Below are 144,179 nucleotides of genomic sequence, written 5' to 3'. Positions count from 1 at the left end.
GGTTTGCCCAAATGTTCCATCAACAGGCTGCAAATCATTCAAAACCAGGCGGCGAGACCGGCCCTCGGGATTCCGAAGTGGCAGTCCGCCAAACCCCTCCTTGTCAAACTACATTGGCTCCCGGTCAGCCTAAGGGCCGCCTTTAAGGTTGGCTGTCTTATCTTTAAGTCTCTCTCTGGTTCTTGCCCCGCTTTTCTGAAATCCCTTATCCGACCCTACTGTCCTTCACATAACCTTAGATCACTTCACTTACATCTTTTGGTGGTCCCCTCCTTTAAACTCTGTAGATCTGGGGGTCGAAGATTCGCCTTCCTCGGCCCCAAACTTTGGAACTCTCTCCCTCTCCCAGTTAGGACCTCTGGCACTCTCATCCAATTTCGCAAATCACAAAAAACCTGGCTCTTCCCACAATCCTGCTAAATCCCTTCTGTTTCCTCAGCACCCTTTCAGCGCCATGATACCTCCGGTGACAGTGCGCTATACAAAATCCCCTTAACATAACATAACATAACATAACATCCCTTGCAATTCCCTGAAATGATTACTGCATGCTACAGCACACACAGGATCTTTATTACACAGCATGGAGAATATTTGGGAATTAAGAAACCTGACACACATGCTGCATATGACTTTGTAGCACTACATGCAATAAAGATCCTGAGTGTACTGTAGAAATGCTATAGCAACTCTCTCTGTAGCATGTACTAATAATTTCAGTGAATTTTCATTTCTACATTCTCAGTCCCACCTTGACCCCCTCCACTGCCTGAACTGTACTGCACTGTCTTAAACCCTGATACACCATCCCTAGCAAAACCTACTAAACTCTTTCAACACTACTGCACTGCTTTGAATCCAGAATCACTATCCTCAGCGAATGCCACTATAATGTTGAAACACCACTGCACTGCCCTAAACCCTGAAACAGCACTACCTGCAAGAACCCCTTTCACTATAGTAATAATTGTACTGAATTTTAAGAGATACTGTCATGTGTCTAAGATCACACTGTGAGTTAGTGTTCATTTTAGATAATTGTGGCAGAATAATGTTCTTACTTGATGTGTTTAAAAATATGGGAATACATGTACTTATGCAGTGAGTCAGACTTTAGGACATGTAGTGCTATAAAAATGGATGTATGACATTACAACGCATGCTTTTACCATGCATGCCTTTACATCGCAGTTTTTACAACGCATGCTGTTACAACGCATAGCGCTAAGGGGTGCTGGATAGTGAATAGTTTAATTTACTATTCCAACTCCAGTCCCTGTGGATAGTAGGGAAGGTGTTGGATAGTAAATGAAATCCATTCCCTATCCTAGAGCGCCCCCAGCGCATTGCGTTGTAATGACATGCGTTGTAATAGTTGCGTCGTAAAGGCACTGCGTGGTAAAAGTTGCGTTGAAAAGGATGTTTCCCTATAAAAATCTATGCAGCATGTGTGTCAGGCCTCTTAATTCCCAAATAGTCTCCATGTTGTGTAATAGAGATCCTGTGTGTGCTGTAGAAATGCCATAGCCACTCTCTTTATAGCATGTAGTAATCATTTCAGTGTATTTTCATTTCTATATTTTCAGTCCCACCTTGACCCCTTATACTGCCTGAACAGCACTGCACTGTCCTAAACCCTAATACACCATCCCTATCAAAAGCTGCTAACCTCTTTCAACACTACTGCACTGTCCTAAAATCTGAAACAGCACTCCCAGCAAAACCCTCTTTCAATGTAGTAATCATTTTACTGAATTGCAAGGGATACTATCATGTGTCTAAGATCATAGTGTGAGTGAGAATTCATTTCAGAAAAATGTGGCAGAATAAGTTACTTAGTTGATGTGTTTAAAAATATGGGAATACATGTACTCCTTGAATGAGTCAGGCCTTAGGACAATTAGTGCTACAAAGTCCAAAGCAGCATGTGTGCCAGGCCTCTGAATACCGAAATAGTCTCCATGCTGTGTAATAAAAATCCTGGGTGTGCTGTTGAAATTGCATAGCAACTGTCTCTGTAGCATGTTGTAATCATTTCAGTGAATTCTCATTTCTACATTCTCAGTCTCACCTTGACCCTCTACACTGCCTGAACACCACTGCACACTCTTAAACCCTGAAACAGCACTCCCAGCAAGACTCTCTGTAGTAATCATTTTACTAAATTGCAAGGCATACTGTCATGTGTCTAAGATCACAAATAGTCTCATTTTTTACCACAGTGCATACAAACAGCCATTCTCTTGAATACCTCTGTACAATAGGAAATCAACAATCACAGAGACTCTGCTAAAAGTCAAACAATATACACCTGGAAATAAAAACTATGCTGTAAGACTCAGTTTATACCACAATAACTTGGCTACTAGCTCAACGATTACAATTGTACAAGAAGACTCTCTGAAATCATTTTTAATTTTTAATCATAAATTTATTATTGTGACATTTCATATTTCATACAATCCACCTGTTTTCTGTAGAGTCGGTTTCTTTCCTTTTTTTGTACAAGCGCTTAGAGACCTTGGGGTGATAACGCGCTATATAAATTGAAATACATACATAAATACATATTGTAATAGAACATCTAGCATGATGTTATCAGCAATTTCAATAACATCTTCATCAACTTCGGAACTTAACACACTCTACTCAATATCATCCAATGCTTCAATTAATTCATTATCTAAACTTTCATCCAAAACATCACAGGTTATATCTCCTGCACCAATAGGTTGTTCTTCACTGCTGCTGTGCACAAAAGGTACATTTAAGTCCTCTATCAGAGTGTTAAAAATTTCAAAAGTGACTTCAATGTTCTTCTGATTTTGATCCATAATACATTTTATTATGTTGCTGTACCTAGCAGAAAAATATAAACACTTCATTTTAATATTTTTACCAATAGATAATACAAAACTAGTTTTATCATCATCAAATCTTTATTCGGTTATTAAAATAGAACAACCATAAAAGTACAATAAAATCACGATTTACAAAATCTCATCATAAAATACAAATACGTCATCACCAATCAGGATATAATAAACTTTCTTGATTTAAAAACATTTTTTTAAAACGTTGAAATAGATACAACAGTTAAAATATTATCCAAACTTTGAACAGCCAAATAGGCAGGACGGCAACGAATCATTTCCATAGTCTTCAACAGCGGAACAATCCATCTTCGTCTTGGAACCGAATAAAATTTACAAAAGAAAAGGATATGGATGTCCGATTGTTCAGAAATTTCACTGCATGGGCATTTAAGTAAAATTTTTGTCCAATCATTCATATTGGGGATGCTGAGTGACCTGAATATTAGGTTTAATCTAAAACGAGTTAGAAAAAATCTCTCATGATCGCTCATTTGCAACTTTAGATATGGCTGCATTTTTATTGTGATTATTGTCAACTGATGAGCAACCACCGCTTGTTTCACCATCTCGTTAGTTATTCTTCGCTTTTCTAGGTGACTCATTCACTTTTCCTTGAGGGCTTTTCTAGAAATGTCACACATAGATAGAGGTTCAATGAAATTATTTTCCAGACCTAGGTCAGTGAGAAACTTCCTTACATAACTTAACCAACCAAACCTACCACCATTGTCTAACCTCATCACATCGTTCAAGATGGAGCGATTTAATTTACATTCTTCAGTGGTCCAGGCCCTATGCCATAACAGAACTGGAGCGACCTTTATTGTGTCTTCTAAATATGGTTCTCCAAGTTCAGTATGGCAAACATATGTAGATACGCTTTCTGGAACAGTTAAAAGATACTTCATGAAGGAGTTTTCCACCACCTGTAATGATCTCACAGTAGCATGCCCCCACAGTCCAGCGCCGTATGTGACAGTTGCTATGCAGGTCGCTCTATATACTGTAAGCATCTCCCCAATTGGTTTTCTACCCATTCATTTACTAAAGTTTTTTAATGCCATTATAGAGTTACTAAACAGTAACCTTCTTGTTTTGATTGCGTTATTCCATCGACCAGTATGGTCGAATAAAACGCTTAGGTACGGGAAAGTTAAGGTAGTGTCAACTGGACTCGAGGAGACAAAAATTGTCCTTCTCTTTCTAGCTGCCCCGTGGCCACAATTCATGCTAACGGTCTTAGTGCAATTTATCCTTAAGTCCAGATTGGTCATAAAATCAGTAAAGGAAGTGACTATGATTTGCCTAGCCATTGGTGTTCTTGCTATTAGGACAGCCTCTTCTGCGTATAATAACGTCTTTTACCCACCATCGGCATGTCCTTGCACTCCTGTATTAATATTCTCTCCACCTCATTAATGTATAGTGCGAAGAGATCCTTGTCGTACTCCCCTGGAAATTCCACAAGTTTCAGTCGTTTTCCCATTTTTCCCATACCTGACTGTGGCTCTTGTCCCCGAGTAAAGTTCCCTAAGAAATTGGACTATTGAGTTTTAAACTCCTAGGTTCTCAAGGACCCGCTATAGTTTGCAATGAGTGACGCAGTTGAATGCTGACGTCAGATCAACGAAGGTTGAAAACATACAACCATCCTTAACTTTAGTATATTTTTCAATAAGGGCATATAGATTCAGACACTGATCAATCGTACTCAATCCCTTTCGAAAACCATATTGAAGGTCGGTAATAATTGCGTATTCTTCCGCCCAGGACTGAAGTCTGTTTAAAATCATGCGGCCAAAAATCTTAATTGTGGAGTCCAGGAGCGATATTGGGCTATAGCAGTGACAACTAGATCTATCGCCTTTCTTGAATATCGGCACTATTATAGATTCACACCAGGACGATGGAAGGCCTTTGCTCGAAGTAACATTAAAAAGCTGTGTGAGAAGCGGGGCCCACAGACCAGTATTATATTTATATAAATCTGCTGGTACCCCGTCGGGTCCGGGTGCTTTCCCTGCCGTACTAGCATTTATACTTGCTGTCACCTCCGTTACAGATATAGCTGGGTTGAGGGTAACCAGAGTATGATGGGGATCCTCCGTGATGTTATCCATTACTGAGGAATCACCCTCGGATGTCATCACAGAATACAAATCTGCGTAATGGTTTACCCATTCCATTTCGGTAATCGCTATTTCTATCCTAGCGGGAGCATTGTCATTAATTGGCGGTGCATTCGCTACTTGCCAAAAGGCTGCTGAGTCTCTGTTTAAAGATGCCTCGCACAATGATTCCCACGCTTCCTTTTTTAGAGTATTCTTTCTATGTTTCAAAGCCTTCTTATAATCATTTCTGAGGGCTTTGATTAAAGTGCGGTCCTTATCATGGGCTTTTAGGGCATGTTTTAACTTCGAGTAAGCCTTAGTATAAGCGGTGTTGAACCAACCAATTTGAGTCTTTTGGCAATTTTTCGATTCAACCCATAGGCTGTTCTTTATTTGGAAAATAATATCTAAAAAGTTTTTTATAAAATCTAAATCATCGATATTCTCATCTGTACAGGCGTGGAATTGGGGCTCGCAAATCCTAATCAATTTATGGAGGAAATCTGCAGGAATCACACTGGTCCATTTTAGAGCATACCCGTTTTTCCTAACCATGGCAATATTATCCACACACGGTTTTAAGATGTTACTTTTGTGCTGATCTTTGGGTTTCCTTAGAATTTCTAGGCTAAGTGGGAAATGGTCGCTCAACGGATTATCCAAGACATTAAAAGCTTGGGTCAGTCCCCCATGTCTGTCCGTCATCAATATAAAATCGATGGTTGAGTTTTCCCCTCTACCATTAAAATTGGGTTCAAAGGGGTTCTCAGCTCTAACCATTTTATTCACAAAACCCATATCAAATCCAAAAATGATGTCATTAGGAAGATCTCCACACTTGGTATGCTCAAAATGGATTAAGCTATCATCGTTATCCAGCATTATGCCGCAGGTTCCTCTCTCACCGCTTTGGCATATATAACAGTTAAAAACCCCGCCCCAAATGACACAGACTTCTTTAAATCTCCCTGTGACGGGGCGGGACCGGGACGTTCATATGAAGAACACGCTGATACTCGTGACTGGTGGACAGTACCCTTGACACCCCTTTCTGTTCCCTCTCAACAGTCTTACTCCCCTGACCCAGAGGAGTGGCTACTGTCTGACGCGGAACACCCTTGGCAGTTCGAGGAAGAAACAGGACAAGGTGCCTTTAATTCAGCTTTTCAGGACGACGTAGCTCCGCCCACATGAACGTCACGGAGCCAAAAGGAGGAGGACCCCGGAAGACGACGGACATCGTATCCCCGGAGGAAGAAGGCGTTGCGGAGTGGAGACGGAGAGCGGAATTGAGAAGTTGCAGAGAAGAAGACGAAGCCCCGACGAGCCCAGCTGCGAACATCAAGCCAGGAGGCCAACGACCCTGCGAAGCGCCCCGTCACGCTCTCGCGGGAGGAGCGTGGCTTACAAAGGTACGGGGCAGAGTTGCGGGTTGGGTGGGTCGGAGTGGCCAGCCTACGGACTAAGCAGTCAGTGTAAATTTATGTACAGTTCCCCAGTACCTTTTCCCCTCACGAGCACGATCGGCACTGTACTAGTTTGTTTGTAAATACACTGCGCACTTGGTTTCCCTCACTCCCGGCCCCTGAGAATACTGCTCCGGACGTCCCAGTGATTGCTTTTCTCTTTACTTCCTTTTCGGTCCCGGCACATTCGGTGAACATCGCCTGTGAGGACGCCGCCGAAGTTACTGGCTGCAACACCTCCCCTGCGTGGCCACACCACCCTGGAACTTCCGGTTTTTCCCAAGGGTGTCAGAATGGAACCGGACGAGTTTGCACGTATAAGACTCTCTAACAGGAGAAGAAAGGCTTATATGAAAATAAAACCCTCTTTAAAATCGTTACTCCAGGTTGCAGAATCAGTTCCTTCTCCTCCTGATCCCGTCCCCTTACACTCCCACATAGCGTCGATTTTATATCGTTACATAAGGATTTAAGAATGTCTTCCACCAGCTCTGCAGGAACATTATTGTAAATGTTTACCAAAATCAGTGTAAACATTTTATCTATAGTTATCCTGATTATATGATAATACAGGTTATTAAAAAGGATCTCATTTTTCAAACAATGAAACAAATTGGACACATATGTGGTTAAACCCCCTTTGGCCCTCCCATGTACAGAGTCAATGGCTGGAGAGAAGAAAGTTTTAAATCCACTCACATGAAGTGGGACAGTCGACCATGTTTCTTGTAAGCTGACAAAATCATGCATATTTACTAGGTTAACCCAGTGCTCTTTCCCCAGTTTTGATTTTAGGCCTGCAATGTTCCAAAACAGAAAAGACCAGTTGGCCCTAGGGATCTCGCCACCCGTTTTATCAATTTCATGAGTACATGTGTTCCCATATTTTTAAACACACCAACTAAGCAAATTATTCTGCCACATTTTTGTGAAATGAATTCTGACTCTCACTGTGATCTTAGACGCATGACAGTATCCCTTGCAATTCAGTAAAATGATTACTACAGTGGAAGGGGTTTTTGCTGGGAGTGCTGTTTCAGAGTTTAGAGCAGTGCAGTAGTGTTGAAAGAGTTTAGCTGATTTTGGTACAGATGGTGTTTCAGGGTTTAGGACAGTGCAGTGGTGTTCAAGCAGTGTAGAGGGTCATGGTGAGACAGAGAATGTAGAAATGAGAATTCACTGAAATAATTTCTACATGCTACAGAGAGAGATGGTATGCAATTTCTAGAGCACACCCAGGATCTTTATTACACAGCATGGAGACTATTTGGAAATGCAGAAGCCTGGCACACATGCTGCATAGGACTTTATAGCACTATGGGCCAGATGTAGGAGCCCAAATACCGGTCGGACGGCCGAATTCGGCGTTACCGACCGGTATTTGGTGATTGAGATGTAGGGGCATCATTTTACAGATTCGGTAAATTTACGAATCAGTAAATTTACCGAATCTGTAAAATACAGAATCGGTATTTTTACCGATTCGGTAATTTCCATATGTAGGTGGGACTCTTCTGAGTCCCAAAGGCCTTTCAGAATCGGTATTTTACCACCCAATCCAATTGGGTGGTAAAATACCGAATCCACGTGTGCATGCACATGTGTGCATGCACACCTATGCCATGTGATAGACAGACATGCCCTTAGGGCATGTCTGTGTGCCACATGGCACACATGCCTGTATTTGGGGTGCTAGAGGGTGTCAAAGTGACACCCCCTGCACCCTTGCTGAAATCGGTATTTACCGATTCTGTAAATACCGTTTCGGTAATGCCCATTGATTCCTATGGGCTTCAATGCCCATAGGAATCAATGGGCATTACCGATTCGGTATTTACAGAATCGGTAAATACCGAATCTTAACGATTCGGTATTTACCGTGTCTGTATTACCTACATCCCCCCCCATCTATTTTACCACTTCTTAAATACCGAATCGGTATGATTCGGTATTTGAGAAGTGGTAAAATAGAATTACCTACATCTGGCCCTAATTGTCCTAAGGCCTGACTCACTCCATGACCACATGTATTGCCATATTTTTTAACACATCAACTAAGCAAATTATTCTACCACAATTTTCTGAAATGAATTCTGACTCACACTGTGATTTTAGACACATGACAGTCTGTCTTGCAATTCTGTAAAATGATTACTACAGTGAAAGAGAGTCTTGCTGGGAGTGCTGTTTCAGATTTTAGGACAGTGCAGTGGGGTTGTTTGACGTTACAAAGCATACTTTTACAACGCACACCTTTACAACGCAGTCATTACAATGCAACATCCATTATAACTCATTTCATTACAACGCATACCATTACAACGAATTTTTAAAAACTACCTTTACAACGCATTCCATTACAACACATACTATCTTTACAACGCATACCATTACAACGCATAACATTACATTGCATGTATGGTAAGTATTAGATAGTGTAGGGGTAAAAATTACTATTCTAACTTGCAATTCCGTAAAATGATTACTACAGTGAAAGAGAGTCTTGCTGGGAGTGCTGTTTCAGATTTTAGGACACTGCAGTGGGGTTGTATGACGTTACAACGCATACTTTTACAACGCACACCTTTACAAAGCATTTTTTACAACGCAACATCCATTACAACTCATTTCAATACAACGCATACCATTACAACAAATTTTTTAAAACTACCTTTACAACGCATTCCATTACAACGCATACTACCTTTACAATGCATACCATTACAACGCATAACATTACATTGCATGTATGGTAAGTATTGGATAGTGTAGGGGTAAGAATTACTATTCTAACTCCAGGGGTGCAACAGTAGGGTAAGTGTTGGATAGTGTAGGGGTAAAAATTAATATTCTAACCCCAGGGGGTACAACAGTAGGGTAAGTGTTGGATGGTAATGGTATGCATTGTAATGGTATGTGTTGTAATGACTGCGCTATAATGACATGCATTGTAATGATATGCGTTGTAGTGTCATGCGTTGTAATGGCTGCGTTGTAATGGCATGCTATGTAATGGATGTTGCAATGTAAAAGTTTCGTTGTAATGGTAGTGTGTTGTGAAAGTTGCGTTGTAAAGGTTGTTTCACGTGCAGTGGTGTTCAGGCAGTATAGGGGCTCAAGGTGGGACTGAGAATGTAGAAATGAGAATTCACTGAAATGATTTCTACATGCTACAGAAAAAGTTGGTATGCAATTTCTACAGCACACCTAGGATCTTTATTACACAGCATGGAGACTATTTGGGAATTCAGAGGCCTGACACACATGCTGCTTTGGACTTTATAGCACTAACTGTCGTAAGGAATGACTCACTCCATGACAACATCTTTTGCCATATTTTAAAACACTTATTACAGACAGAGGGGTCCCAGACTCCAATATAAAATAAATAGTATAGAAATGAAGATTGAAAGGTAAATTCAAAACATAAAGATCAATTGTAGTGCAATGTTTAATTCACAGTGCACTCTTATAACCTTTCCATGGTTACACAGTATAGCAAACAAATATTCAATATCAATTTGTGCCCGTAGTGAAAGGGGAGAAGGAGGGGAAGGTGTGTGGGGTACAGCTCAAAGTGAAAGGAATTGTGACTCACTTTACAAATAGTATGGCATTGGCAAATACATTGACATTCATGTATACTTTTAATTTAGATGGTCCCCATCTAACGGGACCTCAAAAAAGTGTGCAAACATCTAAAACATTGTTATGTATAGTCAAAATCCTTATAGGCTGTATCAATCACGCTGGTATTAGGAGTTGACAGAGTAGATGTCAGTCTACGTTTCGACCCAGATACGTGTAGGATAGTTGGTCCTTACAAGGCGGGTCTTCATCAGGACAAATAAGGGAAGGGCAAACCTCCTAGGGTCAGAAAGAGATATAAAGACTATTTATTGGAAGACTCAAAATGTCATGACATACCGGCGAAGATATTGCAGGTTGATTTACATTAAAAAAGAGAGAGGACTATAAATAGAGGCACATATTGTGCTCGCAAGGGACAAGACTTGATTACCTGCACCCTTGTACGTTAGAAAGGAACTGATTATGGCGGCGGTTATTCGTCGGCGATCTGGTTCAGTGGAAACGGCTGGAATACTCAGCACAGCTAGTCTGGGGAGGTAAAGGTGTGGATCGGTAAGTCAGTCTGCATGCTACAGCTGTCTCTGAATCAAATTAAAGACCACATGAAATGAAAGGATTAGGGGCCGGTGGTTCGCTCACCCATTAGTTCAGAGCCGGAGAATGAGTAATTTGTCTTAGTGTCAGCAGAAACGGCTGGATTATCGACAGCGCGGTTCTGGGGAGGCAAGAAAATAAATCAGTGAACCTGACCGCCACAAAAGTCCAATCGCAGGAAAGGATCATTGAAAAGGGGGGAACCTCGGTCACGCAGTCAGCTTACCTAGATTAGGAAGCTAGAACACGAAAAATCCGTCTTGTGGCTTGTCTCCATTCCCCGTAACCAGGAAGTCAGGCGGGGAAGGGGCGTGGTCACTTTAAAAGCCAAAGTCATAGAGGTGGAGAAAAGACTCGTCTTAAGACGTTGCCTAGTAACTGGTAGCGTCCCAGAGGGGAAGCGAGGTAATTGTAGGGCTTTGCAGAAGACTGGGGCCGTGTATTGACATAACGGAGATTACATTGATGAAATAATGTACAATAAATTCGTTTGAGCCACATGTCGGTTAAAAATTATTTGCAGTGCGCTATGGCATAGGGCTTGTACATAATGTACTCTTGGACACGTTAGTCAGATCACATATTCTAGAGTTGTAAAATTGGTGACGTAGGGTTATCTGTCGCGTGAACCAATAGCGTGAACCTATCCCCAGGATGGTTAAGACGCATTTGTTCATTATTTTACTTAACAAACACTCTTTTCATGTCTGCGTGGACCTACCAACATGGTGGTCAGACGCATTTACATATGTTTAACCGGAGCATACTTATTATATGCGTGAACCTGCCATCAAGGCGGTCGGACGCAGTGTACAACGTTAGCATCAGAGTCAGAAAAGGATGACAGAGAGTGACAGATTAGATTTGTGGGAGTTTCCCACAACACAGAATGACAGGAAGGATTTTACAGGTTAGCCAGTTGAGCAAAACTACTTTCAGATTCATTGAGTCCATTGTGGACTGAATCAAAAAAATGTATCCATTTAAGTTCCCTGATGTTGAGAATGGGAATTATGTTACCACCCCTTGGGCCCAATTTGACCTGTTCAAGTACGGTCCACTGTAGATGTTCAGGTGAGTGATTCTCTTTTACGCAGTGTTCTACTAGAGGTGCTCCCTGAACCTTACAGCGGATGCGACTGCAGTGCTGGAGAAAGCGCATTTTTGCTCGTTGTTGTGTCTGTCCAACATAGATTAGGTCACATGGACATGTGATGCAGTACACCACATTTGTGGTGTTGCAATTTGTGTGTGATTTAAGTTTTACACGTAGATGTTTGTGGACAAACTCTTTGGTTTGTATCGTAGACGGGCACGCCTTACAATTGCCACATCTGAAATGGCCTATGATTGGCGGAAGGTTCCACATGGAAGTAATTGTTGGTCCCTGGTCAGTGTCGAGAAATGAACTTACGACGTGGTCACGGATGTTCTTGGCCTTCTTAAACAAATGCAAAGGTAAATTCTTAAGGGCAAGATCCTCTGAGATCAAAGGCCAATGTTTGTTGACCACTTTCTTAATCGCATTGCTCTGAGTCGTGAAAGTTGTTACGCAGATCAAACGTTTCTCATTGCTCATTGTACGGTCATTAGCTTGTAACAGAACTTCTCTGGGATTAAACCATGCTCTTTTTCTGGCTCTCTTGATCAGGCGTCTGGGGTAGCCACGTTCAATCAGTCGTTCCATCAGGTCACCAGACTGTGCCATGTAGTCGTCCTTTTTACTGCAATTGCGATGGATTCGCAAAAATTGCCCAAAGGGCAAGTTGTCCCTCAGGCCTCTGGGATGATGGCTGGAGTATTGCAGTAAGGAATTTCTCTCTGTTGGCTTCCTAAACAGAGTTGTATGGAGTGCCCCCTCCTCGGCAATGACTGAAATATCCAAAAAGTTTATAGTTTCCTTATCAAAGTGGATCGTGAATTGGATGTCCTGCGATCTCCTGTTGAGCCAATTAAAGAAATCTGTTATTTCAGTTTCAGTTCCTGACCATATAAAGAGTATATCATCGATATACCTGACCCACAATTGTATGTTGGATCTGAAGGGATTAATGTCATTCAATACAAATGTTTCTTCGTATGTGGACATGAAGATTATGGCCAGGACCGGGGCAAAGGCTGCCCCCATTGCCACGCCTTTGGTCTGCAGGTAGAACTGTTTCTGAAATAGACATTTTTTTCGCATCATGGCGATTTTAAGCAATAGGATAATAAATGCCGTGGGGACACGAACAGGTGCTTCTCGTTTGTTCAAGGCAAGTGTTGCAACAACCAGTGCTTCCTCCTGAGGTATGCTAGTATATAACGACACAATGTCGCATGTGGCCAAAAATTCATGACTCGGATCAAAAGGACGTCCGTCAATCATATTGATCGTGTGTGTAGTATCACGAAGGTAGGTGGCTGTTCCTTCTGCCAATGGTTTTAAGAAGAAGTCAACGTATCTGCATAGCATTTCTAAAATTGAGCCACATCCGGAGACGATCGGTCGTCCCGGGGGCTTCTGAAGATCTTTGTGAACTTTCGGTAAAGTATATATAGTCGGAATCCATGGATTTTTTTGATTGAGATACTGGAATTCTTGTTCCGATAGAAAACCTTGGTCTAGGCCCTCTTGGGTGACTCTAAGTATCTCGCAAGCCATGTCTTTAGATGGATCAGCCGGTAGTTTTTTGTAGCTAATCCCATCTTCCAACTGTCGCATGATCTCTCTGGTATAGTCGTCTACTCCCTGTACCACAATAGCGCCACCCTTGTCGGCCGGTTTCACTACCAATGTCTTGTTTTCTCTGAGTGATGACAATGCAAGTTTCTCAGCTCTGCTGATGTTGTACTTGACAAATTTCTTCTCGTCTAAAATCTTCCTCACATCACGTAATACAAGGCTTTCATATGCCAGAATACATTGACTCATGGCATAGGTAGAAGGGACGAAAGTTGAGGGTATTCTTAAGCCGGTTACAGAGGAGTTTTTTTGAGATGGTTTATCCTTGAAGAAATAGCAGAGTCTTATTTTACGAAAAAAATTGTGCAATTCTGCTATTGTGTTGAAGACATTGGGTGTAGATGTTGGTACAAATGAAAGGCCACGACTGAGTACCTTGACTTCTTCATCCTTCAGATTGTAAGTGGAAATGTTTATTACAGGCGAGGTAGTGGGTCTTACCACCTGTAGTTCTTCCTGCGGGTCGATCTTTCTCCGTGTTCTTCCTGAGGGAAGTTCACCTGTTTCGTGCCTCTCCCTCTGCCGGAGTCCCACTCGTCTCTCGCATTCTGTTGGCCTCTCCCACCACCTCTGTTCCAGTTGTTGCCTCTGCCACGTGGGGGTCTCCATCCTCCCTGTCCTAAAAAAGGATTGGGTTGATAGGCAGGACCGTAAGCTTCTTGATATTGATAAGAGCCACTAGGACCAGCTTGTGCAGAATCCTCACCGGAACTGTACGATGAATCAGAAAAAGTGCTAAAATTCCGTCTACCCCTAAAGCCGCCTCGTCCCCGGTTGGTGAATCTTCCTTGAGTATCCTGGCGGTAGTATTCTTCTTGAAGATAGGGGTATGTCTTTTTCTTATCATATAATCTTAGATCTCTTGCAAGTTTCTCCAATTTCTTTTTGATAGTTGTCGTCTCAAAATCTTGGAGTGAGGCTACGAGCTTGGTTAAGGCTTCTTTAGAATTGGTGAGAGTCGAGTCGCTGGCAATTTCAGCCTTCAAGTCCGCTATCTGTTTTGTCAGGGTGGCAACTTGATCATTTGCTGTTTCAATTCCAAGCACCATCCAATGGCGTGAGCAATTGTTTGCGACAAAACTAAACCCTTCCAGAAATTTAGGGACATCCACAAAAATTGCAGGTTCGACTTTAACTTGTAGGCCCACCGGGATGATGTTAGATTGCAAACATTGTGCTAGGAAATGTCCATGTAGTTTTGTACGAATCAGTTTCTTCTCCAGGCGCTCTAATTTTTTAATTTTACCATTAAGTGAAAAATCAATGGTTGGAATGTTTGGTGAAAGGAAATTGTAAGCTGGATCTTGAAGGAGATCCTTGATATAGTCCTCAGTATAGCTAAGAATGTCTTTATCAACCATTGTTCATTGGTTAAAGACTCAACAATTTTATTGTTACTGCAGTTATAAGCGAAACAACCTCGCAGACTGGGTCTGCACGAAGTATATTGTAGAACACAGGGTTGAACCCATAAAGTCGGTGGGACCTGGGTGATTGGTTATTACAGACAGAGGGGTCCCAGACTCCAATATAAAATAAATAGTATAGAAATGAAGATTGAAAGGTAAATTCAAAACATAAAGATCAATTGTAGTGCAATGTTTAATTCACAGTGCACTCTTATAACCTTTCCATGGTTACACAGTATAGCAGACAAATATTCAATATCAATTTGTGCCCGTAGTGAAAGGGGAGAAGGAGGGGAAGGTGTGTGGGGTACAGCTCAAAGTGAAAGGAATTGTGACTCACTTTACAAATAGTATGGCATTGGCAAATACATTGACATTCATGTATACTTTTAATTTAGATGGTCCCCATCTAACGGGACCTCAAAAAAGTGTGCAAACATCTAAAACATTGTTATGTATAGTCAAAATCCTTATAGGCTGTATCAATCACGCTGGTATTAGGAGTTGACAGAGTAGATGTCAGTCTACGTTTCGACCCAGATACGTGTAGGATAGTTGGTCCTTACAAGGCGGGTCTTCATCAGGACAAATAAGGGAAGGGAAAACCTCCTAGGGTCAGAAAGAGATATAAAGACTATTTATTGGAAGACTCAAAATGTCATGACATACCGGCGAATATATCGCAGGTTGATTTACATTAAAAAAGAGAGAGGACTATAAATAGAGGCACATATTGTGCTCGCAAGGGACAAGACGTGATTACCTGCACCCTTGTACGTTAGAAAGGAACTGATTATGGCGGCGGTTATTCGCCGGCGATCTGGTTCAGTGGAAACGGCTGGAATACTCAGCACAGCTAGTCTGGGGAGGTAAAGGTGTGGATCGGTAAGTCAGTCTGCATGCTACAGCTGTCTCTAAATCAAATTAAAGACCACATGAAATGAAAGGACTAGGGGCCGGTGGTTCGCTCACCCATTAGTTCAGAGCCGGAGAATGAGTAATTCGTCTTAGTGTCAGCAGAAACGGCTGGATTATCGACAGCGCGGTTCTGGGGAGGCAAGAAAATAAATCAGTGAACCTGACCGCCACAAAAGTCCAATCGCAGGAAAGGATCATTGAAAAGGGGGGAACCTCGGTCACGCAGTCAGCTTACCTAGATTAGGAAGCTTGAACACGAAAAATCCGTCTTGTGGCTTGTCTCCATTCCCCGTAACCAGGAAGTCAGGCGGGGAAGGGGCGTGGTCACTTTAAAAGCCAAAGTCATAGAGGTGGAGAAAAGACTCGTCTTAAGACGTTGCCTAGTAACTGGTAGCGTCCCAGAGGGGAAGCGAGGTAATTGTAGGGCTTTGCAGAAGACTGGGGCCGTGTATTGACATAACGGAGATTACATTGATGAAATAATGTATAATAAAGACTACATCTTTTGCCATATTTTAAAACACATCAACTAAGAAAATTATTCTGCCACATTTTTCTGAAATGAATTCTCACTCACACTGATCTTAGACACATGACAGTAATCCTTGCAATTCAGTAAAATGATTACTACAGTGGAAAAAGTCTAGCTAGGAGTGCTGTTTCACATTTTAGGACAGTGCAGTGGTGTACAGGCAGTGCAGGGGCTCAAGGTGGGACTGAGAATGTAGAAATGAGAATTCACTAAAATGATTTCTACATGCTACAGAAAAAGTTGGTATGCAATTTCTACAGCACACCCAGGATCTTTATTACACAGCATGGAGACTATTTGGGAATTCAGAGGCCTGACACACATGCTGCTTTGGACTTTATAGCACTAACTGTCCTAAGGAATGACTCACTCCATGACTACATCTTTTGCCATATTTTAAAACACATCAAGTAAGCAAATTATTCTGCCACATTTTTCTGAAATGAATTCTCACTCACACTGTGATCTTAGACACATGACAGTATGCCTTGCAAATCAGTAAAATGATTACTACAGTGAAAAAAAGTCTAGCTAGGAGTGCTGTTTCACATTTTAGGACAGTGCAGTGGTGTACAGGCAGTGCAGGGGCTCAAGGTGGGACTGAGAATGTTGAAATGAGAATTCAATTAAATGATTTCTACATGCTACAGAAAAAGTTTGTATGCAATTTCTACAGCACACCCAGGATCTTTATTACACAGCATGGAGACTATTTGGGAATTCAGATGCCTGACACACATGCTGCTTTGGACTTTATAGCACTAACTGTCCTAAGGAATGACTCACTCCATGACTACATCTTTTGCCATATTTTAAAACACATCAACTAAGCAAATTATTCTGCCACATTTTCCTGAAATTAATACTCACTCACATTGTGATCTTAGACACATGACAGTAATCCTTGCAATTCAGTAACATGATTACTACAGTGAAATTAAAAAATTCTAGCTAGGAGTGCTGTTTCACATTTTAGGACAGTGCAGTGGTGTACAGGCAGCGCAGGGGCTCAAGGTGGGACTGAGAATGTAGAAATGAGAATTCACTGAAATGATTTCTACATGCTACTGAAAAAGTTGGTATGCAATTTCTACAGCACACCCAGGATCTTTATTATACAGGATGGAGACCATTTGGGAATTCAGAGGCCTGACACACAAACTGCTTTGGACTTTATAGCGCTAACCGTCCTAAGGAATGACTCACTCCATGACTACATCTTTTGCCATATTTTAAAACACATCAACTAAGCAAATTATTCTGCCACATTTTTCTGAAATGAATTCTCACTCACACTGTGATCTTAGACACATGACAGTATGTCTTGCAATTCAGTAAGATGATTACTACAGTGAAAAAACTTCTAGCGAAGAGTGCTGTTTCACATTTTAGGACAGTGCAGTGGTGTACAGGCAGTGCAGGGGCTCAAGGTGTGGCTGAGAATGTAGAAATGAGAATTCACTGAAATAATTTCTACATGCTACTGAAAAAGTTAGTATGCAATTTCTACAGCACACCCAGGATCTTTATTACACAGCATGGAGACTATTTGGGAATTCAGAGGCCTGACACACATCAACTAAGCAAATTATTATATCATTTTTAACAACAGCACTGAACTGCAAAAAAATATCTCCTCAAACACATCAACATACCAAATGCTCCTTTCACAATATTTTCCCCAAAGCAGACAAATTGAAAATCAGACTCTGTACAAATAAACTCCTGCTTCCACATTAGAATACATTTTTCAATTTAACTTAAACTGCACAACATAGATCCCCTTACAAATTAACAACTCACCTTTAAAAATGCTTTTGTAGTTTTAGAACAGTGTCAATTACACAGCAGATTTTCTTAAGCAGAATCTCTGAATAGTGCACCAGTCACTGCAAGCACAAAATGGCATAGCTTCCCTCTCATTTTACACTCATATTCTTGAAGATAACCAATCAAATATCTTCCCACACAAATTCAAAACCAAACTAACAAATATCAAATTTCAAAGCTTTATTCGACATTTGTCATAAAAGCATCCAACCTAACCCTATTACAATAAATACTACAATTTTAAAAATACTTCTAAAACACGTATTAAACAATGACAGTCGAATATTATACATTTAAAAATACAATAAAAAACGAATTATTTCTAGTAAAATATTTTGGGACAATTCATGCAATAGGCTAAACGGACTAGGGCAACACTATATCATTTACATGAGACTTTAAAGTGCGAGTGCGGATTGTCCATGCCCAGGCAAGAAATTTAGCTACGGCAACAACCATTAGTGTAGAACAATCAGATTCAAGTATTCTGAGAGCTATCGTTTGACTGCGGGTGCCAATATTTAGGCATACTGGCTTTAACCATTTACGCCTAGGGCTAACATATAAAGGACAACAGAACAGCAGATGGGGAATGTGCTCTATTTGATCTTTACAGTGGAAGCAATGGTCATCCCACAATGGAGACCAATGTTTTTTAAATGCATTCACTGGTAAAGTTCCTATACGAAATTGAAAATATAGTTTCCTGTCATATGGTCGTTCTATTATGTCCCAATATGTTTCGCAAACTGGATACATTTTGATGTCACAGAAGCGGTTAGTCAATTTCGATTGGGAACCTTTACAGAACATTGTTGCGTAGACCATCTCCCAATATAGGTCTTTCAATTTCGCCTTTGTAGGAAATCTAGCCACATCATGATTGCCCCAAAGGTGTTCCAATTTTAACAAAACTAAAAGCCCCCGCAGTTCCTTCAGCCATTCAATACTATGAAAGCGGTCAAACTCGACCACATCTTTCAGAGCTGCAGCATAATGGTTCAGTTCTGGTGTAACCATCAAACGTCTCCAATAAAGGAGTGGCCGTAGTCTGGCTATATCCTCGATGTTTTTTCTGCCCAGGTCCAACTTTAGCGGAATAACAGGTGTGCTTTGGGGGGCCATAACAAGCCCTCGTAAAAATCTGTTTTCCGCACGACCTAGCTCACCCAAGTTAGAAAACCCCCATAATTCAGATCCATATAAGCAGGCGCCTAATACTTTCATATTATATATTTCTAATGCACATTTAACCGGCTTAGTTAGTGATTTACGATGTTTTAGGGTCACTGCACCAGTAAGCTGGTTAAACTTCAATAGTGTTTTATTAATATGCGATTTCCACCTCATGTTTCCCTGGAGAGTGATGCCTAAATAGGTAAAAGCATCCACTTTCTCTAGGGGGGTTCCTTTATAATTTATTACGCCTTTGAATGAGGACTGGTAGTTTAGGCACGTGAATTTTGTTTTAGTGGTGTTCAATTCAAGGCCCCTACTATCACAGTATTCACCAAAGGCATCAACCACTTTTTGGAGACCGCTTGGTGTGCGTGAAAGTAAAAGCGTGTCGTCCGCAAACATTAAAACGGGGACGTGGGAGCCTGCTATAACTGGAGCATCACATGGGGTTTTCATTAAATGGGCGACAATACCGTTTATATAAATTGAAAATAGTGTTGGTGCAAGGACACACCCTTGCCTTACTCCTCGTTCTATTGGGAAAGAATCTGTGACTTCTCCTTGCTTGCCCCATCTTATTCTAGCAAAGTTATTATCATGGAGGCGAACTAGGAGAGTAAGGAGTTCTTGACTCAAACCTACATCAACCAGCGTCTGCCACAGTTTCTCTCTGGGGACTAGGTCGAAAGCTGCTTTTAAGTCTACAAAGACTGCATACAACGTGCCCTTTTTTAGCGTGACATTTCTCCAATAAATGGTCAGGAAATACAAGACCTGGTCAACACTACTGGTCAATGGCCGAAACCCTGCCTGGTAGGGGGACAATATATTCTTCTCATCGATCCATTGCTGCAGCTTATTCTGAACTAGGCGACCCATAAGTTTTTGTGCTGTGTCTATTAGACTGATGGGTCTGTAATTTTGGGCTAGTGTTTTGTCACCTTTTTTAAATATGGGGATTATTTCTGCTCCCTTCCATGACGGGGGGACTTCCCCTCCCATCGCCACATTTTAAAGTATGAACTCCAGGCAATCCGGTCCGACAAGAATACATCGGCTGGAATACCGTCCATGCCTGGGGCTTTCCCCCCCGCTATACAATCCAATGCAATACTAACATCCTTCTCGTTGAATATTGGAGTTTTAAAGAAGGTAAGTGGGGGTGTTTGGTCAAGAATATATGCGTGATTACGGGCATACTGTGGTTTAAAAAACTCTATCCATTGATTTATGGGAACATTATTATGTGGCTGGGCTGCTATACCTCCCCTCTCCCATTTTACAATAGTCCAAAAACGCCTTGAATCCTTAGCTGCACATGCCTCCTTCAGTTCTTGCCAGCCTTCTTCGTCCCAGCGTTTCCTCGCCAGTTTTTGGGTTTGCCTATATGCATCTCTCGCCCTCCTAATTGCTATAGCATTACCTGCTTTCAATTCCAGGCTCTAATTGTGGCGTGCCACCCTACAACTCTTATCGTACCAGCTTTGTACTGGGTGGTTTTTTCCCGCTTTAGCAGGAACCGCTTTTTTAACAAAGAAACTTTGTATTTTAGAAAAAAGTTTGTCATGAGCCTCCATCACATGCTCTTGAAATTTGGGCGTCCCTTGGTACGACTCGATGATTTTTACTTCATCGGCTACCATTTTCTTTAAAACCTCTAATTGTGCCCCATCCTCCACAAGCCTACTCCACTTAAGGTTACGTAGATTATTCGCGCATACTATGTCCTGCGTCAATAATCCTATATTATTAATTTGTACCATAGACTCATAGTGGGAATAAAATGTCAATCGCAGGGGATTATGATCACTTTCTAATCTGTTTTCTATAACCATGTCTAGCATTTTACTCCAGATCCTTACGTCTAGAAGTATATAATCAATTCTGCTAGATGATCGGCCATTGTCAAACGTATTGTGTCCTTTTTGATCGGAAGGGGAGCGACCATTTGTCGCTCTCAGGCCTCTTGCTAGGCAGAGACTTTTTATCTGGATTGCCACGTTACTCCATTTTTTAATGGCAGTTAATTCCAGCTGTGGTATACCCCACTTGTCATCCTCTTCCTCAGACAATGCCCGATCCTCTTCTCCCAGAGGCTCGAAAGTAACATTAAAGTCCCCTCCCACTATGGTTTGTTTCTGTGGCGGAGACATTTCAATGTTTTGCTCTAGGAGTGTGACAGTATCAGAGGTCTTACCACTGGATACTCCTCTAGCGTAAACATTATACAGGATAATCTCTTCGCCATTGTCCCATTTAATGTTGAGTGCCATAATATCATTGGATGGTATAGATAATTGTTTTATGGTACAATTCAGGGACTGCCTTATCCAAATTAGCAAACCTCCAGAGGGGCGTCCCAGCCGGTTTTTAGTTGCCGGGATATAAAAGTTAAGAAACCCCTCTCTAAAGGTTGGAGTAAGAGACCATGTTTCTTGTAACATGATTATATCATGATGGTCAATGTAGTCGGCCCATTCCAATGTGGGTAACTTGCTTGCTATGCCTGCTATATTCCACGATACGAGGGAAAGCAAAACAGAATCCTGTTGGAACAATAATTGCCCATTTTCAGGTTTCCGAGTTGTTGATTGACTATCTGCACTTATTATTATGCCCTCCATTGGTGTAGTCATCGGCTGCATCACCTCTGTAATACAAGCGATGGACTCGGTAACCAATTCATGTACCATGGGGACAGGATTTCCATGTGCCATAAGAGATAATCTCTCTATATCTATATTCTGATTTGTCAGAGGAGTACATGTCATATTTCCTCTATATTGGTGCTTTTGCGACAATGAGGTTTCTCGACTAGTGAGTCAATCACAATCATTTAAATTGGACAAAGCCGAATAGCGATTTTCTAAATTTATCCCCCAATCATGAATTTGTTTTTCACCCCTAACCCTACTAGTTCCCACTGCTGTCCACTTTGTCCTTAGGATGCTGGGCTTTGCCACTAGACCTCTTCTGCTATAAAAAAAGTCCAATGTCAATGGGACTATTTCTGCTCTTCTACGCTGTGGTGGAAAGATATTATATTATACATTTAAAAATACAATAAAAAACGAATTATTTCTAGTAAAATATTTTGGGACAATTCATGCAATAGGCTAAACGGACTAGGGCAACACTATATCATTTACATGAGACTTTAAAGTGCGAGTGCGGATTGTCCATGCCCAGGCAAGAAATTTAGCTACGGCAACAACCATTAGTGTAGAACAATCAGATTCAAGTATTCTGAGAGCTATCGTTTGACTGCGGGTGCCAATATTTAGGCATACTGGCTTTAACCATTTACGCCTAGGGCTAACATATAAAGGACAACAGAACAGCAGATGGGGAATGTGCTCTATTTGATCTTTACAGTGGAAGCAATGGTCATCCCACAATGGAGACCAATGTTTTTTAAATGCATTCACTGGTAAAGTTCCTATACGAAATTGAAAATATAGTTTCCTGTCATATGGTCGTTCTATTATGTCCCAATATGTTTCGCAAACTGGATACATTTTGATGTCACAGAAGCGGTTAGTCAATTTCGATTGGGAACCTTTACAGAACATTGTTGCGTAGACCATCTCCCAATATAGGTCTTTCAATTTCGCCTTTGTAGGAAATCTAGCCACATCATGATTGCCCCAAAGGTGTTCCAATTTTAACAAAACTAAAAGCCCCCGCAGTTCCTTCAGCCATTCAATACTATGAAAGCGGTCAAACTCGACCACATCTTTCAGAGCTGCAGCATAATGGTTCAGTTCTGGTGTAACCATCAAACGTCTCCAATAAAGGAGTGGCCGTAGTCTGGCTATATCCTCGATGTTTTTTCTGCCCAGGTCCAACTTTAGCGGAATAACAGGTGTGCTTTGGGGGGCCATAACAAGCCCTCGTAAAAATCTGTTTTCCGCACGACCTAGCTCACCCAAGTTAGAAAACCCCCATAATTCAGATCCATATAAGCAGGCGCCTAATACTTTCATATTATATATTTCTAATGCACATTTAACCGGCTTAGTTAGTGATTTACGATGTTTTAGGGTCACTGCACCAGTAAGCTGGTTAAACTTCAATAGTGTTTTATTAATATGCGATTTCCACCTCATGTTTCCCTGGAGAGTGATGCCTAAATAGGTAAAAGCATCCACTTTCTCTAGGGGGGTTCCTTTATAATTTATTACGCCTTTGAATGAGGACTGGTAGTTTAGGCACGTGAATTTTGTTTTAGTGGTGTTCAATTCAAGGCCCCTACTATCACAGTATTCACCAAAGGCATCAACCACTTTTTGGAGACCGCTTGGTGTGCGTGAAAGTAAAAGCGTGTCGTCCGCAAACATTAAAACGGGGACGTGGGAGCCTGCTATAACTGGAGCATCACATGGGGTTTTCATTAAATGGGCGACAATACCGTTTATATAAATTGAAAATAGTGTTGGTGCAAGGACACACCCTTGCCTTACTCCTCGTTCTATTGGGAAAGAATCTGTGACTTCTCCTTGCTTGCCCCATCTTATTCTAGCAAAGTTATTATCATGGAGGCGAACTAGGAGAGTAAGGAGTTCTTGACTCAAACCTACATCAACCAGCGTCTGCCACAGTTTCTCTCTGGGGACTAGGTCGAAAGCTGCTTTTAAGTCTACAAAGACTGCATACAACGTGCCCTTTTTTAGCGTGACATTTCTCCAATAAATGGTCAGGAAATACAAGACCTGGTCAACACTACTGGTCAATGGCCGAAACCCTGCCTGGTAGGGGGACAATATATTCTTCTCATCGATCCATTGCTGCAGCTTATTCTGAACTAGGCGACCCATAAGTTTTTGTGCTGTGTCTATTAGACTGATGGGTCTGTAATTTTGGGCTAGTGTTTTGTCACCTTTTTTAAATATGGGGATTATTTCTGCTCCCTTCCATGACGGGGGGACTTCCCCTCCCATCGCCACATTTTAAAGTATGAACTCCAGGCAATCCGGTCCGACAAGAATACATCGGCTGGAATACCGTCCATGCCTGGGGCTTTCCCCCCCGCTATACAATCCAATGCAATACTAACATCCTTCTCGTTGAATATTGGAGTTTTAAAGAAGGTAAGTGGGGGTGTTTGGTCAAGAATATATGCGTGATTACGGGCATACTGTGGTTTAAAAAACTCTATCCATTGATTTATGGGAACATTATTATGTGGCTGGGCTGCTATACCTCCCCTCTCCCATTTTACAATAGTCCAAAAACGCCTTGAATCCTTAGCTGCACATGCCTCCTTCAGTTCTTGCCAGCCTTCTTCGTCCCAGCGTTTCCTCGCCAGTTTTTGGGTTTGCCTATATGCATCTCTCGCCCTCCTAATTGCTATAGCATTACCTGCTTTCAATTCCAGGCTCTAATTGTGGCGTGCCACCCTACAACTCTTATCGTACCAGCTTTGTACTGGGTGGTTTTTTCCCGCTTTAGCAGGAACCGCTTTTTTAACAAAGAAACTTTGTATTTTAGAAAAAAGTTTGTCATGAGCCTCCATCACATGCTCTTGAAATTTGGGCGTCCCTTGGTACGACTCGATGATTTTTACTTCATCGGCTACCATTTTCTTTAAAACCTCTAATTGTGCCCCATCCTCCACAAGCCTACTCCACTTAAGGTTACGTAGATTATTCGCGCATACTATGTCCTGCGTCAATAATCCTATATTATTAATTTGTACCATAGACTCATAGTGGGAATAAAATGTCAATCGCAGGGGATTATGATCACTTTCTAATCTGTTTTCTATAACCATGTCTAGCATTTTACTCCAGATCCTTACGTCTAGAAGTATATAATCAATTCTGCTAGATGATCGGCCATTGTCAAACGTATTGTGTCCTTTTTGATCGGAAGGGGAGCGACCATTTGTCGCTCTCAGGCCTCTTGCTAGGCAGAGACTTTTTATCTGGATTGCCACGTTACTCCATTTTTTAATGGCAGTTAATTCCAGCTGTGGTATACCCCACTTGTCATCCTCTTCCTCAGACAATGCCCGATCCTCTTCTCCCAGAGGCTCGAAAGTAACATTAAAGTCCCCTCCCACTATGGTTTGTTTCTGTGGCGGAGACATTTCAATGTTTTGCTCTAGGAGTGTGACAGTATCAGAGGTCTTACCACTGGATACTCCTCTAGCGTAAACATTATACAGGATAATCTCTTCGCCATTGTCCCATTTAATGTTGAGTGCCATAATATCATTGGATGGTATAGATAATTGTTTTATGGTACAATTCAGGGACTGCCTTATCCAAATTAGCAAACCTCCAGAGGGGCGTCCCAGCCGGTTTTTAGTTGCCGGGATATAAAAGTTAAGAAACCCCTCTCTAAAGGTTGGAGTAAGAGACCATGTTTCTTGTAACATGATTATATCATGATGGTCAATGTAGTCGGCCCATTCCAATGTGGGTAACTTGCTTGCTATGCCTGCTATATTCCACGATACGAGGGAAAGCAAAACAGAATCCTGTTGGAACAATAATTGCCCATTTTCAGGTTTCCGAGTTGTTGATTGACTATCTGCACTTATTATTATGCCCTCCATTGGTGTAGTCATCGGCTGCATCACCTCTGTAATACAAGCGATGGACTCGGTAACCAATTCATGTACCATGGGGACAGGATTTCCATGTGCCATAAGAGATAATCTCTCTATATCTATATTCTGATTTGTCAGAGGAGTACATGTCATATTTCCTCTATATTGGTGCTTTTGCGACAATGAGGTTTCTCGACTAGTGAGTCAATCACAATCATTTAAATTGGACAAAGCCGAATAGCGATTTTCTAAATTTATCCCCCAATCATGAATTTGTTTTTCACCCCTAACCCTACTAGTTCCCACTGCTGTCCACTTTGTCCTTAGGATGCTGGGCTTTGCCACTAGACCTCTTCTGCTATAAAAAAAGTCCAATGTCAATGGGACTATTTCTGCTCTTCTACGCTGTGGTGGAAAGATATTATATTATACATTTAAAAATACAATAAAAAACGAATTATTTCTAGTAAAATATTTTGGGACAATTCATGCAATAGGCTAAACGGACTAGGGCAACACTATATCATTTACATGAGACTTTAAAGTGCGAGTGCGGATTGTCCATGCCCAGGCAAGAAATTTAGCTACGGCAACAACCATTAGTGTAGAACAATCAGATTCAAGTATTCTGAGAGCTATCGTTTGACTGCGGGTGCCAATATTTAGGCATACTGGCTTTAACCATTTACGCCTAGGGCTAACATATAAAGGACAACAGAACAGCAGATGGGGAATGTGCTCTATTTGATCTTTACAGTGGAAGCAATGGTCATCCCACAATGGAGACCAATGTTTTTTAAATGCATTCACTGGTAAAGTTCCTATACGAAATTGAAAATATAGTTTCCTGTCATATGGTCGTTCTATTATGTCCCAATATGTTTCGCAAACTGGATACATTTTGATGTCACAGAAGCGGTTAGTCAATTTCGATTGGGAACCTTTACAGAACATTGTTGCGTAGACCATCTCCCAATATAGGTCTTTCAATTTCGCCTTTGTAGGAAATCTAGCCACATCATGATTGCCCCAAAGGTGTTCCAATTTTAACAAAACTAAAAGCCCCCGCAGTTCCTTCAGCCATTCAATACTATGAAAGCGGTCAAACTCGACCACATCTTTCAGAGCTGCAGCATAATGGTTCAGTTCTGGTGTAACCATCAAACGTCTCCAATAAAGGAGTGGCCGTAGTCTGGCTATATCCTCGATGTTTTTTCTGCCCAGGTCCAACTTTAGCGGAATAACAGGTGTGCTTTGGGGGGCCATAACAAGCCCTCGTAAAAATCTGTTTTCCGCACGACCTAGCTCACCCAAGTTAGAAAACCCCCATAATTCAGATCCATATAAGCAGGCGCCTAATACTTTCATATTATATATTTCTAATGCACATTTAACCGGCTTAGTTAGTGATTTACGATGTTTTAGGGTCACTGCACCAGTAAGCTGGTTAAACTTCAATAGTGTTTTATTAATATGCGATTTCCACCTCATGTTTCCCTGGAGAGTGATGCCTAAATAGGTAAAAGCATCCACTTTCTCTAGGGGGGTTCCTTTATAATTTATTACGCCTTTGAATGAGGACTGGTAGTTTAGGCACGTGAATTTTGTTTTAGTGGTGTTCAATTCAAGGCCCCTACTATCACAGTATTCACCAAAGGCATCAACCACTTTTTGGAGACCGCTTGGTGTGCGTGAAAGTAAAAGCGTGTCGTCCGCAAACATTAAAACGGGGACGTGGGAGCCTGCTATAACTGGAGCATCACATGGGGTTTTCATTAAATGGGCGACAATACCGTTTATATAAATTGAAAATAGTGTTGGTGCAAGGACACACCCTTGCCTTACTCCTCGTTCTATTGGGAAAGAATCTGTGACTTCTCCTTGCTTGCCCCATCTTATTCTAGCAAAGTTATTATCATGGAGGCGAACTAGGAGAGTAAGGAGTTCTTGACTCAAACCTACATCAACCAGCGTCTGCCACAGTTTCTCTCTGGGGACTAGGTCGAAAGCTGCTTTTAAGTCTACAAAGACTGCATACAACGTGCCCTTTTTTAGCGTGACATTTCTCCAATAAATGGTCAGGAAATACAAGACCTGGTCAACACTACTGGTCAATGGCCGAAACCCTGCCTGGTAGGGGGACAATATATTCTTCTCATCGAGCTCTTCTACGCTGTGGTGGAAAGATATTAAGCAGAATGTCTGATAATACATCGGGGCCCTTAAGATTCAATACCACGCAATCCCCAAAAAATTTCTTTGGTTTTGTCCCTATCCACTTTACTCTTCTTGCTGTTAGGAGATCATCAGACAACTTTTCTCTACCCCAAGGAGATATTTGCATGTTGTTTCCTAACCACTGCAAGGATTTATTTAAGAGAGAATCAGGGGTTTCAGACTGGTCTTTCTCGAGTGGTGGGACATTAGCCAATACTAAAACCAGCGGGGAAGCTTCCACAATCAGTTCTACGGGGTTTAGTTCTAAATGGGGAATGGGTACAAGAGCATCCCCTTGGGTTGTCAAAGGTATAGGAACTGGCAATTTACCATCATTATTTTCAATGCTGGATATACTTAACCCAATAGGGATAGGTGTTGGTTGTGGGGTAACAGTCATGTTCACCAGCTTTTCATCTAAATTTTTCACAATTTCATTAGGGAGCTGATCCACTTTATCATTCGTCATTTTTAAGAGTGCCTCCAGCTTGTGAACTTTATCAGACAAATGATCTACTTTGGATACAAGAGGCTTGATTATACATGATAACTTAGCTTCTAACATAGCCATAAACTTATTTGACAACAGCTCTTCAAAGTTTATTGAGTTACTTCTTTCCTCCCTGATTTCATCAGTAGTATTTTTATGCATAATTTTAGGGGGGGTTGCAGGTTTTTTGCTATTGGACCGTAGACCTAGCCTTTTCGGGGGGACCTTGGAGGGTCGTTTAACTACTCTTGGAGGCGCAACTGGCGTTGGCGAAGAGACATCCTCTTCAACCACCTCTAGATCAATACAGGACCTGTGCAGCTCCTCCCCCGTTAATAAATCAACATTTGCATCAAGATGTAAAACACTTATAGGAGGATTAAACATTGGACTATCATCATCATTTATGGCGTTTTCAGCGTTTTCAGTGACTGTTGTATTCACTGCCTCTAAATCCAAGTCAATAAGGTCCAAAGCTTCGCTTTGAGAGCAGGGGGAAGAGTCACTCAAACCCAAGGAGGACCTCCGGTCACTAATTATTTTAGCCACTCTGTGTACCAAGTAATTGTCCATGGTGTTTGCAGGGGTGGTGGGTGTTTTCTGTTTAGACATGGTTCAGCACACTTGAAACAATGCAAATAAAATGGACAACAGCTGGAAGTACAATGACCAAGAGAACAGGCAGAAAACTCACGGTTCTAAAGACGTTAATAACCTGGTCCAGTCCAGTCCCGGCCAGTCTAGGACTGTCTAAGACTGTCCCGCCCTTCTCCCGGGCTTCTCCCGCGCGCGACTCGCGTGTGCGAGAGGCGTTCCCTGCTGATAATGCGCCTACTGGCGCGTGGGCGTCGTCACACCCGCCGCGTCCACCCCCGGGGCAGCTGGGTGATGTAGTTCCCCAGCTGCTGCTGCACCGGGTGGATAGCGGTGGATGACGGTGTGGGCGCTGGGCTTCTGGCCGTTTCCCTCACGGCGCGGTTCTGATGGTTATCAGGCAGTGGACTGGAGCAACAAACAAAGCGAGATGGCCGTTTCCCTCACGGCAGGTAATGCGGCGTCCGGATTGTCCCAGGAGCGCTTCGGCGCTCCCTGCTGATAATGCGCCTCCTGGCGCGTGGGCGTCGTCACACCCGCCGCGTCCACCCCCGGGGCAGCTGGGTGATGTAGTTCCCCAGCTGCTGCTGCACCGGGTGGATAGCGGTGGATGACGGTGTGGGCGCTGGGCTTCTGGCCGTTTCCCTCACGGCGCGGTTCTGATGGTTATCAGGCAGTGGACTGGAGCAACAAACAAAGCGAGATGGCCGTTTCCCTCACGGCAGGTAATGCGGCGTCCGGATTGTCCCAAACTAACATTTCAATTGGTTCTACATTGAAACACTTTCAATCTCACATACAATTCAACCTTCCCCCACTGCTCTCTCTGCCTGTTACCATGGTAACACTCCATAGAACACCTAACTGAACACACAGGTTAAAAGTTCATCTGCAAAGCAAACCAGCAAGAGTGTTTGACTTTTCAATACAGCAGCGAATCCTGTGCAATTTTCCTTTCAATCTCTTTCTCTCAACCATTAGCATTTCCCCTTAAAAAAAAAGTAGCATGCACCCTAGTTGAATTTTCAGAAACCACCAATTCTTTTTTTTTCAAGTGCACAGAATCTCATCCACATTTTTTTCTAAACTCCTACTTTTCAAACTGCCATTTCATTTCCAGAGCCCATCTGAGTACAACCAGATCTCTCTTCAAGATGCTTAGAGTGTGGATTGTAGGACACAGCTATATTTTCTGGTGTGAAAGGTATGTAGCAAATAGATGCTTTCTCAACCTTGATTTACCAAATGTGGATATTATGTGGATTGGCCAGAGAGGATTGAGATGTCACCAATTGATGTCATTGGTAAAATCCTTTTTGCATCTCCCACACCCTGACCTCATAATTGTGCACTGTGGTGGCAATGACCTAGGCACTTTAACTGGGGTAGGACTGGAAATGCTTTTAAAGGACACCTTTGGGCAATTGATGTCACTTTTTCAACAAACTGCCTTTGTATATTCTAATATATGCCCAAGGCAAAAATGGAACTGGTCCAACCAATATTGTCTGCAGATTGGGAAAGCAAGGAAACATGTGAATAAGTCTGTTTCTGCTTTCCTCAGAGACTATGGTATGGGTTCTATATACCACAACAACTTGCGTTACAACATGCAAGGCATTTATAGAGGAGACGGTGTACATTTCACAGATGAGGGAAACAGAGTCTTCCTCTTGAATTTTAGACTCTGCATCGGTACTTACTTGTAGGTACAAAAAACACTCAATGAACACAACAGCTCTTTTTAGAGCCAACCAACATCTAAACACTCAAACTTGTTATTTAACAGTATTTTTTTGTTTTTTTATTTCTGACGTGCGCGCAAAGTGCGCGCACCTCGCGATCTTTAACCTCGAGGGTGCGTGCAACGTGCGCGCACCTCGCGATTTAAAAAAATATATATATATATGTATATTTTTCACCTTCAGGGTCCTTCAGGGACCCCCTGAGATGGCCTAGGGGGTCAGGAAGTCTCTAACCTGCCCTCTTTTCCCGTTTTCCACTTTTCTTATTGACACACTTCTGCCTCGAGGGTGCATGCAATGCGATTTTTAAAAAAAATACGTTTTTTTGTCATTTGGGGACCCCCTGAGAAGGCCTAGGGGGTCAGGAAGTCTCTACCCTACCCCCTTTTCATGTTTTCCACTTTTCTTTTTGACTCACTCTGCCTCGAGGGTGCATGCAACATGCGCGCACCTTGCGATTTTAAAAAATATATGTTTTTTTGTTGTTTGGGATCCTTCAGGGACCCCCTGAGAAGTCCTAGGGGGTCAGGGAGTCTCTACCCTACCCCCTGTTTTGAGCTCTCCTCTGCCTCCGGGGTGAGTGCAACGTGCGCGCACCCCGCGATTTAAAAAAAAAATGTTTGCGTCTTCGGGGTCCTTCAGGGACCCCCTGAGAAGACCTAGGGGGTCAAGGAGTCTCTACCCTGGCCCTTTTTCATGGTCTTTACTTTTATTTTGGCCTCTCTTCTGCCTCGCACTGACAAAATGGGGGCCAAAACATCCTGGTTTCCACCGAATCGAATGTTGACAGACGTTTAACAGCAAATCAGAATTCCGCTCGCGCGCAAAGGTGCGCGCAATGGTGCGCGTACAGGTGCGCATTTATAGATATATATTTTTTTCCTTTCAATTTTCTCAAGAACTACTGGAGGAATTTACACCATTTAAGCAAAAGCGTAATCTGCGAACCACACTCTTCCATTTTGCCAAATTTCTTGTAATTCCTTTCAGCCGTTCAGGCTGTAGCCGTGTCTAATCATCCTATGGAAAATAACATGGGGAAAACACGTTTTGGGACCCCCCTTTTTTCTCAGCCCCCACTTTACGAATCCCCCCAAATTTTCTGGGAAGGAGTGGAGTGGAGTGGGCCATCTTCTTTGAGAAATTTGCGAAGATTCGTCCACCTGCGCAAAAGTTATTCCCAATAGAATGTTGCAGATTTCCTATGGAAACTAGGTCATTACTATAACTACCTACTGGCGACCGCCAGTAGGTAATATATATATATATATATATATATATTCACTGAAAAAACCATAGGTTTCTGGTCATATATAGTAAGGTATTAGCATTTAAAAAACCATTGAAATTGCTCCTATGTAGTTAGTTGGACTAACTATATTTCGCGCACCCGCAATCCACTGCTGATGATGTCACATATTACATCATTCATGACATGGTCAGTGACATCACTGATGACATCACTGATGACATCTCAAATGACATCACTGATGACATCACTGATGACATCATCCAGTGACTGTGTGTTTCTGTAAAGTTTAAATATGTTTTACATATTGAAGAATGAGTAGATGTATAAGTGTCTGGATGAAGGATTTAGTAGGCGTGTGACTGACTGTATGAGTGAGTGATTAAATGTGTCTTACTGAATGCATGGGTTAGTGACTAAACTGTCTGAATGTGTGCATCAGTATGTCTGTTGTTGTGTAAGATGCTGTTTGTGTTGATCAGTAGCTATATGAGTGGCTATATGGGTAATTGATTGGTTGCCCAAGTATTTGTATGTGAGACTGAGTGTGTGTGTGGGTGACTGGGAGGTGTGTGACTCTGTGCATAGATGTGTGAGCAGTTGATTCACTAGGTGTATGAGTTCAAGAATGCATATGGAAACAGCTGTATGGGCGGTTTACTGTGTGCATTGGTGTGTTGGTGAGTGAATGTATATCTCAGTGCTACATGTCCAAGTAAGTACATATGTAAAACACACTGCATGTGAGAGTTGGTATATATAAATGACTATACATGAGAGCCAGTGATTATGCAAGTGGCTGTATGGATCAATGTGTACTTGTATCAGTGATTGTTTAAGAGAGTAAGTATGTTTTAGTATATGTTTGAATAAGTAAGGTGTTGTGTGCATAACTGTATAGATGAGGACATGGGAGTGTGATTCATTCTTTGCATGACTGACTAGGTGTGTGAGAAACTCCATGGATGAGTGAAAGTGTGTGAGGGTCTCTATAGGTGTATAAGTGCATATGATAGTATTGTATTGATCAGTGACTGTATGTATGAGTGATTGTATGGGTGAATGAGTGGATGTGTGTGTAGACCTTGGAATCAGTGAGTGCGTATGTAGTAACTGGTATTGGTGTGTCAATGGTTTCAAGAATGGTAGTTTGTATTTAAGACTGGGTGTATCAAAGGTTAGATTAGAGTGTGAGGAGGTGCATCGTATTATCACATGAATGATGTCATCAGTGATGTCAATTGAGATGTCATCAGTGATGTCATCAGTGATGTCATTTGAGATGTCATCAGTGATGTCATCAGTGATGTCACGACCATGTCATGAATGATGTAATATGTGACATCATCAGCAGTGGATTGCGGGTGCGCGAAATATAGTTAGTCCAACTAACTATATAGGAGCAATCTCAATGGTTTTTTAAATGCTAATACCTAACTATATATGACCTGAAACCTATGGTTTTTTCAGTGAATTTGCACGGTTTTTTAAATGCTAATTCCTAACTATATATGACCTGAAACCTATGGTTTTGTCAGTGAATTTCCAAGGTTTTTTAAATGCTAATACCTAACTATATATGACCTGAAACCTATGGTTTTTTCAGTGAATTTGCACGGTTTTTTTAATTGCTAATACCTAACTATGTAAGGATTCAAACCTATAGTTTTTTCAGTGAATATATATATTTTTATTTTCAAGTTTTTTTTAATATGATTACAGGGTCCGCGCACCGTGAGCACTCTGAAAGCACACCGTAAATGCTCCGAGCTCTTACCCTGACCATTTTTTTAAAATTTCTAAAACATAATATCTACGTTTTTAACGTTGATTTTAAAGGTAGACAATATTTGCTTTAATGTAGAAAATGTTTTTTTCAAACTTTTAACAACAGTATATTACTTTTTAAAGTAGTAACAAATCTTGCGAGGGTGCGTCGCACGTGCACGCAACGTAAGAGCTCCGTCCGCGCACCGTAAAAGCTCCGAGCTCTTACCCCCGAAAGTTTTATAAACTTTAAATCGTTCTATCTACGTATTCATTGCACAATGTAAAGGTACACATTATCTGGAATAATAAAGAACATGTTAATTTAAACTTTAAAAGACCATATATAACTTTATTTAAGCAATTATAAATCTCACGAGGGTGCGTACTACGTAAACGCTCCGTAAGATGACGTAAGCGCCCCCTAAACGCAACGTAAGCTTACGTAAGCGCCCCGTAAACGCAACGTAAGCGCTCCGTAAGCTTACGTCCAACCCTGTGACCTTAAACCAAAAGATTTAATTGGTTTATAATACTTCCTACTCCAATTGTTGAAAAACCCCTCCCATGTTCATCATTCTTCTTTGGCTTTCAGAGAAGCAACACCTTTTTTCTACTGCTCCTAGCTACAGAAAAATACTTCCAAATGGCTGAACATCCAGAGTCTGACCATTCTTCTAATGAAGAGTTTGTTGAAGAGGACCCTCACCCAAGAAAGAAGAAGGAGTCCATAGTCTGGAAATTTTTAAGTTTTCCAGAACATCAAAAGAAAGTAAATGCACCACTGGTCACCTGCAAGATCTGTGACACAGTGTTATCAAGAGGAAATCCAAATAAGAAATATTCATTTGGAACCCACACCATGGAACACCATGTAAAAAATATGCACCCCAATAATTGGAGCAGAGCTGTGGTGCAAAGATCTCAGGAGGAGGACACTTCCCCTAGTACATCTACAGCAAGAACCGGAGTACCACCAATGCCATCTTCAACGGTGGCCAACATTCAGCCAGAACTGAAAAATCTAATGATGCAATGCATAAATTGCAGTAAATTAGTAGCCTTCGGACAACAGTCCATTGAAATAATTTTACAGAAAAACAGGATCCACAGATGCACGAAATAATTTTTTTCTTTCAATTTCATAGTTTGTTCCTGTTGAACAATTATTTTGTGTAAAAAGTTCATTTTTCTACGTTTTTCAAGCAAAACAAAACCAAAGAAAAAAAAAGTTCTTTTTAGAACTACCTCTACTGGTTAAAGAAATAACTAAATTTCTATGTTTGTATGTAAAAGTTTGTCATAGTGAATGTCAAAGTGCAAAACTATAAGAATGTGGTACAGCATAAACCTATAAGGTGTTTACCTATAGTATACTGTACTACTTCCAAAGCACTGAAATGTAATATATGTATATAAATATGTTACAACTCAATGGCCCAGATGTATGTAATCTCGATTTACCTACTCATAAATACCGAGGGCCCAATGTAGGTAATCCCAGATTACCACTTCTTAAATACCGAATCATACCGATTCGGTATTTAAGAACTGGCAATGGGGATGTAGGTATTTTTACCGAATTAATTACCGATTTGGTAAAATTCGGTAATTACCGATTCGATAATTACCAAATCTGTGTTTGCCATTGATTCCTATGGGCCTTGAAGCCCATAGGAATCAATGGCAAATACCGATTCGGTAATTACCGAATCTGTAAATACCGAATCCTGCCAGGGGGAACAGGGTGTCACTTTGACAACCTGTAGCACCCCTGTTTTTGACTTGTGTGCCATGTGACAGACATACATGCCCTTAGGGAATGTATGTGTGCCACATGGCACAGGTGTACATGCACAGATGTCAATGTACACTGGAATTCCTTATTTATCACCCAATTGTATTGAGTGGTAAATAACAAATTCTTAGATGCCTCTAGCACCATCAACAGTGCTACCAACAATAGAATTGACAGATTTGGTATTTTTACCGAGTCTGTATTTACCGATTCGGTAATTTTACCGATTTGGTAAATGCAGAATTGGTAAAAATACCAAATCTGTAAATAAATGCCTCCTACATAGGAAAAGGCATTTACCGGTCAGTAACGGCCAAATTCAGCCGTTACCGACCGGTAAATGCCTACCTACATCGCGTCCCAAATCATACCACTTCAATATTTAAGAGTAGGTAAATGGGATGTATGTAATTTGTCTTTTGAAATTATCGAATCTGTATAATTCAGTCATTTTACCGAATCGGTATTTACCGATTCGGTAATTGCCATTGATTCCTATGGGCCTTGAGGCCGTATAGTATTCGGTGGTATCTAACGAATATTTAAGGGCCTGTGGCACTGTTTTCAAAACAAAGAAGTGTAAAGAGAGGGGAGAGGAGTTGGCCTAACGGCTAGGGCGCTTGACCTTGGACCTGGGGATCTGGGTTCGAGTCTCGGTAACGACGCCAAAACCTCCTGTGATTCTGGGCAAATCACTTAATCTCCCCGTGCCTAAAAATGAATGTGTACGTCCTCATGTAACGTAACTCGTGCTATGTAAAGCGCTCTGATACCTGATTCGGTTCAGGTCTAGTTTGCGCTATATAAAACTCTGCAAAAAATAAATAAATAAATAAATAAACAAAAGTGAACACAAAAGGGAAGAGGTGTGAGAAACAGAGAGAAGGAAGTGCACTGGAGGAAGTGCAGTGCCAATAAATGAAGGTTTACTAACAGGAAAGAAATGGATAACAGAGTAAAGGAAGGAGAATAAGATCAAACCTAACAAAATAAAGAAAGAGGGAAACTTACTGAGGTAAAGAGGAGGAGTGGTAGAAAGAGAGAGCAAAGAAGATTAACTGTAAGGGAGACACATGTAGAGAGAGAGGGAGCAAGGGACTGAGAAAGAGTGAGGCAGTTATTCTGTCACAATAAGAGAGTGATAACACACCCTATTTTTGATTCTCATACTTACCTTATAAATAATGAAAACTTAGACACTGATGCGAAAAAAGTTTTTTATTTCTTATACTTACTTTCTAAGATATAAAAAAACTTAAAGAAGTTATTTAAAAAAAATATAATATCTGTAAAACACAAGAAACAATTAAATTATAATGCATACAATGTATATTTCACAATACAAGAGAGAAGGAAGGAGATTAAGAGTCAAGCAAGATAGATGGCACATGGAGAGGGACACATGCCACAGGTAGAGAGTAAGATGGTGCAGGCAGAGAGTGAGATAGATCAAGTAGAGGGTGAGATGGTGCAAGCAAAGGGTAAGATGACACACGCACATGCATATATTGTGCAGACAGAGGGTAAGATGGCACACACACAGAGAAACATGGAACAAGCAAAGGAAGACATAGCACAGTCAAAAGAGAGATGGCGAATGAGCGTGAGACAAGGGGAGTGAGGACACAGAGGAAGTGAAGGAAAGACTGAGTGAGGGAGCAAAGAAAGACAAGTGATGGAGTGTGGGTGAGTTAAACAGAGTGAGTGTAAGGGAAGGGCAGTGACACAGTGAAGGGACAGAGGAAGTAAGGCTAACAGAGAGACAGTGAAGAAAGAGAAGTGAGGATGTCAGAGTTCAAAGGCAGTGAAAGAAGGAGTAAGTGAAGTGGAGTAAGGTGAGTGAGGGAAGGTTAATGAGTAAGGGAGCAAAAGAAGGAAAGAGAGGTGAAGGGGAGTAAATCAGATGAACTGAGAAAAGGTAAGTGAGGGAAACAAGAAATTAGAAGGGGAGTGAAGGATAGAAATAAAGGGTACTGACGGAAGCAGCCTAATGAAACAAGGGTGAGGTGAGTGAGAGAAGGACAGTGAAGTTGAAGAAAGACAAATGATAGAGGATGGATACAGTTGAGTGAGTGTGAGACAATGGGAGTGAGTGATTGACTACACTCAGGGAGTGAATGAAGGAGTGATAGAAGGACACTCAGTGAGGGATCAAAGAACGGAAATTGAGGTAGTGTAGGTGAGGGAAAAGGAGTGACAGAATGAGGTGATGAAGAGAGTCACGCTAAGAGACAGGGAGCGATGGAAGGATAGACAAAAAGAGAAATAAAAAAGTTTTTTGTGTCAGTCGTACTTACCTTATAAATGAAATATCTGTGGAAACGAAAAAACAAATCAGTTATAATACATTATTCACAATACAAGAGACAAAACAGGAGAAAAAGGAAAGAGGAGTTAGGGAAGGGAAATGAGGGAGAGGGAAAGGGAAATTAGTGCAGGTGTGTTAACAACAGTGAGTCTAAGAGAGAGGGAGTGATGGAAGAGTACAGAGAAAGTAAGAGGACACAGGGAGTTTTATGAAGGTGTGTTTGAAGTGCAGTTAGGTGAGTGACAGAAGGGGAATTAGTGAGTGAGCAAAGGAAGGAACGAGAGGTGAAGGGGAGTGAAACAGAGGGACTGACTTAACATGAGTGGGTGAGAAGACTAAGAAGAAGGGGAGTGAAGTACAGGGAATGAGGATAAGTAAGGGAAGCAAAATAAAGGGACAAGGGTGACGTAGGGTAAAAGAATGACAGTAAGTTTGATGAAACAGAGGTGATAGAGGATGAATAAAGGTGAGTGAGCATGAGACAAGAAGAGTAAAAGAGTGAGGAAATAGAGGGAGTGAAGGAAACAGTGAGAGAAGGGGACTGAGTGAAGGAGCAAAAAAAAGTCAGTGACAAAATGTTGATGAGTTAAAGGGAGAGAACATAAGAGAAAGGAAGTGAGAAACTGAAAGGATGAAAGCAGTGAGGTTAAGAGAGAGGCAGTAAGGAAAGGATAGAGAGAAACAGAAATAAAAAAGTAATGAACATTTATTTTTTATTAGTTGTACTTACCTTATAATATAATATCTGTAGAAGAGAGTAAAGAAATCAGTTATATTTCACAATACAAAATGCTAATTAACTTGTGCAACATGTTATATGGTTTATTTTTGCTGTTCTCAGAATATATTAATTTTCACTAAAAACAGTGAGTTCAATACTACTCATCATATCACAGCGGGCAAAAAAAAAAACACAATCAAAATGATTGTGTTTAAAAAAAACATAAAACGTAGAAAAAACATATCTTAAATGTTTTCTTCCAAACAGCAATTTCTAAGATACAGTATCTCATTATTATACACTCAAACTAAAGTGATATAGAAACATATATTGACCACATTTACCTGAAATACGTAATCTTCATTTACATACCTTTTCACATGGCCAAATGGTATACAGAAAGTCAATTTTTTTGGAAATTACTTATTAGTAGTTTTAAACTTCCATTTACCTGACTTTCGGAATGAAAAGTCCAACATCTATTTCATCATCTAACAAAAATTATATTTACACCTCTGACTTACTCTTGATAAACATTTCCTATAATACTGATATCACTCACTATGTGATACACTTACACTACCTCTGTGACAACTACCAGTTTACTAATTATCTTGATCACTTTCACTCACAAACTAATTTTGAACAACACACTTACTTTTATTAACTGCTCCAATCTTCATTGTCCAATTACTTTCACTAAAATGTGGGTTCCAAAAACACTAGATAAGAATTTGTTAAGTCAAAAGGCAATTAAGTATCATTACAAAATTATGTAAAAACATATATTCAACATTTACCCGAGAAACTCATTTTTCATTGATGTACTTTCCCACATGGCCAAATAGTACGTAAAAATTCCTTGTTTTGGAAAATACTTAATAATACTCTTGACCTTCCATTTCCCGACCTTCTGCATGAAAAGCTTCAACGTCTTTCATAACACCTAACAATATTTATATCTCCACCCAAGGATCTGTATCATGTCCATAAAACCTTAAACAACCAGTAAACTATCAGAATCTGAACATCATTTTGGCCCACATCCATCAATATCGGCTTTTGCGAGTTCTAAATTGCGAAAAATAACGATTCGCAATTTAGAAATCGCAAAAGCCTATGCATGAATATATATATATTTTTTTGCAAAATGCAAATTTTCAATTGCGAATTCACAATTCCCATTCATTCCTATGGGCCAAAATGCCCATAGGAATGAATGGGAATTGCGAATTCACAATGTGCAATTGCAATTCATCAATGCATTTCAAGGGTGGAGAGGGGGGTCAAAATGACCCCCCCTGCACTCATGAAATGTACTTTTCAGCATAAGTTACATACACACATGTCCTAAGGACATGTGTGTCTGTAGCTTAACAGTTTAAAAAATGCATTTTTGTGCATTTTTAAACAATTTCGCAAATTACCACGAAGTTGAACTTCGTGGTAATTTGCACTTCCAATTTAAAAAATCGCACATTTTTCTGTAATGATGCATAGCATTTAAGAAATCGCACAATTGCGATTTCTTATATGCTAACGCATTTTTAGAAATCGTAAATAAGATGCGACTTCTAAAATGGCATGATGCATCCCAAACAGCACTTTTGCATTCGCAAACGGCCGATTTTAAGGAATCGCACCGTTTGCGACTACAAAAATGCTTGATGCATGTGGGCCTATGTATCCTGATGACTAACTTGTATTAATTGCTCCAATCTTTCTAGGCCAATTACTTTTCCTAAAATTTAGGTTGTAAAAACACTAGGTAAGAATTTTTTAAGTCAAAAGGCAAACGTTTTTTGAAAGTCAAAACAGTATCATTACAATAAGTCCAACCGTTTTGACATTTTAAATAAGCTGTATAATGTCCAGATGTTGTTGAAGGACCATCATGGAAAATAATTGCTACTGTTACAAAGGTTCTTCCTGAAATTGATATTTGAGAAGCCACATAATTTTTAATTAAAGTTGTTAATTTAGTTCCATCAGGTCTACATCGTTGGAACATTAAAATTACGTACTGTCCATAACGTTGTATAAATAATGTTGATAGCATTGCACAGTTACATTGGGTACAAACCATGTTTTGATCAGCTGCTCTAACTAGATTATTAAAAGACACTGATTTGCAGTCTGGTAAAGTCAAATATATAAATCTTTCGGTATCTACTGGTGTACTACTTGAAAAGGAACAATTATCGCAGACATGTTGCCATTTATAAGAAAGGCCAAAAATATTTTCAACATCTATACCTTCTTCTTACAATACAACAAGCATGTACATTAGAAATTCCTGACAATCTTGCTGAATATCCTGAGAAAATTGAGTTATACCAGAACATATGTCTAAATCATTTCGAATATCAGAAACACTTTCTATATTTGTTCTATCACTGCTACATTTCTCAAACACAGTATTCAACAAACAACAAAAACTTTGATCCTGATTTTCAACAATCTGTTCTTGCAAACTTTGGAGAAAAAAACAACATTAACCACTACATTAGCATAGCAGTTGACACCAGAACTGTACTCAAACTGAAATCCAACAATATCTTCAACAGAATCCTCTTTGTTTCTGCTTACAATTACTAGTTCATCTAGTTTTCATTTTTTTGCTACAGCCTTGCTACAATTTTTCTCATTTCTTCTTTTTCGGCCTACTACACACTTTTCAAATAGAGGATATTGAGGTAAATTTGGAGCATACTCTCTTCTTAACCTATTATATTCCTTTACACAATTTAGATCTGCACTAATCTTTGTCTCATCAAAATCAATCATGTACAATCCAGATAAAGTTCTGACTCGAGATAAAGCAACATATGCCATACCCTCCTTCAAGACAGAACTTCTAATATTCACCAAAGCACTATCTACACTTAAACCTTGAGATTTATGAATAGTCACTGCATATGCCAAAGAAACAGGAAACTGTTTTCTGCGGACATATAAATCTTTCACAAGCAAAAATCGGACAGAACAACGACTGATTTGTTGTACTTCTTCAATACCATCAAATTTAATTTTTATAAATTCAATTCCATCTCTATTTCGGTAATTCACAAAATCAACAACATGACCCATTGCTCCAGTTACTAAACCTCTTTCCACATTTAAATTCCGTCGTAAAATTATACGACAATTTAAACATACATATAGAGTCTTTTCAAAACCAGCAGTTTTAGAAATTGTCTTCTCTAAAGAATCCAACTTTGATTTCAACTTTTCTGATAAAACAATAGTAACTCCTTCGTGCTCTATTTTATCAATAGCTTCCAGTTTCACAATCTCTTGATGTTCTAACTCTAACATTTTGTTGTTGAAGACTGAACATTCTCGAAGAGTTGGCATCAAGCATATTACAGTTTTGTTTTCAGCAACTTTCTGATAAATAATCTCTAGGAGAATATTTTCCTTTTGAAACAAATTTGAAATTAATCGTGACTGTAAAGCTTCTTTGCCATGCTCAGTTACTTTTCCAATTCTTACATCTTGTAGAATATTTTTTATAATCTTCATCCTTTGCCTGTCGCATGTTTTGAAGCAGTTCTGAATATTTAAAATATAACCAGATATTCACATTTCCAATGCTTCCTAGGCACTTTCTTGTATCTTCATGCGTAAGCATCTTAAACACTGGTTGTCCTTTCACTGGAGTTAGCTGCAGTAGATCTCCAAAGACAATGATGTGTTTGCCTCCAAATGACACATCATACTCTGTTTTAAGAATTTGTTGCATTCTTAAATGCACAAAAGCAAGCATCACATTTGAAACCATGCTTACCTCATCAATGATAAGAAGTTTCATTTTCTTCAGGACTCTACCAACTTCACAACAAGCTTCTCCAGATAGATTGTGGTATTGTAATTTATTATCATGCTCTACTGGCAGCATCAATAAACGATGTAAAGTAACCCCTTTAATGTTATGTGCTGCCAACCCAGTTGGAGCAGTAACAACACAAGACAGTGATGACTCTGTTCTTTTCTGCAGATAACTTGCAATTGATTTAATCAGAAAACTTTTCCCAGTTCCGGCTTCTCCACTCACATACAGTCGGACAGGTTCAAATGACATACATGAGCACTCTTTTTTATCATGACGTAAACCATGCTCAATCTGTTCTGTGACTTCGTCATATATTTTTTTCTGCTCCACGTTTAGTTGATTTTCCAAATCTTCTAAATTAACTACATCCTCCTGAGCTTGTTCCATGGCTCTTTCCACCTCTGCCATGGCAGTGGCAGCTTCATTTTGGATAATTGGTCCTCCTAGTGGATCCTGACTCAACGAAGCAGAACTCTGACTGTCTTGAGAACTGTCTCTAGCAATCTCTGCTGCAATGATAGCTTCTTGCTGTATTTCATCGTTCAACATTTGCAGATAATTTGAAAAAAAAGGACATTCTTTGGTATCCTTGGTTGCATTGAAAGAATCTTCAAAACTGAGAAAATCTCCAAGTAGTTACTCTTCTGAACGCCACGGCTTAAAGAGTTGCAAAAGAGCTAAATAGTAAAATTCCCTTTTATCAGGAGATTCGCAACTCAATTTACGATGATTAATCAAATGTCCTTTTCTTTGTTTCACCAGACATCCTTCACATCCAATTAAAGCATATACTCCTTTATTGATATCTTCTGTGATGTTCCTCTTAAAAGTATAGGTTTGCAGAACTTCATAGAGACAAACGTTCTCAAGGTGAGTACTTCTATTTGGATAGTATGTATCCAACATGTTTGTTTTCAAAATATCTGTACTATCTGGTTGAAACTCCGCCAAATATTCAATTTCTTGTGCAGACTTCAAAACTCAGTTTCGTGTTGCAGCAAGACCTAGACTTACCCAAATGATGGATCTCGATTTGGCGTACAGACTTGCTGATGATAACCGATCTGAACATTCATATGCTCCAATTTCTCGATGCGAGAACATCTTCAGACTGTAACTGTATGATTTCTTACTTAGGCTCTTTTCATGCGAAATATCCTCCCACATTTCCTTCAGTTCCGTCTTTTCTGATTTTGTGATGTAAGACGTTACATATCGAGCCACAGCAATAGAGTTGTCAGCAACATATTGAATATCCATGTTAGCATTCCACATGGACAAAATGACTTGGTTGTAGTCATTTATGTATTTGGACTCTTCATTTCTTTTCAAGTTGTACGTATTTTTCGGCGATTTTCTTGTCACAGTATGTCTCAGTGAAGACATAAAATTGTTCACTCTTCCTTTACATATTACTGGTCGTGGAAATCCAAAACGACATTTTGTGTAGAACTTCTCCTTGGATTTGAACTTTCGACGACAGTACTTTCCACAGCGATGGGTTTGAAAGTGTAAGACTTGATGTCGTAAATTGTCTTCTGTACTTTTCGGAACAACACATGTGGAATATTGTTCAATGAAACTCATCACTGTGTCATCCGAATCTGTTCCAAATTTGGGAGCATCTTTGATCCATTACAGCATATGTATGTAAGGAGCACCTCTTGCTTGATACTCCTTTCTCCAAAAGAAATCCAAAACCTCTCCAAGTGGAGGATTTTTTTTGTTTGTGATGAAAGACATCATAGCTTCAAATTGATGATTAAAATACCTACAAACATTAACTGGATCCAAAGAGCACAGTTCTCCAGGTGTCTTGAATTCTATATTTTCTATGTTTCCATTTGCCTCTCGAAGAAATTCAAGTAAGTCTTCCCAGGCATACTCAGCACAGCTAAGAGTGAGGAACCATGTAGGAGTTCCTAAGTTTCTTAGCATACATTTCAATTCCCCATGACAACGGTACCAATACTCATTCGTACCACGCTGACATGCCATGAGATTGATTAGGTGAGATTCCAAAATACTGTCTTCCACTTGGACTTTATCCATAAAGTCCCTTGCCGAAACATTTTGAAGATGTACTCCAGATTTCAGTATATGGTTCACAGCATAAGGTAGTCCAGAGAAGTCACTCTCAAACAGAAGATGAAACAAATATGGAATTCATTGACGAAATCTTGGATCTTCTGCATATAATCTTAAAGTCCGGTATTCCGACGCAGGAATTCGAACAGGTCGGTCATCATATCGTCCACCTTGACCTGTTGGAAACAATTGAGGAAAACAATGAGCTTCCAAGCTTTCTTCCCATACACTTATGGGATTTCCTTTGGCTTCTTTCATTTGGAACAACTCAATTGCATTCCCCATTACTTCTTTGGAATGCAAAGGATGAACACTATAATGCTCATAAATCTGTTCACTTCTAGACACATCTACTTTTTCAATCTGTCCAGCTGATGAATCACTGTCCTCCTCTACAGCTGTTTCCTCTTCTCCTACATATAAATTTTTGTAGTACTGATTGTTTTTTACTAAATACAACGTTGCCTTTTTGACTTTCCTAACATCCACTAATCCTTGCCAGATTTTTTTACTCTTTGTAGGAACGCCATTAACTAGAATACTAGAGGTTCCTCTTCCACTTTTTCTAAGCCAATGGTGTCAATATTTTTCTTTAAATCTAAAGGCAAATAAACAACTCTTCCCTTTAATCCTCTCTGTAAATCTGAAGGAGGCAATTTCCCTGTCTTAGGCTCCAAGCGAACAATAGCCTGAAAAGGATGCACACATTGAATCAGAATACACTCATAGGTATTTAAACCCATCAATTCAGACGGAATCTTTACCAACTCAAGATTATTATGTACAGCTCTAGCAGGCATTCTGTTTTCATTTAATTTATTATACCAATATTTACAAATACGCAAATCAGAACCCAAATCAAAACAATTCTCAACCAACAAATAAGTTGCAAAATCCTTCCATTCATTATTATTTTCCATTTCACTTTTAACATATAAATCAACTAACCGAGTCTGATTCTTATAATGAGTTCGTCGACAACACACACAAGAAAAATTTGGCCTTTCACTTGAAATGATCTTAAACTTTGTAATTTCATGATCAAAATTTTGAGTACTTACAATCTGTACATTCTCTTCCACATTACTTTCTATTACTGTATCATTTACGGCAGTGTCCTCTTTTTCACCAAAGTAACAAAACTCTATTTCTTCACAAATCTTCTTCACATCTAATTCAGATCCATGCAAAAGAGCACTGTTTAACTGTTTTAGCCTAAGTGCTGGACTTTTTGCATAATACAACCTTCTCACTATTTTCCTCACTTTAGTTTGATGCACTCCTAACATCCTAAAATGGTGAAAAGTACTCTGACATACTTTTCTAGAAAGACAAGCCAATGAATGACCATGCAAACCTGTTTTTCCCTCACTCTGCAAGGATCTAAGTCTTGTAACATCTTAATCTTTTGTTTTAGACTTTTCTTACTATATGTACGTAAGAAATTGCAAAACAAATTATTAGAATCCTGTCGCACACTACAAATACTACTACAATTCCAAGTATAGATTGGACCCTTAGCACGTCTCCCTAAAACTTCATCAGCTAACACCTCATCTGCATTTCTAGGCACAATTTTTTCTTTTTCAACTGGACAACCGTACTTCACCTCATATGCTCGACCACTGGTGTCAACTGCGTGCACCAAATCATTATCCTGAAAGTAATTCTCTTCATTAAAAAATGGCTCACTACTTGAACTATGCTTCCATTCTCCCGAAAAAACATCACAAAAATTAGTTCGATTGATTATTCTTCTCCACTTACATTTTGATTTCAAATCATTGATTGCCTTATCTAGTGTACGAACTCTATTGATTACTAAAATATACAGCTTTCTCTTCACTTCAAAAGCCTGATCAACAAACTTTTCTATTCTTTTCTTTTGCTTGTAAAAAGTTGTTTTCCTATTATATTTCTTAAGATTTTTTAATAAATTCAAAACTACTCTCTTACGAAACATTCGTCTACGAATGTCAATAAACTGACTTCTCCTACGATTACCAGACACACTATGATCTCCTTGTACCATTATACCATTTTTTGGTGACCTCTGCTTTTTCTTTCTAGTTACAACTTTCTTGACTTTTTCTGCATTTTAACAATTTCCTTGAAAATTCCTTTGTTTGCTTACAAGGAGCATTTTTTCTTTTCTCTGAAGATTGTCCTTTGCATGAATCTTCTAATTGAGTCCTCTTGGTCGATAAAACTTTCTTATAAAGTCTCTTTTGGCGGTCTTTCGTAGGCATAATCTATTATGAGTCTGTAGATATTTACAATCTGTTGAAAAGAAAAATTTGACATATTATAGACCACTACTAACATAACACATAGCAAACATATTAACTAAACATTATAAACACTAGTTCACATCTATCTTTGTGTATCTCATATCACTGTTTGCCTGCACTATCTCCCTCTTTGCATGCCTCATCTCACTCTCTCCTTCCACCATCTCTCTGTTTGTATGTGTGTGTCATCTCAATCTCTACCTACACCATCTGTCTGTTTGTGTGTGTGTCATCTCACTCTCTGTGCCTAAAATGATTTAACAAGCTAAATGGTTTTTACTGAAATGACTGGCTTTAAAATTTTTGACAAACATCACACTGAGTGCGTATGTGAATTAAGGAATTATATTTTAATCTTTTTCCTTAATGTTAGCTGTGTGTGCTTACAGTTTGTATCTTTTACCATATACGGTAGACTTCTTTTTAAAGTGTTTCTCATGCTTGAATTCAATGCTGGTATAGAGATAGTGCTAATGGTTTCATTGGGCTTGTGTGGGCTGTGAGGGCTGTGTGGGCTGTGAGAGCTGTGAGAACTGTGTGGGCTGTGAGAGTGTAGGATGTGAGGGCTGTGAGGCCTGTGAGAGCTGTGTGGACTGTGAGCTGCGTGGGCTGTGAGAGCTGTGTGGGCTGTGAGAGCTGTATGGGCTGTGAGAGCTGTGAGAGCTGTGTGGGATGTGAGCTGTGTAAGCTGTGAGGGCTGTGAGGGCTGTGTGGGCTGTGAGAGCTGTGTGGGCTGTGAGAGCTGTGTGGGCTGTGCAAGCTGTGTGGGCTGTGAGGGCTGTGTGAGCTATGAGGGCTGTGTGGGCTGTGAGGGCTGTGTGGGCTGTGAGAGCTGTGTGGGCTGTGAGAGCTGTGTGGGCTGTGAGAGTGTGGGTTATGTGGGCTGTGAGAGCTGTGAGAGCTGTGTGGGATGTGGGAGCTGTGTGTGCTGTGAGAGCTGTGTGGGCTGTGTGGGCTGTGAGCTGTGTGGGCTGTGAGAGCTGTTAGAGCTCTGTGGGCTGTAAGAGCTGTGCGAGCTGTGAGAGCTGTGAGAGCTGTGTGGGCTGTGTGGGCTGTGAGCTGTGTGGGCTGTGAGAGCTGTTAGAGCTCTGTGGGCTGTAAGAGCTGTGTGAGCTGTGAGAGCTGTGTGGGCTGTGTGGGCTGTGAGAGCTGTGTGGGCTGTGAGAGCTGTGTGGGTTGCGAGAGCTGTGTTGGCTGTGAGGGCTGTGAGGCCTGTGAGAGCTATGTGGGCTGTGAGAGCTGTGTGGGCTGTGAGAGCTGTGTGGGCTGTGTGGGCTGTGAGCTGTGTGGGCTGTGAGAGCTGTTAGAGCTCTGTGGGCTGTAAGAGCTGTGTGAGCTGTGAGAGCTGTGTGGGCTGTGTGCGCTGTGAGAGCTGTGTGGGCTGTGAGAGCTGTGTGGGTTGCAAGAGCTGTGTTGGCTGTGAGGGCTGTGAGGCCTGTGAGAGCTATGTGGGCTGTGAGAGCTGTGTGGGCTGTGAGAGCTGTGTGGGCTGTGAGAGCTGTATGGGCTGCGGGAGCTGTGAGAGCTGTGTGGGATGTGAGCTGTGTGGGCTGTGAGGGCTGTGTGAGCTGTGAGAGCTCTGTGGGTTGTGAGAGCTGTGTGGGCTGTGTGGGCTGTGAGAGCTGTGACAGCTGTGTGGGCTGTGAGAGCTGTGCGGGCTGTGAAAGCTGTGTGGGCTGTGAGAGTGTGGGCTGTGTGGGCTGTGAGAGCTGTGAGAGCTGTGTGGGATGTGAGCTGTGTGAGGTGTGAGAGCTGTGTGGGCTGTGAGAGCTGTGTGGGCTGTGAGCTATGTGGGCTGTGAGCTGTGTGGGCTGTGAGAGCTGTGAGAGCTCTGTGGGCTGTGAGAGCTGTGTGGGCTGTAAAAGCTGTGTGGGCTATGAGAGCTGTATGGGCTGTGAGAGCTGTGTGGGATATGAGCTGTGTGGGCTGTGAGGGCTGTGTGAGCTGTGAGAGCTGTGTGGGTTGTGAGAGCTGTGTGGGCTGTGTGGGCTGTGAGAGCTGTGACAGCTGTGTGGGCTGTGAGAGCTGTGCGGGCTGTGAGAGCTGTGTGGGCTGTGAGAGTGTGGGGTGTGTGGGCTGTGAGAGCTATGTGGGCTGTGAGAGCTGTGTGGGCTGTGAGAGTGTGGGCTGTGTGGGCTGTGAGAGCTGTGAGAGCTGTGTGGGCTGTGAGAGCTGTGTGGGCTGTGAGAGCTGTGTGGGCTGTGTGAGCTGTGAGAGCTGTGTGGGCTGTGAGAGCTGTGAGGGCTGTGAGCTGTGTGGGCTGTGAGGTGTGTGGGCTGTGAGAGCTGGGAGAGCTCTGTGGGCTGTGAGATCTGTGTGGGCTGTGAGAGCTGTGTGGGCTGTGTAGGCTGTGAGAACTGTGTGGGCTGTGAGAGCTGTGTGGGCTGTGAGAGCTGTGTGGGCTGTGAGGGCTGTGAGGCCTGTGAGAGCTATGTGGGCTGTGAGAGCTGTGTGGGCTGTGAGAGCTGTGTGGGCTGTGAGAGTTGTATGGGCTGTGAGAGCTGTGAGAGCTGTGAGAGCTGTGTGGTATGTGAGCTGTGTGGGCTGTGAGGGCTGTGTGAGCTGTGAGAGCTGTGTGGGTTTTGAGAGCTGTGTGGGCTGTGTGGGCTGTGAGATATGTGACAGCTGTGTGGGCTGTGAGAGCTGTGCGGGCTGTGAGAGCTGTTTGGGCTGTGAGAGTGTGGGCTGTGTGGGCTGTGAGAGATGTGAGAGCTGTGTGGGCTGTGGGAGCTGTGTGGGCTGTGAGAGCTGTGTGGGCTGTGTGGGCTGTGAGATCTGTGTGGGCTGTGAAAGGTTTGTGGGCTGTGAGGTCTGTGAGGGCTGTGTGGGCTGTGAGAGCTGTGAGAGCTGTATGGGCTGTGAGAGCTGTAAGAGCTCTGTGGGATGTGAGCTGTGTGGGCTGTGGGGGCTGTGTGAGCTGTGAGAGCTGTGTGGGCTGTGAGAGCTGTGTGGGCTGTGAGAGCTGTGTGGGCTGTGAGAGCTGTGTGGGCTGTGAGAGTGTGGGCTGTGTGGGCTGTGAGAGCTGTGAGAGCTGTGTGGGCTGTGAGAGCTGTGTGGGCTGTGAGAGCTGTATGGGCTGTGAGAGCTGTGAGAGCTGTGTGGGATGTGAGCTGTGTGAGGTGTGAGAGCTGTGTGGGCTGTGAGAGCTGTGTGGGCTGTGATCTGTGTGGGCTGTGAGCTGTGTGGGCTGTGAGAGCTGTGAGAGCTCTGTGGGCTGTGAGAGCTGTGTGGGCTGTGAGAGCTGCGTGGGCCGTCAGGGCTGTATGGGCTGTGAGAGCTGTGAGAGCTGTGTGGGATATGAGCTGTGTGGGCTGTGAGGGCTGAGTGAGCTGTGAGAGCTGTGTGGGTTGTGAGAGCTGTGTGGGCTGTGTGGGCTGTGAGAGCTGTGACTGCTGTGTGGGCTGTGAGAGCTGTGTGGGCTGTGAGAGCTGTGTGGGCTGTGAGAGTGTGGGGTGTGTGGGCTATGAGAGCTGTGTGGGCTGTGAGAGCTGTGTGGGCTGTGAGAGTGTGGGCTGTGTGGGCTGTGAGAGCTGTGAGAGCTGTGTGGGCTGTGAGAGCTGTGTGGGCTGTGAGAGCTGTGTGGGCTGTGTGAGCTGTGAGAGCTGTGCGGGCTGTGAGAGCTGTGTGGGCTGTGAGCTGTGTGGGCTGTGAGCTGTGTGGGCTGTGAGAGCTGTGAGAGCTCTGTGTGCTGTGAGAGCTGTGTGGGCTGTGAGAGCTGTGTGGGCTGTGTGGGCTGTGAGAGCTGTGTGGGCTGTGAGAGCTGTGTGGGCTGTGAGAGCTGTGTGGGCTGTGAGGGCTGTGCGGCCTGTGAGAGCTATGTGGGCTGTGAGTGCTTTGTGGGCTGTGAGAGCTGTGTGGGCTGTGAGAGCTGTATGGGCTGTGAGAGCTGTGAGAGAGTATGGGATGTGAGGTGTGTGGGCTGGGAGGGCTGTGTGAGCAGTGAGAGGTGTGTGGGTTGTGAGAGCTGTGTGGGCTGTGTGGGCTGTGAGAGCTGTGACAGCTGTGTGGGCCGTGAGAGCTGTGCGAGCTGTGAGAGCTGTGTGGACTGTGAGAGTGTGGGCTGTGTGGGCTGTGAGAGCTGTGAGAGCTGTGTGGGCTGTGAGAGCTGTGTGGGCTGTGAGAGCTGTGTGGGCTGTGAGAGCTGTGTGGGCTGTGTACGTTTTGTGGGCTGTGAGGACAGTGAGGGCTGTGAGGGCTGTGTGGGCTGTGAGGGCTGTTAGGCCTGTGAGAGCTGTGTGGACTGTGAGAGCTGTATGGGCTGTGAGAGCTGTGAGAGCTGTGTGGGATATGAGCTGTGTGGGCTGTGAGGGCTGTGTGAGCTGTGAGAGCTGTGTGGGTTGTGAGAGCTGTGTGGACTGTGAGAGATGTATGGGCTGTGAGAGCTGTGAGAGCTGAGTGGGATATGAGCTGTGTGGGCTGTGTGGGCTGTGAGAGCTGTGAGAGCTGTGTGGGATGTGAGAGCTGTGTGGGCTGTGAGAGCTGTGTGGGCTGTGTGGGCGGTGAGAGTTGTGTGGGCTGTGAATGTTTTGTGGGCTGTGAGGGCTGTGAGAGCTGTGTGGGCTGTGAGAGCTGTGTGTGCTGTGAGAGCTGTGTGGGCTGTGAGAGCTGTGAGAGCTGTGAGAGCTGTATGGGCTGTGAGAGCTGTGAGAGCTCTCTGGGATGTGAGCTGTGTGGGCTGTGAGGGCTGTGTGGGCTGTGAGAGCTGTGTGGGCTGTGAGAGCTGTGTGGGCTGTGAGAGCTGTGTGGGCTGTGAGAGTGTGGGCTGTGTGGGCTGTGAGAGCTGTGAGAGCTGTGTGGGCTGTGAGAGCGGTGTGGGCTGTGAGAGCTGTATGGGCTGTGAGAGCTGTGTGGGCTGTGAGCTGTGTGGGCTGTGAGCTATGTGGGCTGTGAGAGCTCTGTGGGCTGTGAGAGCTGTGTGGGCTGTGAGAGCTGTGTGGGCTGTGAGAGCTGTATGGGCTGTGAGAGCTGTGAGAGCTGTGTGGGATATGAGCTTGGGGGCTGTGAGGGCTGTGTGAGCTGTGAGAGCTGTGTGGGTTGTGAGAGCTCTGTGGGCTGTGTGGGCTGTGAGAGCTGTGACAGCTTTGTGGGCTGTGAGAGCTGTGTGGGCTGTGAGAGTGTGGGGTGTGTGGGCTGTGAGAGCTGTGTGGGCTGTGAGAGCTGTGTGGGCTGTGAGAGTGTGGGCTGTGTGGGCTGTGAGAGCTGTGAGAGCTGTGTGGGCTGTGAGAGCTGTGTGGGCTGTGAGAGCTGTGTGGGCTGTGTGAGCTGTGAGAGCTGTGTGGGCTGTGAGAGCTTTGTGGACTGTGAACTGTGTGAGCTGTGAGCTGTGTGGGCTGTGAGAGCTTCTGTGGGCTGTGAGACCTGTGTGGGCTGTGAGAGCTGTGTGGGCTGTGAGAGCTGTGTGGGCTGTGAGAGCTGGGTGGGCTGTGAGAGCTGTGTGGGCTGTGAGGGCTGTGAGGCCTGTGAGAGCTAAGTGGGCTGAGAGAGCTGTGTGGGCTGTGAGAGCTGTGTGGGCTGTGAGAGCTGTATGGGCTGTGAGAGCTGTGAGAGCTGTGTGGTATGTGAGCTGTGTGGGCTGTGAGGGCTGTGTGAGCTGTGAGAGCTGTGTGGGTTGTGAGAGCTGTGTGGGCTGTGTGGGCTGTGAGAGCTGTGACAGCTGTGTGGGCTGTGAGAGCTGTGCGGGCTGTGAGAGCTGTGTGGGCTGTGAGAGTGTGGGCTGTGAGAGCTGTGACAGCTGTGTGGGCTGTGAGAGCTGTGTGGGCTGTGAGAGCTGTGTGGGCTGTGTGGACTGTGACAGCTGTGTGGGCTGTGACAATTTTGTGGGCTGTGAGGGCTGTGAGGGCTGTGTGGGCTGTGAGGTCTGTGAGGTTTGTGAGAGCTGTGTGGGCTGTGAGAGCTGTGTGTGCTGTGAGAGCTGGATGGGCTGTGAGAGCTGTGAGAGCCGTATGGGCTGTGAGAGCTGTGAGAGCTCTATGGGATGTGAGTTGTGTGGGCTGTGGTGAGGGCTGTGTGAGCTGTGAGAGCTGTGTGGGCTGTGAGAGCTGTGTGTGCTGTGAGAGCTGTGTGGGCTGTGAGAGCTGTGTGGGCTGTGAGAGTGTGGGCTCTGTGGGCTGTGAGAGCTGTGAGAGCTGTGTGGGCTGTGAGAGCTGTGTGGGCTGTGAGAGCTGTATGGGCTGTGAGAGCTTTGTGGACTGTGAACTGTGTGGGCTGTGAGCTGTGTGGGCTGTGAGAGCTTCTGTGGGCTGTGAGACCTGTGTGGGCTGTGAGAGCTGTGAGAGCTGTGTGGGCTGTGAGAGCTGGGTGGGCTGTGAGAGCTGTGTGGGCTGTGAGGGCTGTGAGGCCTGTGAGAGCTAAGTGGGCTGTGAGAGTTGTGTGGGCTGTGAGAGCTGTGTGGGCTGTGAGAGCTGTATGGGCTGTGAGAGCTGTGAGAGCTGTGTGGTATGTGAGCTGTGTGGGCTGTGAGGGATGTGTGAGCTGTGAGAGCTGTGTGGGTTGTGAGAGCTGTGTGGGCTGTGTGGGCTGTGAGAGCTGTGACAGCTGTGTGGGCTGTGAGAGCTGTGCGGGCTGTGAGAGCTGTGTGGGCTGTGAGAGTGCGGGTTGTGAGAGCTGTGACAGCTGTGTGGGCTGTGAGAGCTGTGTGGGCTGTGAGAGCTGTGTGGGCTGTGTGGACTGTGAGAGCTGTGTGGGCTGTGAAAATTTTGTGGGCTGTGAGGGCTGTGAGGGCTGTGTGGGCTGTGAGGTCTGTGAGGTCTGTGAGAGCTGTGTGGGCTGTGAGAGCTGTGTGTGCTGTGAGAGCTGGATGGGCTGTGAGAGCTGTGAGAGCTGTATGGGCTGTGAGAGCTGTGAGTGCTCTATGGGATGTGAGCTGTGTGGGCTGTGGTGAGGGCTGTGTGAGCTGTGAGAGCTGTGTGGGCTGTGAGAGCTGTGTGTGCTGTGAGAGCTGTGTGGGCTGTGAGAGCTGTGTGGGCTGTGAGAGTGTGGGCTCTGTGGGCTGTGAGAGCTGTGAGAGCTGTGAGAGCTGTGTGGGCTGTGAGAGCTGTGTGGGCTGTGAGAGCTGTATGGGCTGTGAGAGCTGTGAGAGCTGTGTGGGATGTGAGCTGTGTGAGGTGTGAAAGCTGTGTGGGCTGTGAGAGCTGTGTGGGTTGTGAGCTGCATGGGCTGTGAGCTGTGTGGGCTGTGAGAGCTGTGAGAGCTCTGTGGGCTGTGAAAGATGTGTGGGCTGTGAGAGCTGTGAGAGCTCTATGGGATGTGAGCTGTGTGGGCTGTGGTGAGGGCTGTGTGAGCTGTGAGAGCCGTGTGGGCTGTGAGAGCTGTGTGTGCTGTGAGAGCTGTGTGGGCTGTGAGAGCTGTGTGGGCTGTGAGAGTGTGGGCTCTGTGGGCTGTGAGAGCTGTGAGAGCTGTGTGAGCTGTGTGGGCTGTGAGAGCTGTATGGGCTGTGAGAGCTTTGTGGACTGTGAACTGTGTGGGCTGTGAGCTGTGTGGGCTGTGAGAGCTTCTGTGGGCTGTGAGACCTGTGTGGGCTGTGAGAGCTGTGTGGGCTGTGAGAGCTGTGTGGGCTGTGAGAGCTGGGTGGGCTGTGAGAGCTGTGTGGGGTGTGAGGGCTGTGAGGCCTGTGAGAGCTAAGTGGGCTGTGAGAGCTGTGTGGGCTGTGAGAGCTGTGTGGGCTGTGAGAGCTGTATGGGCTGTGAGAGCTGTGAGAGCTGTGTGGTATGTGAGCTGTGTGGGCTGTGAGGGCTGTGTGAGCTGTGAGAGCTGTGTGGGTTGTGAGAGCTGTGTGGGCTGTGTGGGCTGTGACAGCTGTGTGGGCTGTGAGAGCTGTGCGGGCTGTGAGAGCTGTGTGGGCTGTGAGAGTGCGGGCTGTGAGAGCTGTGACAGCTGTGTGGGCTGTGAGAGCTGTGTGGGCTGTGAGAGCTGTGTGGGCTGTGTGGACTGTGAGAGCTGTGTGGGCTGTGAAAATTTTGTGGGCTGTGAGGGCTGTGAGGGCTGTGTGGGCTGTGAGGTCTGTGAGGTCTGTGAGAGCTGTGTGGGCTGTGAGAGCTTTGTGTGCTGTGAGAGCTGGATGGGCTGTGAGAGCTGTGAGAGCTGTATGGGCTGTAAGAGCTGTGAGAGCTCTATGGGATGTGAGCTGTGTGGGCTGTGGTGAGGGCTGTGTGAGCTGTGAGAGCTGTGTGGGCTGTGAGAGCTGTGTGTGCTGTGAGAGCTGTGTGGGCTGTGAGAGCTGTGTGGGCTGTGAGAGTGTGGGCTCTGTGGGCTGTGAGAGCTGTGAGAGCTGTGTTGGCTGTGAGAGCTGTGTGGGCTGTGAGAGCTGTATGGGCTGTGAGAGCTGTGAGAGCTGTGTGGGATGTGAGCTGTGTGAGGTGTGAAAGCTGTGTGGGCTGTGAGAGCTGTGTGGGTTGTGAGCTGCGTGGGCTGTGAGCTGTGTGGGCTGTGAGAGCTGTGAGAGCTCTGTGGGCTGTGAAAGATGTGTGGGCTGTGAGAGCTGTGAGAGCTGTGTGGGATATGATCTGTGTAGGCTATGAGGGCTGTGTGAGCTGTGAGAGCTGTGTGTGCTGTGAGAGCTGTGTGGGTTGTGAGAGCTGTGAGAGCTGTATGGGCTGTGAGAGCTGTGAGAGCTCTATGGGATGTGAGCTGTGTGGGCTGTGAGGGCTGTGTGAGCTGTGAGAGCTGTGTGGGCTGTGAGAGTGTGGGCTGTGTGGGCTGTGAGAGCTGTGAGAGCTGTGTGGGCTGTGAGAGCTGTGTGGGCTGTGAGAGCTGTATGGGCTGTGAGAGCTGTGAGAGCTGTGTGGGATGTGAGCTGTGTGAGGTGTGAGAGCTTTGTGGGCTGTGTGAGCTGTGTGGGCTGTGAGCTGTGTGGGCTGTGAGCTGTGTGGGCTGTGAGCTGTGTGGGCTGTGAAAGCTGTGAGAGCTCTGTTGGCTGTGAGAGCTGTGTGGGCTCTGAGAGCTGTGTGGGCTGTGAGAGCTGTATGGGCTGTGAGAGCTGTGTGGGATATGAGCTGTGTGGGCTGTGAGGGCTGTGTGGGCTGTGTGAGCTGTGAGAGCTGTGTGGGCTGTGAGAGCTGTGCGGGCTGTGAGCTGTGTTGGCTGTGAGCTGTGTGGGCTGTGAGAGCTGTGAGAGCTCTGTGGGCTGTGAGACCTGTGTGGGCTGTGAGAGCTGTGTGGGCTGTGTGGGCTGTGAGAGCTGTATGGGCTGTGAGAGCTGTGTGGGCTGTGAGGGCTGTGAGGCCTGTGAGAGCTATGTGGGCTGTGAGGGCTGTGTGGGCTGTGAGGGCTGTGAGGCCTGTGAGAGCTGTGTGGGCTGTGAGAGCTGTGTGTGCTGTGAGAGCTGTGTGGGCTGTGAGGGCTGTGTGGGCTGTGAGAGCTGTCTGGGATGTGAGCTGTGTGGGCTGTGAGGGCTGTGTGAGCTGTGAGAGCTGTGTGGGCTGTGAGAGCTGTGTGGGATGTGAGAGCTCTGTGGGCTGTGAGAGCTGTAGGGGCAGTGAGAGCTGTGTGGGATGTGAGCTGTGTGTGGTGTGAGAGCTTTGTGGGCTGTGTGAGCTGTCTGGGCTGTGAGCTGTGTGGGCTGTGAGCTGTGTGGGCTGTGAGAGCTGTGAGAGCTCTGTGGGCTGTGAGAGCTGTGTGGGCTCTGAGAGCTGTGTGGGCTGTGAGAGCTGTATGGGCTGTGAGAGCTGTGTGGGATATGAGCTGAGTGGGCTGTGAGGGCTGTGTGAGCTGTGAGAGCTGTGTAGGTTGTGAGAGCTGCTAGGGCTGTGTGGGCTGTGAGAGCTGTGACAGCTGTGTGTGCTGTGAGAGCTGTGCGGGCTGTGAGTGCTGTGTGGGCTGTGAGAGTGTGGGGTGTGTGGCCTGTGAGAGCTGTTTGGGCTGTGAGAGCTGTGTGGGCTGTGAGAGTGTGGGCTGTGTGGGCTGTGAGAGCTGTGAGAGCTGCGTGGGCTGTGAGAGCTGTGTGGGCTGTGAGAGCTGTGTGGGCTGTTAGAGCTGTGAGAGCTGTGTGGGCTGTGAGAGCTGTGCGGGCTGTGAGCTGTGTGTGCTGTGAGCTGTGTGGGCTGTGAGAGCTCTGTGGGCTGTGAGACCTGTGTGGGCTGTGAGAGCTGTGTGGGCTGTGTGGGCTGTGAGAGCTGTGTGGGCTGTGATAGCTGTGTGGGCTGTGAGGGCTGTGAGGCCTGTGAGAGCTATGTGGGTGAGGGCTGTGTGGGCTGTGAGGGCTGTGAGGCCTGTGAGAGCTGTGTGGGCTGTGAGAGCTATGTGTGCTGTGAGAGCTGTGTGGGCTGTGAGGGCTGTGTGGGCTGTGAGAGCTGTCTTGGATGTGAGCTGTGTGGGCTGTGAGGGCTGTGTGAGCTGTGAGAGCTGTGTGGGCTGTGAGAGCTGTGTGGGATGTGAGAGCTGTGTGGGCTGGGAGAGCTGTGTCGGCTGTGAGAGTGTGGGCTGTGTGGGCTGTGAGAGCTGTGAGAGCTGTGTGGGCTATGAGAGCTGTGTGGGCTGTGAGAGCTGTGTGGTCTGTGAGAGCTGTGTGGGCTGTGAGGGCTGTGTCGGCTGTGAAAGCTATGTGGGCTGTGAGAGCTGTGTGGGCTGTGAGGGCTGTGTGGGCTATGAGAGCTATGTGGCCTGTGAGGGCTGTGTGAGCTGTGAAAGCAGTGTGGGCTGTGAGAGCTGTGTGGGCATTAATGTCAAACATTGCGCAAGCAGCTTGTAAATATGCCAATGAAAACATTACACTATCTCTATACCAGCATTAATGTCAAACATTGCACAAGAGGCTTGTAAATATGCCAATGAAAACATTACACTATCTCTATACCAGCATTAATGTCAAACATTGCGCAAGCCGCTTGTAAATATGCCAATGAAACTATTACACTATCTCTATATCAGCATTAATGTCAAACATTGCGCAAGCGGCTTGTAAATATGCCAATGAAACCATTACACTATCTCTATACCAGCATTAATGTCAAACATTGCGCAAGCGGCTTGTAAATATGCCAATGAAAACATTACACTATCTCTATACCAGCATTAATGTCAAACATTGCGCAAGCGGCTTGTAAATATGCCAATGAAACTATTACACTATCTCTATATCAGCATTATTGTCAAACATTGCGCAAGCGGCTTGTAAACATGCCAATGAAAACATTACACTATCTCTATACCAGCATTAATGTCAAACATTGCACAAGGGGCTTGTAAATATGCCAAAGAAACCAATACACTGTCTCTATACCAGCATTAATGTCAAACATTGCGCAAGCGGCTTGTAAATATGCCAATGAAACTATTACACTATCTCTATATCAGCATTAATGTCAAACATTGCGCAAGCGGCTTGTAAATATTCCAATGAAACCATTACACTATCTCTATATCAGCATTAATGTCAAACATTGCGCAAGAGGCTTGTAAATATGCCAATGAAAACATTACACTATCTCTATACCAGCATTAATGTCAAACATTGCGCAAGCGGCTTGTAAATATGCCCCTCTTTATCTTATATTCCAGCACTGAATCCAAGCATAAAAGACAATTTAAAAAAAGTCTACCTTATAAACTAAAAAATACAAACTGTAAGCACACACAGCTAACATTATGGAAAAAGGTAAAAAAATAATTCCTTAATTCAAACAGACACTCACTGTGATCCTTGTCACAAATCGTTAAGCCACACATGTTATCAAAAAACATTTAGCATGGTAAATCATTTTACACACAGAGCACAACCCATTTAAATGAACACTACACTACAATGCAGAAACCTGACTCATTTTCAAAATACAACAGGAATGAAGCCCAATAGGCTTGTTATGCTTCCCAATACTGCAAACAGCACTATCTCTATATTACTCACCTTTAAAATCGCTTTTGAAAATATAGAACAGTGTCAAACACACAGCAGATTTTCTTAAGCAGAATCTCTGAAATGCACCTCAGACACTGAAACCAGAAATGGCACACTTTCCCACTCATTCTTCACACATGTTTCAGGTCTTAACCAATGAAATCTCTTCCCACACTATTTCAAAACTAAACTAACATTTCAATTAGTTCTACATTCCCACAATTTCAAACTCACATAATATTCACCCATCCCCCTAGTGCTCATTCAACCTGTCACCATGGTAACTCCCACCTAAGGAAGAACAGAGTTTAAAAGTTCATTATACTTTGTTGCAAATGAATCCACCAAGGTTGTTAGAGCTTTCAAAATACCAGCTAATCATCTGCAATGTTCCTTTCAATGACCTTTTCTGAACCAATAGAATTGCTTCTTTTAAACAACAAAACTATGCACCCTAATATGCTCTTTTCCATTTTCAGAAAGCACCAATCATTTCTTAAGCTTCAAGTGCAGTGAATGTCTTCCTCTTTTTTTCTACAATGCAAGCTTTCCAACTGCCATTTCATTTACAGCCCTCATCTGAGTACAACCAGACCTGCCTTGAGAGCTGTGAGAGCTGTGTGGGATGTGAGCTGTGTGAGGTGTGAAAGCTGTGTGGGCTGTGAGAGCTGTGTGGGTTGTGAGCTGCATGGGCTGTGAGCTGTGTGGGCTGTGAGAGCTGTGAGAGCTCTGTGGGCTGTGAAAGATGTGTGGGCTGTGAGAGCTGTGAGAGCTCTATGGGATGTGAGCTGTGTGGGCTGTGGTGAGGGCTGTGTGAGCTGTGAGAGCCGTGTGGGCTGTGAGAGCTGTGTGTGCTGTGAGAGCTGTGTGGGCTGTGAGAGCTGTGTGGGCTGTGAGAGTGTGGGCTCTGTGGGCTGTGAGAGCTGTGAGAGCTGTGTGAGCTGTGTGGGCTGTGAGAGCTGTATGGGCTGTGAGAGCTTTGTGGACTGTGAACTGTGTGGGCTGTGAGCTGTGTGGGCTGTGAGAGCTTCTGTGGGCTGTGAGACCTGTGTGGGCTGTGAGAGCTGTGTGGGCTGTGAGAGCTGTGTGGGCTGTGAGAGCTGGGTGGGCTGTGAGAGCTGTGTGGGGTGTGAGGGCTGTGAGGCCTGTGAGAGCTAAGTGGGCTGTGAGAGCTGTGTGGGCTGTGAGAGCTGTGTGGGCTGTGAGAGCTGTATGGGCTGTGAGAGCTGTGAGAGCTGTGTGGTATGTGAGCTGTGTGGGCTGTGAGGGCTGTGTGAGCTGTGAGAGCTGTGTGGGTTGTGAGAGCTGTGTGGGCTGTGTGGGCTGTGACAGCTGTGTGGGCTGTGAGAGCTGTGCGGGCTGTGAGAGCTGTGTGGGCTGTGAGAGTGCGGGCTGTGAGAGCTGTGACAGCTGTGTGGGCTGTGAGAGCTGTGTGGGCTGTGAGAGCTGTGTGGGCTGTGTGGACTGTGAGAGCTGTGTGGGCTGTGAAAATTTTGTGGGCTGTGAGGGCTGTGAGGGCTGTGTGGGCTGTGAGGTCTGTGAGGTCTGTGAGAGCTGTGTGGGCTGTGAGAGCTTTGTGTGCTGTGAGAGCTGGATGGGCTGTGAGAGCTGTGAGAGCTGTATGGGCTGTAAGAGCTGTGAGAGCTCTATGGGATGTGAGCTGTGTGGGCTGTGGTGAGGGCTGTGTGAGCTGTGAGAGCTGTGTGGGCTGTGAGAGTATGGGCTCTGTGGGCTGTGAGAGCTGTGAGAGCTGTGTTGGCTGTGAGAGCTGTGTGGGCTGTGAGAGCTGTATGGGCTGTGAGAGCTGTGAGAGCTGTGTGGGATGTGAGCTGTGTGAGGTGTGAAAGCTGTGTGGGCTGTGAGAGCTGTGTGGGTTGTGAGCTGCGTGGGCTGTGAGCTGTGTGGGCTGTGAGAGCTGTGAGAGCTCTGTGGGCTGTGAAAGATGTGTGGGCTGTGAGAGCTGTGAGAGCTGTGTGGGATATGATCTGTGTAGGCTATGAGGGCTGTGTGAGCTGTGAGAGCTGTGTGTGCTGTGAGAGCTGTGTGGGTTGTGAGAGCTGTGAGAGCTGTATGGGCTGTGAGAGCTGTGAGAGCTCTATGGGATGTGAGCTGTGTGGGCTGTGAGGGCTGTGTGAGCTGTGAGAGCTGTGTGGGCTGTGAGAGTGTGGGCTGTGTGGGCTGTGAGAGCTGTGAGAGCTGTGTGGGCTGTGAGAGCTGTGTGGGCTGTGAGAGCTGTATGGGCTGTGAGAGCTGTGAGAGCTGTGTGGGATGTGAGCTGTGTGAGGTGTGAGAGCTTTGTGGGCTGTGTGAGCTGTGTGGGCTGTGAGCTGTGTGGGCTGTGAGCTGTGTGGGCTGTGAGCTGTGTGGGCTGTGAAAGCTGTGAGAGCTCTGTTGGCTGTGAGAGCTGTGTGGGCTCTGAGAGCTGTGTGGGCTGTGAGAGCTGTATGGGCTGTGAGAGCTGTGTGGGATATGAGCTGTGTGGGCTGTGAGGGCTGTGTGGGCTGTGTGAGCTGTGAGAGCTGTGTGGGCTGTGAGAGCTGTGCGGGCTGTGAGCTGTGTTGGCTGTGAGCTGTGTGGGCTGTGAGAGCTGTGAGAGCTCTGTGGGCTGTGAGACCTGTGTGGGCTGTGAGAGCTGTGTGGGCTGTGTGGGCTGTGAGAGCTGTATGGGCTGTGAGAGCTGTGTGGGCTGTGAGGGCTGTGAGGCCTGTGAGAGCTATGTGGGCTGTGAGGGCTGTGTGGGCTGTGAGGGCTGTGAGGCCTGTGAGAGCTGTGTGGGCTGTGAGAGCTGTGTGTGCTGTGAGAGCTGTGTGGGCTGTGAGGGCTGTGTGGGCTGTGAGAGCTGTCTGGGATGTGAGCTGTGTGGGCTGTGAGGGCTGTGTGAGCTGTGAGAGCTGTGTGGGCTGTGAGAGCTGTGTGGGATGTGAGAGCTCTGTGGGCTGTGAGAGCTGTAGGGGCAGTGAGAGCTGTGTGGGATGTGAGCTGTGTGTGGTGTGAGAGCTTTGTGGGCTGTGTGAGCTGTCTGGGCTGTGAGCTGTGTGGGCTGTGAGCTGTGTGGGCTGTGAGAGCTGTGAGAGCTCTGTGGGCTGTGAGAGCTGTGTGGGCTCTGAGAGCTGTGTGGGCTGTGAGAGCTGTATGGGCTGTGAGAGCTGTGTGGGATATGAGCTGAGTGGGCTGTGAGGGCTGTGTGAGCTGTGAGAGCTGTGTGGGCTGTGAGGGCTGTGTGGGCTGTGAGAGCTGTCTGGGATGTGAGCTGTGTGGGCTGTGAGGGCTGTGTGAGCTGTGAGAGCTGTGTGGGCTGTGAGAGCTGTGTGGGATGTGAGAGCTCTGTGGGCTGTGAGAGCTGTAGGGGCAGTGAGAGCTGTGTGGGATGTGAGCTGTGTGTGGTGTGAGAGCTTTGTGGGCTGTGTGAGCTGTCTGGGCTGTGAGCTGTGTGGGCTGTGAGCTGTGTGGGCTGTGAGAGCTGTGAGAGCTCTGTGGGCTGTGAGAGCTGTGTGGGCTCTGAGAGCTGTGTGGGCTGTGAGAGCTGTATGGGCTGTGAGAGCTGTGTGGGATATGAGCTGAGTGGGCTGTGAGGGCTGTGTGAGCTGTGAGAGCTGTGTAGGTTGTGAGAGCTGCTAGGGCTGTAAATATGCCAATGAAACTATTACACTATCTCTATATCAGCATTAATGTCAAACATTGCGCAAGCGGCTTGTAAATATGCCAATGAAACCATTACACTATCTCTATACCAGCATTAATGTCAAACATTGCGCAAGCGGCTTGTAAATATGCCAATGAAAACATTACACTATCTCTATACCAGCATTAATGTCAAACATTGCGCAAGCGGCTTGTAAATATGCCAATGAAACTATTACACTATCTCTATATCAGCATTATTGTCAAACATTGCGCAAGCGGCTTGTAAACATGCCAATGAAAACATTACACTATCTCTATACCAGCATTAATGTCAAACATTGCACAAGGGGCTTGTAAATATGCCAAAGAAACCAATACACTGTCTCTATACCAGCATTAATGTCAAACATTGCGCAAGCGGCTTGTAAATATGCCAATGAAACTATTACACTATCTCTATATCAGCATTAATGTCAAACATTGCGCAAGCGGCTTGTAAATATTCCAATGAAACCATTACACTCTCTCTATACCAGCATTAATGTCAAACATTGCGCAAGCGGCTTGTAAATATGCCAATGAAAACATTACACTATCTCTATATCAGCATTAATGTCAAACATTGCGCAAGGGGCTTGTAAATATGCCAATGAAACCATTACACTATCTCTATATCAGCATTAATGTCAAACATTGCGCAAGCGGCTTGTAAATATGCCCCTCTTTATCTTATATTCCAGCACTGAATCCAAGCATAAAAGACAATTTAAAAAAAGTCTACCTTATAAACTAAAAAATACAAACTGTAAGCACACACAGCTAACATTATGGAAAAAGGTAAAAAAATAATTCCTTAATTCAAACAGACACTCACTGTGATCCTTGTCACAAATCGTTAAGCCACACATGTTATCAAAAAACATTTAGCATGGTAAATCATTTTACACACAGAGCACAACCCATTTAAATGAACACTACACTACAATGCAGAAACCTGACTCATTTTCAAAATACAACAGGAATGAAGCCCAATAGGCTTGTTATGCTTCCCAATACTGCAAACAGCACTATCTCTATATTACTCACCTTTAAAATCGCTTTTGAAAATATAGAACAGTGTCAAACACACAGCAGATTTTCTTAAGCAGAATCTCTGAAATGCACCTCAGACACTGAAACCAGAAATGGCACACTTTCCCACTCATTCTTCACACATATTTCAGGTCTTAACCAATGAAATCTCTTCCCACACTATTTCAAAACTAAACTAACATTTCAATTAGTTCTACATTCCCACAATTTCAAACTCACATAATATTCACCCATCCCCCTAGTGCTCATTCAACCTGTCACCATGGTAACTCCCACCTAAGGAAGAACAGAGTTTAAAAGTTCATTATACTTTGTTGCAAATGAATCCACCAAGGTTGTTAGAGCTTTCAAAATACCAGCTAATCATCTGCAATGTTCCTTTCAATGACCTTTTCTGAACCAATAGAATTGCTTCTTTTAAACAACAAAACTATGCACCCTAATATGCTCTTTTCCATTTTCAGAAAGCACCAATCATTTCTTAAGCTTCAAGTGCAGTGAATGTCTTCCTCTTTTTTTCTACAATGCAAGCTTTCCAACTGCCATTTCATTTACAGCCCTCATCTGAGTACAACCAGACCTGCCTTGAAGATGCCTTCAGTATGGTTTGTAGGACACAGTTTTGTATTCTGGTCTAAAAGTTATGCAACAAACAGAGGAATTTTAATCCTTGATTTACCAAATGTGGATATTTTATGGATTGGCCAGAGAGGATTGAGATGTCACCAGTTGATACCACTGGTGAAATCCTTCATGCATCTCCCACATCCTGACCTTATAATTGTGCACTGTGGTGGAAATGACTTATGCACTTTGACTGGGGTTGGTCTGGAAATGCTATTGAAGGACATCTTTGGACAATTGATGTCACTTTTTCCTCAAACTGCCTTTGTCTATTCCAATATATGCCAAAGACAAAAATGGAATTGGTCCAATCAATTTTGTCCACAGATTGAGAAAGCAAGGAAACATGTAAATAAATCTGTTTCTGCATACATGAGAGACTATGGAATGGGTTGTATATACCACAACAACTTGCGTTACAACATGCAAGGCATCTATAGGACAGATGGTGTACATTTCACTGATGAAGGGAACAGAGTCTATCTCTGTAACATCAGACTCTGCATTGGTACTTACTTGTAGGTACCCAAAAAAACACAATGAACACAACGGCTCTTTTTAGAGCCAACTAACATGTAAACACTCAAATATAATTTTTAACTTTATTTTTTGTATACATTTTTACCGAGGTCCGCGCACCGAGCACTCACCGAGCACTCCCCGTGCGCGGACCTATGGTGTTCTCTGTTATTTTTTTTTAAAAAAAACATTATTTTTAACCTTAGGAGTCCTTGAACGACCCCCTGAGAAGGCATAAGGGGTCAGGGACACTCTACCCTACCCCCTTCCCACGTTTTTAAGTTATATTTTTCACTCTCTTCTGAAACCACAAAATGGCGGCACCGTGCATTTACCGAGCACTCACGGTGCGGGGACCTAGTGCAAATTTTTTTTTTTTAAATAAAACTAAATGGAAATGGACATCGTCTCTTCTGTAGATACCTTGTATGTTGTAATGCAAGTTATTGTGGTGTATTGAATCCATACTATAGTCTTTCAGGAAAGCAGAAACAGATTTGTTCACATGATTCCTTCCTTTCTCAATTTGTGGTCAGAATTGGCGTAGGGGATCATGAGTTCCTACTCTGGTGAAACACACTTGCTGGTCTATATACTTACTTATGTTGTAAACTAGTGCATCAGAGACAGTCAGTGACAGAAAGGATACAGGACATGAAGAACACAAAATTGTATCATTTTGCTACTACCTCATAAATTACATTGAAATAAGTATAATTTTCAAAAAAAATTTTTATTTACTAAATTAAAATTTATTTATTAGGATTTTCAAAATCTAAAAGAACTTGTAGGATTTCTTCATCAGAAATGTCATCCATCAAAGTGTCTGAAAATGATTCGTCAAACTCGACAACGTCTACACATTCCATTAATTCCATATCTAGTGTTTCATCAAAAAAATCTGCCATGGTATCTGCTTCATGTTCTTCTTGATTTGTTTCATCCATAGGATCAACATACACCTCAGAATAAGTTGCCTCTGTAAACGTTGCTGTTATTTCAAAGAAGATGTTGGTAGGCTCCTCATTTTCATTCATCATTTTATGTTAGTGTACTATTAAAAGAAAGAGAAACAGCGCTTACTGCATGAGTTCCTGCTCTGGTGAGACACACTTGCTGTTCTTTAAACTTACTTATGTTGCAATCTTCTGCATCAGGGACAGACAGTGAGAGAAAGGATGCAGGACATGAAGAAGAGATGTCAAATACACATTTAAGAACATTTTGGGGAAGAACGGAAGTATTTATGAGTAAACTTACTATGTAACACAAAAAATTATCAGTTTGCTACTACCTCATAAATTACATCTAGTTAAGTATAAATTCTCATACAATACTTATTTACTTAATTTAAATTTATTGTTGGGAATGATCGTCTAAGATTACATCATCAGCAATGTCAATATTGAAAATCTCCCAAAAAGAATCCTCAAACTCAATGAACTCCAAAGCTTCCATTAAATCTGAATCCAAGGATTCATCATAGAAATCGTCCATGTCATCTCCTCCATCATAAAGCTCTCCTTCAGGATTACTCTCATCAACAGGAACATCCTCAATAACAGTCACAAAAATGTCTATAACGATGTCAAATGACTCTTCATTTTCAACCATTATTGATGTAAGTGTACTATTAAAAGAAAGAAAAAGACAGTGAGATGTTGCAGGGTAAGAGTGAGATAGGGCAGAGAAAAAACTATTAAATTCTATAAGAAGAGTTACTACTGTGTAAATCTCACACCAGAAATTGAACACCAAAATGTCCACACAAAAGTACCTCAGACACTATAGTCACAAAATGGCCGTGTTTCCCTGGACAATGTATAGTATCAAGCAAGTATTAGCAATATAAAGCACTGCATCTGATGTTGCCCTACTCAATCCATAAGTATATCAGAAAAACATTAAATAACTAACAGAAAACATTTTTCCTATTAACTTAAAGTGAACAACAGAGTTCTCCCTACAAATTAACAACTCACCTTCTAGAAAACTGTTGTACAGTAAATTCTGTCTCAATCTCACACCTCAGAAGTATACCTCAAACACTAAAATCTCAAAATGGCTGTTTCCCTCTCATTTTTCATACATATTCAAATACCCAACCAATCACATTTCATCACACACAAAATCAAAACCAAAGAAACATTTTAATTGGTTCAAGTTATCAACACATTCAAACTCACATAATCTTCAACCTACCCCCAATGCTCTCTACCAATTACCATACTAACTCTCCACAAAACACCTACCTAAACCCAAAGGTGAAAGAGTCATCACTCAATGTTGCACTCAACCAACATCTAAACACTGAAACTTGTTATTTTATTGTATTTCTTTTTTGTCTTTTTGAGCCGCGGTCCGCACACGGTGCGCGGACCCCAAGATTTTAAAAAACAATTTTTTATTTTTTTTTCAACATTCGGGGTCCTTTACAGACACCATGACAAAACCTAGGGGGCTCAGGAATCTCTACCCTGCCTCCTTGTCAACTATTACACTTCTGTTTACAACCAGTATCATCTCTCACAAAAACAAGATGGCGGAGAACACTTCCTCATTTCGACTGACTGGAATGTTGACAGACGTCCAACAGCCAATCAGAATTCCGCGCGCGCACGCTAAGGTCCGCGCACGTGCACGGATGGAGCACGCCCGTGAGCGCACCGTGTCCCGCATATAGATATATAATTTGAAAAAAATCGATTTTCTCAACAATTACTGGAGGGATTTTTACCAAATATACAAAATAAATTATTGCATATCAGTCTTTACAATTTTGCCAAGTTTACAGTAATTCCATTCAGCCGTTCAGGCTGTAGCTGTGTCTAAAGGTCCAATGCAAAATTGCATTGGACTCATTTTCACATTCAATTTTCTCAAAAACTACTGGATGGATTTACACCAAACATACAAAAGGCACTGCTCCATACCAGGCTCTACCATTTTGCCAAGTTTGGTGTAATTCCGTTCAGCCGTTCGACCTGTAGCCTTGTCAGAATGTCCCTATGGAAATTAACATGGGGAAAACACGTTTTGGGACCCCCTTTTTTCTCAGCCCCCGCTTGATGAAGCCCCCCGAAACTTTCAGGGAAGGAGTGGAGCGCAGCGAGGCAAATTTAAGGAAAATTACAGGCACATCCCTCAATCGGCGCCAAAGTTATTCCCAATAGAATGTTCGCCATTTCCTATGGTAACTAGGTCCTAAATATGTATACCTACTGGCGACCGCCAGTAGGTAATATATATATATATATATATATATATATATATATATATATATATATATATATATATATATATATATATATATATATATATATATATATATATATATATATATATATATATATATATTCACTGAAAAAACCATAGGTTATAGACCATATATAGTTAGGAATTAGCATTTAAAAAACCTTATTTTACTCACACAAAACCATTGAAATTCCATATATAGTTAGTTGCACTAACTATATATCGCGCACCCGCAATCCACTGCTGATCATGTCACATATTACATCATTCATGACATGGTCAGTGACATCACTGATGACATCACTGATGACATCTCAAATGACATCACTGATGACATCACTGATGACATCTCATTTGACATCATTCTTGTGCTAATACGATAAACCTCTTCAGACTCTAATATAACCTTAGATACACTCAGTGTATACAGACACTCACACACTGTCACTCATCCATGGAGTTACTCACACACCTAGTCAGTCATGCAAAGAAACAATCTCACCTCCATTTCCTTAACTATACAGTTATACACACCTTACTTATTCAAGCATATACTAACACATATTTACTCTCTTACACAATCCCTGATACAAGTTCACAATGATCCATACAGCCACTCACACATTCAGTGGCTCTCATGCACAGTTAATTATATATGCCAACTCTCACATGTACTGTGTTTTACATATGTACTTACTATGACATGTAGCATTGAGATATCCATTCACTCATCAATACACTCATGCACACAGTCAACTGCCCATGTGGCTGTTTCCACATGCACTCTTGAACTCATACACCTAGTGAATCAACTGCTGACACATCTATGCACAGAGTCACACACCTCCCAGCCACCCCCACACAAACTCAATCTCCCATACAAATACTTGGGCAACCAATCAATAACACATATAGCCTCTCGTATAGCTAATGATCAACACATGCAGCAGTTTACATCACAACAGACATACTGATGCACACATTCAGACTGTTTAGTCACTAACCCATGCATTTAGTACGACACATTTATTCACTCACTCACAGTCAGTCACGCACCTACTAAATCCTTCATCCAGACACTTATACATCCACTCATTCTTCAATATATCAAACATATTTAAACTTTACAGAAACACACAGTCACTGGATGATGTCATCAGTGATGTCATCAGTGATGTCATTTGAGATGTCATCAGTGATGTCATCAGTGATGTCATTTGAGATGTCATCAGTGATGTCATCAGTGATGTCACTGACCATGTCATGAATGATGTAATATGTGACATGATCAGCAGTGGATTGCGAGTGCGCGATATATAGTTAGTGCAACTAACTATATATGGAATTTCAATGGTTTTGTGTGAGTAAAATAAGGTTTTTTAAATGCTAATTCCTAACTATATATGGTCTATAACCTATGGTTTTTTCAGTGAATTTTCAAGGTTTTGTAAATGCTAATTCCTAACTATATATGGTCTATAACCTATGGTTTTTTCAGTGAATTTCAATGGTTTTTTAATAGCAAATATCATAAGCTGTCGAATGTCAAGTACGTGGTAAGTGAAAACATTTTCGTGTTTATGCACACTGATCTGCTTTGAATGGTGCCCCCCCCCCTCATTTCTATTAGGAGTACTCTCTCTTTGCAGATAGTGAAAGGTAGTTAACGCAGGCCTTTGCCCCCATTGTAATCCGTCGTGCCTGCTTCTCTCTCCATTTGATTGATTGTTATCCAAGTATTTACTGTTTTAGAATTAGTTCTCTTTGGTTCATTCTCTATTTACAAACAAACACAGAGTCGCAATACTCTGTTTAGTCTTTGCAGATAACGAAAAATCGTGTAAAAAAAAAGAAAAGGAATCGAGCAAAATCAGTAGGCCACTAATGGGATTTCTTTTTGACCTCGCTAAAATAGAAACATTAGGAACAACCCCTCATGACAAATACAAAACTAGTGAGATGAACTGAACTCCACACAATGATGGCTGCAAAACAGCTCGGCTCCGCCACCCACCCCGCCCAAAATAACGATAAAGAACGGCTGCCATGATTGGTTGCGGAATGACCACGACGGAGCTACGAAATGGTGCTGCTCTCATGCTAACCCCAGCTTCAGTCTGAAACATCCAGAAACACTGTAGACTACCAATTCGATCAGTTCCGGTAGCGCCCCAATGTAACCCGGTAGAGAAGAACTAGCCCTCCCCTCTTTGACTGATGGTTCTTGTTGCCTGTCCCTTCTGTTGTCATTTAACAGAACTATTTAGCCTGCTGAAAGGGGTTGTGTTCCGACCGCTGGTTGGTGGAGACATTTTGACTATATTCTGTACCTGCGTTGTCGCGTAATGCGTCATATGACGCGCCGCGTTAGCGCATCCGGAAGTCATCCGGGGCGCGCAGCGCGTAACGTAAGCATAACAAGTCATGTGACTTGTTAATAAAACTTTTCATTGGTTCATTTTACTTTTCTTATTGTAATGATGAAAGGCTTGGTCATATGACCTAAAAATTACGCTTTTCATTACTTCCGAACATTATTTTTTCTTAAATATATGTTATAATGTTCCAGGCTAATGTACTTTCCCGGAAATTTTACAACTGTCCTGCAAGTAAAATATATTCTTTTTTCGAGAAAAAGAGCGTTTCTTCGTCCCATGACGGAGCCGTTGAGCAAAAGAGGGTCGACCTGCTGTCTTAGTCGCCGATAAGCCTGAATATGAGATTCTTATCGATCACTTTATGTTGCAGGAATAGAAAACACAACAGCCCTTGACCATTTATCTTTACTGCGTTCCTTCGTATTATACCTTTTACCCTTCATGTAATTGGTCTGCTTTATTTCACTTGCCTTTTAATGATTCTAAAACAGTCACTATTATTAAAAACTTTACCAATGTATATACTACTACCATGTTTTCTTTTAAAAACCTTTATTGTGAAAATTTCATTATACAAATACGAGCCTATAACCACGTGGGCCTGCCACAGAGCAAACTGTAATCGTATATGATGAATAGACATTTACACTGTAGAGGAACGTAACGGGCGAGCCATTAGCGGTGGCAGTGTCTCCCAGACCCGCTGCTGTGCCTGTGGGTGTTCTAAATCAACTGCTGTGCTAGCGAGGGCTGCGAGGATTACAACTTCCAGCGGACCATAATTTTTAGCGCAATTTTTATAATAGCATTTTTAACTTAGACAGGACAGATTTACTTGTCCCAAATACCCGCTTCTCTCCCCCGCTTTACCTGGGCTCGATACCATCGCCTGCCCGCCTCGGTCCGACTCGGCAACCAGTGCCGTTGAGCGGAGGGCGGACAGGCAGAGCCAGGCAGCAGCACTTCCGGTAGTCCCGGAGTAGAGGTTAGCGCTCTAGTGGCTACCTCACTCCGGGCTATTTAGGCCGACCTGACCCTCGGTCCTGCGCGGTAGGGAGACGGTGGCAGTGTCTCCCAGACCCGCTGCTGTGCCTGTGGGTGTTCTAAATCAACTGCTGTGCTAGCGAGGGCTGCGAGGATTACAACTTCCAGCGGACCATAATTTTTAGCGCAATTTTTATAATAGCATTTTTAACTTAGACAGGACAGATTTACTTGTCCCAAATACCCGCTTCTCTCCCCCGCTTTACCTGGGCTCGATACCATCGCCTGCCCGCCTCGGTCCGACTCGGCAACCAGTGCCGTTGAGCGGAGGGCGGACAGGCAGAGCCAGGCAGCAGCACTTCCGGTAGTCCCGGAGTAGAGGTTAGCGCTCTAGTGGCTACCTCACTCCGGGCTATTTAGGCCGACCTGACCCTCGGTCCTGCGCGGTAGGGAGACGGTGGCAGTGTCTCCCAGACCCGCTGCTGTGCCTGTGGGTGTTCTAAATCAACTGCTGTGCTAGCGAGGGCTGCGAGGATTACAACTTCCAGCGGACCATAATTTTTAGCGCAATTTTTATAATAGCATTTTTAACTTAGACAGGACAGATTTACTTGTCCCAAATACCCGCTTCTCTCCCCCGCTTTACCTGGGCTCGATACCATCGCCTGCCCGCCTCGGTCCGACTCGGCAACCAGTGCCGTTGAGCGGAGGGCGGACAGGCAGAGCCAGGCAGCAGCACTTCCGGTAGTCCCGGAGTAGAGGTTAGCGCTCTAGTGGCTACCTCACTCCGGGCTATTTAGGCCGACCTGACCCTCGGTCCTGCGCGGTAGGGAGACGGTGGCAGTGTCTCCCAGACCCGCTGCTGTGCCTGTGGGTGTTCTAAATCAACTGCTGTGCTAGCGAGGGCTGCGAGGATTACAACTTCCAGCGGACCATAATTTTTAGCGCAATTTTTATAATAGCATTTTTAACTTAGACAGGACAGATTTACTTGTCCCAAATACCCGCTTCTCTCCCCCGCTTTACCTGGGCTCGATACCATCGCCTGCCCGCCTCGGTCCGACTCGGCAACCAGTGCCGTTGAGCGGAGGGCGGACAGGCAGAGCCAGGCAGCAGCACTTCCGGTAGTCCCGGAGTAGAGGTTAGCGCTCTAGTGGCTACCTCACTCCGGGCTATTTAGCCACGCCCTTCCAGGAAGCGCGCAGCGGTTGCGCGCAGGGGGCGCCTTCGAGCGCGCCTAAGAAGCGCCGAAGAAAAGCCCGTCTGCGCCCGTCCGCGACAGGACGGGGCGAGGGGCGATGGACCATGATACTGTGCCACAATCTTCCACCGGTAAGGACCTGCGGCGAATTATGTACTCTCGCCAAGTGCTACTAAGCCTCAGACCACAGGTGCCATGTAGCACCAAAATACCATGGCATTGTGTTGAGGGAGCCTTTTCATGCTTACAATGTTGGCATCTCTCTAAAAAGGGCACTCCTCCCTCAGACTCTAAATCCCCCGTACCGGGCCTTAAGAGCTTTCTACTTAATGTGCGATCTCTACCCAAGCATCAGCACGAGGTTTGGGATTTGATTCACACTATGCAGCCAGATATTTGTTTCCTTGTTGAAACATGGCTAAAACCCCACACTGTCACGGCTATTGCCATGGGGATTCCCTCTGGGTATAAAATCAAACATGTAGATAGAGACATCAAAACTGGAGGGGGTCTGGCTATTATATATAAAGATTGTATAAAAGTGATTATTAGCGAGCAACACATGCACCCACAGCTAGAAACAATGATTTTTAAATTCACACTTACCAACCACATCACCTGGAAAGGTGCTCTGGTCTATCGACCTCCGGGACCGAACCCTAAATTTGCACTTACTCTGCAGGAAATTTTAGCCCCTCATATTAAATCCAAACAAGACTTTCTTCTTCTGGGTGATTTTAACGTACATGCAGACTTGCCCATGCTCTCCGAATCCTCTGACTTGATTACCGACCTTTCTAATTTAGGTCTAGAATTACAAAACCAAGGTCCCACTCACAGAGGAGGACATATGCTGGATTTACTTTTTACCAACTGTGCTAAAGTTATCTGCTCTCCAGCAAAAGAAATGACATGGACAGACCACTCAATATTAGAATTTTTATTAGTAACACCTCCAAGTACTGCAAAGCGCGTTTCTCTTCCCTCCATCTGGCGGCGAAAATGGCACAAAGTCACTATTAATAAAATCCAGGAACTTTGGAAAGATCCGGAAATTATGATAACAGACACAGCCGATACGGCTCTAGCTAAACTCAACACCTCTATAAAGCTAGCCCTTGACATTGTAGCCCCCTTGAAAAAGCATAAGCAGTATCCTTTATCCAAACAAGATAGCTGGTATACCTCCGAACTGAGAGCAGAAAAACAAAACTGTAGGCGAGTTGAGAAAGCGTGGAGAAAAAGGAAAACTGAGAGTAACAGAACAGCTTTTTTAAACGCTCAATCAAAGTACTATAAAAACATTAAACTTGCCAGAAAACAGCATATCACGCAACAGATATCACAAGCAGGCAATTGTTCTAAGGAACTTTTTAATATTCTTCAGAATTTTATTAAACCGACCGCGTGTGAGAGCTCAGAGGACTTCTCACAAGATTTATGTGATGAAGTATCGACTTTTTTTGAGGATAAAATAAATAACATATATGGAAAAATAGTGGCAGCTAACAGCGCTATGAATAAAACTATCAATAGTAATCCTCTGACCCCGACAACAAACAACAATAAAACACCTCTAACAGCCTTTCCCTCAATTTCTAACACAGAGCTTCTCTCCCTTTGCGGCCAAATCAAATCAGGGTCCCCAAATGACCTTATTCCCGCCAAGATGATCGGCCCCATGATCTCTCTCATGGGTCCCTCCATATTAGAACTGGTGAATATTTCTCTAACAAAAGGTCAGGTTCCAGCAGACTGGAAAAAGGCGGTGGTGAACCCGATTAGAAAAAAGGCATCTTCTCCATGGACAGACCTCTCCAATTTACGACCCATCTCTCTCCTACCTTACCTGGGCAAGGTTACGGAGAGGCACGTGAACACCTATCTTTCTCAACATCTTGAGGCGACGGATGGCCTGGACCATTCTCAATCAGGGTTCAGGCCAAACCACAGCACAGAATCAGCTCTTCAGACAGTGACCAACAACATCAAAATGGCACTGGATGATGGCAGCTCAATGATTCTGGTGCTGTTGGACCTCTCCGCCGCTTTTGATACGGTGTCTCACACGGTGCTCCTCAACCGCCTAGGCGAGGTGGGAGTAGAAGGAGTGGCTCTGGCATGGATGAAGAGCTTTTTGACTGACCGCCATCAAGAAGTTAGGCTGGGCTCCCACAAATCCACCCTTAGGGAGCTCAATAAGGGAGTGCCGCAAGGCTCGTGCTTGAGTCCTACACTCTTCAATGTGTATGTGGCCCCCCTAGCCAACTTAGCAAGATCTTTCGGCTTCACCCCTGTGTCGTATGCCGACGACACTCAACTCCTTTTTCCCTTTAAACATCTTACACCTGCAATAAAAAGATCTTTTGCAGATGGCATGAGAGCCATTGCAGAGTGGATGTCATCTAACTGCCTGCAGTGTAATGTAGGGAAGACGGAGGTCATGTGTTTCGGACAAGCGGCGACACACTGGGCACCCGATTGGTGGCCACTAGAGCTGGGCCCTGTCCCTACTCCCAAGAGTTCAGTCAGGAACCTGGGAGTACTCTTCGATCAGCAGCTCACTTTCAAGGGCCATGTTAACCAAGTCGCTGGTAACTGCTTCCGGGCAATTGGTATGTTAAGGCGTGTTTTCCCCTACATACCGGATCATCATAGAAAGACGCTTGTACAGGCTCTTGTCATCAGCAGGATTGATTACTGCAATGGTTTGCTCCTTGGAGCAAACGAAGAACAACTCAGTAAATTGCAGGTAATCCAAAATACAGCTGCAAGGATTATCCTGAACGCCCCCCCAAGGACACCCTCACACCCCCTGCTGATGAGACTCCACTGGCTCCCTGTGAGGAAGCGAGTCCAGTTTAAAACACTGTGTACTATTCATAAGAGCTTGACAGGGGAGGGTCCAAAACATATGACCACTATTTTTCAGCCCTACGTTCCCGGACGCCTTTTGCGCTCCAGTTATCAGCAGCTACTGCAAGTACCCAGAGTAAAAAAGACTAGACAAGGTGGCCGTGCATTAGCTTATGCCGGACCAATACTCTGGAACTCGCTGCCCCCGGAATTAAGATCTCTTTCCAGCCACTTGATCTTCCGGAAAACTTTAAAAACTTACCTGTACCCTACTAATAATGCCCTGTAGTTTTCCCTTAGGCTGGACATTCAATTTATTTGGAACCCTTCTTGTTACAGCAATAGCGCGGAGATACCCCTTCGGGGGTCTAGTCTGGCGCTTTACAAGAATATAAAATAAATAAAATAAAATAAATTAGGTTGCAAGAACTAAGGTGTCTAACAGTTACGGAATCGGTGGACGTACATTTTATAATTAAAATACGACAGGGCCAGTTACAATAAAATTATCTAGATATACATTTGCGGGCAAGTACCATGGGTGACGTTAATTCGAACTTTCAACAGTACAGTAATCAATAACACATCAGAACTTAATATCAATAGGGATGTCGAAATATTCAATCAATTCTCGTCCCCGCCCGCCATGTGCTTCAAAACTGCATACGTATCTCGTGATTTCAAGGTTCTGCAACCAGTACACAACAAGGAGTTACGAGTCCCATTTATTCCGGCGCCATTTTGGGCGAGGACGGGCAGGTCCAGGATATAGTCAAAATGTCTCTACCAACCATCGACTATGATGATGTTCATATGCTGTATTTATTAGAGTAACACTCATCTGTCCACATGAAATTAATTTGCCACAATCTAAACATGTCATTTTAATCTTTCCAAAGTTCTTCTAAATATTTGGGACCGTTTCCCTTGCCTCTGAAGCTCTCAGTGCCACTTCTTTGATGAATGTACTAGCAGGTCAGGGGTTCTCCTCCAAATCTCTCTTTTATGCAGCACTATAATTAATTGGTGCCACCTCTCCATATGACGATGCATTGTATAGTTACCACAACTATATTTTTTTTCGGTTCCTCTGGAGAGTTCATCGTGGCAGATGAAGCGTGTAACGTACCGGGCATTTACCTTTTTTTGCATGTACAGGAAAGGAAAAAAAAATCGAGCGTCCGAGTTCTAAGGTGTCCCAGGGCCATTTTAGTGGACCAGGCCCAAATCCAAAGAACAGGCCGCCATTTTGAGAGTCCTCTTGCAGCCGCCTGTCGCTGTAGCATCAAGAGCAGCCGAAACTCAGCTGAATGGCAACTGAAACGGTAAAGGGGCGCCCCACTACAGCAGACGAGCCTCCACCTAGGAAGGCCCATTCACGCCGGCTCCCCCCCCCTTCGGGCACCCCACGCCGTTATTCGGAGCAGTATTGTAGGATGGCCACACCAGTGCGGCAACTTGCTAGACATCACCTCGGTGGTAACCGAATCTCAACGCCTTGTGGTGTCTCCTATTCAGAAAACATTGTTATGCTGCCTTCGACCTATTCGCCGCAAGTGCGCACACAACTCAACTGCATAGCTTGCTAGACACCACCTCGGTGCCATCCGGATCTTGGAATGTCAGCACCTTTTGGTGTCTTCTCTTCAGAAAATATTATTGCGCTGCCTTTGGCCCCATTCGCACATCAGTCCGCTACTGACGCCATCTCACAGGCTAATGGGGCGCCCCACGCCGACTTTCAGCATTGTAGAATAACCACACCAGTACAGCAACTTGCTAGACATCACCTCGGTGCCATCCGGATCTCGGCGCCCCACTGCAGATGAAGTGCCTCTCAACTATGAAACCACCACGGTGACATCCGGATCTTGGCGCGTTGTGCTGCCTTCGGCCTATTCGCACATCGGTCCGCTACTGACGCCATCTCACAGGCTAATGGGGCGACCCACGCCGAGTTTCAGCATTGTAGGATGACCACACCAGTACAGCAACTTGCTAGACATCACCTCGGTGCCATCCGGATCTCGGCGCCCCACTGCAGATGAAGTGCCTCTCAACTATGAAACCACCACGGTGACATCCGGATCTTGGCGCGTTGTGCTGCCTTCGGCCTATTCGCACATCGGTCCGCTACTGACGCCATCTCACAGGCTAATGGGGCGACCCACGCCGAGTTTCAGCATTGTAGGATGACCACACCAGTACAGCAACTTGCTAGACATCACCTCAGTGCCATCCGAATCTTGGCATCTCAACGCCTAGTGGTATCTTCCATACAAAAAATATTGTTACGGTGCCTTTGGCCCCATTCGCACATCAGTCCGCAACTTAGACACCACCTCGGTGCCATCCGGATCTTGGAATGTCAGCACCTTTTGGTGTCTTCTCTTCAGAAAATATTATTGCGCTGCCTTTGGCCCCATTCGCACATCAGTCCGCTACTGACGCCATCTCACAGGCTAATGGGGCGCCCCACGCCGACTTTCAGCATTGTAGAATAACCACACCAGTACAGCAACTTGCTAGACATCACCTCGGTGCCATCCGGATCTCGGCGCCCCACTGCAGATGAAGTGCCTCTCAACTATGAAACCACCACGGTGACATCCAGATCTTGGCGCGTTGTGCTGCCTTCGGCCTATTCGCACATCGGTCCGCTACTGACGCCATCTCACAGGCTAATGGGGCGACCCACGCCGAGTTTCAGCATTGTAGGATGACCACACCAGTACAGCAACTTGCTAGACATCACCTCGGTGCCATCCGGATCTCGGCGCCCCACTGCAGATGAAGTGCCTCTCAACTATGAAACCACCACGGTGACATCCGGATCTTGGCGCGTTGTGCTGCCTTCGGCCTATTCGCACATCGGTCCGCTACTGACGCCATCTCACAGGCTAATGGGGCGACCCACGCCGAGTTTCAGCATTGTAGGATGACCACACCAGTACAGCAACTTGCTAGACATCACCTCAGTGCCATCCGAATCTTGGCATCTCAACGCCTAGTGGTATCTTCCATACAAAAAATATTGTTACGCTGCCTTTGGCCCCATTCGCACATCAGTCCGCAACTTAGACATCACCTCGGTGCCATCCGGATCTTGGCATCTCAGCGCCTTGTGGTGTCAGTCAGAAAATATTGTTGCGCTGCCTTTGGCCCCATTCGCACATCGGTCCGCTACTGACGCCATCTCACAGGCCAACGGGGCGCCCCACGCCGACTTTCAACATTGTAGGATGGCCACAGAAGTGCGACAACTTACTAGACACCACCTCGGTGCCATCCGGATCTTGGCGCGTTGTGCTGCCTTCGGCCTATTCGCACATCGGTCCACTACTGACGCAAACTCACAGGCCAACGGGGCGCCCCACGCTGACTTTCAGCATTGTAGGATGGCCACACCAGTGCTGCAACTTGCTGGACACCACCTCGGTGCCATCCGGATCTTGGCGCGTTGTATTGCCTTCGGCCTATTCGCACATCAGTCCGCTACTGACGCCGCCTCACGTGCCAACGTATTTTCTCCGCATTTTATACCCTATGCCGCATAACAGGTCATGTGACTTGTTTATAAAACTTTTCATTGGTTCATTTTACTTTTGGTTTCCTAATGATGGAAGGCTTGATCATATGACCTAAAAACAACACTTTTCATTGGATGAAAACTTTTTTTTTCCCCCAAACGATGAAAGCCCCACCTTGTTTCTGGATGTTTCAGACTAAACTGGCGTCAGCATGAGAGCACCACCATCTCGTAGCTCCGTCGTGGTCATTCCGCGAGCAATCATGGCAGCCGCTCCCCACCAGAAGCCTGCAGGAGTCGGGGCCCCCAAAACTTTTGATGAATTCTCAAGGCGGAGGGGACGCTTTCGAGAATGGGGTCCAAGACCTAGCAGACAAGCGTCCGATTTCCAAGGTGTCCCAGGGCCATTTCAGTGGACCACGCCCAAAAAGGAAAGAGCCTGCCGCCATTTTGAGAGTCCTGTGGCAGCCGCCTATCGCTGCACCGCAAGAGTGGGCGCAACTCAGCTGAATGGCGGATTTTGACACAGTGGACCAAAAGCGGACGGAATGGCAACTGAAACGGTAAAGGGGCGCCCCACTAAAACAGATGAGACTCCACCTGGAGAGGCCCGTTCACGCCGCCTCCCCCGGGGCGCCCCACGCCGTTATTCGGAGCAGCATTGTAGGATACCAAAACCAGTGCGGCAACTTACTGGACATCACCTTGGTGCCATCGTTCTGCTGCCTTGGAACTATTCGCACAACAGTTTGCTACTGATGACCCACCCCCCGCGACGCCCCACGCCGTTATTTGCTGGGTGGCAACTTACTAGACATCACTTTCGTGTCATCTAGATTTCGGCGCGTTCTGCTGCCTTGGAACTATTCGCACAACAGTTTGCTACTGATGACCCACCCCCCGCCGGAAATCTGGACGTTGTGCTGCGTTGGGACTATTCGCACAGCCGACCGCTACTTCGTTGTTTTTCCCTAAAAATGTTTATATGTTATTACTATTTTTGTTTTCTTGTATATATTTATAAATTATTAAAGTTTTATAATCTTACTACTTTGTCGGAGTGCTATATATTTTTAATGTGACACATAATTGTAAAAACTTTGATGTACAAAGAGTCATCCCTGGAATCTTCCGCTTCACGCTCGGTCCCCTCCCCAATCACAATACAGGATGGTTTTCAGATAATAGCAACGCTTCTGCTGTGACGGATCTCATCGAGTGTGGGCCTTGATCTACTATAACTCCTTTGAAGAGGGGTGATTCTTTACAGCTGTGGCCATAAACTACATCTGCAGGGCTAGCTGATAGCCTAGGACCGGCCTGGACAATCGGACACAGAGGAAAAGGAGTGTCAGAGGGTGCGGTAGTGAATAGGGCGAAAGGGAGGTGTCGGGCGGGCACAGGGTGTGATTCTCAGGGAAGAGCAGCGCAGATGGGGGGAGGTTTATTACCCATGCATAAGACAGAGAGCGGGGGTGACCACTGCCTGGGTGAGATGCTTGCGAGGGTGGGGAGCCATGCTAAGGATCGACAGCGTGCACAGAGTGGGTCTGGTCAAGGCATCTAAAATGGCTGCCGTGCACGACAAAAGTGTGGCATTTGAAAAAAGACAAGATGGCGCAGACAATGTTTTTCAACACTTCCTGATTTCCTTCGAATCGAACGTTAACAGACGTTGGGGCATATTACCAAAGTTAAGCGATATTTATCCCTAACGATGCATTGCAAAGATTTTTTTACCGTCAGAAATTATCGCAGATAAACCTTGCTATTATCAAGGTTTATCGCAAATACGATAAAAAACGACCGCAATGCATTAATATCGCTGAAAACTCAGCGATATTCATGCATTACCGAGCTAATGCTCTTAGCCATGTTATCCACCTCCCATTGGATAACATGGCTAAGAACTGCTCAGGGCAGCTGTTACTTTTTGGAGATATTCGCGCTTATCTCGAATATTTCCAAAAGTTGATAATAGGAGATAGCGATGTTAGCGACTGTTTCCAGTCGCTAACATCTTGGCATGCCCACTTTGCATGTCATTAGTGATAAATATCACTCACATGCAAAGTGGGACCCAAGATGGTCGCTATCTCCTACTAGCCGTCGCTAACTGGTGTTAGCAACAGCTAGGTAATACAGATATAATTTTATCTCCGCGAAGCGGAGCGCTGTTACAGATATATATCTTGTTTTTGAACGTTAATTTCTCAAAATGCACTGAAGCACATATATTGAGACATAGCAAAGGCACATCGGGCTACCAGTCCCTAATATTTTACCAAGTTTCGTGCAAATCCATTCAGCCGTTCGATTATTATTATTATTATTTTTTTTTGCCCCGCGGGGCCCTTTTAAAACCTCCACATCAAACCTAGGGGGTCAGCGAGGATCTACTATGCCCCCTTATGGTCATTTGCCCCTTCGCTTTGGCCTCCTCTTGTCTCTCGATCCTACCGAGAGACAAGATGGCAGCCGCTACGTACTGTTTGGAATGTTTACAGACACCGGAGAGCCAATCAGCTTCGCTTCGCAAAGCTCCGTAACGCGAAAAGTACGCGAAGCGGTGCGCTGTTACAGATATATATCTTTTTTTTAACGTTAATTTCTCAAAATCTACTGGAGCACATATATTGAGACCTAGCAAAGGCACATCGGGCTACCAGTCCCTAATATTTTGCCAAGTTTCGTGCAAATCCATTCAGCCGTTCGATTATTATTATTTTGGTTTTTTTTTGCCCCGCGGGGCCCTTTTAAAACCTCCACATCAAACGTAGGGGGTCAGCGAGGATCTACTATTCCCCCTTATGGTCATTTGCCCCTTCGCTTTGGCCTCCTCTTGTCTCTCGATCCTACCGAGAGACAAGATGGCGGCCGCTACGGACTTTTTGGAATGTTGACAGACGCCAGAGAACCAATCAGCTTCGCTTCACAAAGCTCCGTTGCGCGAAAAGTACGCGTCCTGGGACGCTGCCCGGTCCGCTGTTACAGATATATATCTTTTTTTAAACGTTAATTTCTCAAAATCCACTGGAGCACATATATTGAGACCTACAAAAGGCACATCGGGCTACCAGTCCCTACAATTTTGCCAAGTTTCGTGCAAATCCATTCAGCCGTTCGGGCTAAAAGTGAGGCCAACCGCCCTATGGAAAATTCAATGTTAAAAACACGTTTTGGGACCCCCCTTTTTTCTCGGCCCCCCCTTGACGAACCCCCCCCAAATTTTCAAAGGCTGCTCAGAAACAAAATGTGCCATTTTCCTGAAAATTTCAGCCAATTCCGTCCACAAACGGCAAAGTTATTAGACATAGAATTTTCAAAAAACCCATAGAGAAAAAATCCTAACTATATATACCTACTGGCGACCGCCAGTAGGTAATATATATATATATATATATATTCACTGAAAAAACCATAGGTTTCAGGCCTTATATAGTTAGGAATTAGCATTTAAAAAAACCTTTGAAATTCACTGAAAAAACCATAGGTTTCAAGAGTTATATAGTTAGGAATTAGTTTTTAAAAAACCTTTGAAATTCACTCAAAAAACTATAAGTTTTAGTGGTGTTATAGTTAGCTGGACATTTTACTCATACAAAACCAATGAAATTGCTCCTATATAGTTAGTTGTACTAACTATATTTCGCGCACCCGCAATCCACTGCTGATGATGTCACATATTAGATCATTCATGACATGGTCAGTGACATCACTGATGACATCTCAAATGATATCACTGATGACATCACTGATGACATCATCCAGTGAATGTGGTTTGCTTCGTTATTTAAATATGCATTATATATATAGCAATTTACATTGAAGAAGGAGTGGAAATATATATAAATAAATATTTGGATGGAGGATTTAGTAGCAGTGTAATTGACTGTTGGCTGTTTGTTTGAACTGATCTACCAGCGTTTTTAATCCCTGATCTGTCATTGCTGCAGGAGCAGCCTTCATTTGCCAAAGCTGACCGGGACCTTGAGTGAGGAGACGCGAGGCCGCAGAGGAGGTGAGAGGCGCGGCCCCGGGACTGCGAGGGACAGCGTCAGTAACACCAGCTGTTCCCTCTTCCCGCGTGAGCCGCGCCCCCTCCCAGTGCCCCGCCCCCTACAAGGCGTACAAAACCTCTCGCGGCCCCCGCTTCGCGGGTGCCACTTGCCATAGAGGTTGCTGTTTGTTTGAACTGATCTACCAGCGTTTTTAAACCCTGATCTGTCATTGCTGCAGGAGCAGCCTTCATTTGCCAAAGCTGACCGGGACCTTGAGTGAGGAGACGCGAGGCCGCAGAGGAGGTGAGAGGCGCGGCCCCGGGACTGCGAGGGACAGCATCAGTAACACCAGCTGTTCCCTCTTCCCGCGTGAGCCGCGCCCCCTCCCAGTGCCCCGCCCCCTACAAGGCGTACAAAACCTCTTGCGGCCCCCGCTTCGCGGGTGCCACTTGCCATAGAGGTTGCTGTTTGTTTGAACTGATCTACCAGCGTTTTTAAACCCTGATCTGTCATTGCTGCAGGAGCAGCCTTCATTTGCCAAAGCTGACCGGGACCTTGAGTGAGGAGACGCGAGGCCGCAGAGGAGGTGAGAGGCGCGGCCCCGGGACTGCGAGGGACAGCGTCAGTAACACCAGCTGTTCCCTCTTCCCGCGTGAGCCGCGCCCCCTCCCAGTGCCCCGCCCCCTACAAGGCGTACAAAACCTCTCGCGGCCCCCGCTTCGCGGGTGCCACTTGCCATAGAGGTTGCTGTTTGTTTGAACTGATCTACCAGCGTTTTTAAACCCTGATCTGTCATTGCTGCAGGAGCAGCCTTCATTTGCCAAAGCTGACCGGGACCTTGAGTGAGGAGACGCGAGGCCGCAGAGGAGGTGAGAGGCGCGGCCCCGGGACTGCGAGGGACAGCGTCAGTAACACCAGCTGTTCCCTCTTCCCGCGTGAGCCGCGCCCCCTCCCAGTGCCCCGCCCCCTACAAGGCGTACAAAACCTCTCGCGGCCCCCGCTTCGCGGGTGCCACTTGCCATAGAGGTTGCTGTTTGTTTGAACTGATCTACCAGCGTTTTTAAACCCTGATCTGTCATTGCTGCAGGAGCAGCCTTCATTTGCCAAAGCTGACCGGGACCTTGAGTGAGGAGACGCGAGGCCGCAGAGGAGGTGAGAGGCGCGGCCCCGGGACTGCGAGGGACAGCGTCAGTAACACCAGCTGTTCCCTCTTCCCGCGTGAGCCGCGCCCCCTCCCAGTGCCCCGCCCCCTACAAGGCGTACAAAACCTCTCGCGGCCCCCGCTTCGCGGGAGCCACTTGCCATAGAGGTTGCTGTTTGTTTGAACTGATCTACCAGCGTTTTTAAACCCTGATCTGTCATTGCTGCAGGAGCAGCCTTCATTTGCCAAAGCTGACCGGGACCTTGAGTGAGGAGACGCGAGGCCGCAGAGGAGGTGAGAGGCGCGGCCCCGGGACTGCGAGGGACAGCGTCAGTAACACCAGCTGTTCCCTCTTCCCGCGTGAGCCGCGCCCCCTCCCAGTGCCCCGCCCCCTACAAGGCGTACAAAACCTCTCGCGGCCCCCGCTTCGCGGGTGCCACTTGCCATAGAGGTTGCTGTTTGTTTGAACTGATCTACCAGCGTTTTTAAACCCTGATCTGTCATTACTGCAGGAGCAGCCTTCATTTGCCAAAGCTGACCGGGACCTTGAGTGAGGAGACGCGAGGCCGCAGAGGAGGTGAGAGGCGCGGCCCCGGGACTGCGAGGGACAGCGTCAGTAACACCAGCTGTTCCCTCTTCCCGCGTGAGCCGCGCCCCCTCCCAGTGCCACGCCTCTTTCCTACAATACACCTACTTAAACAGGACTCATAACGCGCATTGCGGGACGCGCGCGGGTCGACGCCCGGGCGAAGCCCGGGCCAAGGGCGGGCCCGTTGTTGCCCGTTAGTGCCCGGTAGAGACCGGACCGGGCCACCTCTCTTTTATCACCGACCCAATAAATAAACATGCCACCAAAAACAAGGAGCACCTCTAAGCCAAAATCTAAACACGCGCAGGAGGTAGCACAAGTAACAGGCCCTATTGATCTATTTATTTCGCGGGTCAATGAGACAATAAACCAGAGCATAGCTCTGATGGAGAAGAGAGTATCATTAGACCTTATGAGTGCACACGCGAAGCGTTCCTCATTAGGCGCTATAGCAAACGCCACCTCCCCCATCAATCTTAACACACAAGATTGTTCTCTCCCAGTGACACTGTCAGTACCCGATTTAAACACAGTACCGTCGGTGGTAGACCTGTCAGTTACACATTCTGAGTCAGACCTTTCCATAACATTTGACGACCTGGAAGTAACCCCTGATCTAGCCGGTTGTCAAATTCAGGGGGATGCTCAATCCAACGAAAACCCCCCCCAGAAAGGTGATAGGGAAGGAGCAATCCCAAAAACCCGTTTAGTAATTAATGAAGAATTACCTAGTGTCCCGCGCTCGGAACAAACAACATCTCATTTAAACTCCACGTCCCATAGCACACTATTTCTCCCAGAAACTATCCTCCCACACAAGGCAATCTCAAACGACTATATTGAAAATCAATGTAAAACTTGCAGAATCACCTCGCAAGTTCTTACCACAATAAAAGACCTCCTATATCAATATTTAAAGCCCATCCAACTAAGCATTAGAAATCTCGAAGCCCAACTAACTATAATTTCGGCCACCCTCCTAGACTCAAATACCCGTATAGAAATAAAGGGGCAGCGTAACACTTCACAGCCACCTAAAAAACAGAATCAAGCACCCGCGCAGAAAACAGCTAACCACACAAACCCAACGTCCCTAGCACAGAAAAACCTCAAACAAAACATCATGCTTTCCAAACCTGCAGCTAAAACGTCTCAACCTCAGAAAGAGAAATCTTCTGCTATAACTGTACAGCAAACAGTAAGCACAGATACAGACAAGACAGACACTCCAGGCCCAACGACAAAGACAGACACCAGCAGAGCCTGCTTAGAAAAAAGGTCTGAAACTCTCCCACTGAAATCATTTCCCATCCAAAAGACTCCAAAACACACACCCAAAAAACCTCCACCAACTAGACGTCCTGTCTATTTGCCCCCGGAAGCTACTCCCTACACAATAGTTCTCACAGGAGTGCCAGAGCTAACCGATGACACATCAGAAACCGCTTGGTCACTTAAAAATAAAGCCATGCAGTGGCTAAGCATCAATAGACCTCTCGAATCCCATCTATCGGGAGGGATCACCACAGCCCGTAGGGTAGCCTGGATAGGCAAAACGGCAAAATCAATACGCGGAGACTGTATCATCATAACGTGTAGAGATCCCTCAACAGTAGACTATATCTGTGCATGGCCACAGCTCGACAAAAAAGGGGGGATTGACGCTCGACATCTTTCTTTCTTCTACCCCCCACCGAAACAGCAGCGTAACCCTCCACCCTGGGCATGGCACCAGCTCCCCAAAGAGCCGTGGAATCAGGAGCCATGGTATCAAGCGCCATGGAAACAGATTGAAAATTCTTATGATCATATAGCTAGGGGCGGACCAAGAGAAAGGCCCAGAGAACGCCAGAGCCCATATTGGCAGGACAGACCCTGCCAAACCTACGAAGGATGGCAGGCCTTTCCAACTCAAAACCGTTTCGATTGTCTCGAAATGGTCGATTGACCAACCCGGGACAAACTTAGCAAACAAATATCTGATATCAGGTCACAACCAGCAGTCTCCAAGCAGCATGTAACATCTTCAAAGTCCGAGGTACTATCTCTACACTCAAAAAAGCTTCCACCAAACATCCCTCTGGCAGAACTCGATATCAACTTGGGAATACCTGTCCAACAAGCCACAGCGAATATCATCAACCCGACAACACTCGCAACTGCAAAGGAACTACCAACTTTGAGCCTAGCTATTGCCTACTGGAACGTTGCAGGCCTAACAACTAAAATAACCTGTCCCTCATGGCTCGACACAGCAAGGAGCAAACAAATCTTGTGCCTACAAGAGACCTGGCGCACAACTCCACTTCATTTAGCGGGCTACAAAACATTCTTCACCAAAGCAGTACCTAGTACTATGGGAAGACCTAAAGGTGGACTCATGATCTATTTTTCCAATACTGTTCCACTCACTGTAAAATTATTAAAGGAAACGCACAATTTTCAAATCATTCAAGTAACACAGCCAATGGAATCAAAGAAAAAGTTATATGTATTCATAAACTACTATAATAACACCGGTACTCTGGAATGCTGCTCACACCTAGACGAAATAGCGGCATACTTATTTTTACTTCAGAAGACAAATCCCAATTCCATACTCAAGTACATCTGGGGAGGTGACTTCAATTTATCACTGTGCCCAAATTACAAAAACGGGAATTGTGGGCTCCAGAACGAACTCGGAAATCCCATTCCCCACTTTGTGCACACCTCGAGTGGTAACAAACTAAATGAAATCCTCTTTACCCTAGACCTTGACTTTGCTAACGAATTAGTTAACCCGGTGCAGGACTTTCTACCCACCTTTCACGGGCGAGGCTTTCTGTCTACCATCGACTATATTTTAGCTTCAAATTCCTATAATGGGCAACTAAAAAACTACAAAATAGGGTCTAATCCAATCAGTGACCACTATCCTCTTAGTGTGGAAATCCTCATGAAAAAAGCAGGAACACTCTCTGCAAAAGACAGCTCTCTTGACCAACAATCGCTGGCCATGAGGAAGACGAATGGCTACGCAATCAAATGGTCAAAGATCGACCCGGAAGAGATAACACAAAGGGTTCTTGAAAAAACCCATCTCTGGTTAACGAACTGTTTGTCCCCCGAGGCATCCTCAGAAATAATTATCACCTCCTTTAATAACATCCAGGAAGCAATAAGGGACGAGCTATTCATAAACACTAAAAACAAGCCTAGACTTCCGACCACGAGATGGTTCGACACTGACTGCCGAAAGACCCTTACATCCCTTAAAGAAGCCCTAAGACAGAAACCGAGGGACCTCCAATTAATCTCACAACGGAGAAAAATCTATAATACCGCCCGGAAAAACCGCAAAAAGCAGATAAAGCAAGATCTATGGCTTCAACTACACGACAGTGCAGCAAGGAAAGATAGCACTGCTTTCTGGCAGACCATAAGATCACCCTTTTTGGCTAACATCACTGACCCAAACCACCTTGATGTGGCAATAACTGAGGATGACTGGGTCTCTCACTTTACAAAAATTTTTGCAATACCAACGGGTGCTCAAATAATTCAGACACAAGATTCTGAAATAGCAAAGAGAAATATCTATCCCATTAGCCTACGTTTTACCCTCAACGAGGTCAGAAAGGCAATCAAGGCCTCAAACCCTGGCAAGGCCCCCGGCCCAGACGGGGTTCCCATGGACTTGTTCCTACACAATGTCGATTATTGGTCAATAATACTCACACGGGTAATGGCAGCAGCTGCCGAAACTGGTCTCATCCAATCATGGTCCACATCTACATTACTGCCCATCTTTAAGAAAGGGGACCGAAATGACCCCGCGTGCTACCGACCGATCTCCCTTCTGGACTCTACGGGTAAGATTGCAGGTCGAATACTCCTGGACCGACTACAATCATGGGCCCGGGAGAATAACATCATCACTGACCTGCAATATGGTTTCCAGAAGGGGCTCGGAACGGTGGAACAGGCCCTAAACCTCGTCCTTTTGGCAGGAAAGTACACACGCGCTAAAGGAGGTAACATCTATCTGGTCTATGTAGACCTAAGCGCGGCTTTCGATTGCGTACAGCATGCAAAGCTATGGCAGATCCTGGAAAACCTCGGAGTGGACCCTCCCATACTAGCCTTCCTGAGAGAGCTATATACCAACGCAGAAGGTCGAGTTCGTTATGGCATTGGCGGCGAATTATCACGTCCCTTTAAAATATCACGAGGAGTAAGGCAGGGGTGCGTGCTGGCTCCCTTCCTGTTCAATTTATACACAAACGGGCTCGAACAGGCCATGCTGGAAGGGAGCCTGGACCTCCCGCAGATAGATCATCGCCCGATACCAATCCTCCTATATGCCGACGATTCTGTCATCCTGGCTCGGACATCCAACCAACTCCAGCGACAGCTAAACAAATATGTGACTTTCATGGACTCCCTGGGATTGAAAGTTAATATCAAAAAAACTTTCACAATGACCATCGGACCAAGACCAGGAGTCTCCAAGCCCATATCCATTAACAACAGTAGATTAGAAAAAACATCGGTGTATCCATACCTGGGCATTTTAGTGGAAGACAAAATGAACTGGACTAAAGCAGTGGAAGCTAGAAACCTTAGTTTCCGTCGCGCAGTATCAGCATTAAGTGCGTTTTCAAGGAAACTAGGCAAACCAGCACCAGCGGAACTAATAACGATATACTATGCAAAATGCCACAGTGTGGCCACGTACGGAGCAGGCATCTGGGGCTATGGATGTATCGACCAACTCCAGGTTACTGAGAATGCTTTTATCAAATACATCCTAGCTCTCCCCCAAAGCTCCCCGATCCTAGCCTCACATCGGGAACTGGGTATGGAATATATGACCGACACCATACGATGCCAGCCCATTCTACTGTGGCAGCGAATATGGTGTAACCCCGAAAGTCACATCACCCGCTCCCTCATCACCGAATGTCTCGGCCTAGCGTACTGGAAGAAAATACCTTGGCTCAATTATATTTACAAATTCTTTTTAGACCTTGACTGCGAGCACTACTTCCTTGAACCCCCCTCAATAGAAGATATCTCGAAGAAACATCTGAAAGAACTATGCATGGGTCACTTAAGGGAACTCCGCAACCAAGCTGAGATCATCAAAAAACATAATGAAAAATCTCGCATATTGCAGACAGGGAAACTCATGCAGCCATACCTGACATACTTCCTCTCAAACTATGAAAAGTTTTTAATAACAAGACTCCGGTTCAATCTTTTTTTCCGTCTGGTCTCATTTCCAGAAATGAAGAACTGGTCTAGAAAACTGACGAGTTGCCCCTGCGATGGAGTCTCTGAACAATCAACGATACATGTTGTCCTTTTCTGCAAGTACTACAGACTAGCAAGGAAAACATGGATCTTGCCCCTCCTCCGCTCAACTGGTCTTAGACAATCACACTCAGCACTTTTACACTTACAATCCCCGAAATCCCCGCATGAAGCAAAAATGATAGCGACCTTTCTTAAAATTGTAATATCAACTCGTCGCAAAGTCATCTTCTAAATTTGTTTCATTTCTATAACAGTAACCCACTTTGACATTTTCTGTTCGATATAGCGATGCCAGATCTGTGATCAATAGCACATTGACTTTCCTTTTTTTACTGTGTTATATTTCCCTGTTTTAAATGTACTTTTTATGATTATACAAGTCTATAATCGAATAAAAGTTGATGAAATGAAATGAAATGACTGTTTACTTGACCAATTTATAATGTCTCACTAAATATAGTGGATAGTGACTAAACTGTGTGAATATCTGTATCACTTTGTCAGTTGTTGTGTAAACTGATTCTACAGTTGGTTACTAGCTATGTGAAAGTCTATATTAGTTATTGATTAGTTAACTGAATATTTGTATGGGAGTGTGAAAGTGTGTGTGGTTCGGTGGGGGGTGTGTGACTGTCCAAAGATGTGTGAATAGTTGATTCAGTAGATATATGAAGTTAAAACTACATGTTCTAACAGTTTGGGTGAGGGAATCTCTTTATGGGTGTGGTGATGAGCAAATATATTTCTCAAAGGTACAGGTCCAACAAACTAGAAAAATAAAAGGAAGTGTATGTGTCAGTTGTTGTATATAAATAAGTATACATAAGACACAATAATTGTGTGAGTGACTGTATGGATAACTGTATACTTGTAATAATGATTTTATAATTCACTAAGTATGACTTACTATCTAAATGAATAGAAGAAGTGGTGTTTGAATAAGTGTTTTGCTAAGTAAATATGTAAGTATGATCCATTGTTTGCATAAGTGATTAGGATGACTTCATATGTGAATAGGATGCGTGCTGTTGTTTAATGTCGATATAGATGTATAAGTATTTTTGATAGTGTTCTATTGTTCATTGACAGCATGTATGATTGAATCCATAGGTAAGTGATTAGATGTGTGTATACATCTATGAATCACTGAGTGGATGTTTAGATACTTGTATTGCTGTGACAATGGATTTAAATATGATACTCTGTATTTTACAAACAGTGATGAAAAATTGTAATAGTGTATGAAAAGGTGTATGCGATTGTCACGTGGATGATGTCATCAGTGATGTCATTTGAGATGTCATCAGTGATGTCACTGACCATGTCATGAATGTTCTAATATGTGACATCATCAGCAGTGGATTGCGGGTGCGCGAAATATAGTTAGTACAACTAACTGTATAGGAGCAATTTCATTGGTTTTGTATGAGTAAAATGTCCAGCTAACTATAACACCACTAAAACTTATAGTTTTTTGAGTGAATTTCAAATGTTTTTTAAAAACTAATTCCTAACTATATAACTCCTGAAACCTATGGTTTTTTCAGTGAATTTCAAAGGTTTTTTTAAATGCTAATTCCTAACTATATAAGGCCTGAAACCTATGGTTTTTTCAGTGAATTTCAAAGGTTTTTTAAATGCTGATTCCTAACTATATAAGGCCTGAAACCTATGGTTTTTTCAGTGAATTTCAAAGGATTTTTAAATGCTAATTCCTAACTATATAAGGCCTGAAACCTATGGTTTTTTCAGTGAATTTCAAAGGTTTTTTAAATGCTAATTCCTAACTATATAAGGCCTGAAACCTATGGTTTTTTCAGTGTTTTAAAAAAAAAAATTGATTGGTTAACTGGCTTTATTAAGTGTATCTTAGTGAATACATATATTAGCGAGTAATGTTTAAATATTTAAATATATGCATGAGTGATGTAATATGTGACGTCATCAGCAGTGCATTGCAGACGTGCAAGTTATAGTGAGTCCAACTAACTATAACGTGGGAATTTCAATGGTTTTATGCGAGTAAAATTTCCAGCTAACTATTACTGGTGTGAAACCTATGTTTTTTTCAGTGAATTTCAAAGGTTTTTTAAATGCTAATTCCTAACTATAACTGGTGTGTAAAATTTCTGTGGCAAAATGAAACCCCTCATTTTGTTCCTTTTCAAATTAAATGTATTAAGTGTTACCACTTTATTCCAATCAAGATGACTTCAGGTGTGCCATACTTTTGTCATAAGTAAGACTGTTAGCGTTCTAGTTGTTCTTTAGAACACTCTGGGACATTCTGTCATTGGGCTTAGTTGGGCTACATCTGGCTGATATTTGGGCTACATTTGGGCTCTTTTGTCTCTGGTGGCCATCTTGGGAGACTGCATATCAGAATTTTTTTTATGAAATATAAGAGGATTTGACAAGTCACTCAAAATGTGCCCTAATTTTTCTTTCTTCAGCACTAATCATAATTTCTATGGCAAAATGAACACCCTCATTTTGTTCCTTTGCAAATTAAATGTTTTAAGTGTTAACACTTTATTCCAATCAAGATGACTTCAGGTGTGCCATACTTTTGTCATAAGTAAGACTGTTAGTGCTCTAGTTGTTCTTTAGAACACTCTGGGACATTCTGTCATTGGGCTATAGTTGGGCTACATCTGGCTGATATTTGGGCTACATATATATATATTACCTACTGGCGATAGCCAGTAGGTATATATAGTTAGGATTGTTTTCCATAGGGAAATCGCAACATTCTATTGGGAATAACTTTGGCGCCGGTTGAGGAATCAGCCTGAATGTTTCAGCAACTTTGCCTCGTGGCGCTCCGGTCCTTCCCTAAAAGTTTGGGGGGGATCCGTCAAGCGGGGGCAGAGATAAAAGGGGGGTTCCAAAACGTGTTTTCCCCATGTTAATTTCCATAGGGCGGTCTGTCGCACTTTTAGCTCGAACGGCTGAATGGATTTTCACCAAACTTGGCAAAATTGTAGGGACTGGTAGCCCGATGTGCCTTTGCTATGTCTCAAGATATGTGCTCCAGTGGATTTTGAGTACTTTAGGTTCAAAAAATTTTATATATCTATAGCAGCTTACCGGTGAGCTTACCGGTACGCTTACGGTACGCGTACGTGCGCGTACGGTACGCGTACCTCTAGAGCGCGAGCTGCATTCTGATTGGCAGCCAATGTCTGTCAACACTCCAAAGCAGAAACTGTTGGCAGCCATCTTGTGCCTCGGTAGACTGAGGCACAGGAAAGCAGAAAAACAAACGTGTAGAACTCAAAAAAGGGGCAGGGTAGAAGCACCCCGACCCCCTAGACCTGCTCAGGGGGTCCCACAAGGACCCCCAAGGCAAAAAAAAAGATATATTTTTTTTTTCGCGGGGTACGCTTACCGTACGCGTACTGTACACGCACGGTACGCGTACTCCGACATTTACAAAAAAAAAGAAAAACTTTTTTTTGCCTTGGGGGTCTTTTTGGGACCCCCTGAGCAGGCCTAGGGGGTCAAGGTGATTCTACTCTGGCCCCTTTGCGAGTTTCACACCTTTGTTTCACTGCTTTCTTGTGCCTTGGTTCTAACAAGGCACAAGATGGCTGCCAACACTTCCTGGTTTCGAATGTTGACAGACAGTGGCAGCCAATCAGCATGCCTTCCCGAGAAAGCTGCATGGTCATTGGCTGTCAACACTTCTAACCAGGAGGTGTTGGCATCTATCTTGTGCTAGTGTTGACAGACAGTGACAGCCAATCAGCATGCCTTCCCGAGAAAGCTGCATGCTCATTGGCTGTCAACACTTCTAACCAGGAAGTGTTGGCATCCATCTTGGGTCTTAATAGACTGAGGCACAAAAAAGCAGAAAAACAAACGTGTAGAACACAAAAAAGGGGCAGGGTAGAAACATCCTGACCCCTTAGGGTGCTCAGGTGGTCCCACTAGGATATTAATATATTTAAACGTTATCCGCTAATAGAATTAGCATTTAAAAAACCTTGCAAATTCACTGAAAAAAACAATAGGTTTCAGGCCTTATATAGTTAGGAATTAGCATTTAAAAAACCTTTGAAATTCACTGAAAAAACCATAGGTTTCAGGCCTTATATAGTTAGGAATTAGCATTAAAAAACGTCTGAATATATAAAAACGTTATCCGCTAATAGAATTAGCATTTAAAAAACCTTGCAAATTCACTGAAAAAACCATAGGTTTCAGGCCTTATATAGTTAGGAATTAGCATTTAAAAAACCTTGCAAATTCACTGAAAAAAACATAGGTTTCAGGCCATATATAGTTAGGAATTAGGCACAAGAAAGCAGAAAAACAAACGTGTAGAACACAAAAAGGGGGCAGGGTAGAAACACCCTGACCCCTTAGGGCTGCTCAGGTGGTCCCACTAGGATATTAATATATTTAAACGTTATCCGCTAATAGAAATAGCATTTAAAAAACCTTTGAAATTCACTGAAAAAACCATAGGTTTCAGGCCATATATAGTTAGGAATTAGCATTTAAAAAACCTTGCAAATTCACTGAAAAAACCATAGGTTTCAGGTCATATATAGTTAGGTATTAGCATTTAAAAAAAACTTGGAAATTCACTGAAAAAACCATAGGTTTCAGGTCATATATAGTTAGGTATTAGCATTTAAAAAACCATTGAAATTCACTCAAAAAACTATAAGTTTTAGTGGTGTTATAGTTAGCTGGACATTTTACTCATACAAAACCATTGAAATTGCTCATATATAGTTAGTTGGACTAACTATATTTCGCGCACCCGCAATCCACTGCTGATGATGTCACATATTACATCATTCATGACATGGTCAGTGACATCACCGATGACATCACTGATGACATCTCAAATGACATCACTGATGACATCTCATTTGACATCACTGATCATATCACTGATGATATTATTCATGTGATAATACGAGGCACCTCCTCACACTCTAATATAACCTTAATATAACCTAGGTCTACACACACATCCACTCATTCACCCATACAATCACTCATACATACAGTCACTCATCAATACAATACTATCATATGCACTTATACACCTATAGAGACCCTCACACACTTTCACTCATCCATGGAGTTTCTCACACACCTAGTCAGTCATGCAAAGAATGAATCACACTCCCATTTCCTCATCTATACAGTTATGCACACAACACCTTACTTATTCAAACATATACTAAAACATACTTACTCTCTTAAACAATCACTGATACAAGTACACATTGATCCATACAGCCACTTGCATAATCACTGGCTCTCATGTATAGGCATTTATATATACCAACTCTCACATGCACTGTGTTTTACATATGTACTTACTTGGACATGTAGCACTGAGATATACATTCACTCACCAACACACCAATGCACACAGTAAACGGCCCATACAGCTGTTTCCACACCTTCCAGTCACCCACACACAGACACAGTCTCATATACAAATACTTGGGCAACCAATTAATGACCCATATTGCCACTCATATAGCTACTGATCAACACATACAGCATCTTACACAACAGCAGTCATACTGATGCACACATTCAGACAGTTTAGTCACTAACCCATGCATTCAGTAAGACACATTTAATCACTCACTCACTCATACAGTCAGTCACGCACCTACTAAATCCTTCATCCAGACACTTATACATCTACTCATTCTTCAATATGTAAAACATATTTAAACTTTACAGAAACACACAGTCACTGGATGATGTCATCAGTGATGTCATCAGTGATGTCATTTGAGATGTCATCAGTGATGTCATCGGTGATGTCACTGACCATGTCATGAATGATGTAATATGTGACATCATCAGCAGTGGATTGCGGGTGCGCGAAATATAGTTAGTCCAACTAACTATATATGAGCAATTTCAATGGTTTTGTATGAGTAAAATGTCCAGCTAACTATAACACCACTAAAACTTATAGTTTTTTGAGTGAATTTCAATGGTTTTTTAAATGCTAATACCTAACTATATATGACCTGAAACCTATGGTTTTTTCAGTGAATATATATATATATTCACTGAAAAAACCATAGGTTTCACACCAGTTATAGTTAGGTGGAAATTTTACTCGCATAAAACCATTGAAATTCCCAGGTTATAGTTAGTTGGACTCACTATAACTTGCTGGTGCAATGCACTGCTGATGACGTCACATATTACATCACTCATGACATGGTCAGTGACATCACTCATGACATCACTAATGACATCTCAAATGACATCACTGATGACAACATCCTTGTGACAAAGTGGCAGACCTCCTATCAGCATAAAATAACCTTTGACACACACATTCAAAAATAGAAACTAACATTTTCTTAAAAAAGGAGAAACCAATACCAATTACAACAACTTCTTAGGTAATTCCAACATCTACATACACATCCACTCATTCACCAACAGTTCTATATAGTCACTCATGCATGTACTTACTCATCATATGTACTCATACACCTATACATCCTGTTACACACTAATACTCATCCATATAGTTACTCACACACAAATTCACACATGCAAATAAACTATCAAAAAAACATTTACTTGATTATACTGCTATATACACACCACTACACATACTTCTACAGAAACTGAAACATATTTACTCTCTTAAACAATCAATTATAAAAACACATACTCACTAACCCACCCATACACACAATCATCCACCCATACAGTCTTGCACACATGCTGTCTTCAAAATGCATACAAATAGTGAGTCACTCATTCATGCATCTGTGCTCTAAGTAATATCCCCCACCGAACCATACAGACACTGATACTGATACTCAAAAAAACAACTAATAACCCATATACACACTCATTTAGCTACTCACCAACCCATGCAGCCACGTATACACAAAGTGAGACACAGATACAGATATTTAAATATTTAAACATTACTCGCTAATATATGTATTCTCTAAGATACATTTAATAAGTCAGTTAACCAATCAATTTTACACAAAAAACATCCATTTAGACATTTATTTACCCATTTATTCTTCCATCAACCTTTAGATATACATATATAAAAAATATTTATTTTTCAGAAAGATACACATTCACTGGATGATGTCATCAGTGATGTCATTTGAGATGTCATCAGTGATGTCATGAGTGATGTCACTGACCATGTCATGTAATATGTGACGTCATCAGCAGTGCATTGCACGCGCAAGTTAAAGTGAGTCCAACTAACTATAACGTGGGAATTTCAATGGTTTTATGCGAGTAAAATTTCCACCTAACTATAACTGGTGTGAAACCTATGGTTTTTTCAGTGAATTTAATAGGTTTTTTAAATGCTAATTCCTAACTATAACTGGTGTGAAACCTATGGTTTTTTCAGTGAATGTATATATATATATATATATATATATATATTCACAGAAAAAACCATAGGTTATAGACCATATATAGTTAGGAATTAGCATTTACAAAACCTTGAAAATTCACTGAAAAAACCATAGGTTATAGACCATATATAGTTAGGAATTAGCATTTAGAAAACCTTATTTTACTCACACAAAACCATTGAAATTCCATATATAGTTAGTTGCACTAACTATATATCGCGCACCCGCAATCCACTGCTGATGATGTCACATATTACATCATTCATGACATGGTCAGTGACATCACTGATGACATCACTGATGACATCTCAAATGACATCACTGATGACATCATCTAGTGTCTGTGTGTTTTTGTAAAGTTTAAATACGTTTTACATATTGAAGAATGACTGGATGTATGGAAGACTGAGTGTGTGTGTGGCTGGCTGGGAGGTGTGTGACTCTGTGCATATCAATGTGTACTTGTATCAGTGATTGTATAAGAGAGTAAGTATGTGTTAGTATATGTGTGAAAAGTATGGTGTTCTGTGTTTAACTATAGATGAGGAAATCGAAGTGTGATTGATTCTTCACAGGACTGACTAGGTGTATGAGTGCATATGATAGTGTTCTAATAATAAGTGACTGTATGTATGAGTAATTGTATGGGTGAATGAGTGAATGTGTGTGTAGACGTACGAATCAGTGAGTGTGTATGTAGTAACTGGTATTGGTGTGTCATGATGTCATCAGTGATGTCATTTGAGATGTCATCAGTGATGTCATTTCAGATGTCATTAGTGATGTCATCAGTGATGTCACTGAAGTATGGTGTTCTGTGTTTAACTGTATAGATGAAGAAATGGAAGTGTGATTGATTCTTTACAGGACTGGCTTGGTGTGTGAGTAACTCCATGGATGAGTGGCAGTGTGTGACTGTCTGCATAGGTGTATGAGTGCATATGATAGTGTTGTAATAATAAGTGACTGTATGTATGAGTGATTATATGGGTGAATGAGTGAATGTGTGTGTAGACGTAGGAATCAGTGAGTGCTTATGTAGTAACTGGTATTGGTGTGTCATGATGTCATCAGTGATGTCATTTGAGATGTCATCAGTGATGTCATCAGTGATGTCATTTGAGATGTCATCAGTGATGTCATCAGTGATGTCACTGACCATGTCATGAATGATGTAATATGTGACATCATCAGCAGTGGATTGCGGGTGCGCGATATATAGTTAGTGCAACTAACTATATATGGAATTTCAATGGTTTTGTGTGAGTAAAATAAGGTTTTCTAAATGCTAATTCCTAACTATATATGGTCTATAACCTATGGTTTTTTCAGTGAATTTTCAAGGTTTTGTAAATGCTAATTCCTAACTATATATGGTCTATAACCTATGGTTTTTTCTGTGAATTTCATTGGTTTTTTAACAGCTAATATCTGTAGCTGTAAAATGTATTCTTCTTTAAATCCAAAAATATATTTTATATGTTTATGAATAATTTTTTTTTAAAATATTTATTTTTCTTCGTTCCCGCTTCGCGAATCGGGAAGCTTCCCGTTAGCTGACCTTGATGCCGCGAAATAGACCGCGAGCCGGTAAACGTTTCTTTACCGCAAGTGCCGCGTTAGAAAACAACATCGTGACGCCTCCCGTCCGCATGACGTTTCACGTTGTCGCGTGATACGTCATATGACGTACAACGTTAGCGAACTGGTACGCGAAGCGAGTCGCAAAGCGCAGGTTTCTGGAAGCAAACCGGGAGGCCCTGCAAAGCGCTTAACGTAAACACAGCAAGTCATGTGACTTGGTAATAACACTTTTCATTGGTTCATTTCACTTTTGGTTTCCTAATGATGTAAGACTAGGTCATATAATCTAAAATGAACACTTTTGATTGGTTGAGAACTCTTGTTTTTCCCAAATGATGAAAATCCCTCCTTCTTTCCTCACTCTGACTTTCATCATTGTGAGAGAAAGACCCTTTGTGATCACTGAGCAATGGCTTCTTTAGTAGCTTCAGCTGGTGCTTCCCCACCACCTCCACCACATCCAAGGAAGAGTGGACCACCTGCTCAAGTTATAATTCAACAAGGAGAGGAAGAAGAGGAACAGGAGGACGAGCACGAAGAGAGGCAGTTTTTGCCTGAGCAGCCCAGGACGTCTCACCGGAACGAAAACTTCATTTGGCAATTTTTTAAAATTCCCAAAGGTCAGAAAAAAGTAAATGCAAGATACGTAACTTGCCTTATATGTCAAGATAGACTGTCCAGAGGGACCGACAAAAAATACAGTTTCGGAAACTACACAATACATCGCCATATGACTAGGTGGCATCCTAACAACTACAGTGCTGCACAGTTTCGGAACGACCTAGATAATCTCCCTATTATGGCCAGAAGATCTGTTGTACCGGAAGTAACGGGACCAGAGGGCAGGGAGATGGTGCCAAATATACAAATGAGATTTGGTGATGTAAAACACATCTGCGTATTTTGCGATGGATTCATTTCCTACGGAGAAAAAAGCATCACTCTGATCAACAGAGCTATTGACTATCATATGCAAGTTTGTACGAAACGCCCAAAATAATAAATACTTCTTTTTTTTGTTTTGTTGCTCCTGTTGAGCCCTTTACAATGAATCGTTTTCATTGCCCCCTCCAAGAAAAACCCAAAAAAATATAAAACTGTTCAGAAAAATTCAAAAAAAGTAAAAAAAAATTCTGAAAAATAAAAAAAAAAGTTCTTTTCAGAACTACCTCCCCGTTATTAAAAAATTGGTACAATATTTGGAACTGTGCCAACCTCTATTTCTCTTAGTTCGCTTCCCAGTTCGCTCCCCGGTACGCGAACCGGAAGCGAACCAAAAACAGTAAGTATAAGGGAAGGAAACAGACACTTATGGTAAAAGAAAGACAGCTATAGGGGAGTAAACTAGAGATACTATTACCCGTAATCCACTGCTGATGATGTCACATATTACATCATTCATGACATGCTCAGTGACATCATCAGCAGAGGATTGCGGGTTTTTTGGCAACGTGCCTTATCCACGGTTTAATAACGCTGCCTTTTGCTTTATATAAGTTTTCAAATTGTATGAAATATATACCAATAGGTCGTTATGAACCTTTAGGTAGTGCTTTTCTTCATGAGGTCTGGTCGCTTCCATACACATACAGATGTTTCAAAGATGATCAAGAAGTTTATCTGAATGGAGAGGAATGCACTGAGACGCCAGATCATTCACTAATGTGTAGGCACATACAGTTACACGGTTCATGCAACAAACACCGACCAAATATGGCTTGCGTGTTGCAAGGCACGCCAGTTCCTGCTATCATCCCCACGTTCAAGTTGTTGGAAAATGGTAGTTATTTGATGCTCAATAATGAAGATTGTTCTGAGTTAATTAAAAGTATTCCTTTTATCGTAACAGTAAGTGAACGGGTTATTTGCTGCAGAAATGTTCTATTTCCTCCCACACATGAACATAGGGAGTTTTCAATCTGGCCACAAATACCAACCTTGGGACAGATTTCAACGGCATGGCAAGAATAAGAGCTCTTTTGTCTCAGAGAGAGGTGGCCTTGAGTTCGGCCCGTGAAACTTTCGTGCTTCACATAGCGAACACCCGTACAGAGGTGCACACACTTTTCAATTCAGATTTGCCTTTCAAATTCAGCAAGATGGTTCCGACTATCTTTAACGCATCCTCCGCAAAGTCCCTGGCGCACTTTTTTAAAGTTGTTACCAGTGGTCTCGTGACTTCATTTGAGAAAATCTTTGGACTCATCCCTGCTTCCTTTCATTCTATTTTCTCCACTCTGGTTCGTGGATTGGCATTTTTACTTGCATTACCAGCGGACGCTCTTGTGCTTTTTTACATTTTTAAATATGGATGTCCCTCCTATGCAACCTCCCACCCTGCAGCTGCTGACACTGTTCCGCAATCGCATGCTAGAATATTATGGCACAATGCCGTTGGCGATATTAAGCACGGCATATGGATTATCTTTTCGATTCTCCTACTTCACCTGTGTCCAGCCTGTATTTCACTGCCTGACCTGTGATTTCGATTGGGCCATTGATTTGTGTCTCTGCGGACCGGTTTCTCCTGACGTCGACTTTAATCAGCTGATGACTCCTATCATTACTCACGAGTTGGTTTGTCCTGGCGAAAGGATTATGGCTGTGAAATTGATGCATGGACTACTTGGTCCCTGGAATTTACTGGCGGCAGCACAGTCTTTCTTGGAACAGAGCTTTCTTGAAAACCCACCGAGCTGTCCTCTGATGGTGATAGAGGATCCGGTGCTGGGAGAGCACGTATGTTCTTTTCCGCTTTTAAATTGGATGGCTGAACTGTTTTCGGATGAAGACGGTGACTTCCTATTGGAGGCTGTTGCAGCTTATTTTGCATACACAGTTATGTCATAGACCTTTTTCATGTTTGATATGCTGAGTACTAGCATTTCATTGACAATTCATTGACTTATTTGTCAAGTTTTTATTATTTACCTTGCCTATTGGCTTAAGACTCGATAAAGTACTTGGCTGTTTTATTTTTCTTTAGCATTAAATTTTCCTAGTTTTTAATGCTTTACTTAGCGGACCGTCCACATATAAACTTGCAATCTGCTCTCATGAGATGGCACTTCTATTATCTTATTCAGTTCGTTTCCGGATCATGGGGAGGTGTCATCTAGGTCCTGGATATCTTTACACCATGTTAAGTTAGCATGGGCTCATTACCGGTTTAAACGCCATTTTTCCTTTTTTGCAACTTCTGCACACGACACTTAGTTGTTGCTTTAGCTTTCCACCTAGTAGTTCATCGTGGTTTACATGAGAATAATATGTTATTGCTCTACTATCTGCTTTGCTTGTTAAACTATATCTGTACAGCGAGTGCTAAAGTTTCAAGAACAACACGATACAGAATTGTTATGAGGTCTGATCTCCACGACTTCATACTCATAACATAAGTGCAACTTCTGCCAATTCTGGGCATGAGGCGGGTTTTATATTGCTTTGCCGAACACACATACACAACAGTTGATGCGGCTCACATGAAGAGAGAGCTGGTGTATGCTGATGTGATTCCTTCAAATCTAAGACACTAAAGTATGGGCACGCCCTAAACCAACACAAAGAGACCTTCTTAGCAAATAATATAATATGTGTATTAGGGAGGGTGAGATATAAGCAGCCGCGGGCCGTGGAGGGAGTTACGGTGAGGCAGGGAGGCGGGGAGGGGGAGAAGCAGGGTGGAGCCCTCTCTACCTTGCCCCTCCCCCTCCCCGCCTCCCTGCCCCACCGTAACTCCCTCCACGGCCCGCGGCTGCTTATAAGTGTTGCTAACTCTTATTCATTTACAGCATGTTAACATACTATCACCATTCGCTTTTTATGTACTAGTAACTATGCTGGTAATTTTGCTACTGATAATATGTGTACTTGTATTATCTAAGATACTACGCCTGTGAAGACGGCATTAGTAAATAAACATTTCAAATACACATGTGTTCTTCTTAACTCCATGTTCTGGTTTCTAAGAAATATATAACGACCGACTGTTCATGAGTTCCACGTATCCTGAGGTACTATAAGTTCATATTCTGGATTGTCTAAACATTGAGAGTTTGTTATATCCAATGTGACACTGTACCTAGCTTGCTAAGGAGTTTTTGATTACTAACGTGAGTTTTGGGACACCCTAATTCGCCGAGGTTCCAATCCTCTGTCCACAGTTCTGTGTGAGAACAGAAACCCTGCGACAGGGGCACTCCCGACCCTTGCTGGAGCTTCATCACACTTGCGATACAACTCCAGCAATGCGCCACCTTTACGGCACAGATACATCACGCATCTGTGCTGTTTTTGCCCCATGATGCGCCGCATTGTAAATGCAGCACACCATAGGTGACGGAACAGTGGCACAGAATGACTAACACATCCCTGGTGATGCGCCAGTCATCATAAATGTATCCCTATGCTTCTTATCTTGTTAGAGATGAACCGCCATATGTATCATCAAAGTTTTTTGCATTTCCTAAATAGCGAACTTTAAGGAATAAATAGCGATTCTTTACCATTCCTAGTTTGCGATGAGCTATTTGCTAATTACAAATTACCCATTCATTTCCTTCATTTCCATAGGGCGGTTGGACTCACTTTTAGCTCGAACGGCTGAATGGATTTCCACGAAACTTGGCAAAATTGTAGGGACTGGTAGCCCGATGTGCCTTTGCTATGTCTCAAGATATATGCTCCAGTGGTTTTTACGAAAATTAACTTTGAAAAATATATATTGGGCTACATTGGCCTATATATATGTTGGAGCCCAAATGTAGCCCAATGTAGCCCAATGTAGCCCAAAGATGGCCGCCAGACACACAAAAAAACAAATGTAGCCCAAATATCAGCCAGATGTAGCCCAACTATAGCCCAGTGACAGAATGACCAATCAGCTTCGCAAACCTCCGTTACGCGAAGCGGAGCGCTGTTACAGATATATATCTTTTTTTGAACGTTAATTTCTTAAAATCCACTGGAGCACATATATTGAGACCTAGCAAAGGCACATCGGGCTACCAGTCCCTAATATTTTGCCAAGTTTCGTGCAAATCCATTCAGCCGTTCGATTATTATTATTATTATTTTTTTTTGCCCCGCGGGGCCCTTTTAAAACCTCCACATCAAACCTAGGGGGTCAGCGAGGATCTACTATGCCCCCTTATAGTTATTTCCCCCTTTGTTTTGACCTCCTCTTGTCTCTCGATCCTACCGAGAGACAAGATGGCGGCCGCTACGGACTGTTTGGAATGTTGACAGACGCCGGAGAACCAATCAGCTTCGCTTCACAAAGCTCCGTTGCGCGACAAGTACGCGTCCTGGGCCGCTGCCCAGTCCGCTGTTACAGATATATATCTTTTTTTAAACGTTAATTTCTCAAAATCCACTGGAGCACATATATTGAGACCTACAAAAGGCACATCGGGCTACCAGTCCCTACAATTTTGCCAAGTTTCGTGCAAATCCATTCAGCCGTTCGGGCTAAAAGTGAGGCCAACCGCCCTATGGAAATTAACATGGGAAAAACGCGTTTTGGGACCCCCCTTTTTTCTCGGCCCCCCAATGACGAACCCCCCCAAAATTTTCAGGGGCTGCTCAGAAACAAAATGTTCCATTTTCCTGAAAATTTCAGCCAATTCCGTCCACAAACGCCAAAGTTATTAGACATAGAATTTTCAAAAATCCCATAGAGAAAAAATCCTAACTATATTTTTTTTTGCCCCGCGGGGCCCTTTTAAAACCTCCACATCAAACCTAGGGGGTCAGCGAGGATCTACTATGCCCCCTTATAGTTATTTCCCCCTTTGTTTTGACCTCTTCTTGTCTCTCGATCCTACCGAGAGACAAGATGGCGGCCGCTACGGACTGTTTGGAATGTTGACAGACGCCGGAGAACCAATCAGCTTCGCTTCACAAAGCTCCGTTGCGCGACAAGTACGCGTCCTGGGCCGCTGCCCAGTCCGCTGTTACAGATATATATCTTTTTTTAAACGTTAATTTCTCAAAATCCACTGGAGCACATATATTGAGACCTACAAAAGGCACATCGGGCTACCAGTCCCTACAATTTTGCCAAGTTTCGTGCAAATCCATTCAGCCGTTCGGGCTAAAAGTGAGGCCAACCGCCCTATGGAAATTAACATGGGAAAAACGCGTTTTGGGACCCCCCTTTTTTCTCGGCCCCCCAATGACGAACCCCCCCAAAATTTTCAGGGGCTGCTCAGAAACAAAATGTTCCATTTTCCTGAAAATTTCAGCCAATTCCGTCCACAAACGCCAAAGTTATTAGACATAGAATTTTCAAAAATCCCATAGAGAAAAAATCCTAACTATATATACCTACTGGCGACCGCCAGTAGGTAATATATATATAAAAGTTCTATGGCAAAATGAAACCCCTCATTTTGTTCCTTTTCAAATTAAATGTATTAAGTGTTACCACTTTATTCCAATCAAGATGACTTCAGGTGTGCCATACTTTTGTCATAAGTAAGACTGTTAGCGTTCTAGTTGTTCTTTAGAACACTCTGGGACATTCTGTCATTGGGCTACAGTTGGGCTACATCTGGCTGATATTTGGGCTACATTTGGGCTCTTTTGTCTCTGGTGGCCATCTTGGGAGACTGCATATCAGAATTGTTTTAATGAAATATAAGAGGATTTGAGAAGTCACTCAAAATGTGCCCTAATTTTTCTTTCTTCAGCACTAATTATAATTTCTATGGCAAAATGAACCCCCTCATTTTGTTCCTTTGCAAATTAAATGTTTTAAGTGTTAACACTTTATTCAAATCAAGATGACTTCAGGTGTGCCATACTTTTGTCATAAGTAAGACTGTTAGCGCTCTAGTTGTTCTTTAGAACACTCTGGGACATTCTGTCATTGGGCTATAGTTGGGCTACATCTGGCTGATATTTGGGCTACATTTGTTTTTTTTTTGTCTCTGGTGGCCATCTTTGGGCTACATTGGGCTACATTGGGCTACATTTGGGCTCTAACATATATATAGCCCAATGTAGCCCAATATATATTTTTTCAAAGTTAATTTTCGTAAAAACCACTGGAGCATATATCTTGAGACATAGCAAAGGCACATAGGGGTACCAGTCCCTACAATTTTGCCAGGTTTGGTGGAAATCCATTCAGCCGTTCGGGTTAAAAGTGAGTCCAACCGCCCTATGGAAATTAACATGGGGAAAACACGTTTTGGGACCCCCATTTTATCTCGGCCCCTGCTTGACGGATCCCCCCGAAACTTTCAGGGAAGGAGCGGAGCGCAGCGAGGCAAAGTTAAGGAAAAAATTACAGGCAGATCCCTCATTCGGCGCCAAAGTTATTCCCAATAGAATGTTGCGGATTTCCTATGGAAAACGATCCTAACTATAACTACCTACTGGCGACCGCCAGTAGGTAACATATATATATATATATATATATATATATATATATATATATATATATATATATATATATATATATATATATATATATATATTACCTACTGGCGGTCGCCAGTAGGTATATATAGTTAGTATTTTTTCTCTATGGGATTTTTGAAAATTCTATGTCGAATAACTTTGGCGTTTGAGGAGGGAATTGGCTGAAATTTTCAGGAAAATGGCACATTTTGTTTCTGAGCAGCCCCTGAAAATTTGGGGGGGTTTCGTCAAGGGGGGGGCCGAGAAAAAAGGGGGGTCCCAAAACGCGTTTTCCCATTCATTTTTCCATAGGGCGGTTGGACTCACTTTTAGCTCGAACGGCTGAATGGATTTCCACGAAACTTGGCAAAATTGTAGATATGGTTTGCCCGATGTGCCTTTGCTAGGTCTCAATATATGTGCTCCAGTGGATTTTGAGAAATTAACTTTCAAAAAAATATATATATCTGTAAGCGCGCCCCGGTTAGCGCCCCGGTCCGCGTACCTGACGCGTAACGGAACTTCACGAAGCGAAGCTGATTGGCTCTCCGGTGTCTGTCAACATTCTAAACAGTCTGGAGCGGCCGCCATCTTGTCTCTCGGTAGGATCGAGAGACAAGAGGAGGCCAAAACAAAGGGGGAAATTACCATAAGGGGGCATAGTAGATCCTCCCTGACCCCCTAGGTTTGATGTGGAGGCTTTAAAAGGGCCCCGCGGGGCAAAAAAAACAAAAAAAAATTTTTGCTTTTTTTTTCCGTGGGGCGCGCCCGGTACGCGCACCGGGAAGCGGTCCGGGGAGCGTACTATGAGGAAAAAAGAATGATAGACTTTTCAAATATTGTATGTTTATTGATTGTTCGTTTTGTTGGGTTTTTTTTGGTTTTTTTATTTTTGTGATTGTTTTTCAAAATTTAATAGAACGTCTAACATTTGACTGTCCGAAATGTCGTCATTTTCAGTGAACATAACTTGCAACATTTGAGTGTCTGAAATGTCCTCATTTTGAAGGAGGAAATCTACAGATTGTACACATTGTAGTAGTTCATGGTCCTGTGATTCATCCATGAATTCAATGTCATTTGGTTCAATGTTTTACTTTTCTTGATTGGTCTCTTCAAGGACAATTTCAAATGACACTTTTTGTTCTCCTTCCATTTTGCCTGAAATTTGCATTAAAAAATGTATATATCAGTAGAGATAGGGCACTGTTGGGATAAATTTAACAGTGAATTTATCTTTGGGCAGTGTATGGTATCAGACTGGTAGTAGAAATATAAAAATGTGTATGTGATGAAACCTTAGTAAATTCATAATTATACAAGACAAGCCTAAATCCATCCATAACTATAACAGAGAAGTCTATCTAAATCTCTAACTATTACAGAGGGATAGTATATAACTATCAGAAAAAGTTTTCCATATTAACTTAAAGTGCACAATATACTTCAGTTTTCAAAATAACATCTTACCTTTTAAAAACAAGTTTAAGTTGTCAGTGAAAATGCTCTTGCAATGTACTTCAGGAAGTAGTAGTCAAAATGGCTGTGTTTCTCTCTCTTTCTTTATATATATTCAGGTACATAACCAATCAAATGTCAGGTAAAAAAAGTAGAAAATGAAAGTAACATTTTAATTGGTTGTCAATTCCAACACTTCAGATGTGTTTTGTGAAGTAATTTACCTCAGGGTATTTAGAGAGGTCTACAGGCTAAATGGCTAAACGGAATTCCAATCAAATTTGTGAAAATGGTAGGGATTGGTATGTAGTATGAGCTAATCTATATTTGGTGAAAGTGTCTCCAGTGGTTTTTCTGTGAATTACTTTCCCACCTTTTTTAAGGGAGCGCTTCCCGGTGCGCGCCCCGGTGCGCGCCCCGGTACGCGAACCGGCAGCGTTACGGGAGTCCTCCATTTTGTGTTTCGGTGGAATTGAGATACAAGATGGAGGGCAAATATTGTTCAGAATGGGTAGAAGGGGGCACGGTAGACGTGTCCTGACCCCCTAGGTTTTCTGAGGGTGGCTGAGGAGGCCCATATGTGTGAAAAAAGAAAAAATTCAAATTTTTGCGCAGTTCGCGTCCGGTGCGTGTACCGGGTAGCGCTCCGGAAAGCGTAAATCGTGAAAATTAGTTAAAAAAAAGTTACATTTAAAATTTGTTTAGAGTGATCATAGTTAGGGTACCCAAAAGCTCTGAGAAGAGCTTTTGGGTATGTGGTAGATTTAGGTACTTATAAGTAGGTAATTAGTGCTATGGAGAGGCACACCTTAATTTTAGATAAATTCACAATGTTACAGGCAATATAATGACATATTAAACCATGCGTGCAGTAGAGGAGGACGCACCGTCCATTTTATGCGTTAGAGTAAAATAATATTTGTGAGTGATCAGATGTAGGGTAGCTCTGAGAAGAGCTTTTGGGTTTATGGTATATTTAGGTACTTATAAGTAGGTACCAATACATAGTCTAAAATTCAGGATGAAACTCTGTTCCCCTCATCTGAGAAGTGAACTCCATCTCCTCTGTAGATATCTTGCATGTAGTAATGCAAGTTATTGTTGTAGATGGAGCCCATTCCATGGTCTCTCATGTAAGCTGAAACAGACTTATTTACATGCTTCCTCGATTTCTCAATTTGTGGACAAAATTGGTTGGACCACTTCCATTTCTGTCTTTGGCATATATTTGAATATACCAAGGCAGTTTGAGAAAAAAGTGCCATCAATTGCTCAAAGGTGTCCTTTAAAAGCATTTCCAGACCTACCCCAGTCAAAGTACCCAATTCATTTCCTCCACGGTGCACAATTAACAGGTCAGGGTTTGGCAAATGCAAAAAGGTTTTCACCAATGGTATCAATTGGTGACATCTTAATCCTCTGTGACCAATCCAGTTGATTTCCCCATTTTGTAAATTGAGGTTGTGTAAATTTCTGTTATCAGCATAGCTTTGAGCCCAGTGGATGTAACTATGTCCAACAATCCAGATAGAAAACATGGTGAGAGGAGGTTCTGCTGCAGTCAGAGGAAGTGTGGGAATGAAATGGCAGTGTAAATAGTAGGAGTATGTAATGAAAAAAAGTGTGGAGTTTCTGTGCTAATGATTCAGTAGCAGTGATTGGTGGATTTTGATTGCTGAAAACAGAAAGTTAGGGTGCATGGATGAGTTCTTTGAAAGATGTAATTTGAATGGTCAAGAAAAAATCATTTTATGAAAGATTGCACTGGATACGCAGGTGTACTGAGAGTTCAGAGTTCAATTGAAACATTGTTGTGTGAACTTGTAAACATGACAGGTCTTTCAGGAGGTGGTTGCTATTGAAAAAAGGCAGAAAGGGCAGAGGGGGGAAGGGTGTTGATTTGAAAAAAGTGAGGGAAGAGTTTTGATTGGGTGACATGAGAGATATGTGTTATGAATTACAGCATTTCTGTGCCATTGATGGTTGCAGCCTCTGGAGTGCATACCCTTTGCTCTGCTAAAGAAAAATTGGTGTGTGTCTGAGACTGTTTTGAAACTCAAAAAGTATTTGCTAAGGTGAGAAAAGATTCATTTAATTTAGATAGAGAATATTATGCATTAGGGATAAATTTATGAAGAAAGTTGTGTATTTAAAATGTTGCTTTGTGTCAAGTGTTTTACAAATAGATTTAGTTTGTTTGAGTTACATAGCCATGTTAAAAGTGACGCAAAAGTGGTGGAAGGGCTTTAAAAATATGCTTTCATGTGTGTTAGGGCATTTTAAGTCACTTCCCCATAAATGTGGGTAAATAAGTGATTTACTTGAAGTGTTTAAAAAGTTTTTTGAAATCAATTAGGTTTCTTGATATGTACTGCTAGAATTTCATAGGCTGGTTGAGGCATATTTACAAGGCCTTTGAGTCACTTTGATGTTATTTTCCCCATTTTAATTTAAGACATTTCCCCGTGCTGCAAAGTCTTTGTAAATACGCCGCCATGTGTGCTTGGCAAATTTAGACTTTGTTTCTTTGAGTTACATAGCCATGTTAAAAGTGACGCAAAAGTGGTGGAAGGGCCTTAAAAATACGCTTTCATGTGTGTTAGGGCATTTTAAGTCACTTCCTCATGAATGTTGGAAAATAATTTGTTTTTTTGATGTGTTTAAAAACGTTTTTTGAAATCAATTAGGTTTCTTGATATGTACTGCTAGAGTTTCATAGGCTGCTTGACGCATATTTACAAGGCCTTTGAGTCACTTTGATGTTATTTTCCACATTTTAATTTAAGACATTTCCCCGTGGTGCAAAGTCCTTGTAAATACGCCCCATGTGTGCTTGGCAAATTTAGACTTTGTTTCTTTGAGTTACATAGCCATGTTAAAACTGACGCAAAAATGGTGCAAGGGCCTTACAAATACGCTTTCATGTGTGTTAGGGCATTTTAAGTCAATTCCCCATGAATGTGGGTAAATAGGTGATTTACTTGAAGTGTTTAAAAACGTTTTTTGAAATCAATTAGGTTTCTTGATATGTACTGATAGAGTTTCATAGGCTGCTTGAGGCATATTTACAAGGCCTTTGAGTCACTTTGATGTTATTTTCCCCATTTTAATTTAAGACATTTCCCCGTGCTGCAAAGTCTTTGTAAATACGCTGCCATGTGTGCTTGGCAAATTTAGACTTTGTTTCTTTGAGTTACATAGCCATGTTAAAAGTGACGCAAAAATGGTGCAAGGGCCTTAAAAATACGCTTTCATGTGTGTTAGGGCATTTTAAGTCAATTCCCCATGAATGTGGGTAAATAAGTGATTTACTTGAAGTGTTTAAAAACGTTTTTTGAAATCAATTAGGTTTCTTGATATGTACTGCTAGAGTTTCATAGGCTGCTTGAGGCATATTTACAAGGCCTTTGAGTCACTTTGAAGTTATTTTCCCCATTTTAATTTAAGACATTTCCCCGTGCTGCAAAGTCTTTGTAAATACGCCGCCATGTGTGCTTGGCAAATTTAAGTACTGACAGGGTGTGCTTCTACATAGGAGCTGTGTTGTGTTTTCAAATTATGACCAGAAAATCGTTTTTTTAAAAAAAGAAATGCTTTATTGTGAGTAATGTACATTGCTCTGTTGCATACAGTCCTCATCTTCTGCGTACTCTTGGATATGCTAGACTACATCTGCACAATGAGATACCTAAGCAAAGGAAACACAAGTGATGTGATTGTGAATTGAGCAAAAATAATTGCACGTTTTTCAATTACATCACCTGTGTTTTCTAACATTACGAATCACATTGTGCAGATGAGGTTTAGGTCTGTGCAGGGAGACAGAGGAGGTCTGGCCTTTGTTCAAGAGTGCAGTGGACATGACTCACTTCATTGGTAGGCCTGCACATGTACTATCTCCTCTATACTCTTCAACAAGCCTAAATTTCATCTGTAACTTTGAGTAGGCCTCACCTCAAACAAACCTCTGGATAGGCCACACCTTATCGGCATCCTGAATCAATCATTTAAAATGTTAGGGGCAGATTTATGATGGCTGTGCGTCTCTTTTGCGCCGCTGTGCGTCACTTTTGTGACGCACAGCGGCGCAAAAGATGCGCTATGTTGTGACATATTTACAACTTGATGCATCTAGGCAGATGTGTCACGCTGTAAAGTCCTGTGCCACATGAAACCTGCGTCAGGTTTCATGTGGGCGTTTTGTAGCAGGGTGGGCATTCACTTGCATGAAAGCCCTGTAAAACTAACACAGTGAAATTTACAAGATTTCACTGAGTCAGCTTTATGGCATTGCTGAATCAAATCCTTACACCTGTTTGAAACAGGCATAAGGAGTGACGCACCATGCAATGTGTGGCTTGCCCCTGTGCATTGCAGTAGACATGTCGCGCTTATGACGTGATTCCTGCAATGCGCCGCTTTTGTGGCACAGATGCGTGACGCATCTGTGCTGTTTTTGCTCAATGGTGCACCGCATTGTAAATGCGGCACATCATGGGTGGCAGAGCAGCGGCGCACGTTAACTGTTGCATCCCTGGGGATGTGCCAGTTAACATAAATCTGCCCCTTTACATTTAAGTATGAGCAGGGGATACAGATTTGTTGAGGCGTATCCAAGGTTAAGAAGAGATGAGTCCTGTTCACTGAAAACTTGGACATAGGCCTCACCTCCTCAGCATCGCTGGACATGGTTAAATAACATCTGCAAAATGTTACTCTTGTTAAACAATTTTACTATTATAGTCTCTGAGATTTGTCTCTTACTCTGCAACATCTCATTGTTGTTCTCTTTTTTTAAAGGTAACGACAACATCAAGCACGAGTGATAATGAGCAAACTGTTGATCTCGATATTATCATTGAAATTGTCATTGAAACATCAGTGGAAGTAGATCCCTTGGATGATTTAAATCCTGAGGATGATGAAGAACATGATGAGGATGCCGATTTGTCAGAATTGTATGACATAGGGTGGGAAGCTGACCTGCTCGAGCCTATGGAACTATAAACATTTATTTTTAAAAGTTACTGGAAATGAAAAGTAACCATGTTAACCGTTTCATTTAAAATTAAACACAACTTCAAAAACAGCTTGTGTGAAGTGTCTTTAATAAAATAGTGAAATATGCTGATAAAATTAGTTCAGATTCACATATAAAAGAGCAAAGGTCAAATGTAGAAGCATTCTATTTCTTTGCTACTATTTGTGAGTACTAAATTTGCCAATGCACTAAAAATTATTGTATGTAGTATTGACAAGTAGTGTGTTAATTTTTTGACGACTGTTATTGATTTACTGTTTGGTAATAGTGGTTAATAAAAATTTTTATTATATTTTACCACAGATTCAACTGCAGATCATTTCAAAACTACAGTATGCCATCGAAGCAAAGAAGCCGAAAGGCTACAAAACGTCAAAGACAGCAGCTTACTACATGCTTGCAGCAGTCCTCTACAATAAAAAGTTGTCAAGTCACAAAGAAACCTCCGGGTAAGACAACGAAATCATTCATAAGAAACATTTGCAGAAAAAAAAATATCAGTACAGAACATGTTTTAGTCCAGAAAAAGAGAGCCAATTTAAACGGAAAGGAAAGGCCAATCAAAAATGTTACTGCTAGAGCAGGAGATAACTCTGTGCATGGTAGTAGAAGGAAAAATCAGTTTAGGGACATTCGTAGACGAATGTTTCGCAACAGGATAATTGGCAATTTGTTAAAAAATGTTAAGAAACGTCAACAGAAAGTGGCTTTTTATAAAAGAAAGAGAAACATTGAGAAAATTATCGATCAGGCATTCGAAATTAAGCGAAAGTTAATTATTTTGATGATCAATAGAATTAGGAAACTAAACAAGGTAATTTATGATTTCAAAACAAATGGTAGATGGAAGAGAACAGTTAATCGTAGTCATTTTTGTGACGTTTTTTCAGGAGAATGGATGCATAGTTCAAGTTGTGAGGCATTTTTTAATGAGGAGAGTTATTTCCAGGATAATGATTTGGTGCATGCAGTTGACACCAGTGGTCGAGCATATGAAGTGAAAGATGGTTGTCCGGTTGAAAAAGAAAAACTTGTGTCAACAGAGGCAGAAGAGGTGTTAGGTAATGAGGTTTTAGGAAGACGTCCTAAGGGACCAGTGTACACCTGGAAGTGTAGTAGTATTTGTAGTGTGCGACAGGATTCCATCAATTTGCTTTGTCATTTTGTACGGACATTTAATAAGAAAACTTTAAAACAGAAAATGAAGTTGTTGCAAGAATTAGATCCTTGCAGAGTGAGAGAAGTGACAGGTTTGCATGGTCATTCACTGGCTTGTCTTTCCAGGAGAGTATGCCAGAGTGTTTTTCATCATTTCAGGATGCTAGCAGTGCATCATAATAAAGTGAGGAAATTAGTTAGAATGTTGTATTATGCTAAGAGTCCAGCAATTATGCTTAAACAATTATGCACTGCTCTTTTGCATGGTTCTGAAGTAGATGTGAAGAATATTTGTGAAGAAATTGAGTTTTGTTACTTTGCAAGTAAAGAGAAGAATGTTGAAATTGACCCAGAAGAAGAAGGTAATGTGGAAGAGAGTGTACAGGTTTCCAGTACAGATAATTTTCAGAAGGAAATTGCCACATTTCAGGTGAAATCAAGTGAGAGGCCTAATTTCACTTGTGTGTGTTGTCGACGCACTTATTATAAGAATCAGACTAAGTTGGTGGATTTATATGCAAAAAGTGAAAGGGAAAATAATAGTGAATGGAAGGATTTCCCAACATACTTGATGGTAGAAAATTGTTTTGATTTGGGATCGGATCAACGTGTGTGTACTTATTGTTGTAACAAATTAAATCAAAACCAGATGCCTGCTAGAGCGGTTCATAATAATCTGGAATTGGTTGAGATTCCTTCTGAATTGAAGGATTTAAATACTTATGAATCTATTTTGATTCAAAGTGTCCATCCCTTTCAGGCTATTGTACGAATGGAGCCAAAGACAGGGAAATTGCCTCCATCAGATTTACAGAGAGGATTAAAGGGAAGAGTTGTTTATTTGCCTCTAGATTTCAAGAAAAACATTAATACAATTGGAGTAGAGAAAGTGGAAGAGGAACCTCTGGTTATCCTAGTTAATGGGGTTCCGACAAAGAGTAAGAAAATCTGGCAAGATTTTGTGGATGTTAGGAAAGTCAAAAAGGCAACATTGTATTTGAAGAAAAACAATGAGTACTACAAGAATGTATGTGTTGCAGAAGAGGAAGTAAGTGAAGAAGAGGACAGCGATTTGTGTGCTGGACAAATTGAGAAAGTAGAAGCCTCTAAAAATGAAGAAATATATGAACATTATAGTGTTCATCCTTTGCATTCCAAGGAAGTCATAGGGAATGCTATTGAGTTGTTTCAAATGAAACAAGCCAAAGGGAGTCCCATTAGTGTTTGGGAGGAAGGTTTGGAAGCTCTTTGTTTCCCACAGCTATTTCCAACAGGTCAAGGAGGAAGATATGATGAGCGACCTCATCAAATTCCTGCTTCTGAATACCGGACTTTACGATTGTATGCAGAAGATCCTAGGTTTCGTAAATGCATTCCCTATTTGTTTCATCTACTGTTTGAAAGCGATCTGGCTGGACTGTCATATGCAGTGAACCACATTTTGATAAGTGGTATACAGATGCAAAATATCTCGGCAAGGGACTTTATGGATAAAGTCGATGTGCAAGACAGTATTTTTGATTCTCACCTGATTAATCTCATGGCGTGTCAGTGTGGTACTAATGAGTACTGATACCGTCGTCATGGTGATTTAAAATGTATGCTGAGGGACTTAGGAACTCCCACATGGCTCCTCACTCTCAGCTGTGCTGAGTATGGCTGGGAAGACTTACTTGAATTTCTACGAGAGGCAAATGGAAACATTGAAAATATCGAATTCAAGACACCTGGAGAACTGTGCTCTTTGGATCCAGTGAATGTATGCAGATACTTCAATCATAGATTTGAAGCTATGATGTCTTTCATCATGAACAAGAAGAATCCACCTCTTGGAGAGGTGTTGGATTTCTTCTGGAGAAAGGAGTACCAAGCAAGAGGTGCTCCTCATATACATATGCTGCTATGGATCAAAGATGCACCCAAATTTGGAACAGATCCGGATGACTTAGTGATGAGTTTCATAGAACAGTATTCTACATGTGCTGTTCCAAACACAAAGGAAGACAAAAGCCTAAGAGAACAAGTTTTACGCTTCCAAAGCCATCGTTGTGGAAAGTACTGTCGTCGTAAATTCAGAAACAAGGACAAGTTCTACACAAAATGTCGTTTCGCCTTTCCACGACCGGTGATTTGTAAAGGAAGAGTGAACAGTTTGATGTCTTCGCTGCGACATAATGTGACGAGGAAATCACCGAAAAATACATACAATTTGAAAAGGAACGAAGAGTCCAAGTACATCAACGACTACAACCCAGTGATTTTGTCCATGTGGAATGCTAACATTTATATACAGTTTGTGGCTGATAACTGTATGGCTGTGGCTCAGTATGTGACCTCTTACATCATCAAAAAAGAAAAGACAGAATTGAAGGATATATGGGAGGCCATTTCCCATGAAAAGAGCCTCAGTAAGAAGTTGTACAGTTTCAGTCTGAAGATGTTGTCGCATCGAGAAATCGGAGCTTACGAATGTTCTGACCGGTTGTCTTCAGCAAGTCTCTATGCCAAATCTAGGAGTATCATTTGGGCGAGTCTTGGTCTTGCTGCAACACGTAATCGAGTTCTGAAACCTGTACGGGAAATTGAGTATTTGGCGGAAAAGGAGCCAAACAGTACAGATATTTTGAAGACCAACATGTTGAATACATATTATCCAAATAGAAGCAGTCACCTCGAGAATGTTTGTCTGTATGAGGTTCTACAAAATTACATATTCAAGAGGAACATCAAAGAAGATATTGATAAAGGAGTGTATGCTGTAATTGGAAGTGAGGGATGTCTGGTCATGCAAAGAAAATGCCACTTGGTAAACCATCAAAAATTGAGTGGTGAATCTCCTGAAAGAAAAGAGTTTTTCTCTTTAGCACTTTTGCAACTTTTCAAGCTTTGGCGTGCAGAAGAAGAACTGCTTGGAGATTTCCTTTGTTACGAGGACTCTTTCAATGCCGCCAAGGAGACCATAGAATGTCCTGTTTTTCCCAAATATCTATAAATGTTGAATGCGGAAATCGAGCAGGAAGCAACGATTGTAGCCGAGATTGCTAGAGACAGTTCTCAGGACAGTCAGAGTTCTGTTTCATTGAGTCAGGATCCACTAGGAGGACCAGTTATCGAAAATGAAGCTGCCACTGCCATGATTGAAGTGGAAAGAGCCATGGCACATGCTCAGGAGGATGCGGTTAACTTAGAAGACTTGGAAAGACAACTCAACGTTGAGCAGAGGAAAATATATGACGAAGTTACACACCAAATTGATCATGGATTAAGTCATGAGAAGAAAGAGTGCTCATGTACGTTGTTGAAGCCTGTCCGACTGTACGTGAGTGGAGAAGCGGGAACTGGAAAAAGTTTCCTCATTAAAGCAATTTCATATTATTTGCAGAAAAGGACTGAGTCATCGCTGTCTTGTGTTGTCACCGCTCCAACTGGACTGGCAGCACATAACATTAAAGGTATTACTTTGCATCGTCTACTGATGCTGCCAGTGGAGCATGATAACAAATTACAATACCACAAGTTATCTGGAGATGCTTGTTGTTAAGTTTCAAGAGTCTTGAGGACAATGAAAATTCTTATCATTGACGAAGTAAGCATGGTTTCCAATGTCATGCTTGCCTTTGTGCATTTGAGAATGCAAGAAGTTCTCAAAACAGAGTATGATGTGTTATTTGGTGGCAAACACATCATTGTTTTCGGTGATCATCTGCAGCTGACACCAGTGAAAGGACAACCTGTGTTCAAAATGCTCACGCATGAAGATACCAGGAAGTGCCTAGGGAGCATTGGCAACGTCAATATATGGTTAAACTTCAATTATGCTGAACTGTGTGAAAATATGCGTCAAGCGAAGGATGAAGATTATAAGAATATTCTACAAGATGTTAGAATCGGAAAAGTGACCGAGCATGGGAAAGAAGCTTCACATGCACGATTACTGTCAAATTTGTATCCAGAAGAAGACGTTGTGCCTGAGAATATTTTTCGGAAAATTACTGAGAAGAAATCTGGAATATGTTTGATGCCAACTCTTGCAGAATGTGCCATCTGCAACAATAAAATGTTGAATTTAGAAAACCAAGAGATTCTGAAACTGGAAGCTATTGACAGAATAGAGCATATGGGAGCAACAATTATTTTGTCTGAGAATTTGAAATCAAAATTGGATTCATTAGAGAAGACTATATCTAAAACTGCTGGTTTTGAAAAGACTCTGAATGTGTGCTTAAATTGCAGTATAATTTTAAGAAGGAATGTACATGTTGAAAGAGGTCTGGTAAATGGATCAATGGGTAATGTTGTTGATTTTGAGAAATACAGAAATAGAGATGGAATTGAATTTTTAAAAATTAAATTTGATTGCATTGAGGACGTACAGCTAATTGGTCGTTGCTCTGCTAGGTTTTTGCTTGTAAAAGACTTATATGTTCGCCGTAAGCAGTTTCCTGTTTGCTTAGCATATGCGGTGACAATCCATAAATCGCAAGGTTTAAGTGTAGACAGTGCATTGGTGAATATTGTCAGTTCTGTGTTCGAAGAAGGTATGGCATATGTGGCATTGTCACGAGTCAGAACTTTATCGGGATTGTACTTGATTGAGTGTGATGTCACAAACATTTGTGCGGATCTAGATTGTATTAAGGAATACAATAGGTTAAGAAGAGAGTATGCGCCACATTTGCCTCAATATCCTTTGTTTGAGAAACGTGTGGTAGGCCGGAAACGAAGAAATGTGACCAATAGTAGGGAGGTTGTAGCAAAAAGACGAAAAGTCGATGAACCCAAAATTATAAGCAGAAAAAAAATGGATTCTGTTGAAGATGTTGTTGGTTTCCAATTTGAAAATAGTTCTGGTGTCAACTGCTATGCTAATGTAGTGGTTAATGTTGTCTTTTCTCTAGAAACTTTAAAAGAAGAGATTGTGGTCAATTCGGATCAAAAATTTTGCAGTTTGTTGAATTCTGTGTTAGAGAAATGTAGCACTGATAGAATAAAAATAGAAAGTGTGTCTGAAATTTGAAATCTGTTAGACAAATGTTCAGGTCAAACGCAATTCTCTCAAAATATTCAGCAAGATTGTCAGGAGTTTTTAATGTATATGCTTGATGTATTGCAAGATGAAGGTGTAGATGTAGATCATCTGTTTGGTCTTTCTTATCAATGGCAGCATGACTGCGAGAACTGTAGGTTATCAAGTACTACTAGTGTAGACTCAGAAAGATTTATATATTTAACTTTGCCAGACAGTAAATCAGTGTCCTTTAATAAGCTAGTAAAAGCAGCTGATCACAACATGGAGTGTAGCCAATGTAAGTCTGCAATGTTGTCAACATTATTTATACGAACATATGGCCAGTATGTCATTTTAATGTTCCAACGATGTAGGCCTGATGGAACAAAATTGACAACTTTAATTAAACATTTTGTGGCTTCGCAGTTGTCAATATCAGGAAGGACTTTTGTAACTGCAGCAATTATATATCATGACGGTCCTTCAACAACATCAGGACATTACACAGCTTATTTAAAGTCTAGAAACGGCTGGTCATTCTGCAATGATTCTGTTTTAACTTTAAAATAAAATTGCCTTTTTGACCTTAAAAATTCTTACCTGGTGTTTTTACAACCAAAATTTTAGGGAAAGAATCTCGGGATTTGCTCTGAGGAATTTCAAGAGGTTCTAATGGCTCCTACACTATTTGGCCTTGAGGATAAGTGTAGTACAGAGTAAAAAGTTATTTTTGAGTTTTAAGTAGTTCCTGAAAAAAAAGCAGGTTTTCCTACAGAAAGTGGTGGGCACGGATTAGTTAAAGGACAACAGAGTATTCCCCAAAGCAAACGGTGTTCTTACCATAACACTTGACGTCATGTCATGGAAAAATAACTGCACTTTGAATGAGTTCAGAAAAACTGTTTCTTTTAATAAGCTAATTCAAGCAGCCAATCAAAACATGGAGTAGAGGTAATGTAAGTCGGCAATGGTGTACACATTTTTTGAACAAACTTTTGGTTATACTGTCATTTTAAAATTCCAACTATATAAACCTGATGAAAATAAGTTTTCAACTTTAATTACAAATGTTGTGGCTACACAGTTGTTGATTTTAGGAAGAACATTTCTAACTGCACCTATTATATGACATGATGGTCCTTTGACAACATCGGCTTATTACACAGCTTATTGAAAATGTAAAAAAAGCTGATGTTTCGGAAATGATTCACATTTGTCTATGAAACAATGTTGCCTTTTGACTTAAAAATATTCTTACTTTCTGTTTTCAGTAGAAAGAATTTAGGGTAGGTAACTGGCCTATAATGATTCTAGGAGTTGATATAATTTGATGTACTATTTTAAATTGCTTTGTGATTAAAAGTGATGTAGAGAATTAAATAATTGTAGTAGTCATAGAGGTAGTGTAAGTCTGCCTCATAGTAAGCAGTATCAGTGTCATAGGAAATGTGGAACATGAGTGAGCAAGAAGGGTGAGATATTACTAGTACAGGATTGTGAAAGTGATCTTGAACGTTTTCTTTCTGAAAGTTGCGGAAAAAGAAAATGACGGGATTTGCTTAGAAGAATTCCAAGAGTTATAAATGTCTCTTACACGATTTGGCCTTGAGGAGAAGTGCGGTACAGAGCGAGAAGTCATTTATTGTATGTAACATATTTGTCAAAACGATGGAGTTTTTCTTTCAGAAAGTGGCGGGCTGAAAATAATAACAGCACAACAGAGTATAAGCTGTTCATAGGACATCCTTCGACGTCATGGAAAGTAAGTTACTTTTGAGGAGTTCTGATTTCTGATTGGTTATGTTATATGGGTTTTTTAAACACAATCATTTTGATTGTGGTTTTTTTTCCCCGCTGTTATATGATGAATACCTTCAACTCACTGTTTTTAGTGAAATTTGATATATTCTGAGAACAGCAAAAATAAACCATTTAACATGTATAATTAATTCTGTACTTTTTGTATTTATGATATACATTTAGAACTGTGTAGGAGGCATGGAGAAACTGGGGCTTCTGTAAGTGTCAAGGGAGGTGAGTAATGTACATTGCTCTGTTGCATACAGTCCTCACCTTCTGCGTACTCTTGGATATGCTAGACTACATCTGTACAATGAGATACCTAAGCTGAGGAAATACAGGTGATGTGATTGTTAAATGAGCAAAAATATTTGCACGTTTTTCAATTATATCACCTGTGTTTCCTAACATTACGAATCACATTGTGCAGATGAGGTTTAGGCCTGTCCAGGGAGACAGAGGAGGTCTGGCCTTTGTTCAAGAGTGCAGTGGACATGACTCACTTCGTTGGTAGGCCTGCACATGTATTATCTCCTCTGTACTCTTCAACAAGCCTAAATTTAATCTGTAACTCTGAGTAGGCCTCACCTCAAACAAATCTCTGGATAGGCCACACCTTATCGGCATCCTGAAACAATCATTTAAAATGTTAGGGGCAGTTTTATGATGGCCGTGCGCCTCTTTTGCGCCGCCGTTGCGTCACTTTTGTGACACAGCAGCAGTGCAAAAGATGCACCATGTTGCAAGATAGGCCTCACTTCATCTGCAACAAGATACCGTCAGTTTAAAATGTATATATTTAGGACTGTGTAGGGGGCATGGAGAAGCAGAGGCTTCTGTAAGTGTCAAAGTTGTTGCATACAGTGCTCACCTTCTGCGTAGTCTTTCATATGCTAGACTACATCTGCACAATGAGATACCTAACTAAAGGAAACACAGGTGATGTGATTGTGGTTGAGCAAAAAAAATTGAACGTTTTTCAATTACATTACCTGTGTTTCCTAACATTATGAATCACATTGTGTAGATGCCTCACTCAGTCTGTATCTGACACTCTTTCCTTCACTTCCTCTGTCTCCTCTCTCCCTCACTCTCTTTTCCTTATTCACCCTTTCCTTATATAGTTTACCTTACTCACTTTCTTTTAGTAGCTTACACAACTTCAATTTAGTTTTCTCTTCTATCCTTCTTTTCTGTCACTGAAAGTATCTTCTTTTTTTTCCTCTTAGTAATTTACTCTATTTCAATTTCTTTTTGTCTCTGACTGTCTATCACCGTTTCGTTCTCTTTTTTTCTGCATGTTTATCTCTAACTTTATTTCTTTGTAAAATTGGATGATTGTCAATCTTTTCCCTTGTCTTTTCTAATTTTTAAATACATGTTTTAATATTTTTCAAATTTTTGTTCTTTCTTTCACAGATTGAAAGTATAAAAATAACAAGTGACTAAGTTAACGACAATTATAAGGTAAATGTTTTGTACTCTTTTCGTTACATTTCTATCACATTTAACTTCTATTAGTTCCACTGCTTCATTTCTTTAACACTCATTTTCCTGCCTTTGCTACTTCCCTCATTCCTTTCTCTATTACTTACTTACTCCACTCCTTCCACTCCTTTTCTCAGTCCCTCTGTTCTCATAGTTCCTCACTCCTGTTCACTCACTCCGTCTCTATTACTCTCACTGTCTCTGACTGATCACTCTTTCACTACTTGTTCATTATGCTTTCTCCCTGTAGTTCAAGCACACTAAGGGGCATATTATCAACACAGGCGATAAAATGATCGCTGCTTTTATCGGCAGAAAACTGCCGCAAAAGCGGCTTTACCGGCAGTTTTCTGCCGCAAAAGCAGCGATAATTTTATCGCCTGTGTTGATAATATGCCCCTATGTTATTTACATTTCTTTGCTGTTTCAATCATTCCTTTTCTGTCATTTCTTCTTTTCTGCTTTCTGTTTTTTCTCTCTGTTATTCCACATGTTTTAACCTTAGTCACTATCATACATCTTGTTTTATTCCTATTTACTTTTGGTCACTGTTTTCTTAACACTTTTCCTCAGGATTGTTCTTTTAGTCCAGTTCTATCCCTACCTCTTATTCCACATCCTTTACTATTTTTCTTCTTATTTTGAACATTCACTCACATTCTCTAAGAAACTCTTGTTTATTATTCTTCTACTCTCTTTTTTTTCTTTCACTTCCTTATCTATTTTGTTTTTCACAATTATACCCTCTTACATCTTTTCTTCGGTAAATAGATCTATTAAACAGTATCTCTGTGTTACTCCCTCTAGCTGTCTTTCTTTTAACATTACTCTCTGTTTCCTTCCCATTTTTTTTTCTGGTTCGCTTCCGGTTCGCGTACCGGCGCGCGAACCGGGAAGCGAATCAAAAGAAATAGAGGTTGCCAGAGTGCTAAACATTCTAGCAATTTTTTATAAAGAGGAGGTAGTTCTGAAAAGAACTTTTTTTTAAATTATTTTTGTTGTTTTATATTTTTTTTATTATTTTTCTGAACATTTTTTTACTTTTTTTGTATTTTTTTTACGATTTAAAAAAAAAAATTTTTTTTGAGGGGGAACAACGAAAAACAGGCATTAGAAAGGGCTCAACAGGAGCAAATTTTTTTTATTTTTTGGGGCGTTTTGAGCACTTGTGGTTTTCAAATGCTCTGTTTATCAAATTGATACTCATATTTGCACATGAGAGTAGGTCACCACAATAAAGGCACACTATCTTCATGTGCACAAAATTCTGTTGGATGTTTGGGACCGTTTCCCTCGCCTCTGGTCCCGACAGAGTTACCTGTGCCGATGTACTGGCCACAGGAGTTGGTGGGTTGTCTTGGAGGTGACGCATCTCTGCAATGCTGTAATTCAGTGGATGCCACCTCTGCATATGACGGTGCATAGTATAGTTACCATAACTATACTTTTTGTCTGTACCTCTAGATAAAACATCTTTACAAATGAGGCATGTCACATGTCGGGCATTCACTTTTTTTTGGCCTCGAGGAAAAGAATAAAACTGCCAAATAAAACTGTCTTTGTGGTGGGATTTCCAGGGCTCTTCATGTAAGAACTGCCTCCTCTCTACTTCCTCTTCCTCTTCTTCTTCCTCTTCCTCCTCTGGGTTGGGAAGGAACTGTGGAGGTGGTCCTTCCTTCCTAGGTGGTTGTGGTGGTGGTGGGGGTCCACCAGCTGCAGCTACTACAGATGCCATTATTTTAATAAGCAAAAACAGGTCTTCCTCTCACAAAGATGAAAGTCAGAGTGAGGAAAGAAGGTGGGGGCTTTCATCATTTGGGAAAAACATTTTTTCTAAACCAATGAAAAGTGTTATTTTTAGGTCACATGACCTAGCCTTACATCATTAGGAAACCAAAAGTGAAATGAACCAATAGAAAGTTTTATTAACAAGTCACATGACCTGTTACGCTTACGTTACGCGCTCCGCGCCGCGCCCCGGATCGCTTCCGGGGAGCTGCGCTTCGTGCCTCGGTTCGCGCTCCGGAGCACTTCCGGGTGCGCTAGCGCGGCGAGTCATAAGACTCATTACGCGGCAACGCGATACGTCGCGCTTACGCGATGCGTCACGATGTTGTTTTCTAACGCGGCAGTTGTGCAAACGGAACGTTTACCGGTTCGCGGACCGGGTCGCGGCACCAAATTAAGCTAACGGGAAGCTACCCGGTGCGCGGACCGGTAGCGAAACAAAAAATAAATAAAAAAAATATATACATAAAAAAATTATATTAAAACATATAAAATATATTTTTCGATTTAAAGAAGAATACATTTTAAAGCTTTTGATATTTGCTATTAAAAAACCATTGAAATTCACTGAAAAAACCATAGGTTATAAACCATATATAGTTAGGAATTAGGATTTACAAAACCTTGAAAATTCACTGAAAAAACCATAGGTTATAGACCATATATAGTTAGGAATTAGCATTTACAAAACCTTATTTTACTCACACAAAACCATTGAAATTCGCATATATAGTTAGTTGTACTAACTATATATCGCGCACCCGCAATCCACTGCTGATCATGTCACATATTACATCATTCATGACATGGTCAGTGACATCACTGATGACATCACTGATGACATCTCAAATGACATCACTGATGACATCACTGATGACAACATCCAGTGACTGTATGTTTCTGTAAAGTTAAAATATGTCTTACATATTGAAGAATGAGTCGATGTATAAGTGTCTGGATGAAGGATTTAGTAGGTGCATGACTGACTGTATGAGTGAGTGATTAAATGTGTCTCACTGAGTGCATGGGTTAGTGACTAAACTGTCTTAATTTGTGCATCATTATGTCTGTTGTTCTGTAAACTGCTGCATGTGTTGATCAGTAGCTATATGAGTAACTATATGGGTTATTGATTGGTTGCCCAAGTATTTGTATGGGAGACTGAGTGTGTGTGTGGGTGGCTGGGAGGTGTATGACTCTGTGCATAGATGTGTGAGCAGTTGATTCACTAGATGTATGGGTTCAAAAGTGCATGTGGAAACAGCTGTATGGGCGGTTGACTGTGTGCATGAGTGTATTGGTGAGTGAATGGATATCTCAGTGCTATATGTCAAAGTATGTACATATGTAAAACACAGTACATGTGAGAGTTGACATATATAAATAAATGTGCATAAGAACCAGTGAATGTGTGAGTGGCTGTATGGATCATTCTGAAATTGTATGAGGGATTGTATAAGAGAGTAAATATGTGTTAGTATCTGTTTGAATAAGTAAGGTGTGTACAACTGTATAGTTGAGAAAATGGAGGTGTGATTGATTCTTTGCATGACTGAGTAGGTGTGTGAGTAACTCCATGGATGAGTGACAGTCTGTGAGTGTCTGTTTACACTGAGTATATCTAAGGTTATATTAGAGTCTGAAGAGGTTCATCGTATTATCACATGAATAATGTCATCAGTGATGTGCTCAGTAATGTCATCAGTGATGTCATCAGTGATGTCATTTGAGATGTCATCAGTGATGTCATCAGTGATGTCATTTGAGATGTCATCAGTGATGTCATCAGTGATGTCACTGACCATGTCATGAATGATGTAATATGTGACATGATCAGCAGTGGATTGCGGGTGCGTGATATATAGTTAGTACAACTAACTATATATGCGAATTTCAATGGTTTTGTGTGAGTAAAATAAGGTTTTGTAAATGCTAATTCCTAACTATATATGGTCTATAACCTATGGTTTTTTCAGTGAATATATATATATATATAAATATATATATATACACAACAGTTGCAGTCTCCCACCACGTCGACGAAACGACAGAGAAACCACGCAAATCCAGCGTTTCTTTTGGGCACAGGTATTTATTGAGGTCGAGTTACCAAAATGTGACGCGTTTCGGGCATCCGCCCTTGCTCACAGATCGTCAGTAAATGAACTGTTCACCATTTAGATAATAGCTGTTCCATAGTTTTTTTCAAACACATTTTTTTCTCTAACCACGTGATAATGAAAAGTGAGGACATTCTACTCAGTATAAAACATGTAAAGTATGTCTTCCAAACATTTCTAAAATTTCACAAGTTAATGCTTAATGTAAAATGGATAAAAACAAATAACAGTTAAATCCATAATGACATTGTTCTGAGTGATATATATACATCGAAAATAAATAAAGCAATGTATATTTTAAATATGTAAAAGTATAAATGCAATGACCAAAGAATTGTTGTTTAACATACTGTGTTAGTCCATACTGGTTGTTGTTAGTGCAAATGACGCATAAAAATCGAATGTGCAAAGAACGCATTGAACTTGAATGTGCGAAGTTCCGCATTAAAGTGCTACAGAGTTTTGTGCAAAATGCCAGGAAATTAAAGTGCAAAATTGCAATATGTATACATCAATCAGATCTGAAAATCTCTGTTCTAGTATAAATACTAAAACAGAGTGCCAATCCTATTGTGCAAAATACGCAATGTTGTATGGACATAGGAATAGATATATAAATGTATAAATAACTAAATTCCTATTAGTCAAATTAGACTGTAACCCAGTATGATTCAGAGTATCTGCATGAATGCATCAATGGTCATATGTAATGATTACCGTTCAGAGTTTAAATAGCTAGTTAGCATAGGTAAGTGAAAAGTATTAAATGTTGGGAGTAAACCAAATGTACACATTGTTATGTCTATGTCCCCATATCAAAGTGTAAAAGGAAGTGCTTCCCATTAAATAAAAAATGGGATACATAGAAAGAAAAAAACCTACAACCATGAAACTAAATAAAATAATAGAGGTGCAAACTTCTAAAAGAGATTAAAAAATTGTAAAAAAACAGAAAGGCATAGCACTCCACTAAACCTATATAGTCAGAAAGTGATTATCATGATTTTAAAGGAACACATATAAATCATCAGTGGTATTCAACCCATTAGGGAATTTACTGTCCAGTTCTAAAATGAAATGTGATTCTAGCCTCCTGAGAATCTTGTCTCTGTCACCACCCCTACAGGGTTTGGGAACTGAGGCCATAACATAGTAAGACAGGCATTGTAGATTATTATTATGTATGGCCTTAAAATGTCTGGCCACGGGATACGTACCATCATTATTAACGATGGCACGTAAATACTGGAGAATCCTGACATGCACCTGTAGTCGGGTACTTCCAACATATCTAAGACCACAGAAGCATGTCAGGACGTAGACAGCAAATTCTGTCTTACAGTTGAATGAGCCTACTATGTTCATCATAGTTGGACTAAAGGGTGTTGAATATTGGGTGGTATTTATTCCAAATGTACATGCTCTACAAGTGGAGCAGCGTTTAAATCCCGGCCGGGATTTCAACCAGTCTTCCTTCTTGCCAAGTTCTGGAAATTCATGGCAAATATGGGTCCTGAGAGAGGGTCCCTTACGGTATGTTATATTGGGACCGTCAGGCAGCCTAGGTGCCAAAACCAAATCTGTTTTAAGAATTGGCCACCTTTGCTTGACAATGGACCTGATTTGCCTGGCCTGTTTACTGTAGGCTGTTATCAGTCTAGGGGCCTGTTCAATTACTACATGTTCATCATTAGGAGGGGTAATGGCAGTAGGGGCCAGTAATGACTGGCGACTTCTAGCTTTCATTTTCTGTACCGCTAGTTTCAAAACTGACTCCCTGTAGCCCCTACATCTAAATCTGTCCAGAGCTTCATTCGTGCAATTAGTGAGGTCCGTATCTGTACTGCAGATTCTCTTAAGTCTGAGCAACTCCCCAAACGGAATATTATCTATCACATGTTTTGGATGTGCACTGCTGGCATGTAAGATGTTATTGCCAGCAGTGTCCTTCCTGTGAAGTTTGGTAGTCAAGTGACCCTCATGAATAAATACTTTAACATCGAGGAATTCAACCTCACATTTGTTAATGACAGAGGTAAAATTAAGGTTTATCTGATTATCATTGATGGACCTGATAAAATTGTTGGCGCTGTCAGAGTTGCCCTTCCACAAAACAAAAACATCATCTATATATCGCACCCATAGTGCAATATGTCTGTTAAAAAGAGTCCCAAGCGTTCCTTTGAGGACCTGCTCCTCCCACCAGCCTACGTGTAAACACGCATAGCTGGGTGATAAGCAGACCCCATCGCGACACCGCATTTTTTAACATAGATATCACTGCCAAATAAAAAGAAATTGTTATTTAGACACCATGTTGTAAGTTCTACTAACATTTTGTTATGGTTGTAACAATTAATGGGTCTTTTTCCTAGGAAAAATTCTAAAGCTTTTAGTCCAGAGGTATGTACAATGCTCGTATAGAGCGATTCGATATCTAGGGTCATAAATAGCATATCATCGCTCCATGGAATACCTTGAATTTTCCTGATAAAGTCCCCGGTGTCTCTAATATAGGTGGTCAGATCCTTTACCAAGTCCTGCAGGAAGTAGTCAATGTATTCTGTGACATGTTCTGCCACCCCTGCAATTGCCGAGATGATGGGTCGGCCGGGGACTGGGACAACTTGTTTGTGGACCTTTGGCAAAAGGTATAGTTTGGGCAACACTGGACACTTAACTTGTAAAAATTCAAATTCCTGTTTGGAAATCATGCCTTCTCTTTTCCACTTGTGTAGCAGTTTTTTTTTAAATTTCTCTAGCATCATTATATTGTCTCATGCTAGTTCGAGAATAGCAAGATGAGTCATTAAGTTGTTTAGTGGCCTCCTCAATGTAAGCATCCTGTGGCCAAATTACCACATTGCCCCCTTTGTCCGCGGTAGTGACAATGATTTTATAGTCTTTCCCTAGTCTTTTAGTCAGTCTTTTCTTATGTTTTATTTTATGATGTAATTGTTTCAGGTCCTCAACCACTACATCCTGGAAAATATCAATTGAGTCTTTGGGCATAGTAGGAATAAACTTAGATTTAGGTTTGAAAGGGCTGATGTTAGCCCCCATTTGTTCCATTGATGCTACCCTTAATTCATCTTGGGTTGTAGCCAAGTCCATATCAGATGTGTCATTTGTGGCTAGCTGATGCATCGTTAGAAAAATTATGGTATCCTTAGCTGGTAATGTCAAAGATTTGTAAGCAACTGTAGTATTTCCAGAAGGTTCCTTGTCATTCAAACCTTCCTCAATACTAAAGAATTTTTAAGTTTGAGCTTTCTGATGTAAAAATAGACATCCACTCGGGTTTTAGAGTAGTTAAAATCAGAAACCGGGCAAAAGTATATATATTATATATATATATATTTATATATATTATCTAATGCTGTCGCCAGTAGATAGTTATAGTTAGGACCTGGTTTCATAGGAAAAGCGTGTTTTCTTTTCCCAATAACTTTGGCGCCGTTTAACGAATCTTCGTGGAATTTTCAAAACTAGTGGGGCGTTCCAGTCAGCTCCTATCCTGCAAGTTTTGGGGTGATTCAGTAAACCTCGGGGAAAACGAGAGTTGGCCTCCCTGGTTGAAGTAAAATGGGAAGTCCCTATTTTACTTTTCGTGTTTAAGGGCAGAAAGCTGCTCCTTAAATTGAAATAACAACTATTGTGTATTTCGCAATTTCTTCACTCCTTCAGTAAGTAAAAGAAAGAAGGAGATCATAGTGTATCTTCATAGTATGAACTCAACACTTCCCATATGTGATGTGCTTATGATTACACCCATGCCATGCTGACTGGACGGTAGGGTGTACGGGTGATATCACTCAACATACCTGAATAGTATGTGTCTCCAGTACCATGTGTCATTGTCACACACAACTCGGTGATTTATAGGGTGATGTGGCCAAAAAAATCCATTCTGTCAATATTCACACTTCTGTGCATGCATAGTCTCATAAATCAATTAATATAATGTCACTTCATTCAAACTACACCATGTAACAATAAATGGGTGGGGGGCTCAAAGGCCCACCCAAGCCCCGGGGACGGCCTCCCCCGGGGCTTTATTAGAAAATTTGCGGGGGGGCTCACAGCCCCACCAGCCCCGGGGACCACCACCCCTAGGGGTTCAAATACACATGGGTGGGGGGCTCAAAGGCCCATCCAAGCCCCAGGGACCACCACCACCCGGGGCTTTAAGAAAATATTTGCGGGGGCTCACGCTCCCTGCAGCCCTGGGGACCACCCCTAGGGTTTGTGTTTAAAAAAAACCTGTGGAGGGGCTCGAGCCTCCCCAGGGCTTTCGTAATGTTAGGTGGGGGGCTGAGCGGCCCCACTCCTGGAGCGCTGTCATGACCCTGGGAACCGCCACGCCCCAGGGCCAGCACCTGCAGTGTACCGGGGTGCCCACCACCGGGATACTGCAGTTTGCTATGGCAGGGCGGGAGCCTCGCGGCTCCCACCCTGCCATGGCAAACCCTGCTTTGGTATTTGGAAGAGAGAGCAGGAAACCTACTCTCTCTTCCAAATACCAAAGTTGATTGCTTTTCCACACAGGGAGCTGCATATTAGCCACCTCCCTGGGGCACTATGTATGTAAATGTGGGAGTCCATAACAGAACCCCAAGCCCAGCGGACCACCACCTCCCCGGGGCTGTGCACATGTTGGGAAGGGGGCCGCACGGCCCCTCTCCTGGGGACCTTGATGGCCCTGGGGACCACCACCTCCAGGGCCAGCTCCTGTAGTGTCCCGTGGTGCCCACCCCTGGGACACAGCTGTTTGCAGTGACAGGGCAGGAGCCGTGCTGCTCCCACCATGTCATTGCAAACTGCTTTGCTTCGTTGAAGCAAGGGCAGGGAAACCTGCTCTAGCTTCAATGAAGCAAAGCAGAATTGCTTTTCCACAAGGGAAGCTGCATGTCAGCAGCTCCCCATGTGGAAAAGCAATGCCGGCACCTGCAGGACGTGGGGAGCCGGCGGGACCGTAGTGGCATTTGGGCTCCCCCTACGGTCCTCAATGAATAGGGCCTGCCCCAGGGGATGGGGTCCTCGGAGCTAGAAGTGGCCCGGGATGGCGGCCGCGCAGCCCCCCTCCTCGATATATAAAAAAGAAGGCTGGACCCGGGTAATGGGGACCTGGGGCAATAGAGGCCTCAGGAGAGGGGCCACGCAGCCCCCTCCATAAAATATAAATATATATGTGGCCATGCCCAGGGGAATGAGGTCCCCCGGTGATTAGCTTGTGATTAGCATGACCTCCTCTGTAAGGCCCTAGTACATAATAGGGTAGGGGGATTAAAACTACCTCTAAGCCCCCCTTCTTTTCCTAATATTTTGGCCCTGGGGACCCCATCCTCCAGGGCCTGACCCTTTTTTTATTTTTTGTATCTACATTTGGAAGGGGGCCACGTGGCCCTCCTCCTGATGTCATAATTAGCCCCGAGGACCGCATCCCCTAGGGCCTGGCCGATTTATTTTTTTTGGATGTCATTTTTGGAGGGGGGCTGCGTAGCCCCCCTCCTTAGGCCATTTATGGCCCCAGGGACCCCTTCCCCGAGGCCAGCCTTGCCTTTTTAACATTTTTTTATAATTGAGGAGGGGGGCTGCGTGGCCCCCCTCCCGGGTCCCCTCACGGTCCCACCGGTTCCCCGCATCCTGCGGGAGGCAGCATTGCTTTTCCACATGGGTAGCTGCTAAGATGCAGCTCCACGTGTGGAAAAGCAATCAGCTTTGGTATTTGAAGGAGAGAGCAGATTTCCTATTCTCTCTTCCAAATACCAATGCAGAGTTTGCTATGGCAGAGCGGGAGCTGCGAGGCTCCCACCCTGCCATAGCAAACTGCAGTGTCCCAAGGGTGGGCACTCCGGGACACTGCAGGAGCTGGCCCTCGGGGTGGCGTCCCCAGGGCCATGACAGGGCTCCAGGAGGTGGGCCACGCGGCCCCCTCCCAACTTTATGAAAGCCCCGGGGAGGTGGTGGTCCCGGGGGCTGGGGAGAGCCCCGGGGAGGTGGTGGTCCCCGGGGCATGTGGAGGGGCTCAAGCCTCCAACACAGAATTTTTTTTTTAAAACACAAGCCCCGGTGGTGGCGGTCCCCAGGGCTGCAGGGCGCCGTGAGCCCCCCGCAAAGATTTTCTTAAAGTCCCAGGGGGTGGTGGTCTCCTGGGTTTGGATGGGCCTTTGAGCCCCCCTACCCATGTTTATTCGAAGCCCCAGGGGTGGCAGTCCCCGGGGCTGAGGGAGTGAGAGCCCCAACACATATTTTAGAAAAGCCCCCCATTACATTAAAAATATTGCCCCCGGGACTTGGCCCCCTGGGGGCTAAATAGTAACGAAGCGCGGGAGCCGGCGCTTTGTTTTTATTTTTCGTGGCTAGATCCGCAGTTCCTCCGCCGATTTTCCGGTTTAAAAAAAATAAAAATTGGGGGCCTTAGGGGTCCTTGTGGGACCCCCTAAGCAGGCCTAGGGGGTCAGGATGTTTTTACTCTGCCCCTTTTTTTTTGTTTTGTGCATTTCTTTCACTGATTTCTTGTGCCTCGGTTCTACCGAGGCACAAGATGGATGCCAATACTTCCTGGTTTGGAGTGTTGACAGTCAATTAGCATGAAGCTCGTGGTCGGGAGGGTGCGTGGATCCTGCGCGGCCATAGATATCACACATTTTTTAATTTTGATTTTCTCAGCAACTACTGAACAGATTTACACCATTTAACAAAAAGGGATCTTTCTGAACCAAGGGCTACCTGTTTGCCAAATTTGGTGTAATTCCGTTCAGCCGTTCGGGCTGTAGCCGTGTCTAATCGTCCTATGGAAAATAACATAGGGAAAACACGTTTTTGGACCCCTCTTTTTCTCAGCCCCCACTTGACGAATCCCCCCAAAACTTTCAGGGAAGGAGTGGAGCGGAGCGGGCCATCTTCTTTGAGAAATTCACGAAGATTCATCAACCGGCGCCAAAGTTATTCCCAATAGAATGTTGCGGATTTCCTATGGAAACTAGGTCCTAACTATAACTACCTACTGGCGACCGCCAGTAGGTAGTATATATATATATATTCACTGAAAAAACCATAGGTTATAGACCATATATAGTTAGGAATTAGCATTTACAAAACCTTATTTTACTCACACAAAACCATTGAAATTCGCATATATAGTTAGTTGTACTAACTATATATCGCGCACCCGCAATCCACTGCTGATCATGTCACATATTACATCATTCATGACATGGTCAGTGACATCACTGATTACATCACTGATGACATCTCAAATGACATCACTGATGACATCACTGATGACATTACTGAGCACATCACTGATGACATTATTCATGTGATAATACGATGAACCTCTTCAGACTCTAATATAACCTTAGATACACTCAGTGTAAACAGACACTCACAGACTGTCACTCATCCATGGAGTTACTCACACACCTACTCAGTCATGCAAAGAATGAATCACACCTCCATTTTCTCAACTATACAGTTATACACACCTTACTTATTCAAACATATACTAACACATATTTACTCTCTTATACAATCCCTGATACAAGTTCACAATGATCCATACAGCCACTCACACATTCATTAGCTCTTTATGCACAGTTATTTATATATGTCAACTCTCACATGTACTGTGTTTTACATATGTACTTACTTTGACATGTAGCACTGAGATATCCATTCACTCACCAATACACTCATGCACACAGTCAACCGCCCATACAGCTGTTTCCACATGCACTTTTGAACCCATACATCTAGTGAATCAACTGCTCACACATCTATGCACAGAGTCATACACCTCCCAGCCACCCACACACACACTCAGTCTCCCATACAAATACTTGGGCAACCAATCAATAACCCATATAGTTACTCATATAGCTACTGATCAACACATGCAGCAGTTTACAGAACAACAGACATAATGATGCACAAATTAAGACAGTTTAGTCACTAACCCATGCACTCAGTGAGACACATTTAATCACTCACTCATACAGTCAGTCATGCACCTACTAAATCCTTCATCCAGACACTTATACATCCACTCATTCTTCAATATGTAAGACATATTTTAACTTTACAGAAACATACAGTCACTGGATGTTGTCATCAGTGATGTCATCAGTGATGTCATTTGAGATGTCATCAGTGATAGCATCAGTGATGTCATTTGAGATGTCATCAGTGATGTCATCAGTGATGTCACTGACCATGTCATGAATGATGTAATATGTGACATGATCAGCAGTGGATTGCGGGTGCGCGATATATAGTTAGTACAACTAACTATATATGCGAATTTCAATGGTTTTGTGTGAGTAAAATAAGGTTTTGTAAATGCTAATTCCTAACTATATATGGTCTATAACCTATGGTTTTTTCAGTGAATTTCAATGTTTTTTTAATAGCAAATATCAAAAGCTTTAAAATGTATTCTTCTTTAAATCGAAAAATATATTTTATATGTTTTTAATACAATTGTTTTATGTATTTTTTTAATTAATTTTTTTTGTTTCGCTCCCGGTCCGCGAACCGGGTAGCTTACCGTTAGCTCAATTTGGTGCCGCGACCCGGTCCGCGAACCGGTAAACGTTCCGTTTGCGCAACTGCCGCGTTAGAAAACAACATCGTGACGCGTCGCGTAAGCGCGACGTATGGCGTTCTCGCGTAATGCGTCTTATGACGCGCCGCGTTAGCGCACCCGGAAGTGCTCCGGAGCGCAAACCGAGGCGCGAAGTGCAGCTCCCCGGAAGCGATCCGGGGCGCGGCGCGCAACGCGTAACGTAAGCGTAACAGGTCATGTGACTTGTTAATAAAACTTTTCATTGGTTCATTTCACTTTTGGTTTCCTAATGATGTAAGGCTAGGTCATGTGACCTAAAAATAACACTTTTCATTGGTTTAGAACATTTTTTTTTCCCAAATGATGAAAGCCCCACCTTTTTTCTCACTCTGACTTTCAACTTTGTGAGAGGAAGACCTATTTTGACTAATAAGCAATGGCTTCATTAGTAGCTGCAGCTGGTGCACCCCCACCACCACCACCACCTCCTAGGAAGAGAGTACCACCTCCTCAGGTAATCCTCAATCAAGAGGAGGAAGAAGAGGAAGAAGAGGAAGAGGAGCAAGGGGGAGGCAGTTTTTGCCTGAAGAACCAAGGAGGTCCCATGTAAAAGAAGATTACATCTGGCAATTTTACTCATTTCCCGGGGCAAAAAAAAAGTTAATGCCCGCTACGTTACCTGTCTCATCTGTAAAAAAAATCTGTCCAGAGGGACTGATAAGAAGTATAGCTATGGCAATTACACCATGCATCGGCATATGGAGAGGTGACACCCTATAAATTATAGTGCTGCGCAGGTACGTCACCTGCAGGAAAACCCCCCTCCTGTGGCCAGTACATCATCTGGAGAGGCAGTGACGGGACCAACGTATCAATTGAAAATCATAAATGTCCAAAACGCCCCAGAAAGTAAATTATCTTTTTTTTTGTTGCTCCTGTTGAACCCGTTATAATCAATGATTTTCGTTTCCCCCCCCCAAAAAAAACAAAAAAATATAAAACCGTTCAAAAAATACAAAAAAAGTAAAAAAAAATTCAGAAAAATAATAAAAAAAATATAAAACAACAAAAACAATTTAAAAAAAGTTATTTTCAGAACTACCTCCCCTTTATAAAAAATTGCTAGAATGTTTAGCACTCTGGCAACCTCTATTTCTTTTGATTCGCTTCCCGGTTCGCGCGCCGGTAAGCGAACCGGAAGCGAAACAAAATTTTTTTTTTTTTTTAAAAGGAAGAGTGAGTATAAGGGAAGGAAACAGAGAGTAATGTTAAAAGAAAGACAGCTAAGGGAGTAACACAGAGATACTGTTTAATACATCTATTTACCAAAGAAAAGATGTAAGAGGGTATAATTGATAAATACACAAAATAGATAAGGAAGTGAAAGAAAAAAAGGAGAGTAGAAGAATAATAAACAAGAGTTTCTTGGAGAATATGAGTGAATGTTCAAATTAATAAGAAAAACAGTAAAGGATGTGGAATGAGAGGTAGGGATAGAACCGGACTAAAAGAACAACCCTGAGGGAAAGTGTTAAGAAAAGAGTGAGTGAAAGTAAATAGGAATAAAACAAGATGTATGACAGTGACTAAGGTTAAAACATGTGGAATAACAGAGAGAAAAAACAGAAAGCAGAAAAGAAGAAGTGAGAGAAGAGGAATAATTGAAACAGCAAAGAAATGTAAATAACATAGTGTGCTTGAACTACAGGGAGAAAGCATAATGAACAAGTAGTGAAAGAGTGATCAGTCAGAGACAGTAAGAGTAATAGAGACGGAGTGAGTGAACAGGAGTGAGGAACTATGAGAACAGAGGGACTGAGAAAAGGAGTGGAAGGAGTAGAGTAAGTAAGTAATAGAGAAAGGAATGAGGGAAGTAGCAAAGGCAGGAAACTGAGGGTTAAAGAAATGAAGCAGTGGAACTAATAGAAGTTAAATGTGATAGAAATGTAACGAAAAGAGTACAAAACACTTACCCTATAATTGTCGTTAACTTAGTCACTTGTTATTTTTATACTTTCAATCTGTGAAAGAAAGAACAAAAATTTGAAAAATATTAAAACATGTATTTAAAAATTAGAAAAGACAAGGGAAAAGATTGAAAATCATCCAATTTTACAAAGAAATAAAGTTAGAGATAAACATGCAGAAAAAAAAGAGAAAGAAACGGTGATAGACAGTCAGAGACAAAAAGAAATTGTAATAGAGTAAATTACTAAGAGAAAAAAAAGGAAGATACTTTCAGTGACAGAAAAGAAGGATAAAAGAGAAAACTAAATTGAAGTTGTGTAAGCTACTAAAAGAAAGTGAGTAAGGTAAACTATATAAGGAAAGGGTGAATAAGGAAAAGAGAGTGAGGGAGAGAGGAGACAGAGGAAGTGAAGGAAAGAGTGTCAGATGCAAACTGAGTGAGGCAACAAAGAAAGATAAATGAGTGAGGGTGAGTTATACTAACTGATTGCACCAAAAAAGGAGAACCCAAAAATATTTAATTTAGAAAACAAAGGGAGGAAAGATGGAAAAGACAAGCGAAGCAGAAGGTCTAAAAGCTGAAAAATGGTGCAAGGGAGAAAAGAAAAAAGCAGAGTTGGATTAGGGAAACAAAGGTTGAAATATAAGTGGAGTTAGACAGCAAGGGTGAAAGAGAATAAAACAAAAGGCAATGTGAGTATGTAAGGAGGATTGATAGAAGGCAGTAAAAGATGAGTGAGCATGAGATAAGACGAGTACAAATTAAAATTCACTATACAAAGTACAGAATTAATTATACATGTTAAATGGTTTATTTTTTCTGTTCTCAGACTATATCAAATTTCACTAAAAACAGTGAGTTGAAGGTATTCATCATATAACAGCGGAGAAAAAAAAACACAATCAAAATTATTGTGTTTAAAAAACCCATATAACATAACCAATCAGAAATCAGAACTCCTTAAAAATAACTTACTTTCCATGACGCCGAAGGATGTCCTATGAACAGCTTATACTCTGTTGTGCTGTTATTATTTTCAGCCCGCCACTTTCTGAAAGAAAAGCTCCATCGTTTTGACAAATATGTTACATACAATAAATGACTTCTCGCTCTCTACCGCACTTCTCCTCAGGGCCAAATCGTGTAAGAGCCATTTATAACTCTTGGAATTCTTCTAAGCAAATCCCGTCATTTTCATTTTCCGCAACTTTCAGAAAGAAAACGTTCAAGATCACTTTCACAATCCTGTACTAGTAATATCTCACCCTTCTTGCTCAGTCATGTTCCACATTTCCTATGACACTGATACTGCTTACTATGAGGCACACTTACACTACCTCTATGACTACTACAAATATTTAATTCTCTACATCACTTTTAATCACAAAGCAATTTAAAACAGTACATAAAATGATATCAACTCCTAGAATCATTACAGGCCAGTTCCCTACCCAAAATTCTCTCTTCTGAAAACAGAAAGTAAGAATATTTTTAAGTCAAAAGGCAACATTGTTTCATAGTCAAATGTGAATCATTTCCGAAACATCAGCTTTTTTTACATTTTAAATAAGCTGTGTAATAAACGGATGTTGTGAAAGGACCCTTATGTCATATAATAGCTGCAGTTACAAATGTTCTTCCTAAAATCAACGACTGTGTAGCCACAACATTTGTAATTAAAGTTGAAAACTTACTTTCATCAGGTTTATATAGTTGGAATTTTAAAATGACATTATAACCAAAAGTTTGTACAAATAATGTGGACAGCATTGCAGACTTACATTACCTCTACTCCATGTTTTGATTGGCTGCTTGAATTAGCTTATTAAAAGAAACAGTTTTTCTGAACTCATTCAAAGTGCAGTTATTTTTCCATGACGTCAAGTGTTATGGTAAGAACACCGTTTGCTTTGGGAAATACTCTGTTGTCCTTTAACTAATCCGTGCCCACCACTTTCTGTAAGAAAACCTTCTTTTTTTCCAGGAACTACTTAAAACTCAAAAATAACTTTTTACTCTGTACTACACTTATCCTCAAGGCCAAATAGTGTAGGAGCCATTAGAACGTCTTGAAATTCCTCAGAGCAAATCCCGGGATTCTTTCCCTAAAATTTTGGTTGTAAAAACACCAGGTAAGAATTTTTAAGGTCAAAAGGCAAATTTTTTTTTAAGTTAAAACAGAATCATTGCAGAATGACCAGCCGTTTCTAGACTTCAAATAAGCTGTGTAATGTCCTGATGTTGTTGAAGGACCGTCATGATATATAATTGCTGTAGTTACAAAAGTCCTTCCTAATTTTGACAACTGCGAAGCCACAACATTTTTAATTAAAGTTGTCAATTTTGTTCCATCAGGCCTACATCGTTGGAACATTAAAATGACATACTGGCCATATGTTCGTATAAATAATGTGGACAGCATTGCAGACTTACATTGGCTACACTCCATGTTGTGATCGGCTGCTTTTACTAGCTTATTAAAGGACACTGATTTACTGTCTGGCAAAGTGAAATATATACATTTTTCTGAGTCTACACTAGTAGTACTTGATACCCTACAGTTCTCACAGTCATGCTGCCATTGATAAGAAAGGCCAAACAGATGATCTACATCTACACCTTCATCTTGCAATACATCAAGCATATACATTAAAAACTCCTGACAATCTTGCTGAATATTTTGAGAGAATTGCGTTTGACCTGAACATTTGTCTAACAGATTTCGAATTTCAGACACACTTCCTATTTTTGTTCTATCAGTGCTACATTTCTCTAACACAGAGTTCAGTAAACAGCAAAAACTTTGATCCGAATTGATCACAATCTGTTCTTTTAAAGTTTCTAGAGAAAAGACAACATTAACCACTACATTAGCATAGCAGTTGACACCAGAACTATTTTCAAATTGAAAACCAACAACATCTTCAACAGAATCCATTTTCTTTCTGCTTATAATTTCGGGTTCATCGACTTTTCGTCTTTTTGCTACAACCTCCCTACTATTGGTCACATTTCTTCGTTTCTGGCCTACCACACGTTTCTCAAACAAAGGATATTGAGGCAAATGTGGCGCATACTCTTTTCTTAACCTATTGTATTCCTTAACACAATCTAGATCCGCACAAATGTTTGTGACATCACACTCAATCAAGTACAATCCCGATAAAGTTCTGACGCGTGACAATGCCACATATGCCTACCCTCCTTGAACATAGAACTGCCAATGTTCACCAATGCACTGTCTACACTTAAACCTTGCGATTTATGGATTGTCACCGCATATGCCAAGCAAACAGGAAACTGCTTATGGCGAACATATAAGTCTTTTACAAGCAAAAACCTAGCAGAGCAACGACCAATTAGCTGTACTTCCTCAATGCCATCAAATTTAATTTTTAAAAATTCAATTCCATCTCTATTTCTGTATTTCTCAAAATCAACAACATTACCCATTGATCCATTTACCAGACCTCTTTCAACATCTAAATTCCTTCTCAAAATGATACGGCAATTTAAGCACACATTCAGAGTCTTTTCAAAACCAGCAGTTTTAGATATAGTCTTCTCTAATGAATCCAATTTAGATTTCAAATTCTCAGACAAAATAATTGTTGCTCCCATATGCTCTATTCTGTCAATAGCTTCCAGTTTCACAATCTCTTGCTTTTCTAAATTCAACATTTTGTTGTTGAAGATGGCACATTCTGCAAGAGTTGGCATCAAACATATTCCAGATTTCTTCTCAGTAATTTTCCGAAAAATATTCTCTGGCAGAATGTCTTCTTCTGGATACAAATTTGTCAGTAATCATGCATGTAAAGCTTCTTTCCCATGCTCGGTCACTTTTCCGATTCTAACTTCTTGTAGAATATTCTTGTAATCTTCATCCTTCGCTTGACGCATATTTTCACGCAGTTCAGCATAATTGAAGTTTAACCATATATTAACGTTGCCAATGCTCCCTAGGCACTTCCTGGTGTCTTCATGTGTAAGTAGTTTAAACACTGGTTGTCCTTCACTGGTGTCAGCTGCAGAAGATCACCGAAAACAATGATGTGTTTGCCACCAAATAACACATCATACTCTGTTTTAAGAACTTCTTGCATTCTCAAATGCACAAAGGCAAGCATGACATTGGAAACCATGCTTACTTCGTCAATGATAAGAAGTTTCATTTTCCTCAAGACTCTTGAAACTTCACAACAAGCATCTCCAGATAACTTGTGGTATTGTAATTTGTTATCATGCTCCACTGGCAGCATCAGTAGACGATGCAAAGTAATACCTTTAATGTTATGTGCTGCCAGTCCAGTTGGAGCGGTGACAACACAAGACAGCGATGACTCAGTCCTTTTCTGCAAATAACATGAAATTGCTTTAATGAGGAAACTTTTTCCAGTTCCCGCTTCTCCACTCACGTACAGTCGGACAGGCTTCAACGACGTACATGAGCACTGTTTCTTCTCATGACTTAATCCATGATCAATTTGGTTGGTAACTTCGTCATATATTTTCCTCTGCTCAACGTTGAGTTGTCTTTCCAAATCTTCTAAGTTAACCGCATCCTCCTGAGCATGTGCCATGGCTCTTTCAACTTCAATCATGGCAGTGGCAACTTCATTTTCGATAACTGGTCCTCCTAGTGGATCCTGACTCAATGAAACAGAACTCTGACTGTCCTGAGAATTGTCTCTAGCAATCTCGGCTGCAATTGTTGCTTCCTGCTCGATTTCCGCATTCAACATTTCTAGATATTTTGGAAAAACAGGACATTCTATGGTCTCCTTGGCTGCATTGAAAGAATCTTCGTAACAGAGGAAATCTCCAAGCAGTTCCTCTTCTGCACGCCAACGCTTGAAAAGTTGCAAAAGAGCTAAATAGAAAAACTCTTTTCTTTCAGGAGATTCGCCACTCAATTTTCGATGATTTACCAATTGCCATTTTCTTTGCTTGACCAGACATCCGTCACTTCCAATTACAGCATACACTCCTTTATCAATATCTTCTTTGATGTTCCTCTTGAATATGTGATTTTGTAGATCCTCATACAGACAAACATTCTCGAGGTGACTGCTTCTATTTGGATAATATGTATCCAACATGTTGGTCTTCAAAATATCTGTACTGTTTGGCTCCTTTTCCGCCAAATACTCAATTTCCCGTACAGGTTTCAGAACTCGATTACGCGTTGCAGCAAGACCAAGACTTGCCCAAATGATACTCCTAGATTTGTCATAGAGACTTGCTGAAGATAACCGGTCAGAACATTTGTAAGCTCCGATTTCTCGATGCGACAACATCTTCAGACTGAAACTGTACAACTTCTTACTGAGGCTCTTTTCATGGGAAATGTCCTCCCACATATCCTTCAATTCTGTCTTTTCTTTTTTTGTGATGTAAGATGTCACATACCGAGCCACAGCCATACAGTTATCAGCCACAAACTGTATATCCATGTTAGCATTCCACATGGACAAAATCACTGGGTTGTAGTCGTTGATGTACTTGGACTCTTCGTTTCTTTTCAAATTGTATGTATTTTTGGGTGATTTCCTCATCACATTATGTCGCAGCGAAGACATCAAACTGTTCACTCTTCCTTTAGAAATCACCGGTCGTGGAAAGCTGAAATGACATTTTGTGTAGAACTTGTCCTTGTTTCTGAATTTACGACGACAGTACTTTCCACAACGATGGCTTTGAAAGCGTAAAACTTGTTCTCTTAGGCTTTTGTCTTCCTTTGTCTTTGGAACAGCACATGTAGAATACTGTTCTATGAAACTCATCACTAAGTCATCCGGATCTGTTCCAAATTTGGGTGCATCTTTGATCCTTAGCAGCATATGTATATGAGGAGCACCTCTTGCTTGATACTCCTTTCTCCAGAAGAAATCCAACACCTCTCCAAGAGGTGGATTTTTCTTGTTCATGATGAAAGACATCATAGCTTCAAATCTATGATTGAAGTACCTGCATACATTCACTGGATCCAAAGAGCACAGTTCTCCGGGTGTCTTGAATTCGATATTTTCAATGTTTCCATTTGCCTCTCGTAGAAATTCAAGTAAGTCTTCCCAGCCATACTCGGCACAGCTGAGAGTGAGGAACCATGTGGGAGTTCCTAAGTTCCTCAGCATACATTTTAAATCTCCATGTCGACGGTACCAGTACTCATTAGTACCACGCTGACATGCCATGAGATTAATCAGGTGAGAATCCAAACTACTGTCTTGCACATTGACTTTATCCATAAAGTCCCTTGCTGAGATATTTTGCATCTGTATACCACTTTTCAAGATGTGGTTCACTGCATATGACAGTCCAGACAGATCGCTTTCAAACAGTAGATGAAACAAATAGGGAATGCATTGACGAAACCTAGGATCTTCTGCATACAATCGTAAAGTCCGGTATTTAGAAGCAGGAATTTGATCAGGTCGCTCATCATATTTTCCTCCTTGACCTGTTGGAAATAGTTGTGGGAAACACCGAGCTTCCGAACTTTCCTCCCAAACACTAATGGGACTCCCTTTGGCTTGTTTCATTTGAAACAATTTAATAGCATTCCCCATGACTTCCTTAGAATGCAATGGATGAACACTATAATGTTCATATATTTCTTCATTTTTAGAGGCTTCTACTTTCTCAATTTGTCCAGCACACAAATCGCTGTCCTCTTCTTCACTTACTTGCTCTTCTGCAACATATACATTCTTGTAGTACTTATTGTTTTTCATCAAATACAATGTTGCCTTTTTGACTTTCCTAACATCCACTAAATCTTGCCAGATTTTCTTACTCTTTGTTGGAACCCCATTAACTAAGATAACCAGAGGTTCCTCTTCCACTTTCTCTACTCCAATTGTATTAATGTTTTTTCTTCAAATCTAGAGGCAAATAAACAACTCTTCCGTTTAATCCTCTCTGTAAATCTGATGGAGGCAATTTCCCTGTCCTTGGCTCCATTCTTACAATAGCCTGAAAGGGATGGACACTTTGAATCAAAATAGATTCATAAGTATTTAAATCCTTCAATTCAGAAGGAATGTCAACCAATTCCAGATTATTATGAACCGCTCTAGCAGGCATCTGGTTTTGATTTAATTTGTTACAACAATAAGTACACACACGTTGATCCGATCCCAAATCAAAACAATTTTCTACCATCAAGTATGTTGCGAAATCCTTCCATTCACTATTATTTTCCCTTTCACTTTTTGCATATAAATCCACTAACTTAGTCTGATTCTTATAATAAGTGCATCGACAACACACACAAGTGAAATTAGGCCTCTCACTTGATTTCACCTGAAACGTGGCAATTTCCTTCTGAAAATTATCTGTACTGGAAACCTGTACACTCTCTTCCACATTACCTTCTTCTTCTGGGTCAATTTCAACATTCTTCTCTTTACTTGCAAAGTAACAAAACTCAATTTCTTTACAAATATTCTTCACATCTACTTCAGAACCATGCAAAAGAGCAGTGCATAATTGTTTAAGCATAATTGCTGGACTCTTAGCATAATACAACATTCTAACTAATTTCCTCACTTTATTATGATGCACTGCTAG

Source organism: Lissotriton helveticus, chromosome 3_1, assembly GCF_964261635.1.
Source record: "Lissotriton helveticus chromosome 3_1, aLisHel1.1, whole genome shotgun sequence".
NCBI classification, from domain to species: domain Eukaryota; kingdom Metazoa; phylum Chordata; class Amphibia; order Caudata; family Salamandridae; genus Lissotriton; species Lissotriton helveticus.
The sequence above is the reverse complement of the archived record's forward strand: the minus strand, read 5'-3'. Positions refer to the sequence as shown.